The sequence below is a fragment of the Myxocyprinus asiaticus genome, chromosome 34 (genome assembly GCF_019703515.2).
Source record: "Myxocyprinus asiaticus isolate MX2 ecotype Aquarium Trade chromosome 34, UBuf_Myxa_2, whole genome shotgun sequence".
NCBI lineage: Eukaryota > Metazoa > Chordata > Actinopteri > Cypriniformes > Catostomidae > Myxocyprinus > Myxocyprinus asiaticus.
The window spans coordinates 6938629-7082807 of NC_059377.1; the positions used below are offsets into that span (position 1 = coordinate 6938629).

At 37.4% G+C, this 144179-nt stretch overlaps 3 protein-coding genes across 6 annotated transcripts; 1 reads left to right on the top strand and 2 right to left on the bottom strand.

Annotated features, from left to right (window-relative positions):
• The first annotated feature begins 51761 nt into the window (after positions 1-51761).
• tbxta (T-box transcription factor Ta) lies at positions 51762-54252 on the top strand. Its single transcript, XM_051671957.1, has 8 exons — positions 51762-51946; positions 52272-52536; positions 52650-52784; positions 52871-52932; positions 53023-53084; positions 53175-53348; positions 53757-53880; positions 53988-54252. The coding sequence occupies exons 1-8, from the start codon at positions 51762-51764 to the stop codon at positions 54250-54252; spliced, it is 1272 nt and encodes a 423-aa protein (XP_051527917.1).
• Positions 54253-75591: 21339 nt separating this feature from the next.
• On the bottom strand, positions 75592-102672 carry LOC127425714 (nuclear migration protein nudC-like). Its single transcript, XM_051671970.1, has 9 exons — positions 102481-102672; positions 101916-101993; positions 99065-99277; positions 98146-98226; positions 97925-98038; positions 86032-86226; positions 85867-85950; positions 85592-85710; positions 75592-75890 (listed from the first exon to the last, which is right to left on the bottom strand). Exons 1-9 carry the CDS (start codon positions 102553-102555, stop codon positions 75839-75841), a joined length of 1011 nt encoding a protein of 336 aa, XP_051527930.1. The 5' UTR covers positions 102556-102672; the 3' UTR covers positions 75592-75838.
• A 13327-nt stretch (positions 102673-115999) lies between these two features.
• LOC127425715 (keratinocyte differentiation factor 1-like) lies at positions 116000-128490 on the bottom strand. 4 transcript variants are annotated; one of them, XM_051671974.1, is made up of 5 exons: positions 128087-128317; positions 127180-127205; positions 126152-127035; positions 123217-123285; positions 116000-117018 (listed from the first exon to the last, which is right to left on the bottom strand). In XM_051671974.1, exons 3-5 carry the CDS (start codon positions 127011-127013, stop codon positions 116942-116944), a joined length of 1008 nt encoding a protein of 335 aa, XP_051527934.1. In that variant the 5' UTR covers positions 127014-127035; positions 127180-127205; positions 128087-128317; the 3' UTR covers positions 116000-116941. The 4 variants fall into 4 exon arrangements, with proteins under 4 accessions (XP_051527934.1, XP_051527933.1, XP_051527931.1 ...); XM_051671973.1 differs by lacking the exon at positions 128087-128317 and adding an exon at positions 128395-128490 and having other exon boundaries at positions 126152-127205; XM_051671971.1 differs by having other exon boundaries at positions 126152-127205.
• Between the last annotated feature and the right edge of the window lie 15689 nt (positions 128491-144179).

The following is a 144179-nucleotide window of genomic DNA, read 5'->3' on the forward strand; positions in this document are numbered from 1 at the left end:
TGTATCCTGAGTTTATCCTGATCCACCAATCTTGATGGAAATTTAAAGAAGCCCTAGTCTCCAGTAATCTTTCGTAATCGTGGTGTTTCAACTCCACAAACAACTTCTGCGAATCTTCCATATACAGCAATCCTTTTCTGCGCTGCCAGTGCTGGAGCAGAGCGTTTGATGTAAACAGTTACTTCATCTATATGTTGTCCGTGCTTTTTTATTAGCTGCTACTGCTCAGGTTTCTAGGTTGCTGCATCACTTGGTGCTTTGACGGAAATGTGTATGGACGTGGCTGGCATGACAGAGTGTCAAAATAAAGGTGCATCTTAAAAAATATACATCGATGTTTACGCACTGCATCGATGACATTGCATCGTTGGTTATATAATTGATACATTGATTCAGATAGATGGATCGTTACACCCCTACTTAAAAGATGACTCAACATGGAGTCAACCACAAACAAATTGGTCAGGAAAGTGACAGTGGACATACACACTAAGATGCCAAAGTTTGTGCTTGTTTAAAATTTAGGGGCAGAGTTAGATTTTATTAAGAATTTTTTTCATTATTGTAATACATTTTTTGGAATTATTTGACACAAATGGCAACATGTTGTGTATTTTATATGGTAAGAAAAAAATTCAGTCTTAAAGGTAAAAAATGCCCTAGAAAAATCTATTTTAGGGGGGAAAATATTGCCCTTTAATTTAAAAGCCACTAAAAAACATACAATACATGCTAGTTCTGAAGCTCAATATCTCCAGTAAAAGTCAGGTGCCAATCATACAGTAAAACCTGTGGCATTTAGAGTTGGAGAAGGGCTCTTTAGAATATTATTGCACAGAGACGGAATTCTCTGTCCCACTCACTTCACCTCTCACTGCAGGCAATTCAATTACCTCTCATGCAAATTACAGGCGCTTTCATTTGGAAAGCCACGCCTGGGTGCCTCATAAGACTATCTTACTCCCCAATCTCTCTAATTAGCCTGCTAAAGTGCCCGTTTGTTATGCTTCTGAGTGCCTGAGAAGCAGCATGAAGAATGGAGGCACTTCTGGTTGGTGGTGGTGGGGGGGTATCAGGACATGACAGAGGGGGAATGGGGGGCAGGGTAGACGGACAAAAATAGCACAGGCCCCCAGACAGTAATGCAGAAAATGTAATGACTAGGAAAATGGGTTTTAATGCATGTAACAATAGTTTAACTGTTGAGCACCAAACTACTTCTGTATATGAATGTGTAAATGGACAACAAAGGTAGAGATTTAAACTATATTTTCTGAGAGAAATCTGTGGGATGTTTGCCCATGCATAACTCACTGTCATGAAGCTAGGGTGTTGGGGGTGGTTGCCAAGGAGTTGCTATACGTTGCGAGCGTGTTGGTGGTTGCCAGGGCATTGCTACATGGTTGCTAAGGTGTTCTGGGTGGTTGCTTGCGCACTGCTATGTGGTTGCTATGTGGTTCTGGGATATAGGTGTTCTGGGTGGTTGCAAGTGTATTGAAATGTGGTTGCTGGGGTATTCTGGGTAATTGTTATTGTGTCATTATGCAGTTGCTAGGGTGTTCTAGGTGATCGCTAGCACATTGCTTTGCAGTTGCTAAGGTGTACTGGCTGGTTGTTAGCATGTTGCTTTGCAGTTTTGGGGATTTTTGTATGTGTTGCTATGCAGTTGCTAAGGTGTCCTAGGTGATTGTTAGCACATTGCTATGCGATTGCTCAGGTGATCTTTGTGGTTGTTAGCGCATTGTTATATGATTGTTAATGTGTTCTGAGTGATTGTTAACGCATTGCTATGCGGCTGCTTCGGAATTCTGGGTGGTTGCTAAAATGTTGCTATGTGGTTACTAACGTGTACTGGATAGTTGTTAGCACATTGCTATGCGGTTGCTTAGGTGTTCTGGGTGGTTGCTAAAATGTTGCTATGTGGTTACTAACGTGTACTGGATAGTTGTTAGCACATTGCTATGCGGTTGCTTAGGTGTTCTGGGTGGTTATTGATGCTTTGTCATAGGGTTGCAAAGGTTGTTATCGCATTGCTATATGGCTGTTGGGGTATTCTGGGTGGTTATTAGCGTGTTGCTATGCAGTTGCTAGGGTGTTCTGGGTGGTTGCTAGCATGTTGCTATGTGATTGTTAAGGTGTTCTGAGTGGTTGTTACCAGGGATGGGCAGTATTTCAGATGCATGTATTTGAAATACGTATTTGAAATACAAAAAAATTTTTTGTACTTTGTATTTTTAAGTCTTTGAAAAAAATCACATTTAATTTGTCTCTGTATGCATTTAAGTTTGGTAGTTGTGTATTTTCAAAATACATAAAATACTTTGTGCCTGTCAACCTCTTTATTAAGGCTGCTGAATTCCTGTATCAACTAGTTCAGGCATGCCCCCCAACCCCAACTTTCATGCACACGAGATGCAGATGTCAGAGAGAACTTTGAAATGTTTTGGGTGAGCAAATTTCTACCAATAAAATATTAAGATAGCTGTGATACTTCTCGCCAGCCAATACAATGCCTGTCAACAGTGATGAAATCAATACTAGTCAGCAACCAGCTAGCAAGCTAGTCTAACTATCGTTAGCGTGTTCACTAGCTATTGTTAACTAGATCACTAGCTAGCAATCTAAAATTAAACAGAAAATAGCGTTAGCACTAACACTGGACATTGGCGCTAGCTAGTCAGTCTTGCTAGCTAATCGGTTATTGGTATTAGCTACTACTTGTGTATTTAATTGCTAGCTAGACAAGTGTGTAAAGCATTACTCCTTGCTAGATCGTTTTACACATTATTTATTTAACAGGGTTCGTCACAAGTAATAGCAGGCTGCAGTGTAACCTAGACAGAAATAAGTTTAGAAATGGCTGCTATTTGGCATTTTGCATGACGTAAGTTTTTAATCATGTACCTGTTTATATATAATTGTCTTTAATTGATTGCCTTACATTACCTAACTTTTACAAAAAAGAACTGTGGCAGTGCCACGGTACAGTGATGTAAACCATTACCATAGTTTATACCAGGTGCTATGTCCAAAAACATGGTAACACATACCTACACATTAGAGTTGGGGTACTCCAGTTTAGACTCGGACTTGAGTCCGAGTCACAAGTCCAATTTGAATAGACTTGGACTTGTCATGGACTCGGATGCATTTTTACTCGGACTTGACTTGGACTCGAGCCTTTGGGACTCAGGATTTTGTTCCGAGTCCAGCCGAGTCCATGACATTTGTAATGAAAAAAATAAATAAATAACAAAACAGAAATTAATGAACATCTCTGTCTGCATGCAGCTGTATTAGCCCCTGAAGTCGTAGACGTTGCCAGTTGTTTCACTGTGTTTAAGCAAACACATGCACACACACACATACACGCATGTGCACAGGCACACTCATCAGTCAACCAATACGCTTGAATGTTACTACAGAGACTACTGTATAACATCGACTACCGAGGTGGCTGGCACGATGAAAACATAAAGACGGGTATGTATCCAATGTAATATAAACTAAAGGCAGTTTCACAGGACATGGGACCTGACAACTGGTAAAATTGCATGTGCCGTTTGTGCAGCCAAGATGGTGCTTGCATTGCAGTTTCATCGTGGCTAAAAACTTAAAATCAAGAACTTCACTGAGTCAAGTCACCCACATCATGTCTCTCACAGTTTATTAAAAACAACATATCGAAATAAAAATAGTATTAATATTGCATATTAAGTATTTTTAGGCATAATGTATCTACACATGTAGGCTTCTGTAGTCTCTTGTGGTCCACACAGTGTTGTCAGCTTGAACTGGTCCATAATTGCTTGATGAATTAACTGTGTAACTTTTTAAATAGTAGGGGAAAAAAGTGTAATTGCTAAAGCAGACAGCAGCTCTAAACAGATTAACTTAACCTATTTATTATTGACTGACTATTTTCAAAGCATTGACAAGCTGCTTAAAATACATTATTTTACAGCATTTGTCCACCATTCATGACATTCAACCACACAATAAAATATTAGGATATTTTGTGCAGTGAAATGTTTTGTTTATAATTTAATTATAGACTATAAAATAAATGTATTATTCGATGACAGAGTTTGTGTATGAAGCTAAACTTCATGTTACGAGATTAATTTAGTTGGTTATGACGTTTTTATTTTAAAATGTTATTTTATTTTTATTGTAAACACCGGGTAACTTATGCATGTCTTTTTTTAGCCTACATCTCTGACACTTGAAGGACAATTCAAAATGCTAAATTTATGATTCAAAATTATTATTCTCTATTCATTATGTTTTTGCAGTTAAAGAGGAGCTCAAGGAAATTTTCTTTGGTTGGTATTTAAAGATTTCAGATTGATTGCAGACCAACGCAGCTGCCGCTCAAGCAAATATCAATTATTATTATTTTCTGATCTTCTGTGGCAGCTGCTGCGGTACACGATGCAGAACTGCCCTGTATTGTGCGGTTTCCCTTCTTTTTGGACTGGGACTCAAATCGGACTCGATTGTTTAAAGACTCGGGCTTGACTCGGACTCGACTAAGGTGGACTTGAACCAAACACTACTACACATACAAAAAAATAACACATAACACATACAAAAAAAATAATAAAAAGAAAATAATGTATAATGTGTAATTTCTTATTTCCTACTGGGCAGGGAAGGGAAGAGGTAGGTGAAATGAAAACAAAAGTTTCTAAGCAGCATTCAGAATAGGTCCAGATAGATTTCAGCCTAATAGTGATACTTGACTGAATTGCCAATTTTTACATGTATTTTATGTATTTTTAAGATACAAAATACTGTATGTTATTTTTATAAAAACTTTTCACACATTATTTGGTATTTTATTTTGATACATTGAAACTGAGGTATTTTGTATTTTTATTTTAAGTACATTTTCATGTATTTGTGCCCATCAATGGTTGTTACCGCATTGCGGCTGCTGGAGTATTCTGAGTGGATGTTAATGTGCCATTATGCAGTTTCTAGGGCGTTCTTGGTGATCACTAGCGCATTGCTATGCTGTTGGTAAAGCCCAATGTATACTTCGTTCAGTACAGGATGTGTGATGCAAATTTCATCATCAGCAGATTGCTCAAGCACTGAATGCGCACAGCCTGATTTTCCTAATCGCGTGTCTTTGAACATGCAGAATGCACATGCGCCTGAAATTATTTGCACTAATTAGTGGATCCACAAGGTGGCAACACTCACATTTGAGCTGTTGTTATCACTAAGAAGCACTAGAAGAAGATGTAATCGCTGTTAAAAAACATGAGACAAATGTGTAAAACAACAACAGTGAATGTGCACGTCAAGAATGCGTGCGTGAGGAGGTCTGGAAATACCTACATTTGAAACTTGAGTCTGAATACATGAATCTTTATGTGTCTAAACTGCTGAGGAGAAATAGTTTAGGATCTCTCGTAGCGCAGATGCACCAACCGTCTGTGTATGCACGCATGGTCAAATGAAGTATACATTGAAAGGCTAGTGTTCGACTGTACACAGATGCTAAGCATTCACGTCAAAACCGAAGCATACTTGGGGCTTTAGGTGTTCTGGATGGTTGTTAGCATGAAGCTTTGCAGTTTTTTGAATTATTATATTTATTTTTTTGTATTGCTATGTAGTTGCTGGGGTGTTCTGGGTGGTTGCTAGCACATTGTTAAGGTGTTCTGAGTGGTTGTTACTGCATTGACATGCAGCTGCTGGGGAATTCTGGGTGGTTGCTTGCAAGTTGCTATGCAGTTGCTAATGTATTCTGGTTGGTTGCTAGTGCTTTGTTATGCTGTTGCTAAGGTTTACTGGGTGGCTATTACCGGATTTTTTGTAGTTGCTAGGGTGTTCTGGGTTGTTGCTAGAGGGTTGTAAGGTGGTTGCTAGGGTGCTCTGGCACTTCACTTTATTGTCCCCATGCAAAAACCATTGGCCTTATTGCTTAGAAGCACTGCTTTATATTAACACCCGCCCACCCACCAAATACAGGTAGAAATAGGCAATGGCGGGTAACTCACTCTTACTAGCCACTTTGGCAGGTGATATTTCAGGGTTTTTCCTGCATTGAAAATTCTGTGTAAGTTGGGCTGCCAAAGTAAATGAATTTATAAAAGCACTAAATATTATTTTCATCTGAAAAGCAGACAGGTCTTTTGCGCGGTGCGATTGAAGTCTGGTTTTCGAGTGAGTGTGGCACGAGCCATCACAGACCCACTCACGTGAGTGATCCACTCTGTGCGCGTCAACTGGGCTTCCCTCACATGCTGTACTCAACCAGGCTTCCCTCGATATTGCGCCGCAAATCACAAAACTTATGCAACCAGTTTCAATTTTTACACAGATTGTTCTGCATTATATCGTGCTGAAGGAAATAAAACATCTCAAATGGCTAGACAGACTCGACATTAAACAGCACAGACAAGGACAAGGGGAAACAACTGTGGCATGTATCAACATAAATTACAAGACTTTTCAATCTACAAATAATCACCCTTCCTAAAATTATCACATTTTTACTGTAGTAACACTGACTGCTATTATGAAAGAAATGTTACAGATTAATATTAAATTTATTAGGGCAAATCTATTACACTTTTACATTTTTATTACAACTGTGAAAGTTGTAGTTAAAGTTTTGAAATGTGTTTAGGCCATTATGTTTTCATAACAAATACTATAGTTTAATTTTTAGAAAGACTATCTACATTGACCTAACCACATGAGGAGCAACCAATGGTCTAACCTGTGCTTATGGCCTTCTTATTACAAATGCCACTGTTAAACAATGGAAGATAAATGGTAAACTTTCATTAGGGCAAGTCCTGTGCAATACTGAATGAAGGGATTTAAAGGTGCTGTGAATGATTTTAGCCGTTCTGGAACTTCCACCAGACTTGAGACTTACAGTATGTCTCTGCAGAACAAAAATGGGCTTTGCCCAATCAGTGGAATTGAGATTCCCTACTTTCATTGGATAACTTAGAAAAGCCCATCCCAGTTTGAAAACAGCCACAGATTTGAAAACACCCATTATTGTTCTGCATAGACCTATACTTGCAGACTTAGCTGTTTAATTAGCCACACCCCCTTTCCCCAAACCCCTGCACTCCAAAGACAAGCGCATAGACAAACACACCTGAAGACCGTTGTTGAAGCAGATTCGCCGACCGACCCTGAGCGTTTCACGGGAGCAGGACATCATACCGGCACTTATACGAGCATATATAGGCTGTCCTGTAAATGCACACAGTGATTGACAAGCAGAAACAAAGGATCTGACCGTGGCCAATCTTTTTCCTGCTATTTACAGAGCCCAGGGTTGTCAGACAGGTGTGATATTTCATGGCACCTATTCAGTGATATCTGACAGGTGATAGGGGTGTTTTCTGCATGTCATTTAATATAAAAAAATATTTTAAAAAATCACTACAGCACATTTAAAGTCTGGACTTCCAGATTTTAGCTATTGTCAATGATGAGTGGCTAGTGACTTTGGAACACCACTAGCCTAGTGTCCGGTTTGCCAAAAAGTTATGTCAAGCCCTGCTTAGAAGCATAATAGCACTCCTGCCTTTGCAAGCACCACTAATAATTAACACAGAAAACTCCCTCTAGAATCAAGAATACAAGCAGGAACTCAAGCAATTATGTTTGTCTTTGTGCAAACATTTGCACAGTTCTCTCAGTAGGATACTTTCCAGCACATGCTGTGATTGCATGAGTGTTTCCATGAAGAGGTGTAAGGCATATGGAGGGACAGTAATGATCATGAATAAAATATGAAAATTGGATTCATTCATTCATAACCACTTTCTTTCAGCTCAATCTCCCTTTCTATATTTATCACTGTCAGACAGGAGAAGTGGAATGAACTGGATTTTCATATTTAGGCTGTTTTCAAGACAGTTGGTGTCATTTAACCTATTTCATTTATTTGTGTAACCTGTATACAGCCAATAACATTATCCTAATTTTTTGATTTACAGATATATTAATTTATTCAATAAAATTTAAAAAATTCAATTCATACAGACAATTACTTGAATATACTGTACCTCTTCTATTATGACCATGTTTTCAGTTTCTGAATAAAAAATAATTTTGATATTTTTTGTGGGGTATAAATGTCATGGTGGTGTAACTGCCCTGAGATCATAATGATTTTAATGCGATTATATAAAAAAAAATAACGCATACAAAAATGAACGCAAGCAATCATGCCACCCGATCGTATGTAAATTCCATTATATGGAACTTTCCTACCTCATTATTCAAGTAATTTCATTCACTTGTCACATGACAGCTGCATAGGCTTTACAGGAAACAGCAATGATTAGTTCATCTCCTGACTGGGGTTTCGTTCCACTTCACTTTAAACATACGCTCGCTAAGTTCCCTAAACACATCCCCTATCCGCTATATACCGCTATCATTTTGGAAGTCCGTTCCACTTCGTTAAGTGGGTGAGGGAAGTTTCTGCTGACAGACCCTCAACCCCTTGATTTTGACTGAGGGAGTGAGCCTACACATATGTATGCTTCAGGCTACGTCAACATTAATCTGAATAAATTTGAAAACAGCTTTTTAGATATGCTGTCCATCCACACTGCCATATTAAATCATTTTCCAAAAGTTGCTCGTTCACACTGAAACATCTGAAAAAATTTAAATCCCCTTACTGCCTTACTTAAAAAAACTTAAAAGTGTGGCCTTGCATCATTTCCATGTATGGTATAAAATGCAATTGTCCTTGTGTTTTGTCGCCAGACAGCAATTCTGAGTAAACTTCTCCTCGCCTTTGAAGGAATACAATGTGAAGGTTGTACAAAGTAACATTTATCTTTAACAACGCTTTCAAATTGGATAACAGACAAAACAACACTGCTACAACATGGGCCACCAACTTGATTGTTTAAGGTTGAATGGATCACATGACTGCGTCAAATGACAGCAAATGCATCATCGTTTTCTAATATCTTTCCCAGTCCACACTACAACACGACAACATGGCGTTTTCAAATTTATACACTTAGAAGAGCATTTTTTTCGAAAAGCTCGGTTTTCGCTGGACAAAAACGGCGTCTTAGTATGGACAGAAGGCCAAAACGTAGCAAAATTAATGAGTTTTCAATCAAAAATATATTAGTGTGGACATGGTCTCAGGCAGCTCCATTTCCCAAAATGCAGCTCAATTGTGACATAACAGCAGATCGTGCTCCATCTACCCCACCCACCACAACTCTAGTGTATGATAGAGGGGACAGCTCTTTACAGCTGTAAGTAATGTTAGGTCAGTTAAGCAGTTTAGAAGAGTTATATTGAGATTTTACCGCATATTACTTCTAGATACCTTAAGGTGTTTGTTACACAGTTATCTCCTATATGTTCATTGTAATGTTGCCATTTTCGTTTGTGTAAATTTTGTGTCGATTATATTGCAGTAGGATTAGTACATTGCAATAATCAGGCAAAGCCTTTATAATTTGTTGCTACAGTCAAACAGATAGCAGCTTTTTGAGGCAATAGGTCGGATCAACAAATATTCTTTCTAACAATTAGTTCTAATAAAACTTTTTATTTTTCTTAACAGATAAGATTTATATATAAACCTCTGAAATTACAACTAAACTTTACCTGAATCTGGGATTGCATTAATCTGCGAAGATGTCTTCTCAGGTGCAAAACAATAAATAAAATTAATTCCACAAAATGACAGCAGCCCTGTTGCACAAGTGATGGTGGGCTCCATAGCGGGTGAAGTGACCAAGGGATTAGGCCGTTCCATTTAAACAGATTTGCAAGGGTTTCGCTGTCATGATCAAATGAGTCCGCCCGTGAAGTAGAGTTCCCAAGGAGTGACTGATTGTTATCGCGATGGCTGTGTATTATGAAAAGCACTATAGACATGACAATAATTTGACTGGCTTCACATAAATATGACAATATTTATAAAAAATAAAAATAAAAATAAAACATTAATGCATAAAAGACATGTTTTTGGAAAGTTGTTTTTACCTAAATGTACTTAAATGTACACAAACCTGCTCAGGGCACATTTATTTTTAGGGAAAATAAATAAATATATATATTTATTATTTTTTTCACATCTTGTTATGTTGCAGCCTTATGGCTTTATGGCAAAGTGGCCAGATGGAAGGACTCTCAGACTGTGAGAAACAAGATTCTTTGGTCTGATGAAATGAAGATTGAACTGTTTGGCCTCAATTCCAAACATCATATCTGGAGGAAACCAGGCCCTGCTAATCACCTGCACAATACCATCCCAACGGTGAAGCATGGTGGTAGTATCATCATGCTATGGGGGTGTTTTTCAGCAGCAGGGACTGGGGGACTGGTCAGGGTTGAAGGGAAGCTGAATGCAGCAAAATACAGAGATATCCTTAATGAAAACCTTCCCCAGAGCGCTCAGGACCTCAGACTGGGCCAAAGGTTCACCTTCCAACTGGACAATGATCCTAACACACAGCCAAGACAACTCAAGAGTGGCATAGGGATAAATCTGTGAATGTCCTTCAGTGGCCCAGCCAGAGTCCCCATCCAACCTGACAGAGCTTGAGAGGATCTGCAGAGAAGAATAACAGAAAATCCAAATCCAGGTGTGCAAAGCTTGTCACATCATAACCAAAAAGACTTGAGGCTGTAATCGCTGCCAAAGGTGCTTTAACTAAGTACTGAGTTAAGGGTCTGAATATTATGTCAATGTGATATTTCAGTTTTTTCTTTTTAATACATTTTAAAAGTTATCAAAAATCTGGTTTTTGCTTTGTCATTACGTGGTATGGAGTGCAGACTGCTGTGAAAAATAAAATGTTTAAAGCATTTTAGCATAAGGCTGCAACATAAAAAATGTGAAAAAAATGAAGGGGTCTGAATACTTTCTGTATGCACTGTATATACAGGTGCATCTCAATAAATTAGAATGTCGTGGAAAAGTTCATTGATTTCAGTAATTCAACTCAAATTGTGAAACTCGTGTATTAAATAAATTCAATGCACACAGACTGAAGTAGTTTAAGTCTTTGGTTCTTTTAATTGTGATGATTTTGGCTCACATTTAACAAAAACCCACCAATTCACTATCTCAAAAAATTAGAATATGGTGACATGCCAATCAGCTAATCAACTCAAAACACCTGCAAAGGTTTCCTGAGCCTTCAAAATGGTCTCTCAGTTTGGTTCACTAGGCTACACAATCATGGGGAAGACTGCTGATCTGACAGTTGTCCAGAAGACAATCATTGACACCCTTCACAAGGAGGGTAAGCCACAAACATTCATTGCCAAATAAGCTGGCTGTTCACAGAGTGCTGTATCCAAGCATGTTAACAGAAAGTTGAGTGGAAGGAAAAAGTGTTGAAGAAAAAGATGCACAACCAACCGAGAGAACCGCAGCCTTATGATTGTCCAGCAAAATCGATTCAAGAATTTGGGTGAACTTCACAAGGAATGGACTGAGGCTGGGGTCAAGGCATCAAGAGCCACCACACACAGACGTGTCAAGGAATTTGGCTACAGTTGTCGTATTCCACTCCCGAACCACAGACAACGTCAGAGGCGTCTTACCTGGGCTAAGGAGAAGAAGAACTGGACTGTTGCCCAGTGGTCCAAAGTCCTCTTTTCAGATGAGAGCAAGTTTTGTATTTCATTTGGAAACCAAGGTCCTAGAGTCTGGAGGAAGGGTGGAGAAGCTCATAGCCCAAGTTGCTTGAAGTCCAGTGTTAAGTTTCCACAGTCTGTGATGATTTGGGGTGCAATGTCATCTGCTGGTGTTGGTCCATTGTGTTCTTTGAAAACCAAAGTCACTGCACCCGTTTACCAAGAAATTTTGGAGCACTTCATGCTTCCTTCTGCTGACCAGCTTTTTAAAGATGCTGATTTCATTTTCCAGCAGGATTTGGCACCTGCCCACACTGCCAAAAGCACCAAAAGTTGGTTAAATGACCATGGTGTTGGTGTGCTTGACTGGCCAGCAAACTCACCAGACCTGAACCCCATAGAGAATCTATGGGGTATTGTCAAGAGGAAAATGAGAAACAAGAGACCAAAAAATGCAGATGAGCTGAAGGCCACTGTCAAAGAAACCTGGGCTTCCATACCACCACAGCAGTGCCACAAACTGATCACCTCCATGCCACGCCGAATTGAGGCAGTAATTAAAGCAAAAGGAGCCCCTACCAAGTATTGAGTACATATACAGTAAATGAACATACTTTCCAGAAGGCCAACAATTCACTAAAAAAGTTTTTTTTATTGGTCTTATGATGTATTCTAATTTTTTGAGATAGTGAATTGGTGGGTTTTTGTTAAATGTGAGCCAAAATCATCACAATTAAAAGAACCAAAGACTTAAACTACTTCAGTCTGTGTGCATTTAATTTATTTAATACACGAGTTTCACAATTTGAGTTGAATTACTGAAATAAATGAACTTTTCCACGACATTCTAATTTATTGAGATGCACCTGTATATTTTGTAATATTGTGTTTCAGTAATTGTAGCAGATAGCTTGCAAAATGTATGCTAACTTTAAAACACATATGTTTAACATACACTGAGCACTTTATTAGGAACACCTGTACACCTACTTATTCATGTGATTATCTAATCAGCCAATCATGCGGCAGCAGAGCAATGCATAAAATCATGCAGATACAGGTCAGAAGCTTCAGTTAATGTTCACATTATCCATCAGAATGGTGAAAACTATACACTTCCAGAGAGAGGAAAAAGTCTGGAAAGATCACTCTGGACCCCACTCACCCTGCCCACTACCTTTTTGAACTGTTGCCTTCTGGCCGACGCTTCAGAGCTCTGAGCACCAGAACCGTCAGGCACAGGAACAGTTTTTTCCCTCAGGCTATCCATCTCATGAACAGTTAAATTGCCCCATTGAGCAATAACTATGTGCAATACACAGTTTAGTCTTTTTTTTATATTTATCCAACACATCCAACCTCTTCTGCCATTTCATTCCTCTGAAAAAACAAAACAAAAAATATTTGCACTGTACATAACAGATTTGTATTTGCACTGTACATAACAGATTGTATTAGATTTGCACTACCCATGTGTGTGTGTGTGTGTGTGTGTGTGTGTATGTATGTGTATAATTAGTTTTATTTTTTATTTTTTATTATTATCTATGTCTTGCTGCTGTTTTTGTATTATTTTTGTATTGTTTGTGCACTGGAAGCTCCTGTCACCAAGACAAATTCCTTGTATGTGTAAGCATACTTGGCAATAAAGCTCATTCTGATTCTGATTCTGATTCTGATTACGTCAGGGGACTCTGTTTCACGGGCTGACTCATTTCATCATGACACAGCCAGTAGTGGGCACTCACGCAGCGTAAGCAATGATATCCATCCGAGTCCATGTGACAGAGTGAAGTTAGCGAGGAAGGGGCATACAAATTTTAACTGGAACGCAGCCTGGGTCTTCTTTTGTTAATTTGTAACATGACCGCTTCTTGGCTCTGCACAGAAGAAAAACGATTTGCACACAAGTGACAATTACTGGTCTTTCCTAATTTTTTCTCTTAACAGAAAATTTTTTCTCTTAAGCAGCAGTTGTTTATACCGTGATCAATGTCAATGTTCATCATGACATTTTAAAATCATATGAATTGTCATGATGCAGGAAGTGTTCACAAGCTATTTTCTGCCAAGTGTAAAATTGAAGTAAAAAGGTCTTAGATAACTATCAGTAAATTCAAAGTAAATTATTTAAGGCATACTTGATCTGGGTCTACAATTCACACCAAGGACATTAGGACATAAATCACACAACAAGGGGATGCATCACGAAGGAAAGTTAAATTACAATTTATCCAAATTATCCAAGTCAATAAGTGGTTTCCTCACAGCTTTTTTTTATTTATTTTTTTATTTATTTTTTTAGCATTTTCTGAAGAGAAACTAAAAGTTGTAAATCCATTATAAACAGTGTAGGACTGGGCTTTAACTAAAGGCATCTTGCTTTTTGAATTTTCCCATTATACAGATAAAGATTAAAGCATTAACTAACTCTTTATGACCAGATTACATTTTATGGAAAAGAGTGATTATGACAGAAATATTTACAAAGTTATAAATTGCAAGAAATAAAGAAGCAAAAATTTGAGACCAGAAGCGCTTAGTGTAAATGTAAGGGCAAAAATAAAACCTAACTAACCACTTGAATTTAAGGAAAGTTGGAAGTATGAACTAATTTATGTTTCCGAAAAAATGGCCTATGAACGAAAGACTCATAACTGAAGACCCAGACAGGAAGTGAACTAATCTCTTCTGTTTCCTGTACAGCCTATGCGGCTGTCATGTGTCAAATGAATTAAACATAAACTATAAATTTTGTGCATGCGCAGCCACAACAAAATGAATGAATCACTCTATGAGACTACTCATTATTCCCGAGTCATACAGTATAAAAGATGATTTCGCAAGAACATGTCATCCTGTACAGAGGATCATTTTGTGCTCCTGCCCTGGGTAAATGTAGTTTGTTGCCTGTACTGCTGGAGTTGGGCTTACTGCCCCATGCTGACTGCAACTCATGGTACTAAACAGAGCAATTCAATCTTGAAGTACCATAACTCGCAGCCAACACAGGGCAGTACGCGCAACTCCAGCTGTACAAATAAAAACTCAATTTACCGAGGGCAGCAGCAGACAATCCTCAGTACAGCAGGACGTGTTCTTGCATTCAAATACAGCTGGTTATCGCATTTATAGCGCGAGACGCTGGATATCTGTAAACCGTGATGCAACCACAGTGAGATGCTCCAAAAGTGTCCATCTGACACGTGTTCAAAAAGCGCGGACAGAAAGCAAAAACTTATCTGTGATAGGGACCAAGGCATTTGCAAGGAGAATGATGTTTTTATAGCAGACATGCAAAATATGCAAATCAATAGTGTTTAAAATCAAAATAAATCCAAGGTAATTTAGAATAAATATTATAAAAACTAGAACTACAAAACGATTCGTCTATTTTGTCATCCCTCTGGTTTAAATACACAGATTTCCAGTGTTTACTAATTGGAATATACCTTTGTTTTTTTTTCTGATTAACAGTTTTTATTGATTCACACAATTGACAAAGAAAAGCACAACATATATTCACAGAATCAACATTTAACCCCCATTATTCCCTTTCCCCCTCCCAATCCCCAATCCCCAACCCCACCCTGACCCTCAACAAATATCCCTGTGGTCACACTTGAATATACAAAAAAATAAATAAATAAATTATATATATATATATACACACACACAGTACATATATATAAATAAAAATAATCACACACATTTAAAACTACACTTCTCTTTCCACTGCCCCTCCCCGAGAGCCCTCCAAGAAGGCCAAGTAGCTGCCCCATTTTTTATTAAATGAATCTAAATTGCCTAGCCTTCTACATGACATTTCCTAAAATGCCGCCACCCTCCCCATCTCTGTGCACCACTCTTGAAATGAGGGCGCTCCAGCCTACTTCCATCCCCTAAGAACAATCTGTCTGCCAATCATAACACTGGTTAGGACCCAATTTGTTATATATTTATCCCCTATATTAATGACCGCCTCATCGCCTAAAATACAGAGTCTGGGGCAAAATTAAATTTGAGTGCCCAATACATCACACATAAAACTCTGAACCCTCAACCAAAATTCTTGGATCTTAACACACCACCAATAAACATAGGTTGTGTCCCCATCTTCTGATTGGCATCACCAGCAGGTGGGTGTGTCTTTCAGACCAAGTCTATACAATCTAGAGGGGGTCCAATAGAATCGATGTAAAATCTTAAATTGCATAAGTCGCACCCTTGCATCTCTGAAATTTTTTAGAATCCTAGTCCACACTCCCTCCTCCAATACCAAGTTTAGATCTTTCTCCCTTAATCTCTTGCGAGAAGCCGAAGCTCCGTCCCCCAGACTCCAAATTAGCAGGGAGTAATACACTGATGCCTCATGACCTTTTCCAAAAGCAGTAATCACCACTCCCAGAGTATCTGCCGTTTTAGGGGGGTGTATGCTACTCCCAAAAATAGTACAGAGCAGGTGGCGCAGCTGTAAATACCTAAAGAACTGAGACCTGGGAATCCCAAAATGTTGAACCATATTTTCAAAGGATCTCAACACTACACTCTCATATATGTCACCGAGCGTATTAACCTCCCTCTCAATCCACTCTGTCCAGCAGAAAGGGGACTTATTAATACATAATTTTGGGTTCAGACATATGCTCGAGGCTACATTTAAATAAATGTCAGAATTAAACACTCTGGACACTTTTGTCCATACCGAGTTCAAATGCGAGATAACGGGGTGTAACTTAACTTCTCTGGTTAGTTTGATAGGAAGGCTTTGCAATGGTGAAATAGGGGCAAGAACTTCCTGGGCTCTTTCAGGTGGAAGTGACCAATGAGCCAAATGTCTGAGACCGAATGCATAATAATAAAACAAAATCTTGGGTAGGCCTAGCCCACCTTTGTCAATCGGCCTATTCAGTTTACTGAAATGTAATCTAGGATGTTTACCATTCCAAATGAAGGACTTCTCTATGCTATCAAATTGCTTGAAATAAGAGAGGGCATCTATAGGGAGAGATTGTAGCAGGTAATTTAATTTTGGAATACAACTCATTTTAATAACATTAACCTTCCCAATCATAGATAAATGTAATGAAGCCCACCTGCCAACATCATTCAAAAAACTTTTTATTAAAGGGTCAAAATTAACTCTAACTAAATCATACAAATTTGCTGGGAATAAAATACCCAAATACTTAATGCCCTGTTTGGGCCACTGGAAGGCGCCTGGCTGAAAAGCCGTTACTGGGCAGTACGCTGTCAGAGCCAAAGCTTCAGATTTAGACCAATTAACTCTGTATCCTGAGAATTTAGAAAAGGAATTAACCACATAATTCTGTGGAGGCAAGGCATAGACCTAGTGGGGTTGGAGACGAATAATAAAATATCATATGCGTAAAGCAAAAGCTTTTGCGCCATACCTCCCAGCACCACCCTTGGAAAATCATCCTCCTTTCTTATCGTGGCTGCTAATGGTTCCAGGGCAAGACAGAACAATAAGGGGGAAAGAGGGCAACCCTGCCAGGTGCCCCTATCCAGAATAATATAATCTGAAATTAATCCATTTGTTTGTACCGCCGCTACCGGGTGTCTATAAAGTAACTTAATCCATCCAATAAAAGTATTCCCGAACCCATACCTTTCTAAAATCTTAAAAAGATAATCCCATTCTACCATATCAAATGCCTTTTCGGCATCCAGTGAGATGGCAGTGACCGAGTCTGATCATTCGCCACTGACCACATGATATTGATGAAACGCCTAATGTTATCAGAAGAGTGACGGCCCCGAATAAACCCCACCTAATCTATATGTATAAGAGATGTCATAAATTTATTTAATCCATTAGCCAAAATTTTTGACAATATTTTAATGTCTAGCTGGATCAGGGAAATTGGACGGTAACTCTTGCACTCGCTTGGATCTTTGTCTTTTTTAAGAATCAGACTGATCTTGTGTCATGGTTGGTGGAAGCTTTCCATTCTTTAATGATTCCGTATAAACTTCTAGCAAGAGTGGAGCCAGTTCCGTAGCACAAAATTCAATGGCAAAGCCATCTGGCCCTGGAGCCTTGCTTGTAGGCAAGGCCTTAATTACCTAACCAAGCTCATCCAAGGTTATCTCAGAATCAAGAGAATTTTTTTGCTCAGCCGAAAGTTTAGGAAGTTCTAATGGTTCCACAATGTTTCTAATATCCTCTTCAGTAGACGAAGATGTGAAACTATAAAGATCAAGATAGAATTCTTTAAAAACATTATTAATATCAGTGGACGAGGTAAATATTTCACCACTAGCAGATTTCACTGATGGAATGATAGAAAAAGACTCTCTCTGTTTTATATATCTAGCCAGAGTTCCCTATCTGTCGCTCACTCAATGTTGTGTCGATGTAGTGACACTAGGGGTCACTCTTGGGAGCCCGAGACACCTCTGGTCTTTGATAAAAGGCCAATGAAAATTGGTGCCCGGACATACGGGTATAAAAGGAGCTGGTATGCAACCACTCATTCAGATTTTCTCTTCGGAGCCGAACGGTCGATGTTTACTGAGCTGACTGTTCATTCACATTTCAGCGGCTTCTCCCTCCTCTGCACTGGTGCACTGCAGAGAACGCCCCTGCGTGCTTCGGCAGAAAAAAGAGAGTATATTTTTCTAAAAGAGTATATTTCTCTAAAAGAGCGGCACACACGGAATGTCTTTTTAAAGACACATCTTTTTAAAAATGCCTTTCCGATTGTGTGTTATTCCTGGTTGCGGTCGTTACCTCAACTTCTGATGGTCACGATCACTGTCTTTTGTGTCTGGGCGCGACCCACGCGGAGACAGCGTTTGTGGATGGATCATGTTCTCACTGCGAGAACATGACCATGGCAACGTTGTGGTCTTGGCTTGCTTTCATAACAGAATGTACACAAAGAACATGTAGATTCATTCACAGAACTGTCTCAAAGGTGTGATCTTCCACAAAACAAATTCCAGCTGATATAAAACCATTCAGTTTCCTCGGTCAGACAAACAAATGTTCAGTGAGCCAGCTGTTATGAGTTCAGCAGATGACATAATCATTCCAGTGTCTTGTAAAATCATTCCAGTGTCCCGGCTCCCCGCCTCGGTCCTTCTACCTATGGGTATGAGGGCAGCGCAGCTAGCACTGGGGGCAATTTGGGGACCCCAATGGGACCACCTCTGCCGGGTATCCCCCCACGTACCTCCCATTCCCCAGCCCGCTCGCCTGCCACGCTCGTCGCAGGGGCTCTCTGGCACATCCTGCCCTGACGCGGCTCAAGATCCCACACCCTGCCTGCTCATCGCCAAGGGCATCCCCCCGCGGTGACTGCACCGGCTCCGCCGCAGCCCGCCCCTTCGGCCCGGCCCCGGCGTGGAGCCCACAGCAGGAAGCAGATGCCACCCGTCTCACGGCCGGCCGCCAAGAACCCTCGCAAAGCTTCGAAGCGCCCCTGAGACGGGCGACCCAGGGACGACGAAACCCACCTTGGAGCTGGTAAGCAGACCACTCCATCCCCCGGTGGAGGGCTGGGAGGAGAAGCCGTCATCACGACCACCGTCCACCTTTCCATCCTTACATGTTTGGCGCTCCAGTGGTGGTCTCCCCACCCCTGCGTGCTCAGCTGTGGCACAAATCCACCCCCAATGTGACAGTCTCCACGGGTCACGAGGACAGGCCTCTTCCTCCCCTGTCCTAGGCTGTTCCGGGGGTGGTCACAAGGAGCCAGGTAAGTACTTCGATGTCCCTGAACTCAGCACGGCCACAAAATGGCGTGGCACCTCGAGCCCTGCCCCGCCACAAGGCTCCACCTGCCGGTACATCCGACGAGATTGTCCCCTTGGGGAGGTCAGATGACGCCATGCAAGAAGCAGACGTGTGAGCGACGAGCTCTGCGCACTTTGCTAAATTTTTTATTATTTTCATGTTATAATTTGGTGAAGTTTGATACACCCAGTTACACATTTGCTCTTTGAGGCAAAACATGGCAAAGAAGTCAAAATTCTCGGGCTCTGGAGACATTAAAAGACACATGTGTTCAGGGTGAAAGCCCCGACAGGAGACTCGATTTGGATGGCGCGGCGGGAGAGGTGATCCAGCGTCAGTTGTCCAACATGTCGGTGATGCTGACGAAGGTTCTTGCTCACTTGGAGGATCTCATTGTAATACGTCGATCGATTACAGCGATGGAAATAAAATTCTCTGAGATAGTTACAAGAGTGTCAGATGCTGAGAAACTAATCGATTATTTGGAGTCTTCAGAGAGGGAATTAACCGCTAATCTGCCCGTGACCAAAGTTGATTTGGAACATCTCCTTGAAAAGCTTGAAGATCTTGAGAATATAAGCCGCAGGAATAATGTTCGAATTGTTGGAATTCCTGAGCATGAGGAGGGCAGAGATATGGTGAAATTTCTAGATGAGCTTTTCCCGAGTCTGCTCGACATAACAGGTCACAAGCTGGAAATCGAGCGAGCTCACAGAGTCCCAGCTCACAGATTTGCTGAGGGAGATAGGCCCTGATCAATTCTGGCCAGATTTCTGAGATCATCTGATAAAGATCTTGTGTTGTGCCAGGCGAGGAGCAAAGGGAAGCTTTCTTGGAAGAACCATAATATTTTCTTGCTCCCGGACTTTGCGAACTCAACAAGAGAGAAACACGATCGGTTCAAGGAATGCAAGAAACTCTTACATCAGAAAAAGATCTCATTTACTCTGATGTTCCTGGCCAAACTGAGAATAGAAACGAAGGTTGGTCGCAAGGTATTTATATGTCCCAATCATGCAATGTCTTTTATTGAATCAATGGCTGAGTAAACTGCATTGGCTCCGTCGAGCGGCTGGAGCTTGTTTTGTGAGTAACACTTTTCCTTGAAGAGTCTTTTGCATTGATGAAGGATTACATTTACATTGAAACCCGGCCGGTTTGGGGGTGGACACTGCGGATGACCGCAGAATATCTACATGCTCACACAAAGGATGTCTTTTATAAAGTTGACAGATTGTGTAAGTCATGGTATATACTTTTATGCGGCCTCCGAGTTAATTGACTCGACCATCCGGGGAACCGGGATGCCGGTTTTGTTTCTTTTTGTATTGGTTCCGCCTAGCGGCTGGAGCTTGTTCTATTGAATAACACTCCTTTGGAACAGCTGTGGATTAATCTGTTCGTTCTTCATGCTTACTCCTCCTGCTGGCTGTAGTTTGTTTTGCTGAGTATTTTTACGGGACACTGGAATGATTATGTCATCCGCTGAACTCAACAGCTGGCTCACTGAACATTTGTTTGTCTGACCGAGGAAACTGAACGGTTTTATATCAGCTGGAATTTGTTTTGTGGAAGATCACACCTTTGAGACAGTTCTGTGAATGAATCTACACGTTCTTTGTTCTTTGATTCATTCTTCCTATTGACTGGGCTTATTTTACAAAGTATTTTCTGTTATGTAATTTTGCCTCACAAATTTGTGAGGCAAAATTGAGCAATACGATGGCAAAGTTGTCACGGGCTCTCGTGGACCTTTTGAGTTTAGAGGGATTGTCGCCGGTCGGTGCTTTCGTGCATGGGGTTAATGCGCACATTTTTCTTTTTTCTGTTTGTTTTTTTCGGGGGGAGGTTCGGGGTTTGATTGTTTCACTAATGGGGAATGTGGTCTGTATAATTTTGTTTTGACACACAATTTATTTTTTCTATAATATCAAAATGTCAAATGTTAATATGAGTGTACTATCTCTCTCCACATGGAATGTGAATGGGTTGGGGCACCCCATAAAAAGAAGGAAGGTTATTACTTTTCTTAAACGTAAGAAATATGATATAGTGTTTCTTCAAGAAACACATCTCTCCCCGCAGGAAGCTGAAAAAATTGGGAAGATATGGGGTGGACATGTTTTTTATAGTGCTGGCTCAAGTAAGAGCAAGGGAGTCATTATACTGGTCAATAAACATCTACAGTTCAAATTTCTCAAATAGATTAAAGATCAATTAGGAAGAGTCATTATTGTTTTAGCTGAAATTCAAGGGCAAAGGTTGATTTTGGCTAATATTTACGCACCTAATGCTGATGATCAGGGCTTTTTTATAGATCTTGAAGGGGTGTTGCAAGCAGCTGGCACCCCTCATAATATAATATTGGGAGGAGACTTTAATCTTTTGATGGACTCAATCCTTGATCATAGTGAAGCAAAAGTGTGTAACCCCCCTAGAGCAACACTGACGCTTCACAGGATGTGTAAAAATCTTGGTCTTACAGATATTTGGAGACTTTTGAACCCATCTGGTAGAGACTATACATTTTTTTTTATCAGTCCATAAGATTTATTATAGAATAGATTTTTTTTTATATCCAAATCCCTCATTTCATCGGTTGTTGATTGCTCAACTGGAAATATCTTAGTCACAAATCACGCCCTGGTGAGTTTAGAGGTGTTGCCATATACAGAGAAAAAGAAATCATATAGTTGGCGCCTTAATGTGTCCCTTTTGCAAAATCCTGATTTCCAACAAATGTTAAAGACTGAAATGTTTATATGGAGACCAACTGGTCCTCAGTATCCTCTGTGGGCGTGGCTTGGGAGGCACTTAAGGCGGTTCTTAGGGGTCGGATCATACAGTATGCCTCATTCATTAAAAAATCCAAAGCACAAGAACTTGTGGAGTTGGAAGGAAATATTAAAAGTGCCGAGGCAGAGCTGAAGCGCCGTATGTCATCTGATGGCCTCAGAGAATTGACCTGATTGAAATATAGATATAATACTATTTTGTCACAGAAAGTGGAGTTTTGGTTATTCAGGGCAAGACAGTCATACTTTGAGTCGGGTGACAAAGCAGGAAAAATTTTGGCTAGATATATAAAGCAGAGAGAGTCTTTTCCTACCATTCCCTCAGTGAAATATGCTGGTGGTGAAATATTTACCTCGGCCATTGATATTAATAATGTTTTTAAAGAATTCTATTTTGATCTCTATAGTTCCATGTCTTCATCCACTGATGAAGATATGAGGAACTTTGTGGAACCATTAGATCTCCCTAAACTGACGACTGTGCAAAACAATTATCTTGATTCTGAGATAACCTTGGAGGAGCTTGATGAGGTAATTAAGGCCTTGCCTACAGGCAAATCTCCGGGGCCTGACGGCTTTTCCTCTGAGTTTTTCAAATCTTATACTACAGAACTGGCTCCACTTTTGTTAGAAGATTATACGGAATCATTAAAGAATGGAAAGCTTCCTCCAACCATGACACAAGCCCGGATCAGTCTGATTCTAAAAAAGGACAAAGATCCAAGCAAGTGTAAAAGTTACCGCCCAATTTTCTGATCCAGTTAGATGTAAAAATGTTGTCCAAAATTCTGGCTAATCGATTAAGTAAAGTTATGACATCACTTATACATATAGATCAGGTGGGGTTTATTCGAGGCCGTAGCTCTTCTGATAATATTAGGCGTCTCATCAATATCATGTGGTCAGTAGCGAATGATAAATCTCCGGTCGCTGCCATCTCTTTTGATGCCGAAAAGGCATTTGATATGGTAGAATGGGATTATCTTTTTAAGATTTTATAAAGGTATGGGTTCGGGAGTACATTTATTGGTTGGATTAAGTTACTTTATAGACACTCTGTAGCAGCGGTGCAAACAAATGGGTTAATTTCAGATTATTTTACTCTGGATAGGGGCACCCTGCAGGGTTGCCTCTTTCCCCATTATTGTTCTGTCTTGCCCTGGAACCATTAGCAGCCACGATAAGAAAGGAGGATGATTTTCCAGGTGTGACCCATAAGCTTCTGCTTTACGCAGATGATATTTTATTATTTGTCTCCGACCCTACTAGATCTATGCCTTGCCTCCACAGAATTATTAACTCCTTTTCCAAATTCTCAGGATACAAAGTCAATTGGTCTAAATCCGAAGCTTTGGCTTTGACAGCGTACTGTCCAGTAACAGCCTTCCAGCCGGGCGCCTTTCAGTGGCCCAAACAGGGAATTAAGTATTTGGGAATTTTATTCCCAGCAAATTTGTCTGATTTAGTCAGAGTTAATTTTGATCCCTTAATAAAAAGGTTTTCGAATGATGTGGACAGGTGGGCTTCATTACACTTATCGATGATTGGGAAGGTTAATGTTATTAAAATGAATTGTATTCCAGAATTTAACTACCTGCTACAATCTCTCCCTGTAGATGTCCCCCTCTCTTATTTCAAGCAATTTGATGGCATAGCGAAGTCCTTCATTTGGAACGGTAAACGTCCCAGGTTAAATTTCAATAAGTTACATAGGCCAATTGACAAAGGTGGGTTAGGCCTACCCAAGATTTTGTTTTATTATTATGCATTCAGTCTTAGACATTTGGCTCATTGGTCGCTTCCACCTGAGAGAGCTCCTCCCTGGTTTTGTATTGAAAAGGAAGTTCTTGCAAAGCCTTTCGATTAAACTAGCTGGAGAGGTTAAGTCGCACCCCTTTATTTTGCATTTGCACTCGATATGGACAAAAGTGTCCTGAGTGTTTAATTCTGATATTTATTTAAACGTAGCCTCGAGCATATGGCTGAACCCTAAACTATGTATTAATAAGTCCCCTTTCTGGTGGTCAGATTGGATTGTGAGGGGGGTTAATACACTTGGTGACCTATATGAGAGTGGAGTATTGAGATCTTTTGAAAATTTGATTCAACATTTTGGGATTCCCAGATCTCAATTTTATAAGTATCTACAGCTGCGCCACCTGCTCTGCTCTGTTTTTGGGAGTAGCATACACCCCCCTAGAGTGGCAGATACTCTGGAAGTGGTGATTGCTGCTTTTGGGAAGGGTCATGAGGCATCAGTGTATTACTCCCTGTTAATTCAGAGTCTGGGGGACGGAGCTTTAAATTCTCTCAAAAGATTATGAGAGGAAGATTTAAATTTGTTATTGGAGGAGGGAGTGTGGGCAAGGATTCTAAAAGACATAAAGTCTGCATCTAGTGATGCAAGGGTTCGCCTTTTTCAATTTAAGATTTTACATAGATTTTATTGGACCCCCTCTAGATTGTATAGGCTTGGTCTTAAGGACACACCCATCTGCTGGCGATGCCATTCTGAAGATGGAGACACCATCCATGTTTTTTGGGGGTGCCATAAGATCCAAGAATTTTGGCTGAAGGTGCAAAGTTTTGTGTGTGATGTGTTGGGCACTCAGGTATCGTTCTTCCCCAGACTCTGTATTTTGGGAGATAGGGAGGTCATGGATTTGGAGGATAAGTACATGAAGGACTGGGTTTTGACCAGTGTGATGATTGGTAGGCAGGTTATTTTGAGGAGTTGGAAGTTGGATGGAGCACCCTCATTCCCGGAGTGGTGTGCGGAGATGGGGAGGGTGGCTACCTTCGAGGAGGGGTCGAGCATAAGGATGGGGGTTATGGAATCTTACAATAAGAAATTGGGCAATTATTTAGCATTTCTGAGGGAATCTCGAGGAGGGGCGGTGGAGGGAGTAATTTAGAGTTTAGTTTTTTTTTTTTATTATACTTGATTATTGTATGTTATTTGATGTTGTTGTTTTAGTTTTGTGTTTTTTTTTTTCTGTGTGTGTGTCTATATTCTATTGACCACAGGGGTGTTCGTGGGGGGGTCAGGGTGGGTTGAGAGTTTGGTAGGTGGAGGGGATATAGTGGGGGTTTAATGTTTAAAGTGTTTGATTCATTATATATATGTTGTTGTATTTTTTGTGTTAATTTATGAATCAATAAAAATGTTAATAACAAAAGAGATTGTCCCCTTGGTCCCCCTCGCCCGGAGCTTGGATGCATGGCTTGCGCTTTCCAATCCGTCGCGATGGCTGATCCGGACCATTCGACTCGGCTATGCGATTCAGTTCGCCAGGCGTCCGCCCAGGTTCAGCGGCATCCACTTCACCTCGGTGAAGGGCAAGAATGCTGATACCTTGCGCGCAGAGATTGCTACCCTCCTATGGAAGGATGCGATGAACTATCGTCCATCCCTCCAAACTCAAACAGTCCACGCCCGTGACAACCTTGCCATCGGATTGCTCAAGAATTGCACAGCAAAATAGGCAGAATAAACACAAAGAGTGTGTTGATTCATCCATAAAACTGTCCTGAAGGTGTGTTATTCTATAAAATAAACTCCAGCCGCTAGGCGGAACCAGCACAAAAAGAATACGCAGATTCTTTAAACAGTCAAATGAATGTTAAGTGAGCCGGTCCACTCGGCTGCAACATGAGTACATGCAAATTACTTACTCACTCCAATGACTTTGCAAGAAATACTCCACAAAAGAAACTCCAGCTGATAGGCGGAATATGCACAAAGAGCATGTAGATCCATCCACAAAACCGTCCTGAAGGTGTGTTGCTCTACAAAATAAACTCCAGCTGCTAGGCAGAACCAGCACAAAAAGAACGCGCAGAATCTTCAAACAGTCAAGCGAATGTTCAGTGAGCCGGTCCACTCGGCTGCAGCGTGAGTACCACAAAATGACTCACTCACTCCATTGAATTTTCGCTTGCTGTGGGTTTTACGGCCATCCTTAGCATCTATTCTCAATTTGGCCGGGAATATCAGTGCAAAAGCGAACTTCCATTGATGTAAAAAGTTTCTTGCATTCCTTGAATTGATCACATTTCTCTCTTGTCAAGTTCGCAAAGTCTGGGAACAAGAAAATGCTGTGGTTCTTCCAAGAAAGCCTTCCTTTACTCCTCACCTCACGTAACACAAGATCTTTATCGGATGATCTAAAAATTTGGCCAGAATTGATCGGGGCCTGTCCCCCTCAGCAGATCTGCGAGCTGGGACTCTGTGAGCTTGCTCGATTTCCAGTTTGTGGCCTGTTATGTCGAGCAGACTTGGGAAGAGCTCGTCTAGGAATTTCACCATATCTCTGCCTTCTTCATGCTCAGGAATTCCAACAATCCGTATGTTATTCCTTCGGCTCCTATTTTCGAGATCTTCCAGTTTTTCCAAAATGCTTTCCAGGTCTATTTTGGTCGCGGGCGTATTAGCAGATAATTCCCTTTCCGATGACTCCAGATAATCAGTTTCTCAACGTCTGCCACTCTTTTAACCAACTCAGAGAATTTTGTTTAGCGAGATCCTCCAAGTCAGCAACAACCTTCATCAGCATCACAGACATGTTGGACAGTTGACGTTGGATTTCTTCTCCCGCCGCACCGTTCAAATCAAGACCCCGGTCTGCAGGCCCGTCAGTGGTTTCAGCTTGAGCATGTAAGTGTCTTTTAATGTCTCCAGAGCCTGAGGATTTTGACTTCTTTGCCATGTTTACCTCAAAGAGCAAATATGTAACTGGGTGTATCGAATTTCACAAGATTATAACATGAAAATAATAAAAAAAAACTAGCAAAGTGCGCAGAGCTCATTGCTCACACGTCTGCTCCTCGCATGGCGCCACGTGACCGCCCCCCCACCCTCCCATTCTTATACAAAGTCACCTTGAATAAATAAATAAGAACTAGTGTTAAAATGAGAGAGTTAAAACAACATCAATGAATACTACAAATATGAAAGACAAAACATAATATTTGCAAAATAAAGCAGTTAAGATTTCTTAAAATAGCCGAAATGAGCGCTACCCAATACTTCTAGCTCCAAGCAATTAACTGGGGTGAAATAGCAGTCCCCCGCCCCTACCTGCATCCCACACACTTCACACTTGCAGGGCAAACACGACTAGGTCTAAGTGAGTCCCTTAATTCAATAGTGGATTGGATTCCTTAAAGCTGGGGCCAGGTAGCCCCCTACCTGATAGTCCCACACAGAGTGCTGCACCCGGAGCTAGGATTTAATCTAAATCAATTGGCAAGCACCTCAGAGCGACACCGGGGTTTGGTTAATTATTAAATGATAAAATTATCAAATATCACCCAATTCCATGCTTCATTTTTGGGCGAACTGTCCCTTTAAATGAACAAATTCAAGTTGACAATTCTCCATAAAATATCCATTAAGATTAAACATTTGAAATGTTTATGTATTGTATATCACTGTAAAACATCTTGTTAAGACAGGAAAAATTTCCCTCTTAAAAAGATGAACACAGTTCAGTATTTGAATATATAATCATTTAAATAAATAATAAATAATAATAATAAATAAGTAAGCACATCCATAACACAAAATGCTGGTGCTCAACTAAAACAAATGGAAAATATGTTACATTTATTTGTATTTCATATTTATGCTACATAAAGATTAGAATATGATCAAGAAAACAAATTCATTTTCCATTCACTGCACTGTGCTACACACATATACATACACAGCATTATGCACTGTACTGCACTGCACTGCCATTTCATCATTATCACTGCTATGCAAGTGAATGTCTTGATATGCTGTCCCACTACTTTGATTAAAATTTTAATCGATTGACAGTCCTATCATATCTGCTCATGCTGATGTCTGGGTCAGCAAAAAAGAAGAACTGAGTATCTCAGGACCTGTAATACTACTGTTTGTCCAGCCGAGGAGGCCAGAGCATCATTTCTGACAAACTTGCGTTTCAAGTGCAGTGAGCATATTCCTCCAACAGAAAGATGAAGTGTATGATGAGATTATTTACAAAATGTGCTGTACTTCAGTTGCGTTTCTTCATAATGCTATCATCATTGCAAAGATATGTTGCTTTTTACTCTTAATTAAGCACTTTCTTTTCCACAATTCAATGTTATGTTCACCATATTAATTGCTTGGACGCCATTAACTGACGTGAAACAGGAACACAGCAGCTAGTGGAGCACAATAATAATTTGCAAAGGCAACTGCACAGGGATTCACTATAGTCTCAAACAAATACATCAACACAGACACTATGTTCTGCAGTATAAGTTACAATATAGTCACTTATGCCTTAGTTTTAAAACAAATGTATGTAAATAGAACATAGATGCACATATAAATCAATAAAACATAGGGCTGTATCACTCCTTCACTGTAGAGCCTTCAAAGAGAGTGTTTATAAACCTGCTTTGGATGTGCAACAAAGGCTTCAAAGCACTAACACAAGTCCTTTCGATTTTATTTGTCTCCAGGAGTGTGTACACACATTACTCCTCAGATTTAGTCCAGATTCATGAAAGGCCAAACCCATTAAAACCTTTAATCTTGCTCCCATTTGTACAGATGTGCACGGCATGTTTTTTCTGTAATAAACACTGGGGGAGAGTTTGAACAGGGTGAGCAGGAGGGATCTGTAGTGGTGTCACCCAACCATGAACAGATCCACAGCTGTGTGTCTAAAATGTAGAAGCAGAGGGGTGGAGTGTCTCTGCCCGGCCTACCAATTTCCACATACACCTCTAGGACAGTGTCATTTACTTTGCTGTGGCAGAATATGGTTAATACAAGTCTATGAATAAGTAGTGACCATAAAGACAGTGTTAATAGTTTTTTTGCAGTTCTTCATCAAGATAGATTCCATGTTCTATGGCTTATTATGTCTATAATTCCAAGTTCTATAATTGTTGAAACTATAATTCCAAGTTCTATACATTATTGACCCTGTAATTCCAAGTTGTATAACGTGTTACCTCTATAATTCCAAGTTCTGTAACGCATTGACTCTACCGGCCCTATTTTTAGAATACTAAGCAAAGTGCTATGCCATAAGTCATACATGCAAATATCCACCGATTGGCATGTACAGTATGTTTTTGAGTGCAAGCATGCGCTAAGTCTAGGCGCAAGTGGGTTTGGCGAAATTACACACGCAAAGCACTTATGGGCTGGGTCAAGTGCAATTTAATTCTGATGTTCTTCTCCGCCACCATCTGCATCCTGTTATATAGTCCATTCTCTGTCAAGCACCAGCGATATAACAAAGACAGCACATTCTTAAAAAGTTGTTAACACGGTGGTCCGTTTCAGCTTATTGCCGCCTGTTCGGCCCTGTTTCGCGGCTGGCCCACTGGGAAAAGTCCCAGTTCTCCCTATGGCCAGTCCGCCCCAGCAATGAATTAGGAATAGAAATATGGATTTACGTTCTTTCGTGCATTAACTGCATACTTGCTGAATGTCAGGCTTCTTTGACAGTGACTCGCTCCTTTAATACGCATGGGAAATGTGGCTCTCATCAGGATTTGGATTTATGCTCCATTACATTATAGAGAATGTAAGTATAATTAATCATTTTCGTCTGCTGACACACAAATCATGACTAGTATTAACAGTGATTGTATCGGCGTGCACTTAATTTTTACTGGTCGATTTTGATTTTGAAAAATGTAATTCAATGTTTTTTTACTAAAATATTCATAATTTCAAATTACACTTCAAATGAAACAAAAATATAATCAAAATAACAAAGTGGTAAATAAAAATCATACCAAATCCAAACATTTTACTCTCTCCAACTTCTTCCACCGGCCCCTTTTTGCAGTGACTTAAAAATCACTCTACGATGAGGAAAAATACCAATTCAATTTACACTATAAATACAATTGTAAATATAAACATAATAATAATAATAATTGAAAAATAAACCATGACCTAATATATATAATAAATATTTGTTTAATTTAAATGACTACAACAGTGATTGTCATGGACATAATTTGATGTTCCACTATATTTTCAGAATTTGGACATAAACTTTATAACCACCTGCTGGCAGAATCTCCAAACTGCAAATGCAGGAACTGATTTTAGACTTTGCACTGAAAACATATGTGCTTTTAAAATGTAGTGCCTATTTCTCAGGAAATTAGCAAATTGCGCTTTGAGCCACTTCATTTACATACAATACACCCATAGTAGCGCAAACAGTCCCACCCACGCCCACTTGTGCTTTGCTCTGGCATGAAATTTGCATTTAGAATTAATGGTCTCACGACAATTGGATAAGACATAGTGGACGAAAATAGAGCCCTACAATTCCAAGTTCTATAACACGCTGACTCTATAATTCAAAGTTCTATAACATATTACCTCTATAATTCCATGTTCTATAATGCGCTGAATCTATAATTCCAAGTTCTATTACACGTTGACTCTATAATTCAAAGTTCTATAACATATTACCTCTATAATTCCATGTTCTATAATGCGCTGAATCTATAATTCCAAGTTCTATTACACGTTGAGTCTATAACTCCAAGTTCTATAATGCATTGACTCAATAATTCCAAGTTCTATAATCCATTGCATTTATCAGTTCAAGTTCTATAATGCGCTGAATCTATAAATTCAAGTTCTATAATGCGTTGAATCCATAATTCCAAGTTATATAAAGCGTTGACTCTATAATTCCAAGTTCTATAATGCGTTGAATCTATAATTTCAAGATCTTAAACGCATTGACTCTATAATTCCAAGTTCTATAACACGTTAACGCTACGATTCCAAGTTCTATAACATGATGTTGACACTAAAGGGGCAGTGGTGGCTCAGCGGTTAAGGCTCTGGGTTACTGATCAGAAGGTTGGGGGTTCAAGCCCCAGCACTGCCAAGATGCCACTGTTGGGCCCTTGAGCAAGGCCCTTGACCCTATCTGCTCCAGGGGCACCGAATCATGGCTGACCCTGCACTCTGACCCCAGCCTAGCTGGGATATGTGAAAAAGAAGAATTTCACTGTATATGTGCAAATGTGTGATAAATAAAGAAAATTATTAAAATTATATTAATTATTAAAAATTATTAATTATTATTAAAACCAGCACACATACAGGTCTGTCTATTCAATAACACTAATACAAGATCAGCATCAGTCCTGAGACAACATGGTGGCCACATCCTCAGATGAAGTGTTCTATAACAGGATCCCATCAGCAGAGCAAACAGAGCGATGATGATGACGATAATGAGAGGAGAGCAGTCAGCTCCAGTCAGCCGCAGTCCCTCTGGCTCCCCCGCAACAATAGAGCAGACGCAGCCTCTGGCCTGCAGCTATTTTGCCCATTCACATGGGGCCAGGGGTAATAGGTGAGACAGCTAAACTCACTCTGGGGGGCCCTATGCACACATACACAGGACACATCAGTGGGGGCGGGGAGAAAGGGGTAAGAGAGACAAACAGAAATTGAAGAGCTGAAGAAACCGTTAGTGTACATCCTAACATCAGTGTAGAATCCATAAAGCCAAAAGAGAACTACTGCATCTCACTGTTAATCTTTACAGATTTTAATTTTAAAGCAGTGGCATGCTATTAATCCTTTAAATAATTACATACATATTTACAGGGTGAATCTCACAAAGCCTCTCAAGAAAATGTCTGGATCATATTTCACTCTAAAATCAAAAGAAAAAAAAAAATATTTTTTTTTTTTTGCTAAAGAAAAGGACACTTTTCATTAATCTTTTTTCACTTTACAGTAATGAGAATATGAGAATCAGAATCTTTTTTCACTTTACAGTAATGAGAATATGACAATCAGAATCTTTTTTTCACTTTACAGTAATGAGAATATGAGAATCAGAATCTTTTTTTCACTTTACGGTAAAGAAAATATGAGAATCAGAATCTATGTTCACATTACAGTAATGAGAATATGACAATCAGAATCTTTTTTTCAGTTTACAGTAATGAGAATATGAGAATCAGAATCTTTTTTTCAGTTTACATTAATGAGAATATGAGAATCAGAATCTTTTTTCACTTTACAGCAATGAGAATATGAGAATCAGAATCTTTTTTTCACTTTACAGCAATGAGAATATGAGAATCAGAATCTTTTTTTCACTTTACGGTAAAGAAAATATGAGAATCAGAATCTATGTTCACATTACAGTAATGAGAATATGACAATCAGAATCTTTTTTTCAGTTTACAGTAATGAGAATATGAGAATCAGAATCTTTTTTCACTTTACAGTAATGAGAATATGACAATCAGAATCTTTTTTTCACATAACAGTAATGAGGATATGACAATCATAATCTTTTTTTTTTCACTTCAGAGTAATGAGAATATGAGAATCAGAATCTTTTTTTCACTTTACGGTAAATAAAATATGAGAATCAGAATCTATGTTCACATTACAGTAATGAGAATATGACAATCAGAATCTTTTTTTCACATAACAGTAATGAGAATATGACAATCAGAATCTTTTTTCACTTTACAGTAATGAGAATATGACAATCATAATCTTTGTTCACAATACAGTAATGAGAATATGACAATCATAATCTTTTTTTTCACTTCAGAGTAATGAGAATATGTCCATCAGAATCTTTTTTTCACTTTACAGTAATGAGAATATGACAATCAGAATCTTTTTTCACTTTACAGTAATGAGAATATGACAATCAGAATCTTTTTTTCACTTTACAGTAATGAGAATATGACAATTAGAATCTTTTTTCACTTTACAGTAATGAGAATATGACAATCATAATCTTTGTTCACAATACAGTAATGAGAATATGACAATCATAATCTTTTTTTTTTCACTTCAGAGTAATGAGAATATGTCCATCAGAATCTTTTTTTCACTTTACAGTAATGAGAATATGACAATCAGAATCTTTTTTCACTTAACAGTAATGAGAATATGACAATCAGAATCTTTTTTCACTTTACAGTAATGAGAATATGACAATCAGAATCTTTTTTTCACTTTACAGTAATGAGAATATGACAATTAGAATCTTTTTTCACTTTACAGTAATGAGAATATGACAATCAGAATCTTTTTTTCAGTTTACAGTAATGAGAATATGAGAATCAGAATCTTTTTTCACTTTACAGTAATGAGAATATGACAATCAGAATCTTTTTTTCACATAACAGTAATGAGGATATGACAATCATAATCTTTTTTTTTTCACTTCAGAGTAATGAGAATATGAGAATCAGAATCTTTTTTTCACTTTACGGTAAATAAAATATGAGAATCAGAATCTATGTTCACATTACAGTAATGAGAATATGACAATCAGAATCTTTTTTTCACATAACAGTAATGAGAATATGACAATCAGAATCTTTTTTCACTTTACAGTAATGAGAATATGACAATCATAATCTTTGTTCACAATACAGTAATGAGAATATGACAATCATAATCTTTTTTTTTTCACTTCAGAGTAATGAGAATATGTCCATCAGAATCTTTTTTTCACTTTACAGTAATGAGAATATGACAATCAGAATCTTTTTTCACTTTACAGTAATGAGAATATGACAATCAGAATCTTTTTTTCACTTTACAGTAATGAGAATATGACAATTAGAATCTTTTTTCACTTTACAGTAATGAGAATATGACAATCATAATCTTTGTTCACAATACAGTAATGAGAATATGACAATCATAATCTTTTTTTTTTCACTTCAGAGTAATGAGAATATGTCCATCAGAATCTTTTTTTCACTTTACAGTAATGAGAATATGACAATCAGAATCTTTTTTCACTTTACAGTAATGAGAATATGACAATCAGAATCTTTTTTCACTTTACAGTAATGAGAATATGACAATCAGAATCTTTTTTTCACTTTACAGTAATGAGAATATGACAATTAGAATCTTTTTTCACTTTACAGTAATGAGAATATGACAATCAGAATCTTTTTTTCAGTTTACAGTAATGAGAATATGACAATCAGAATCTTTTTTCACTTTACAGTAATGAGAATATGACAATCAGAATCTTTTTTTCACATAACAGTAATGAGGATATGACAATCATAATCTTTTTTTTTTCACTTCAGAGTAATGAGAATATGAGAATCAGAATCTTTTTTTCACTTTACGGTAAATAAAATATGAGAATCAGAATCTATGTTCACATTACAGTAATGAGAATATGACAATCAGAATCTTTTTTTTCACATAACAGTAATGAGAATATGACAATCAGAATCTTTTTTCACTTTACAGTAATGAGAATATGACAATTAGAATCTTTTTTCACTTTACAGTAATGAGAATATGACAATCAGAATCTTTTTTTCACATAACAATAATGAGGATATGACAATCAGAATCTTTTTTTCAGTTTACAGTAATGAGAATATGAGAATCAGAATCTTTTTTTCACTTTACAGTAATGAGAATATGACAATCAGAATCTTTTTTCACTTTACAGTAATGAGAATATGACAATTAGAATCTTTTTTCACTTTACAGTAATGAGGATATGACAATCAGAATCTTTTTTTCAGTTTACAGTAATGAGAATATGAGAATCAGAATCTTTTTTCACTTTACAGTAATGAGAATATGACAATCAGAATCTTTTTTTCACATAACAGTAATGAGGATATGACAATCATAATCTTTTTTTTTTCACTTCAGAGTAATGAGAATATGAGAATCAGAATCTTTTTTTCACTTTACGGTAAATAAAATATGAGAATCAGAATCTATGTTCACATTACAGTAATGAGAATATGACAATCAGAATCTTTTTTTCACATAACAGTAATGAGAATATGACAATCAGAATCTTTTTTCACTTTACAGTAATGAGAATATGACAATCAGAATCTTTTTTTCACTTTACAGTAATGAGAATATGACAATTAGAATCTTTTTTCACTTTACAGTAATGAGAATATGACAATCAGAATCTTTTTTTCACATAACAATAATGAGGATATGACAATCAGAATCTTTTTTTCAGTTTACAGTAATGAGAATATGAGAATCAGAATCTTTTTTTCACTTTACAGTAATGAGAATATGACAATCAGAATCTTTTTTCACTTTACAGTAATGAGAATATGACAATTAGAATCTTTTTTCACTTTACAGTAATGAGGATATGACAATCAGAATCTTTTTTTCAGTTTACAGTAATGAGAATATGAGAATCAGAATCTTTTTTCACTTTACAGTAATGAGAATATGACAATCAGAATCTTTTTTTCACTTTACAGTAATGAGAATATGACAATTAGAATCTTTTTTCACTTTACAGTAATGAGAATATGACAATCATAATCTTTGTTCACAATACAGTAATGAGAATATGACAATCATAATCTTTTTTTTTTCACTTCAGAGTAATGAGAATATGTCCATCAGAATCTTTTTTTCACTTTACAGTAATGAGAATATGACAATCAGAATCTTTTTTCACTTTACAGTAATGAGAATATGACAATCAGAATCTTTTTTCACTTTACAGTAATGAGAATATGAGAATCAGAATCTTTTTTTCACTTTACGATAAAGAAAATATGAGAATCAGAATCTATGTTCACATTACAGTAATGAGAATATGACAATCAGAATCTTTTTTTCACTTTACGATAAAGAAAATATGAGAATCAGAATCTATGTTCACATTACAGTAATGAGAATATGACATACAGAATCTTTTTTTCACTTTACGGTAATGAGAATATGACAATCAGAATCTTACATTATAGTACTGAGAATATGACAATCAGAATCTTACATTATAGTAATGAGAATATGAGAATCAGAATCTTTGTTCACATTACAGTTGTCACAGTCTGTCTCCCTCACGTTCTTCAAGGACTACATCTCCCATGGTTCACTGCCCTCATCACTTCCATCTGTTTCTTAGTATCCTCTCCCATATTCCATTCCTTCATTTGTTCCTTTTGTATAAATATACTCTTGTTTTGCCCATTCATTTGTCAGTCCTTGAAGTGTTAAGTTGTGAAGTGTTCTGTTGTGTTGTTAGATTGAGATGTATAGCTTTATAGTTTGCTCTACTCCAGTGTTTGTTCCATTCCAGAGATTGTTCCATTCCAGCAATTACTATTGTTGAGCTTTTTGTTTGTTCCACTCCAGTGTTTGTTTCCACTCCAGCGTTTGTTATACTCTAACGATTAATATTAAAAGACTCAAAGTATCTACTCCTGAGTCTCCTCTCTTCCACTCCAAGTACCCAGCGTTACAGATTCACTTACCTGCTCCTCCCAACGTCCTCCTCACAAGACTCTCCGCGATTCCTCTAATCCTCCTCTGCTACAAGCCCAGACCGACAAAATTCATGGAGCTGACCGGTCCTTTAATGGAATTATTCAAACAAGACCTTCCTCTCCTGGATTACACCGTCAAATTCTGTCAACTCGTCACTTCCTCCACTGTCTCAGACCCCTACCTCTGTGCCATTTATGGAATGGACTTAAACTTCCATCATCCCACAGCCCTTCCGCAAGTGGAGAATCTTCCCTTTTTAGAATTTGTCCGAGCCACGCTGTCCCTACATATCATCTCACCTCTAGCGACCCACAAGGAAGACCCTTCTTCCAAGCCTTCCACGACTACTCCTTCCAAGCCTGCCACAGTCAATGAGCCAGCGGCCATGCCTGCCATGGTCAACGAGCCAGCGCCCACGCCTGTAGCCTCGACCGTCCCAGAGCCAGTGACTGTAGCCTCGACCGTCCCAATACCAAAACCTGTTGCCTCTATCACCCCTGAGCCAGTTCTCACCAGGTTAATAGACCTGGACTTGCTCCCCGCCCTGGTTCCCACCCTGACTACCCTTTATCCTCCGCTGGTTCCAGCCAGCTTAAAGGATACTCTGGTTCCGTCCAGTACCCTGGCCCTTTCTCCTCCGCTGGCTCCACTCAAGCCACCTCCTCCTCCTCCTCCTGGTCAGCCGGTTCCCCCCAAGTCACCGGCTCGACCATCGACCCCTGAGATTTCACAGGCAAGGGGATCTGTCGACCCTCGGACTCCGCCTTGGTCCTCCGATCCCACATCAACTCCTCGGCTCTACGTACCCTCATCTCCACTGTGGGCCGTCAGCCTATCTGCGTCACCGGGGTCCCTCGTCCCTCCAGCTCCGCCTTGGTCTGCGGTCACCTGGCTCCGCCTTCGGCTCCACAAGGGACCTCCTCCCCTCCAGCTCCGCATTGGTCCTCAGTCCCACCAGCTCTGCCTCAGTCCTCCGATCCCCCAGCTCCGCCTCGGACCTCCAAGCCTTCGGCGCTGCCTCAGTCCTCCGAGCCCCCGGCTCCATCATGGACCTTAGAGCCTTCGGCTACACTCCGGGCACTAAGATCCCCAGTTACGCCCCTCGAGCCTCTCATGGTTCCACCTTCCATGGCTCCGCCCCTCAAGCCTCTCATGGCTCCACCTCCCTTGGCTCCACCTTCCATGGCTCCACCCCTCGAGCCTCTCATGGCGCCGTCTTCCGTGGCTCCGCCTGCCTTCGTCGAGCCTCTCCTAGCTCCACCCTCAGACTCTTCCACGGCTCTGCCCTCAAAGTCTTCCACGGCTCCACCCACTTCCCCAGAGTCTCCTCCTCCTGCGGTTCCGCCTCTTGACCCAGTCCCTGCCCTGTGGCCGCCTCCCAGGCCTCCTGCGTCGCTTCATAAACACAGAGTTTTTAGGTCGCTGTGTCAAGTTAAAAGTAGTTTGAAACTTAGAAAAGTACATCTTGAGAGCCATGTGTTAAGATTCGTGTTCCACAAAGCTGTGTTTTGAATGCAAGAATGTGTTCTCATCTGGTGTTGTCTGCTCTTGGTAAGTGTAGTTTGTTCTCTGTAGAAGCTGCACGTTGCCTATACAGCTGGAGTTTCGCTTACCGCCCCCTAGAGAAAACAGGTGGTACTTCAAGCTTGAATTGCTCAGATGGGAGGAGTTTTCCTTATTATGGTCCAGGGACATGATTAATTGCTTAAATTTTTTTAAAGCGTTATTTTTTATATAATTAATTGCACCGAATTTACATGTTAAATCGACAACCCTACTTTTTCTCACATTACGTTAATGAGAATATGAGAATCAGAATCTTTTTTGCACATTATGTTAATGGAAACTGGGGGCCAAGATTCAACTGTCATGACAATGCAAAATATCTTAATGGTCCTAGAAAGAGGTTTCATTTACTCAATGAAAAATATAATTTATTTTTATTTTATTTTTTGGAATGAAGTAGGTCTCTTGGATTTCAGGCAATAGAATATTGTAAAATACATACGATAAAACCTCCCAGTATGAGATTAATATCATGATGCACCCTATGTGTCATAAAATGAATTAATTTCTAAAAATGGAAAACTGATATTTGACATTCATTCAAGATTCCATTGTACACTGTAAAACTGTAGGTTGGGTAAGCTAAAAAATGTGTTTCATGTTATTATTTATAAGTACATTATGTATATTATTTAACATGACTAAATCAAGTTAAACCAGTGAAAGTCATTTTAAAGAGTCAGATCATGTTGAACTAAATCCTTAAGTTAACAACTGCATGTCTTCAATTTGGTGATGGTTTGAAAACCACACATACACATGATTGCTTTTGTTTAGGAAAATACTAACTGATATTTCGATGACTGATACTGCATACCCTCCCGACAGGAAAGGAACCCAATCAGGGTGTGATGGGGATGTCTTTACCCATCAGGCCGGCTGGCAGGTACCCTACAGAGCACGAGAGCAAACGTGTTTTGCTCGGTGTGTTTGCATGTGTGCATGCGGTGAACCTAATGAGATTAAGAGGTGGCTGATCGTTCTCTCTGCATAGTGTCAAGCCAATATCCCCTCCACTCAGCCCTTCTCACGTTCACAGTTCAAAGAGAAAGAAAGCAGGCGTTGGAGGGGAGGGGAAGTGATCCCACGCTTCCTGTTCTCTTCCTAGCAGTGTTATCTACTGATCTTAACATGCTCCATCTCTTAATAAATGCTTATGACAGGGAGAATTCACTCCTTCATAACTACTCTAAGTTTTAATGGTTAAAGTCAAGTCATTTTTATTTGTATAGCACTTTTCACAACACACATCGTTTCAAAGCAGCTTTACAGAAAATCATGCATTAACAGAAAATGAAAACTGTAATATCTATAGAGTCTTAGAGTCATCATTGTGTAGTTTGATTAAATATGATTGTAAATTGTGTATAAAAATAAATAAGTATATAATAATTGTATTTATAACTCCAGTGAGCAAGCTGAAGGTTTAAGGTTAAAGGGTTAATCTGCAGATTTAGATTCAGTTAATCTTAAGAGATGAACCCAAATTGAATAACACCTTGTCAGGGGGATTTGTAGTAACAGAGAAACGACACCACAGGTTACACTGTACAAATTGGGCAGTTATTACCTTAAGGAGCTATTTCTACCTGATCTAACCCATAAAAATGAATTTCATCGATGGAACCAAATGTAGTCAGTCATATGACTTGAATAAAACCAGTTCATTTAGATGTTACCACAAAAAACAAACAAACAAACAAACAAACAAACAAATAAAAATAAGGAGAGATTTCTAGGTTTACATTTTATAGTGTACAAACTGTTCTTTTAGTCTTTAAAATGACATGTCCAATGTACAGAATGATCAGATGATCAGACTGAGCAGCTTAATTTATTGCATGCATGTCCTCTGGTTATGGAAAAACATCTATATACTGCATTTCGACAAGTTGCTATATAACAAGATTTCTATAATTCCAAGTGCTTAGCAAGAAATTAACCTCACTACTAGTATATACACTCAGTGAGCACTTTATTAGGCTACACCTACATATTCATGCGATTATCTAATCAGCCAATCGTGTGGCAGCATTGCAATGCATAAAATCATGCAGATATGGGTCAGGAGCTTCAGTTAATGTTCACATCAACCATCAGAATGGGTAAAAAATGTGATTTCAGTGATTTGGAACATGGCATGATTGTTGATACCAGACTGGCTGGTATGAGTATTTCTGTAACTGCTGATCTCCTGGGATTTTCACGCACAACAGTCTCTAGAGTTTACTCAGAATGGTGCCAAAAACAAAAACATTCGGTGAGTGGCAGTTCTGCGGATGGAAATGCCTTGTTGATGAGAGAGGTCAACAGAGAATGGCCAGACTGGTTCGAGCTGACAGAAAGTCTACGGTAACTCGGATAACCACTCTGTACAATTGTAGTGAGCAGAATAGCATCTCAGAATGCACAACATGTCGAACCTTGAGGCGGATGGACTACAACAGCAGAAGACAACATCGGGCACTTTATTAGGACCATAGTGTTCCAAATAAAGTGCTTAGTAAGTGTAGGCTAAAACAAACTGTCTGCTTTAGTGTTGCATATGTTAAAGTGGGCTGTTTTTTTTAGACGGGTCACCCAACTCTCTACCAAGAAAGGCAGGCTGATGCCACATTTCACAACAGAGGAAACCTTCAAACAGGGCAGAGGTTAAGTAGACAATCACAGCTTTCTCTTACACTAGGTCACAAGTAATTAACCTGAGCTCAACTTTACAGAACATGCTGCGTTTATATAATTCACTATAGAAAATGTTTATAAGTTAAGATAAAATGATGATGATAATATACAGTTGGGTCCAAAAAGTGCATCTATAGCATTTTATGAATTAAACAAAAAACATTAAATATGTATATTATCAGTTTGAGCTTAGTGTAAATGGAATTGTCATATTAGCATGTATTTAAGAGTTCCCTCTTTTGCCTTGGCAGCATGCACTCAAGCATACTCATCTACTCAAACTAGAACAGGACAAACAGCCAGAAAGTTAGTGAGCAGGAGAAGTAAAAACAGAGGACAGAGTGATAGAGAGAGGCTTCCAAAGATGAAGGGATGTTAGAAGAAAAGGGGTAATTACTGGCCCTTTCTTATGGAAATGCTAATGAAGTAGGAGAGAGGCCAGTAGACAATGGGGGCTGCGAGCGGCTCGAGCGTCCTCATGTAAACAGCTTCCTGTCATGGAGCCATTTAGCCCTCACTTTTACTGACTAACAAGACATCTCCACGCCAACTACAAAGAGGCAGTGTTCATCAAAGACGGCCACAGCACCACTGGAGCACCTCGGCTACGCTACAGCACAGCGTTCCCAGGAAATCACAGCAGAGGATGGAACGATGGCAGAGCGTGATGACAGTCTAAGATGCTCACATTTGTCATCTTTCATCCGTCAGTTTATTATTATTAGGGTCCTGAAAAGGAGATGGAAAGTAAAGGAAGTGCTAAATGTCCGAAAATCAGGGCAGGAAATTCATTTTGGCAAATGACGGACAATCTCGAATCTATTTGCTTTAGATTCTTTAGCAATGGCATAAACACAAGTTGAAAAGGCTGGTAAAGTTGGTCATTTAATAAGCTTGCATTTTGAGTAGTGCAGTTAGATTTTTTCCTTTATAAACACAAGTACTTTCAACAAATATTTTCTGGTTGTAAACTTATAGTGTAAAAGGGTGAATCTCACCAATCCGGTCAAGAAAATGTCCAGGCCTTCCAGAATTTTACCCAAAAATCAAAAGAAGGAAATCACAACAATATTTTGGGTGAAGAAAATGAGACCTATTTGTAAGACATTAAGATTTGTTTGAATTGTGAGAATGTTGTTCAAGTTCAATGTTGTGAAATTCTTATTTCCATAATGAAATAAACAATATTCTCTTTCATTTGATTTTTTTTTTTTTATACAAATATAATAATAGATGAATGTAATACAGTAATAAGAATCTAATGAATATCAATGTTGAAAAAAAAAAAAAACTTTAATGTGACATGTCCAGGCGCATTATGCTAAAATTTGGAGAGGGCATCAGAACGATTCGTTATAATCGCGCTTGTTGTTTGGTGTAACTGAATTATTGACTCGTCATTTTACATTCTCAACAAACACACAATTGCACTTACATGCAATAAAGCTCTTGAGCACATCCAGTCATCTGACTTATGCTGACACTCCATCTATTATCAAATATATCCATCCACTCGCCTACGCTGTTGAAACTTTGTTCACAATCACAACTGCCGGCACAATGAGATTTTGATTGTATTTTCCAGCATGACAAGTTAGAGATTCTTTGTAGAGAAAAATTATATGAGTCAGATTCCACATCACGTTATTCTGTTTGTTTGTGTTATTGACTTTCATTGTGACTGTCAGCGGTTGGTAATGTTTGGTTATCAGGTTGATTCAGTCATATTACTGTTAATAATATTTTGACTTGAATAAAACCAGTATGTTACCACAGTTTTAAGTTACGTGTCAAAACATTGTTACAGTGCATGATGTGAGGAAAAGGAAGAGAACATTAATACACACTAACACTTTTGTGTAATTGACAGTGACCTTTCAAAAATAAAAAATTGTTTTGGTTGTTTGTTTAATTGACAGTGACTTTTCTCAAATGTGCTTTTGTTGTTTTGTTTAATTGGTAGTGACCTTTCAAAAACTTTGTTTTTTGTTTTGTTTTGTTTAATAGACAATGACCATTCAAAATGTTTTTTTTTTGCTTTGTTGTTTTGTTCAGTTGACAGTGACCTTTCAAAAACATGTTTTTGTTTAATTGACAGTGACTTTTCAAAAATGTGTTTTTGTTTTGTTTCGTTTATTGACAGTGACCTATCAAAAAAATTTTTTTTGTTTTGCTTTGTTTTGTTTGGTTTAGCTGACAGTGACCTTTCAAAATGTTTTTGTTTTGTTTCATTGACACAGTGACCTTTCTGAAATTAGTTTTTTATTTTGTTTAATAGACAATGACCTTTCAAAAATGTGTTTTTTTTTTTTTGTTTTGTTTCATTTAATTGACCATGACCTTTCAAAAAATGTGTTTCTGTTTTGTTTTGTGATTTTTCAAAAATTGGGTTTTGTTTTGTTTGGTTTGGTTTGGTTTAATTGACAGTGACCTTTCAAAAAAATTGTTTCAGTTTTGTTTTGTGACTTTTCAAAAATTAGGTTTTGTTTTACTTTGTTTTGTTTGGTTTGAGTGACAGTGACCTTTCAAAAAAAAAACATCTGTTTTGTTTTGTTAAATTGACAGTGACCTTTCAAAAATGTGTTTTTGTTTTGTTTTGTTTTGTTTTGTTTCGTTTAATTGACAGTGACCTTTCAAAAATATGTTTCTGTTTTGTTTGTTTAATTGATAGTAATCTTTCAAAACAAATGTTTTTTTTTTGTTTGTTTAATTGACAGTGACATTTAAAAAAAAACTTTTTGTTTGTTTGATTGTTTTAATTGACAGTGGTGACTAACTCTAAGTTAATACTGTTGTAGTAACTATGGCATTTTGGCAGAAACTATGGTTAACACGGTCTGTAACAACACTGAAAGCAAGTGAAACAGCCCTGTGAATCTATGTTATGTTCTTACTCTATTATTTTTGTAGCTTATGTTTCATGAAAAACCACCAGAGTCAGAATTCCAACACAACTGGCTTATTAACCTCACCAGACATTAAAAAACCAAATTGACCTGTAGGGGGCGATGACTCAGGTGTCCATAGGGAGGCGGAACACTACGGCCCACGGCTTTGGTAAAGGATCTGGGATTAGAGGGCTGTATCTATTGTGCTTTAATGAGTGGCTTTGATCTGGGCACAGCGTTTACTGTTTGTACACCTGGGTCACTTGAGTAGGGCTGTGGGCTGCATGAGAGGACCTGCTGCTGCTGCTGCTGTGTGGGGGCTGTGGATGATGTGGATAGGGGATTATAGGGGGATATCCAGCATCGTGCAGGTAACACTTCCCAGTGAGCCTCTGTTGCTGGCGTGGGAATGCAGTAAAAGGAGCCCTGCTATGGGCCCTGCCCCCTTTGTTTGCCCTGGTTTATGGTCTGCTGGCCCCCAGCTCCTATATGGAACTCCAGACTACACAGCAGACATGTCAAGACTTCCAAAAAACTATAGCAGGGAGAGCTACTGTATAAATCTGCCCTCAAACAATGCTGGCTGCCTTTGAGAGTATATTCATGAGTTGATAGTGAAGTAAGTCAGGGCATTTTATTTAAAAATGGAGAAGTCATGTTTCTCTAATTATGTTGACATTAGTGCCATGCAATGTTTTTCATGTCTCTCTGTTTTTATGTATGATGTTATTTTGTGTCTGCATCTACATTACTTCTGTTGTTTAACTATGTTATACATAAAGTGATAACTGAATAACTGCTAATTAAATAAACTAAGCAGACTGTTGATATTATTTGTTCAATGCCTATATATATATATATATATATATATATATATAGTGATAGTGAACTTAACAATCATTCTGTTCATCAATCAATCATTTCAGGTCACCACACAACTTTTCATATATACTAACTGATAACTCCCATCACAGCTATGATGTAAGATTTGTGTGTAGCTACAAGTTGCTTAATTCAGACAACACTGTCCCCAGAGGCAAAGAGGAAACTAAGCATCAGTTTACATCTCCGCCATCACTCTGCAGGCATATTAATTGTTTCTATATACACTGTATACATAACGACTTTGTATACACTTGCATTAAAGTAGCACATCAGTGTAATAAAACTTATTTTCAATTGTATATAATTGAAAATTTCAACTGCACAAACTTTTATAACTGTCCTTATGTTTGTGTGCGTGCGTGCGTGTGTGTGCGTGTGTGTGTGTGTGACTGTTTGCTATATCTGGTGACTGCAGCGAATGTTTTAATTGTGTTTTTCACAGACTAATGGGTACTGACTACAGCGAGACAAATGTACACTACAAAACAACAATCTGCTGAAGAATACATCTATATACATAAACTTAGAGCAAAACCCTACTACAACATGGTTTAATGTTTTGGATACATTTAGGGAAAGGTTTTAAAACTGTTAGAGGATGGGAGCATTTATATTATGGCTTATTCCCATTATAGAAGTTTGGGATACAGATCACAGTCTAAATTCATTATAATCATAGTTTTAATTAAAGAACTAACAAGCTCAGCCTTGCTGATCATGTACTGACCGAATACAGACTTCTTGTATCAGATCATTAGAGGTAATGAGGGTTATGTATGCAAAATACTTTAGAAAAAACAAACATCAAATTTTAAAAGGGGTAAAAAGGTCTAATGAGTTGTTATCACTGTGTCTTGGTTGCTGGGCAACCTGACCTTGGGAAGCTGTAAATCAGTGTGTTGTCACCCTCTCGGCCAGACCTGTGTGCTTCAACCAATCATAACACTGAAGTGAGATGAGAGAGAGCTGTATTCATGCAAACACACTTTAATATTAGACATAAAGAAAACTCTTCACTAAAATCTAAGAAACTATTCAGTGATTGTTAAAGCTGCTTTATTATGCTAATGACATATTATGAATAACTGAAATGACGTCTTAATAAAAGGAATATGCACATGAATATGAGTATAGATTATTATTAACAACAACAACAACCAGAAACTATGATGTTATTAATAATAACAACAACAATTTTCTGTCTTTTGAGTAATTAAAGAGTACTAAAAGCAACATGATACAGAAATGGCAACAAATATTACAGTGAAGTGTGCTAGGAGTTAAAATTTTGGTACTTAATCCGCAAAGCCATATTAATAGCAAAAAGCAAGAGAGCTTGAATAATATGTGAACATATGATGCGTAGTCATTCTGTATTTCAACAGATTTAGGCAATTTAAATATTGATGTAAGGTTACTTATTTTTTGCTTTTTTTATTATGTTGCATTTTTTGCATTATTTAAAATTACTGATGCATCAGAGATTAAAACAATATTAATATATATATATTTATAGTTGCATTTAAAAAAAAAACATTTTGTTTTTAAACGTGAGCGCCAGATTCCTTGTACTTTTGTAGTTGTTATATTGAATGAAGTTTTTGTATTATATATTGGCAACTGTATGTATATTCCGTGTCTCATATTTTAATATTATATCATCAGTAACTTGAAATGGCATGTTAATTGTGACTTTTGAGCAACTCCTGGCCAACAAACCTGAATTTTTAGTCTAATTCTAAACCTGCATCTAAAGTCTATTCGGCTACTTCCTGAAATAAAGTGCCTTCCATTTCAATTGTCACATGCTGTTATGCATCATCTGCAATCACCTCACCAGGATATTTTTGGCATTTTCAGTGATTTTTTTTTCTTTTCGAATGGTGTATTGAAATACCACATAATTTAATGGACTGACAATGCTCATGTGTTTGAAATAACCAGCTCCATTTCTTTCACAACTTTCTGTACTGACTGTTGACTGTCTGTCTGTCTGTTTCCTCAGCTCTCACCTCACTCTCTGTCCCTACAGGATAAAGTTCATCAGAAGCAAAGCCATCTTCTCTCCATCTCATTAGCATCCAAAAGGTTTGATGTCTATTGTGGGGAGGAGGGCAGGGAGAGAGAGCGAAGGGGGGGACAATTACTGTCCCTCCAGTCTTTTTTATCCTTTTCAAAGGGCAGGGTGATTAGGAGAGGAAAGTTTAGATTTCCTGAACTTGAAGTGGAAACGCAGCAGTGACAGACGCATCTGAAGACTCAATCCACATCTGCTGATAGCGGGGGGAGAGTGTCTGTGTGGACTGCACTGTGAACTCACTCAATCTAGTGTACTTCTACATTATTGACATCCACTGGCCTCCTTCAGTTTCAGTCTGGCCCAAGGCAACACCTTTCTTCTGTTATAAACTACAGTTATAAAGAGACATTCAAATACAATGCCAACAGTGCAATAGAAACCAAATCCAGGCAGTTTCAAACTTGCAAGTAATACACTTATAATACAAGCAAACAGACCAGTTTTAATTAATTAATTAATTTTTTATTAATTCTTGTGCCTTATTCTTTTCGGTTACTGGTTTGTGTTTGTGTCTTAATGCTTTGTAAATATTATCCATCAAGCCAACAAAGTACTTTGAAATCTAAAATTAATAAGGTGGAAATAATCACTGGCATGTTGTGAAAAATCAGCTCAGTGAAAATCAAGTTTGGTAAATATTTCAAGGAAGTATTTAAAAGTAATTGATTTTTAACAATGATAACAGAATTGAAACAATTAACAAACCTAACATTCAGGCTAAAACACTTTACTACATTGTACACAAAAAAAAAAAAAAAAGAAAAGAAAAAAAAGGATTTTTGCTTCTTGTTCAATTTACTTAATTAACCCTTCCTTGGTCTTGCGGGTCGTTTTGACCCGTTTAAAAAAAATTTTTTTTAAATGGATCTGAAAGTTCCTTAAGGCCAAGAAAGGAAACTGAAAATGAACTAAAGCAACACAATTCTAGAACATTTAGTCACAAATAGATTTCATTGCATTCTATCCATTTAAATGAGTAAAACGGATGTTTACTTAATCCATTTTAGTTGGGACTACATGAATACTTTTTGGGGTGTTAATGCAGCATGCTTTGCACGAGACTCGATAGGGAGAGTACATGTGTTTTATGTGTTTTTTTGCAAGATAAATATAAAGGAGGATTCTTGTTAGTGTTTAAGATTTTGTTGTGTTGAGATTTAGAAGAGTTTCTGTTATGTTGGAGTTTTGGGGGTTTCCATTATGATGAAGAGTAGAGCTTGAGCAAACAATGAGGACAGGTAGATGTCACACATGAAACTGACTGCTCGCTTTGTTGAGCAAATTCTGTGCTAACCATGTAGCATAGTTACTAAAATACACTCTGTAGTGCTTCCAACCAGCATAGAGTTAGCATGCTAACATTCACTAGCTAGTACACAAAGAAATAAAAGAGATTTATTTGAGTTACACTGACACGTCTAATTTAGTTGGGTTTACTCAATTCAACAAGGTCCTTTCTACACAAAGTGTTTGTGTTGAGGTTACATAGGAATTTTAAGTTAAGAAAACTCATTTAAAACACATGGAACCACTGTCCACAATTGAATCAAGTTCAGCCTAAGAGCTATTTTTTTTAAGTGTATTATGAATAATTAATGATGATCAATCAACATAAATATTAGTGATAATGTAGAAAGGAATTCTGGAGCTTGTTTGTATCTCCACAATTTAAAAAAACAATTAAATACTGATGCTGGGTCAGACATAAAAGAGTTTAAAAGCTAATTCATTCAAATATTTTGATGAAAAAACATGCCTTTACATTAGTGAGTGTTTGTGTGCGTGTGTGGATGTGTGTCTTTTATTTTCCAAGGTCTGACTCATCCGACTGCTCTGTTTACCGATTTAGGCCGGAGAGGACAAATGTGGAAAATATGCATCCTCTCTTATAACTGTCCTTTTGTGGAGCACCAGCCCTCTGTAATATTTCTCACCCAGGTGAGAGTGTGATTGTGCCAGAGAGAAGGAGCATCTCTTAACCCCTACATCACCAAACAGAACCGCTCTCACAGAAACCTCGATCCATGTACTGGCGGCCAGATAAACACAAAGCATCGCTCACAACAACCTGCAAAACAACAGAAAGGTTGATAACTGCTGTCAGTGATGAAGTGCAAACTGAATGTGTCAGTGATGACATCATAAGTGGTAATATCTAAATAAAGTATTCAAGTTTATTTGAAACAATCTATTAATTCCAATTAAACCAATTTATTTAATATGACTAAATCAACCCGAATACATTGTGAAAGTCATTTTAAATGGTTGGATAAGGTAGAAATAGCTCCCTAATATGTCCCCCCTAACCCCATTCTTACAGTTTATATAATATGTTAGTACATTGGGTAATATTTTAGTGTGGTACGTAATTCCAGCCAAAGCACAGTCTTGTTAGTCATGATTACCAAATATTGATTTGAATGAGCTGGACATTTCCTCATGTGTATCTGCAAAAGTATTGTGTGTGTGTGTGTGTGTGTGTGTGTGTGTGTGTGTGCGTGCGCGCACGAAAGGGAATGAACAGAAGCTCAGGATAGGAGAGAGAGCTTGATGTGAGTTGATGACAGGCTGTTTGTGGCTCTCTGTAAATCAGCTGAATCTAGGCAGTGGAAAGGTGTGAGGGCCCTTCACATTTATGGCCTTTGAGCAGTGCAGACTACACAGAGCCCTGCTCAACTCCAAGTGCATCAGAAAGAGACTCATTCACAGCACTCATTTCCCATCAAATTTTAAAACCATTTTCATTATTTTTAAAGATCACCATTTTGGTTTCACTAGTTTGTTTAAATAGACCTGGGTGTCACAAATGAATTTAGAAAAGTATAAAGATTATATAGTCTCTCAATTAATATGAGGTACTAACTGCATACATAATAATTTTAATTTAACTAGAAAAATGTTTCGGTAACATTTTCTATGAAGCCCATATTTACAATGCATTGTAAAGGCATTATAATGCATTAGTAATGTCTCATAATAGACCTTATAGTATGTTATAACATCTCAAAAATAATTGTAATAAAATAATTTATAGTACATTATAATTCTTACCTATTCATATTTATACTTAGAGTAATGCATTATAACATAAGCAACATCCAATTTTATCTGCAGAAGTTATAATGTATTATATATATTTGTAATATATACTGTATAATAAGTTTGCTTTAAGTAAAGTGACAAAAGCAATGAGATATTTATAAGATATTTTTAAGTGGTTATAAGACATGCTGGAAGTTGCACAAAATACAAAATAACACACATTCAATGTCAATTTTGAGTTATTACACAAAACACTTGTAAAGCTACAAGGTTGAAATATATCATAAACTCATATGCATGTTGATCACACATGTAGCCAAACTTCTTGAGTGTAAACATACCAAAGAATAAAAAATAAAATAAAAATAATAATTCTGTACAAGACTTTACTCAGTAAACTTTAATGTTTGTGAATGTTGAGACTTATTTTATAAATAACTTCCATTATATAAGTTTGACTTGTAATGTATTGTGTGTTACAAGTTTATATTATGGCTGTTTACAAGAAGATATGCTTTTGCAACTTTACTTAAAGCAGGCAAAGACCACTTATAATATGATCATCATAAATCCTTTTGACTGTTTATACTATACAGCACTTATACGATTAACTTTATTAACTTCTGAGTTAAAATTGGATGTTGCTTGTGTTATAATGCATTATACTGTAAAGTATATCTATGAATAGGGGAAGAATTATAATGTATTATAACTGTAGTTATAATTACTTATGAGAAGTTATAACTTATTATAAGGTGTATTATGAGACATTATGAATGTACTGTATAATGCATTAAAAATATGGGCTTCATAGATAGTGTTACCAATGTTTCAAATAGTTTTAGACCTTTTAGGCTTGACTGTCATGTCAACTACCCCAGTATAAAATCTATAGGCCTATTACATTTATTGGCATTGATATTAAATGTTATAAAACTGCCACATAGGAAGTCAGTTGAAAAAAACCAATGGTTCCTTCAATAGTGTGTGTATGTATATATATATATATATATATATATATATATGTATGTATATATATATATATATATATATATATATATATATATATATATATATTTTTTTTTTTTTTTTTTTTTTTTTATTTAAAATAATTGCTTTAACAAAAAGGCCCACATTTTATTATTGGGTTTAGCCTTAAAAAGTAGTTTTTGTTGTTGTTGTTGTTGCTGTTGTTTTTTTTTTTTTTTTTTAATCTCAGATATAGTTTAGGACACTTATCTTGCTGGAGTCATGCTGGATTAAGGAAATTCACATATCACCTCTGGGCCATCCACACTTCAGTCGAGCACTGGCACACAGGACGCGTCAATGGTCGTATTCTAATGGCCTGTCCCAAGCAAACACAAGCTTTCTCACATGTGTATCTGGGACAACAAAAAATTAGCATTATTCGCAAATATACAGCTGAGTTCAAAGGCACCGAGGGAGCAGACAGCGTCTCTCTTCCTTCTTTTGTTTCAAAGACGAGCTTGCAAATAGAAAAAAAATCAGTCTGAATTTAGGTTACTGCCGTTCCACGAATCTGTTCAGGTGTAAGCACAGATGCTTGCATTAAAGCTGTATTTAAAAAAAAATAAATAAATAAAAATAAAAAAAAAATGTTAATGTAAAAAGTATTCGTAAATAATAAAATAAATTATATATTTTTAATTCATTAATTTAAAACTATTTAATAATACATACAAATGATATATATATATATATATAGAATATCATATCGGTAGGCCTAATATATATACATATATATTAGGCCTATCGATATGATATTTAAAGTTGTGTTTGCAGTTCTGTTCTTTTTTTTTTTTTATTAATATTATTTATTTATTTATTTTATTTACTTTATCAAAAGTCTTGTATGTTATTTTTTTCCTGTGACTCTACAAAAGCAGTTAACACTTTTTAATGGGCCACTATGTATGTCAAAATATATATACTCTGTTTTGTGGCGACAAATTATCGGGCGCTATTAGAGCGCGATGGGCCTGGTCTACCGGTCTCAGGTCACGCCCCGTAACAGCGTGTGATCGGTATCGGGCCTTTAAAAACGCTCCGAACGCGTTGAAAGAGCAGTTCGTGACACGCTGTCAAAGCATCGTAACGTTGGACTTAACTCAAGGTTTATTTGATTGGAAATATGACTTCCTCCAGTCCCGACCAGCGCCTTGATCATCTCCTGAGCGCAGTTGAGAGCGAATTTCAGAAGGGCAGCGAGAAAGGCGACGCGTCCGAACGGGATATAAAAGTTTCCCTGGAGGATGCGGAATTGTGGACCAAATTTAAAGAGCTCACCAATGAAATGATTGTCACCAAAACTGGAAGGTACGTTGAGATTTTACAACAAATTTGAGTGTTATCTGTTACCTATTTATTTTTTTAAAGAAGAAAATATTTTTGCGTGGTTAGAAGTGACATATATAACACAATAAAAATAATTATGCATAATCTAAAGTTAGAATCCATGAAGAAAGTCAGTGTAATTGTACTAGATCTTGTCCACATAGCGAAGCTAGTTTCACTCGATTTAATGGAGGCGTTCTTTCGGTCTCGTGGCAACCAGTTTAGAAAGTGTTAATTATTCTAAACAAATCCATTCGAGGGAAATAATATACAATTATTTTTGACAAATCTTTGTCTTTCGTTTTAGACGAATGTTCCCCGTGCTCCGAGCCAGTGTCACGGGTCTGGACCCGAACGCCATGTACTCAGTTCTGCTGGACTTTGTGGCCGCGGATAATAACCGGTGGAAGTACGTGAACGGCGAATGGGTGCCGGGCGGGAAACCCGAACCTCAGAGCCCGAGCTGCGTCTACATTCATCCAGACTCACCCAACTTCGGCGCGCACTGGATGAAAGCGCCCGTCTCCTTCAGCAAAGTCAAACTCTCCAATAAACTCAATGGGGGAGGACAGGTAAATGCAATTTTGAGAACTTTTAATACTGTACAATCATTTGACATCAATGTAAAAATGTATTTAGTGAATATATAACTGCATAGTTTTTTTTTTTTTCTTCTTTTTTTAAGATTATGCTGAACTCTTTGCACAAATATGAGCCCAGGATTCACATCGTAAAAGTCGGAGGGATTCAGAAGATGATCAGCAGTCAATCTTTTCCTGAGACACAGTTTATTGCAGTCACAGCTTATCAGAATGAAGAGGTGAGGGTTTGTCGAATTGCATTACTGCACTCATGGAACATGTTTCTTTTATTAGATTTGCCCTATAATCCATTTTACTGTCTCAGATCACAGCTCTGAAGATCAAGCACAACCCCTTTGCCAAAGCTTTCCTGGATGCCAAAGAGAGGTACGGAAATATACAGTTACTTTACATGATTTCTCATGCTCTGAAAACTCATTAACTAAACCTTACGATATTGTATTGTCAAATTAACAGAAGTGACCACAAGGACATCCCAGACCACAACACTGACAATCAGCAATCCGGATACTCCCAACGTAAGTGAACCAACCATGTGCTAATTCAAGTTAATTGACTCAAACAGTATCCTAAAGCATATTTAACAGTTTTATTTCTACCTTCAACAGTTGGTGGCTGGTTTTTACCCAGTAATGGCCCCATGGGCCCCAGCAGCAGCCCTCCTCAGTTCAGTGGGGCCCCTGTGCACTCCTCTGGCTCCTACTGCGAGCGATACTCCAGCCTTAGGAATCACAGAGCTGCTCCGTATCCCAGCCATTATCCACACCGCAGCACTGCAACCAGTAAGAGCAATTACAATATTAGACTTTGGTTTATAGATGAAAACCCTGATATAGACAGTTTGCTAGTGTGTTATAGCCAGGGGCTGTCCTTTTCTGCATATCGCTGCCATATTGCGGCGCTGTTTTGTGGCCCATTCTGCATAACGCGGCAGCCCATTTCAGCTTATCGCGGCCCATTCGGCCCAGTTTCGCTGCCGGCTCATCAGGAAAAGTCCCAGTTCTCCCAATGGCCAGTCCGCCCCTGGTTATAGCATAAGAAGCAGTATCATTCAAATTTATGGTGGATTATTGGATCCAGAATGCGGTCTTCTTTTTGGGGCTTTCCAGTTTATAATTACCCCTTTCCATTTTACCCTAGGTAAATTGTTGGAATTGCTTTGGATATTCAAAGTATGTCTTTGCTTTCAGATAACTACATGGACAACTCTTCAGGAAGTCTTGCTTCTCATGATAGCTGGTCAGCTTTGCAGATACCCAACTCTAGTGGGATGGGTACCCTGGCCCACACCACCAACACTACCTCTAACACCAGGTTGGTACTTTTTACACACAGAAAGATCAGCTTTTGAATAAATACAAGGTTTTGCTGGGCAACTTTTTGATTAATTGACTAACCCTGCATTTCCTTTGTCTCCACAGCCAGTATCCAAGTTTGTGGTCTGTGGCCGGTACGACCCTCACCCCTTCTGGTTCAGCATCAGGGTCCATCACAGGCGGTCTGACGTCTCAGTTCCTGCGTGGTTCCTCAGTGTCCTACTCTGGGCTGACTTCCACTCTGCCTGTGTCCTCTCCCTCCTCTATGTACGATCCAAGCTTGAGCGAGGTTGGAGTTGGAGATGCCCAGTTTGAGAGCTCCATTGCCAGACTTACAGCTTCCTGGGCGCCTGTTGCACAAAGCTACTGAGATCCAGATGAACAACCTTCCACTATTGTTCAATCCCTCCTGTCTTCAAACTGAGACCTTGCTCTGAAAATAGATTCAAGTGGCTGAAGAGACTTGATCTAAAGTGAAGATTCTGCAATGGCTGGTTAGAGCGTAGTATGGTCATTTTGATGCCTATTTCCAGAGGAAATGGAAGAGATTGACTTTAAGACAATCAAAATACCTATGCAATGGGAAATGGCTAGATTTTCTATGGTATTTATATCTGTTTATGATCTTTTGGCATGTAGACAATCAAAACCTGGTGAGAGACAATCACTTATATAATCACTTAGTGATAGTGTTCCTATATTTGCTAATTCCATCATGCAAATCTTCAAGATTTTGCCATCAGCCACAAAAAAAGCCAATGATGGTGTTTATTTTTAATGTTTTCTAAAAGATTAATAAGACCAAATCATGCTGTTGACTGACTAAAATGTATATGTGTGTAAATAAATAGAATTTAACGTCCATTTTCATTGTCATATTGCAGTATGTAATGGTAACTGTTTCTACAGAAAGACAGGTGGACTCACTCTACTGATACATTGAAACATTTTTCATTTATTATGGTGAAGAGTTTGCTGGTGGCTAGTTATTTATGCAATCCGTCCTCTAGAAAAATCATTTGTACATAGGCTATTTTATCTATTTGTATTTGTTGGACTCATTGTGAGTTTTATTTATGTCATTTTAATTATAAATTAAATTCTTTTTTTTCTGTCAAAACATTGTCATTAGTCTTTACCTTTCATGTGCTTTTCCTATAAAAGTCATTATGGTTACATTTGCAAATTTGTTCAAATGATGTTATGTACAAATCTTAACATGGCAAAAAGCAAACAATAATGCACACAAAGTGGTTTTGTGAATATCAATTCACCCTTTTAAGGATGTGTATACAGTATTAAAGGAAAAGTTCACCAAAAATGAAAATTCTCTCTTCATTTACTCACCCTCATGCCATCCCAGATGTGTATGACATTCTTTTTTCTGCAGAACACAAATGACGATTTTTAAAAGAATATCTCAGTTCTCTAGGTCCATTCAATGCAAGTAAATGGTGATCAAAACTTTGAAGATCCAAAAACCATGTAAAGGCAGCATAAAAGTAATCCATAAGACTCCAGTGGTTTAATCCATGTCTTCTGAAGCGATCCAATCAACTTTGGGTGAGAACAAACTAAAATGTCAAACTAAATTTTCACTATAAATCTTGATATTAGCAGTCTCCTTGGCAATCATGATTTTAAGCTCGATTACACTTCCTAGCGCTCTGCCATGCGTCAAGCACTAGGAAGTGTAATCGAGCTTGAAATTATGATCGTGCCTAGAGAATGAAATGGTAAGATGTATGATGAAAAAGGAGTTATATTTTGGTCTGTTTTTCACCCAAAACCAACTGGATTGCTTCAGAAGACATTGATTTAACCACTGGAGTAATATGGATTACCTTTATGCTGCCTTTATGTGCTTTTGTAAGCCTCAAAGTTTTCATTTGTGTTCTGCAGAAGAAAAGAAGTCATACACATCTGGGATGGCATGAGGGTGAGTAAATGATGAGAGAATTTTCATTTTTGAGTGAATTATCCCTTTAAATTAAGTAAAAGTTAATAGTTCTTATTATAAATAAACTAAATATATAATTTGAAATCTACCTCAGCTTACAAAAACAAAACAAAAAAACGGTCTAATGATATGATTAAATAACTGTTAAATTGTTATTGTTTTCTACCAATTCAATATTGATTAACACATTTATTAAATTTGCTTTTCAACAAATATTATAAAATAATATAGCATTCATTCTTTCTAAAATATGTAATATAAATGAGTATTATATTCCCTGACCTTTACCACAAACAAGTTAAAAATCCCTATTAAATCGTAAAAGCATCCAGACTTTTGAAGAGCGTGCTGATGATTTTACAGCAGCAGGTGTGTGCTAAGTGAAATGTGGGTTTAGTGAATGCTGTAATATGGTTCAGATCATATGATGGCCTTCACGATTTCTCACAGAGCATTGTTAGAATCTGCAGATCTGTGTGACACCAGGTCAACACATATAACCGTATAAGACACTCACAAAAAGGAGAGGAATTAAATCGTAAATCCGAATGTGTAACTGCAGTGGGAAAATTAAAATCATAGAATGACAAAGCAGATGGTTTTCTAAATGGAAAGACACACACACACTTAGTCACACAAAATTCTCACTGCGCTCCTTTTGATTCATGTAAATGTTGCATGCCTTGTTACAGATTAATTAAATTTTTAATACGTTTGTTTCATATTTGATAAATTGCTTTATGTTTGTTATGTAAACTTTTGTAATGTTTAATGCTGCCATTTTAATCTCAATGGACTAACCTGATAAAACAAATTTTAATAAAAATAAATAACTGAACAAGGCAAAAATGTATCCTTTTTTACTTCCCTTCAAAATCTATTCTGTAGTAGTCACATGCTATGTACAGTCTATATATTTAAATACATGAGAGTGTCTGAGAGAGTACATGAGTTGAGACCATCACCGAACAGAAGAGCAGCATTGCGTCTTCTCATAGTAGTCTGCAACAGTAGCAAAATATCGCCTTCAGATGACAGCTGTTATGAGTCTGAATATGACATAAAATCAGTGAACCAATTTTGCTGACTGTAGGTGAAAATGGGGGTGATACAGAGGCCATATTACACACAAATTTTAAAGGGGGCGCTACAGATTGGTGCCAGTCACATGAATCCCTTAGAAGGATTATTCAAAAGTTCAGAGCTTGTGATTTTCAGAAAATCCAGAATGGCCGACTTCCTGTTGGGCAGAGCTAATGACTATGATTGTGAAAGTTGTCCGGCTTGGTGAGTACTATATATGTACCACGTATGGTGAAAATGGGGGTGCTACAGAGGCCGTCTTACATGCCTATGTTAAAGGGGGTGCTACAGAGCCTACAATAAAAAAACAACACAACAGGGAAAAATGGACAGGGAAGCAGTCCTGGATAACAGACATGGAAGAAAGTAATTACATACACACATAAAATAACTTATGAATAACAGAGTGCAAATAAATGGGATTTCAATTCTTTTTTTAAACTGTTGGATTAAGGAAATATCATGGAGATGTTGGGGGAGGGTGTTCTAGTGTTTAGGGGCAGTAACCCTGAAAGACCTTCCACCCACTGATGACAATCTGAATTTCGGTGCTGCTAGTAAGTTAGCACCGGAGGACCTAAGAGAGTGCACGAGTGTAAGGGTGAATCAATTACGATAAATAGAGTGGTGCCAAACCGTGGAGAATTTTGAAAACAGTAACAATGATTTTAAACTGTAGACGATAGGAAACAGGTAGCTAGTGCAGTTGATGTGAAATGGGATTGATATGGGCTGACTTCCTGGTGTGTGTTAAGATTCGAGCTGCAGAGATTTGGACAAGTTGTAGGTTTTGGAGTGTTTTAGAGGGAAGACCAGCAAGAAGGGAATTACAATAGTCTCAGAGGGAGGTAATGAAGGTGTGAATAACCGTTTCAGAATCTTTAAAGCTGAGTGAGGGACGAAGCTGGGCAATATTGCGGAGATGTAAGAGTGCGACCTTATGGAGGGTGTTTATATGTGAATCAAAACATAGAAAGATTTCAAATAACACACCAAGGTTTTGTACAGTATGTGATGGCCTAACCAGAAGATCATCGATGTCAAGACAAAAATCAGAGTGTGACAACACAAGAGCTTTGGGGCCAATAAGCAGGATTTCAGTTTTGTCAGTGTTTAATTTTAGGAAGTTTGAAGCCATTCACACTTCTAGGTCATGGATGCATGAATTAATGTAAGGAGGTGGAAAACCTACCCGGGACTGAGAACTAATGTATATTTGCATATCATCAGCATAACAGTGATAATAAAGACCATGTCATCATATTATGTGGCCAAGGGGGAGCACACCTCGAGAGACGGGGGCAGTCTGTGACGTGATTATTGATACAAACGAACTGGTTCCTGTCACTGAGTTAAGATGTAGTGACTGCAATATCAATGGCAGATAAATGGGAGATCAGTGGGTTATGACAGTCTATAGAAAGCTGCACTTCGGTCAAGAAGGAATAGAATGCTGAGGGCACCTGTATCAGATGGCATGAGAAGGTTGTTAACAACCCTGAGAAGAGCTGTTTCTGTACTGTGGTAAAGGTGAAAGCCACATTAAAAAGGTTCATGGAGATTGTTATTGATTAAGTGTGTTTGTCACTGTGAGGCAACTACCTATTTCAAGAACATTTTACAAGAATGGAAGATTAGAAATAGGCCTGTAATTACTTAAAATCTCAAGACATGGTTTCTTGAGCACAGGAGTGACTGCAGCAATCTTTAAATTTAGAGGTATAATTCCAGAGGCAAGGGACCTGTTTATTAGGTGAGTAATGGATATGATGATAGCAGACTGGGAGTTTTTTAAAAGGTGTGTGGGGGCAGGATCTAGCTTAGAGGAAGAAGAGTTCAATGATCTAAACAATTCTGCTAAGGAAGGTGCAGAAAAAGGGGCAAAGGCAGTAAAAGGATGAACTACGTTTCCCAGAGGGGGGTCTGTGGATTCATTTGGGGAGAAAACCTGGTAGATATAATTTACTTTCTCTTCAAAAAATTTCAGAAAGGATTCACAGAGGTCAGTAGAACCAGAGAGAGAAGAGGGTAAAGGTAGAATGAGTTTACATATACTAGAAAAAAATGTTCTAGGTATATGCTTAGAGCTATTGATGATGGAAGAGAAATATGAAGTACGAGCAGTATTAAGAGCGGATTTGTAGAGTGACGTGATCGGTGAAGGCTATGGTATGGACAGTGAGACCTGTCTTTATGCATAGACTTTCAAGCTGACAACCCTTTGCTTTCATGGCAAGACTTGATCAAAGAACGTGTCCGCGTTTGCTGTTTACACAGTCTAGTGCTGTCACAGAGACCGATGAAATATCTCAGGACTCTTATTCTAGTGATATCTTTCAGGGTGAAGGAACATTTTCTGCATACCATTCCATAAAAAATTGCTTACAGCACGTTTAATATACCACCTTATTTGCACGTTTATATTGATGCTCCTCTACCAGCACTGTACCTTTAACTGAACATGTCATAAAACTTCAGTGCATGAGCTGTGGCGTGACCGACAGTTGATGATGTCACTAGTCTTTGACAGGACTGGATATTGGCGGTTTGGGCTGGTGATTGAGCACTCAACACTAGGGCGCAAATGAAGCCTGGAGGGTCACAGGGCCACGGACAAACAATTATGAAGCAGCAATGTGACAGCCAGCTGGTAGGGCAGCCGAGGTGGACCCTCTGTGTGTGTGTGTGTGTGTGTGTGTGTTCAGATACCCAGAGTAAAGAGTTACCTATGAAAGTCAGCCTTTCTAAATACCCCTCTGTCTTCACTGTGTGGAGGTCTAAACTCTCACAGAATGACGGCCTTTTCAAGAAGATACATTGCTTTACAAAACTGAGTTCACGCGCGTGCAAAATAATTTTTTGTGCGCACAAAATATCATCTTGCACACTAAAAATATCATTGTGCGTGAGCAGAATTGTGGCACAAATACAGCTCCATAGACATGCCCCATCTTTCCAAATCCCCACCCTCCAAAGATACCATTCTACTGTTGAGACTGTCACTGAACAATAGCAGCAGTGCGTCTTCTCATGGTTGTCAAACACAACAGTAGCAAAATAGCAACTATTATAAATCTGAATATGACATTAACCTGAATAATCCACTTTCACTACTACATTTTGAGAATGCGCAAAATGATTGACAGGCAGAAAGCACATAAAAGTCTTCAGATTGGCTGATCAAATAAAATTGTTATTTACAGTTTACACAGTCTAGTGCCATCACAGACACCGGTGAGATATCTCAGGACACGTATTTCAGGGATATCTTTCATGGATTAGTTCCATGAATTCATAGTTTGAATTAAAGATGTTTGCACATAAAATGTATTACGTTTTAGATGCTGTCAATACATAAAAATGGTATGTTTCGGTGTCTATGCACACGTTAGCAAATGTATGTACTAAAACCAACCTTTACATAGTAATAGCCTACAAATACATTGAACTATTGGATAGATGTTATTCTGCTTTGTGTGCAATGCAATGCAAAAAAAAAAAAAAAAATGTTTGTTTTCCATTGACATTTTTTTCATGTCCCCATTTATGACCATTGCATTGTAATGGGTTGTATAAAACAGAACACTACCTAACATCTGCTTTTTTTTTTTTTTAAATAAAAATATTATGCTTTCACCGGGTATGTACTTTTTTCTAAAGTGAATTTGCCTTTTTCTCTGCACTTTCTGTTCAACTCTGTTCAACTGTGACATTTCCCTCTATAAAACGTAATGATTTGATCTTTTCTTTTTTATTTGAGGTATTCTTACAATCTTTATCAGTATTTAATTATGGTTACACTTACACTGGCCTCATCGAGCTCTGTTATAGGATGTTTTCTTACTCATTTTTTTTTTCTTGGCACAAAAAGCAAAAATAATGTGACTGTAAATAATATAGTTTGGAAAATTGTGTTTTTTCAACACTGTAACATTAAATCCTTAAATAATTACAGTTATCCATTTATATTATAAGTACAACAATTTCAAACTCACTGTGCCGGGGTTAGTAACAATAAATAATTATTTGCAATGCTGTAAGCACATATTTGGGATTGGGAGTAATAGTTAAAAAACTGACCATTAAAAACCCATATTTGCTGACCACTGATCTGATTTTTTGGGGGGCGTACATGGCGGTAACATCCCTAAGGTGGGAAAATATGATTTCTTGAAACATCAGCAGTAACTGATTAAAAACGAAATGCCAAAATAAATAAATCAGACACAAATGGCACTGTTTCCTGAGAATGGGGCTAGATTAGAGTTTTGGTCACTGACTGAGCTCTTTGTCTATGCAGAGGGTCTGTACACACAGCCAGAGAGGGTTGGTCCTCATAACATACTAAACACACACACACACACACACACACACACACACGGCTGCCCGCCTGTATTGATCTTGGTTAAGGAATAGCATCAGTGTGCTTTTCCTTGTTTCCAGGCAAGTGTGTCTTCTAAATACGCTCTACAAATTGTGCTTGGCACACAGGTGAGGAAACAAAGGCCTAGAAGACCCCTCGCTGGGAGGACAAGTGAAATAATTGTGTTCTGAAGTGTGCTATTTGTTATTTACCATTGCTGCCCACTATACCCATTTGGAGTTTGTTAACACTGCTAACATTGCATGTTGCTGAGGATATTGAGAATTATGTGTTTATCATACAGTACATTGGGGATAGTTATTATCTGAGACTGTTGATGTACTCAGTATGTATGTGGCTCATTCTATGTATGTTGTTGAGCCTTTTTGACCCCATGACATGCTGCAAAACCAAATTAGCTTGAATTAGATTTCTAACATTACATCAGTAGAATGATATGTTTTTGGTTCAGTAAAGCTAAAGCAGCTGATTATCAGTTCATAAACACTTTTCACTCTGTTCCTCACACAATGCTAAATGAATGATTTAAAACAAAAGAGGATTAATGTAACCTAATCTTAACCTAATCCCTTAATTTCAACAAAGAGATTTGATTTTATGATACAATAGCACTAGTTAAAGGAGCACTCAGTAATTTTTTTAATATGTTGTCTGACACCTAGCGCCGTGCATGCAGCATCATTCAATTGCAATAGTTTTCAGTTTCAGATGCCATTGTAGAAATTCACTATTCCATGATTACTTTAATCAATGAGTGAAAGTGTGAAATAACAGGACGGTTACTGAGATTAAGCGAGTAGTATTCAGCTGGTCATGTGATTCTAACATGGCAGCCCCCATGTGTGGACCCTCTCCATGTAGAATAAAACAGCTTTTATAAGGTTACTGATATGACTGGAGTCTTCATTTTAATGTGAGTGCTCATGATTTCCTACATATATTGCAAAATTACAATTCACGTCTTTAAGAGTTAAACTTTTTAATTAGGAAAAAATGATCGAATGCACCTTTAATGATAGCAATTAGGGACATTGTTCATTGACATTGACATAGACATTGTTTCAAAAGTATAGCTACACCCTGTCTACACCAGACGCGAGCAGTGCGCCGCATCAAAAGCAACAGAACCCCATTATAATCAATGATGCTGTCTACACTGGAAGTGTGTGTTGCGGCAACAGTAAACAGGTGTCCCGTTCCATTTTCTTTTGGCGCTACTACTGCCAACAACACAAATAAACTGTTTGGAAGATCCGTGTCTATGCGTCCAGTGTAGACCATAGATATACATACATAGATGCCTCAAAAAGGTGGATAGCGCCTCATAGGAACAGCCGCTATCCACCTTTTTCCTGAATGCGGAAGTGTTCCACGAAGTGTTGTTTTCAATTTCCGGTCTCCAGTGTTTTCACGCACCGACGTAGGAGATACATTTCTATAACGGTGCTTGATTTGACGTTGTAATTTGGCCACCCCTAATATGCCAATTGAGCCAGTTTACATGCACAGCAATACCCTAATATCCTAAAAATCAGCTTATTTAAAAAAATCCAACAAAGCCTGAAACCCGCATTTACATGAGATTTTAAAAAATCGAGTTATTCTCTCCTTTTGAAGGCAAACCACGAAGAGACATGCGCACAACACTTACGCAAACTGAAAAAGCCGGTAAGATCGGCGGTTAAGATGTTTACATGCAACACGAAATCAGGGTAATGGACAAAAATCTAACCGTGTCGATTGGTTTATTCTTATGCCATTTATGACCTTACACTGATAAAGGAAAGCCGCTTAATGCATTTACATGACCACACGTTGTTGTTCACATAAACATTACACAATAGTTAACATGAACTAAGAATTAACAATACATTCACAGAATTTTTAATTCTTGGCTAATCTTCATTTCTACATATACTAATAAACATTTTATATTAAAATAAAGTGATGTAACATCATTAAGAACTAACATGAACTGACAATGAACTAATAGCATATTTATAAATGAACATTTACCAAGATGAACAAATGGATATGTTACCAATTAAAAAATCAAAATCCCCAATCAACAATTTGAACTGAACCTCCAGAACTAATGGCCAATGCAATACATCCAAATGGAAGAGTGGAGATGCCTTGTTTTCCATCAACGAAACTAATGTATCTTCAATTTCCCGCTATCAGTACACTCAGTACAGAGTGCATGACTGCAGTCATAATGGTGAGTCTGAGTGCATAGGCCTGTGGGTGAGTTATGGGACCCCGCTGCCAAAAACAAGTCATCCAGTCTGGAACAGCCCGTCGTGGTTCTGTGTTTGCCCATCATCTCTCTTGCCTTTCACCCCCACACAAACCCACTTCACCCTCTGATGTCTGTGTGCCTTTGTTAATGAAGAAATTCTCGTACCTGGGTGAGACATAGCTGTCAGCTGAGCAAGCTCGAGCTCTCTGTCCCAACTGTTCACCCCAGGCCAGCTCAACCACAGAGCAGCCAGAGCTACACCCGCTACACCCAACAACAGCTGCTGGGGGGCTACAGAAATAGCTGGATAATTCTGCAGTACAAGATTACGACTGCATCATGCACTCTGTGGATATTTTAAATGATCTGGCTTTAGATCTACATCTTCCCTCATAATAACTGCTGATAAAAAAGGTTCACCTGTCAAGAAAATCACCAATGAGATAAAATATCAAATAAATTGTATTCTAGACAGCAGCAGTTCAACTTCGATTTGCTAAAGAGGAAAACATAAACGTAGAAACGTAGAGAAATGAATGTGTTTTAAATGAACACGTATTAGTGAAGCTGTGGCCTAAAGCCTTTTGTGGGTTTGTTTGCATTTGAATTTTGGCAGTTGGAATTGAAAAAGTCTTGACCCGTTTGAACATTCCGTCAGTGTAAGTCTGTTTTCAGAGTTTTGATCAGCGTTGCTAGGGTTGGAAGAGGTAAGGGGCTTAGCCACCTGAGAACAAGCCCAGAGCCTTGTGTCGATTACTCTTCCAGGTTCAATTGTGTTAACAGATTCCTTTTCAGTTGACAAGACAGCAAGGTTGTGAAGTCTTCCCTGAACCATGGTTCGCCTCAACCATGTGTGCAGGCGTCTCAGGGCATTAAATGATCATTCACATGTACAGCTGCTGACAGGCAGTGTTAGTGCAACCTGGAAAAGTTTTTTGAGAGATGGAAACATAGCCTATATATATATATATATATATATATATATATATATATATATATATATATATATATATATATATATATATATATACACACAAACACTACCGGTCAAAAGTTTTGAAACACTTGACTGAAATGTTTCTCATGATCTTAAACATCTTTTGATCTGAAGGCATATGCTTAAATGTTTGAAATTAGTTTTGTAGACAAAAATATAATTGTGCCACTGTATGAATTTATTTCATTATAAAACTAAAATGTAATTAAAAAAAAAAAAAAAAAGTTTTTAAAATTGATGACTTAGACCAAATAATAAAGAAAAGCAGCCAATAAGTGCCCAACATAGATGGGAACTCCTTCAATACTGTTTAAAAAGCATCCCAGGGTGATACCTCAAGAAGTTGGTTGAGAAAATGTCAAGAGTACATGTCTGCAAATTCTAGGCAAAGTGTGACTACTTTGAAGATGCTAAAATATAACACAGTTTTGATTTATTTTGGATTTTGTTTAGACACAACATGATTCCCATATTTCCATTTATGTTATTCCATAGTTTTGATGACTTTACTATTATTCTAAAATGTGAAGAAAAAAAAAAGTATAATAAAGAATAAGTATTTCAAAACTTTTGACCGTTAGTGTGTATATATATATATATATATATATATATATATATATATATATATATATATATATATATATATATATATATATACACACACACACACAACAGTAATACAACAGTAGTAATCAGTACTATATATCTACTCTATGTCCATACAGCAACCCACCAGGAAGGTCAGACTATATTCTGGCTAACTGAAATGTTATTAAACCAAAATGGTTTTTTTGCTCACCTCAACTTCCATATTCGATTCTGTTCGATTTTTCCATACTTTTTGGCAAGTCGCTTCTTCTTTCCCCACCGTGGCTGCAATTTCTTTCCAGGAATTCTGTGCCATCTGGCTGTCTCTATGGTCCCGCATGGATGGATCATAGAGATGCCTATACAGACGTACCTGTTTGGCCAGAGTCGTCTCGAAGTTGTTCATTTTCGGATGCGGAGTCGAGCGCACAGTTACAAAAAATGGCATGTGCACCGCCACGCGAAATAAAGTCTAGCGCACTCATCAGGGTTTACATCAGGGTTTAAGCCCCCGAAGCCCCCCCCCCCCCGCAACGCCACTGGTTTTGATTGTCTGCAGTGCGAAAACCATAATAATGATCAGTTAGAAATGTCATAGCACTCCAAGTCATAACTGTCTGAAGGTCTGTTCCAAGTTTGGAGGATGTAGCTTAAGATTTTGGTCTTGGTCTAGGGATTTAAAAAAAAAAAATAAGGATGTCCCGATACTGTTACTGGTATCGGAATCAGATCCTAAACTGCGCTCATGTACTTGTACTCATACTCGTAAAAAAGTGTCTATACCAAAAACCGATACCATCTGATGTATGAATGTCATTGTGTAAACATTCAGCGCACTAATTAAAATCACGTTATGTCCTAGTGTGATTATTTAACCGCAAAAGCTGCGATTTAATGAGATAAATATATAGTTTGCATGTGGTGAGCGCTTCAGATGTAAGTGCTTGTGAATGTGTGGAGCTGGTGTTGTGCTGACTGACTAGAGCTCCTTGTCTCATACACGGAAAACACCATCATGAAAACACCATCATGAACATTGTGCGTTCTGTTTGTAGCAGATGACAGCAAGCAGAGTGCCAACTCACTTTGTTGCACGAGGCACATACAGACTACATATTTATTTAATTAAATACCAGCTTTTTCTTTTTAATAATTACTTTGAGTCACGTAGTGACCGGCTTTTCCGGATTGAGAAGCTACCACCATAACACAGAAACACTTCAAAATAAAAGTTCTGAAAAAAGAAACGCTCAATTGAAATGGAAAAAAGTATGACAGAAATATATCACTATTGTAAAGTTATGTAATATTCACTGTTTTACTACTACTAATAATAAATCAATAGTAACTGTATTATATTTAAGCAATATCTCACATCTGTCATGCTCTGTTGTGCATATTTGACAAATATAACTACAATGGATTGTGCTGTGAGCTTCTGTATAAAATATAATACAAAATTATGTTGAAAGTTAAATGGTCTATTTTCATTTGATTCAAGTTTTAATGAATTTATTTATTAAAACACCATTTTGATGATAAAACCGAAATAAACTGTTGATTGACTGTTAAAAAAAAAAAGGTATCAGACTCGGTATCGGCGAGTACCAAAAAGAAAGTATCGGTACTCGTACTCATTCTCAAAAAAAAAAAAAAGTGGTATTGGGACATCCCTTAAAAAAAGAAATCCTAAACCAAATCTGTAGAACAGTATGTTGGCTTTGACAAGAATTCCAATATGCTGATAACTACAAAAATCTGCTTATTCAAAAAATCTGACAACTCAAGTAAACCACGTTTACATTAGATTTAAAATCACTTTTTTTATTCTCTGCTTTTGACATTAAAAGGTAAACAGGAATTGGCACAACACTTGCACACATTGGATAAGCCGAACGCTCGTAAAGGTGTTTTTATGCAACACAAAATCGGGGTAATAAGCAAAACTCTACATGTAAAACCATTTATGATCAAACCCTGATAAAGGAACATTGTTTGAAGTGTTTACATGACCTTACACTAGGTTTGCTGGCTTTTGCCATGTAAATAAAAGGTGCTTGAGCATTTTGAGGGTCCCCCTCTTGTACCGTCTCAAAATTTCACCCTTAATTTCAAATATGCGATGTCCCATCTAAAATGGGACAGTTGACAGTCCTACCTTACACGTTGTCAGCTTATTAAGTATATTCGATATAAGATTGTGCATCTAAACGTGCGCTCAGTGTCTCAAACTGTGCTCAGCTTTCCCAAGATATCAAAGTCTGCACTCAAAAGACATAGATTTTCATATTAACTCAAACATTTCTTATCAAATTCTTCCAAGATCAAATGATCTGAGCTATGCTATCCACATTAATTTCACAGCCCAACAAGGGCGTAGGTTTGGTTTGAAAGTTGGTAGGGACATTTAGTAAGGATAATATAAAAAAGTTTTGGTATTACGAAAATGCGAGAAAGTCAGTCTGGTGATATGGGCAAAATAACATTATTACCTCATATAACAAGTCTAATTTATTCAATTAATTTCATCTTATTTCTCTGACTCACAATATTAAATAGCCTTTTTTTTTTTTTTTTTTTTAAGAATTTCTGAAGGACAAACAAATTAAGAACTGACTACTAGGGCTTCACGGTTAGGAGATAAAATGTAATATGCAATAAACTTGGATTAATAAACTTGGATAAATCTAAGATTAATGGGATTAATCAAATGTTATCTTTTTCAAGAAGATTTACCACGAGAAAATGATATCCAAGGAACATGAAGTGTCATTCTGTAAAATGTATTATCCAGCATTAAACAAATGGAAATCTAAACAAAGGGTAGGCTAAATTAACAACTGAAATGTGCAAAATGACATCTCAAGATAAGCAAATTGTGGGGAGAATGGAACATTGATGCTTTCCCCACTTTCTGCTTTCCAACCCCCCTCACTCCCACATGATCTTTTCTCATATTGATTGATTATTTATAATTATTTAGAATGTTCTTGCATTTTTATCTGAAAAGTAGGCCTCCTTAACAAAGTAGGCTTTAGGCTTACAACTAATGACTTTTCTGATCAAAATACATTTATTGGGAGTAACACTAGCATCTTAAAGTCCTGCCCCGTTCAAATTTCAAATGTCAAATTTGTCTTCCTCAAGAGGGCGTTTATCGGCCAAAAAAGCAGAAATCCTCCATTGGGCTGCATACAAAACTCAGGACATTTTTGACCTAGACATGAAAACATTTGTAGATGGAAAGTATGCTTGTTAAAATCCAGTAATTTCAAGGACAGGTCGTAAAATACCAATGGAAATCCGCTTGTGTAATCTCCAGAAAATGTTTTTTTTTTTTTAAATCGTACAATCGACTGTGATTGGTGCATCCTGAACAGTGCTGAGAAAAGTAACATGCCACGTGACAACACCGTTTATGCAGACATGTCCCTATTATCCCTACCTAAATCTACACCTATGCAGCCCTATAACATTTTCCTTCAGGTACAGTGAAACTAAATAGCAACATCTCACAAGAAAAAGCTTTTACTCTCAGTATTTGCTAAATGTAAAAGGACCCCCTTACGGAAAATGTACTTTTTTTTGGTCAAGATTGAAAAAATAAATGTATATATATATATATTGATGGAGCGACATAATATGTGTGAAAAGAAGGTTGTTTTGATTAAAATTCTTTTAAAAAAGGGGTGGTAAAGGGGACTTTTACCACACACTTGTAGTGATATCGTGTAAATATAGGGACCATAGTTCTATGGCAAAGTTTGTCAACTTATGCAAATACTTTTGAGACTTTTGAGTACCAAATTAGGGTAATACTCAAAATAACCACTTTAGAAAAGGGTGCACCATTTCTTGTTAATTTCATAACATCCCAAGTATTCTCTAAACAAATGAATCTCCATTTAATTGGATTAGTCAATATGAGCCCACTTTGAACATGCTTCATAAAAAACAACAACAACAATGTGTTTTATGGGGGATTTTTACCCCAAACAGTATTCTTTCACCTACTAGACAGTTATTAAAAAAACTTTTGAACAAAACTGAAAATGACAGTATTTTGTCCCCAAATAAATATGACCATTTCAATGATTCTCATTAGCTAAATACATTTGCAACAATTTAAAAGTTATTAAATGTTAGATCAAGTTACCTCAAAATCAGACTTTAGACATTGCAGTGTATAGTGACAGACAGGTGTTTAGGGAACTGCATGGGTAGTTTTGTTGCTTTATAGTGAGAGAAAATACAATCAAAAGTGCCTTTTACCCCCTTTTACAAACTCTATTTGTAAGTGACAAACTTAGTAATTAACTAAATGATTGTTTGCAGTCCCTAATTCTGTACCAACTATCAAAATGTTGTGGTTTTTATAAAAATCGTGCCATTTTGGTGACTGCGTTGTGAAATTGCCTACAAGAAGCAAAGTTACTATTAAGTTTTAGGAAGCATATGTGCCATTTCACATACAACAAACACTTGCTAGTTCGCACGAGCTAATGCCACACAGGCACGAGTACAGATGCTAACTGACAGTCTCACTATCATGATGAGTAAAGCTATAGACACTCACACAATGTCCACGAGAGTTGTTAACAGACTGCACACTCGGCTCTAAACCATTAGCAGTGATACAAAACATACAACCAAGCCTGGGTGAGGAAGAACTACTGTTACAAACCTGTACGACTTTTTTTCTTATGCGGTATATTAAAAATAAATATTAAAATATTACATTAGAATAAACTGTGTGTTCCACTTAAGAAAGAAACTCGTTTGGAACGACTCGACATTTTTGGGTGAACTATCCTTTTAAAAGTCCACTGTCTTTTTGCATCTTATAATTTATCATTGTTGTTTTTAATTTTGAAACCATGTTTAACACTTATCTGAGAGAGTCTGAGAGACCCCAAGCGCCTTTTAATAGCTCAAAAAATATTTAAGTATCAAGCTGAACTTCATTAATTTTCAACTTCTATTTTCTTTTTATTTTCTTACTTTCTAATGTGTACGTTGTCTACACTTTTAGACGTACTGTACACTTCAATGACACCTCTACACTGATTTACTTTGGTTTATTTTGTATTTTAATTAACCAAAAATAATAGGTTAATTCTGAAATTACTGTTATTGTTTTTACATGTACAGATTAGGGGGCCTTACAAATATATACCATTATAACTTTAGTAAACATCATTGTGACTACAGTCATTGTTGTTACAACAATAAAACTGGTAACTTGGTAGTATTTGCCACCACTGTCATCAAATAAAGAAATCTACACATTTGATGGAGATCCCATACTAATTTTTCTTTTATTTTCTTTTATTCGTTTATCCCAATTTGGAATGCCCAATTCCCACAACTTAGTAGGTCCTTGTGGTGGCGTGGTTACTCACCTCAATCTGGGTTGCCTCCGCTTCTGAGACTGTCACTCCACACATTTTATCACGTGGCTTGTTGTGCATGACACCGTGGAGACTCACAGCATGTGCAGGCTCATGCTACTCTCTGCGATCCACGCACAACTTACCACACGCCCCATTGAGAGCGAGAACTACTAATCGTGACCACAAGGAGGTTACCCCATGTGACTCTACCCTCCCTAGCAACCGGGCCAATTTGATTGCTTAGGAGACCTGGCTGGAGTCACTCAGCACACCCTGGATTCGAACTCACGACTCCAGGTGTGGTAGTCAGCGTCAATACTCACTGAGCAACCCAGCACCCCCCCTCCACCCCATACTAATTTATTGTGATTTTATAGTAGCAACAATAACTGTAGTAACTAAGGTATGTTAAAACTATGCAGGCCTACGGTTACCCTGTTAAATTTTCTGAATGGTGACTTGAGAACTTCAGAAGCGTTTAGTACCGCCACCTGATGGCCGACAGAGGAATAACATATTAGCGGCTCTTTCAACAACAGTCCGCTTGAGTAGCACTGTGTGAGGAACATTCGATTGTCAACACTGCCCCCTGGTGTTGCATGAGCATTAGCTCAGGTCAATTAGATCAGGGTTTTTCAAACTTTTTGATGCTAAGGACCCCCAAAAATTATGATCCCCTTGCAAGGGACAGCCTTCCTGAAATATAAAAATAGCTATATATTTTTACGTATAAGGCTCACTCTATAATTTAGGGTACATTTACTATCCATTGAGGATAATTATATATTTTCTAAACATTTTCTTCAGAAATAGCCCATTTGATCCATTAAGGGAAATCAGGTTATAATATAACACAAATATTTTGTGCACCCCATGTTTCATTTTGCTTGAAATTGCCATGATGTTTCTTAATTGACAGGTTTTGCATTTTCTGAGTGGGTCTTAAGTTCAAAATAATTAATACAAAATGTTAGAGTCAACATTATCTATATTTTATTTATATTGAAATTCCAAACACTTTAAGAAAAATTGTATTTTTTAGATTGATTTTGACATGTTAATAAACAACCCCCCCAACTAAAAAATGGATGTATCCCAAATCCCTGTGACCAGCATCATATGATGTAATATTCCTCCTATAGGGGGACAATTTGAACACATAATGGCGAGTGTCCTTTAATTTTTTTCTATATTTTAACTACAATAGCATATTGTCAAGGAGTATATTAATTGACAGTCAACTATGTTGGGTACATTGTTATGGTTTGCAATATGTTTATGATTTCAACTAAAATATATATTCAAATTTGAGGCCAGGCAAGGTACCATTGAAATGGAGTCAAAATGGGGGAATTGTCAACTAAGTTACCATACAACTCTTTGGTAACATAGTTGATGTGACCCTACTGTGTCCACTGATGATAATGAATTATTTTCCATAGATCAGTTTTTTGTCATAATTTAAGCCTGTATCTGTTAGAGGACACTGAGGGTGTGTGTGCCCTCGTGCATGTGTGTGCGTGCATGCGTGTGAATCATGATGATTAGGGATTAAGGGACATTTCATTGATTTTACAAAATTAACTAGATTTTGGTACTTTGCAAGTTAAAACAGACATCTTCTTATGTAAATAGTGTCATTGTATTTTGTGAAAAAAGCAGGATATTGCTTTTTCAACTATGTTACATTCACTATCAACTATGTTACATCAAATTGTTTTACATTTCAAATAACAAGAATGCTGCTTCTGATATCCTTTAAGGTATATTTTACATCAAGTTTTTGCATAACATCTCTTAAAACTACCAAAATTATATTTAAGGCAAATTTATGATAAAATTTTTTTTACTGTCATTGGTGACCGTGCTGAAAATATCACATGAATATCTGCAAAAACATAAAATTCTTAAAATTATTTTAAAAGAATTACTGCACATATTGAAGAATAGACAAAAGAACCATACATTGTGTGTTACTTGTGCTAAGTGTAACATTTAATCAGTGTGTGTAGTGGCATGCAGTTTGTCTGTAACATAGTTGACAAACGCACTAGGGAAAGCATCCTTTCCCTTATAATTTTAAAAATGTGTTTAATGTTTAAGTTTAGCAACTAGTAGATATGTTACACTGAAGAAATATATTAACTTAAACCAATAGTTGTTTTATTGAGGAAGTACTTTGTTTTTGTTCTTTTTTTGTTGACATGAAATGTACCCCCAATTATAGAATGAGCCATAAAGACCCATTTATATTGTGTGAGAAAAATTAAATAATTGGCTTTTAGATTGTCATTGTATTAAAGCCAATATATATATAAATATATTATTTACTTTGTATTAAGTTGACTGTGTATCTGTTTTTTACCCATATTATATTTATTACAACCCACAGTGAACAAGCTAAAGGCAACAGTGACAAAGAAAAAAATAGGAAAATACAAAAAATACAAACTATTCTTGAAAGTAAGTATGCTGACAATGAGAGATGAACACTTAGAAATAAATATCTATGATAATAAATACAAATTTGTTTTCATTCTTACTGTTAAAAACTACGGCTGTAAATAAAATAAAATAATCATGACTAATGTCATGATTTCTAAATGAAAAAATAATAATGTCAAATTCAGTAAATGTAAACCTTTTCTTTCTCTCTCTTTGAAATTTTCAGCGGACCCCTTAGCACAGCATTATGGCCCCCTGGGGGTCCCTGGAGATGATGGGGTAAGATATGCCACCCAACTTTTATATTGCAACCATAGATGGAATTTTATTATTATTTTTATTTATTTCATCAGAACAGTTTTGAGGTTACTTGATGTATGTTGGATATTAAACATTGTATTTGTTAATGAGGGATTTGTGGACAGAAATTCATTTAGATTTGTAGGGTAAAATATTGTGTCTTTATTTTAAGTGAATGGGTCCTTCAAAACTGGAGCAAAAGAACCCCAGTGGCATATTGTTACAGGTGCTGTAATTTTATTATTTATTATACTGTAAAATTATTAAAGCTGCCAATCAATTACAATATTTAATTGAATTAATTGACATACCGATTTATTCATCAAAATTATCATATATTTTCATATTTGCAGAGAAAGCCTCACAAATAACAATAATTCAATATTGAATTATTCATGATATAATATACACTGGCGGCCAAAAGTTTGGAATAATGTACAGATTTTGCTGTTTCAGAAGGTAATTGGTACTTTAATTCAACAAAGTGGCATTCAACTGATCACAAAATATAGTCAGGACATTACTGATGTAAAAAACAGCACCATCACTATTTGAAAAAAATTATTTTTGATCAAATCTAGACTGGCCCCATTTCCAGCAGCCATCACTCCAACACCTTATCCTTGAGTAATCATGCTAAATTGCTAATTTGGTACCAGAAAATCACTTGCCATTATATCAAACACAGCTGAAATGCCATCTATTTTGTGAAGTGCACCATTCCCTCCTGCAGTAAAGCACCCCCACAACATGATGCTGCCACCCCCATGCTTCACGGTTGGGATGGTGTCCTTCGGCTTGCAAGCTTCACCCCTTTTCCTCCAAACATAATAATGGTCATCAGACCAGAGGACATTTCTCCAAAAGTAAGGTCTTTGTCCCCATGTGCACTTGTAAACTGTAGTCTCGCTTTTTATGGTGGTGTTAAAGCAGTGGCTTCTTCCTTGCTGAGCAGCCTTTCAGGTTGTCGATGTAGGACTTGTTTTACTGTGGATATAGATACTCGTCTACCTGTTTCCTCCAGTATCTTCACAAAGTCCTTTGCTGTTGTTCTGGGATTGATTTGCACTTTTCGCACCAAACTACGTTCATCTCTAGGAGACAGAATGTGTCTCCTTCTTGAGCGGTATGATGGCTGCATGATCCCAAGATGTTTATACTTGCGTACTATTGTTTGTACAAATGAACGTGGTACATTCAGGCATTTGGAAATTGCTCCCAAGGATGAACCAGACTTGTGGAAGTCCACAATTTTTTTTCAGAGGTCTTGGCTGATTTCTTTTATTTTCCCATGATGTCAAGAAAAGAGGCACTGAGTTTAATGGTAGGCCTTAAAATACATCCACAGGTACACCTCCAATTGACTCCAATTAGCCTATCAGAAGCAAATTGGCTAATTGCCTAAAGGCTTTACAATTTTTTCTGGAATTTTTCAAGCTGCTAAATGGCCCAGTTAACTTAGTGTATGTAAACTTCTGACCCACTGGAATTGTGATATAGTCAATTAAAACCTAAACAATCTGTCTGTAAACAATTGTTGGAAAAAATACTCGTGTCATGCACAAAGTAGATGTCCTAAACGACTTGCCAAAACTATAATTTGCTAATATGAAATCTGTGGAGTGGTTAAAAAAATGAGTTTTAATGACTTCAACCTAAATGTATGTAAACCTCAACGGTAATTCAAATAAAATGCATTCCATTATTGTGGCAGAGGAGTACAGCACTGATAAGTCGATGTGCCTTTAGAAAGCAATATACAATATTTTTTATTTTCATACTATTAAACATAATCCTGTCATTGGCCAACAGTTCACAGCAATCCATTTTGCAATTGAATTCTTAAATGTACTATTGGGGCTTTTCTAACGAGGCAACAACGTACACCTGTGTCACACGGAGGCTTTTGGAGCATCTCACTTTGGTTTTGTCACATCATAAACAGCGTTTTAGGTCACTGTGTTAAGTTAAACATAGTTTGAACATAGTTTCAAGCCTATTGACTGTGGTTTACTGCCTGTACAGCTGTGCGTTACCTATAAAACTCAAGTTTCGCTTACTGCCCCCTGCTGAAAACAGGAGGTACTTAAAGATTGAATTGCTTCAATAATATTCCTTATAATGACCCGGGGATATGATTGATTGCATTAATTTAACAAGTTTTTTTTTATTTTATTTTTTTAAATAATCACACTGAATGAACGGGTTAAATCAACAGCCCTATTAATTATTATAATTTCACCGTACATTTAAAAAAATGTTCATTATTCACAACCGTTAGGCTAACTGAGCAGAACCATTCAATCTGAATCAACGATTAAAAGCTCAATGCTGATTTTTTTATTAAAAAAAAAAGACAAAAACAACAAAAAAGCAAGACACGGTGTACGAAGCATTGTAACACTTTCAACATCACAACAGTGAAATTGTAGGTGCTAAAGTCATCTGACCAAAAACAAACTGATCAAATGAGCAGGATGGAAGAGACAAGAAATACAGGAGAGTAAGAGGAGTTCTGGATCTCATGTACAGTGATGTTTACAGTATAAGTGATTATACAGCTCTCAGCTGAACTTGGCTTTAGAGAAATCCATCTCAGGATGCTGAGCCATGAACCTGCAATCACATCAAACACATGCAACAATAATCATCATCAGTCAGACATTAACACTATGAACTTTAATAAACTTCTAGGACTGAACAGATTTAATCTAGACTGAGCCAAATGTAATTTCAATGAGGGTGTGTGGTCCCAAAATAATGTCAATTTAAAATTCGAAAATCGAATTTGTCAAATTTAAGATAAAAATGTACATACACGCAGGTGTCTCAAGATGCTTTTTTTAAAGTTTTTTTTTTTGTTTTTTGGACACGGCATATAACAAACAAAAAGAGATAAAATGATCAAAGACGTTTGTCTAGCTAATGTTTACATAGAAAAACAAACGGTTTACTTAATGTTTGCAAAAGCGTTTGGTTTGAACAGCCCCTTAGGTGGAGGTCTTTGGCAGTTGCATCTTGCTCTCTTATCAGCGTTTCTCAGATTAAGCAATGGGCTTTTAAAACACTTTTTCAGGAAAGGTTCTTCGTGTTCTGTTCCATTCTGTTGTGCGCTTTCTTTTTGAACAGCCTCTGCCTGGGGCTGGAATGAGCCACTTTACCACCAAGTTCAGCTGAATACCAGTATTATCTGGGAATATTGCTACCGTACATACAACTGTAATGAATGAAAAACACTGTAGTATCGCTGTTATTATGAAGCTGGAGTAGTATACTGTGGCATCAGTGCAACAACAAGACCTGTCTACTAAAGTTATATTTATTCATTGTGCCCTCTTGTGGACAAGGAAACAATGTCAATTTAAAAATCTGCTGACTTTAAAATTCGAATTTCTAATGACTTCAAAAATAGCACACATGTCCTCAATAAGCCACACAATTTGAGGTATCATATCCATGCACAAAATACACAAAAATATCAATGGCTTTGCCTTTAAACATTTTACACCACTGATGTAATTTTTTGATCATGGATGTGTCAACAGGACATGAGTGTCAGTCCAGGAACTCTCACCGACAGGAAGAGACTGATCAAATTACTTTATGACTGCTTTTAAAAAACCTGACCCTGGCTACATCAGGGTTCCCACTCTTTTCAAGGCACTATTTTCCAGGACATTTTATGTACCCAACATTAGGTACATCAAATGCATTATACAATAAATGAAAACATCCAAGTACATTTGGTGACACACACAAAAAAAAAGAAAAAAGTATATATATATATATATACATACATACACAGGTGCATCTCAATAAATTAGAATGTCGTGGAAAAGTTCATTTATTTCAGTAATTCAACTCAAATTGTGAAACTCGTGTATTAAATAAATTCAATGCACACAGACTGAAGTAGTTTAAGTCTTTGGTTCTTTTAATTGTGATGATTTTGGCTCACATTTAACAAAAACCCACCAATTCACTATCTCAAAAAATTAGAATACATCATAAGACCAATAAGAAAAACATTTTTAGTGAATTGTTGGCCTTCTGGAAAGTATGTTCATTTACTGTATATGTACTCAATACTTGGTAGGGGCTCCTTTTGCTTTAATTACTGCCTCAATTTGGCGTGGCATGGAGGTGATCAGTTTGTGGCACTGCTGAGGTGGTATGGAAGCCCAGGTTTCTTTGACAGTGGCCTTCAGCTCATCTGCATTTTTTGGTCTCTTGTTTCTCATTTTCCTCTTGACAATACCACATAGATTCTCTATGGGGTTCAGGTCTGGTGAGTTTGCTGGCCAGTCAAGTACACCAACACCATGGTCATTTAACCAACTTTTGGTGCTTTTGGCAGTGTGGGCAGGTGCCAAATCCTGCTGGAAAATGAAATCAGCATCTTTAAAAAGCTGGTCAGCAGAGGGAAGCACGAAGTGCTCCAAAATTTCTTGGTAGACGGGTGCAGTGACATTGGTTTTCAAAAAACACAATGGACCAACACCAGTAGATGACATTGCACCCCAAATCATCACAGACTGTGGAAACTTAACACTGGACTTCAAGCAACTTGGGCTATGAGCTTCTCCACCCTTCCTCCAGACTCTAGGACCTTGGTTTCCAAATGAAATACAAAACTTGCTCTCATCTGAAAAGAGGACTTTGGACCACTGGGCAACAGTCCAGTTCTTCTTCTCCTTAGCCCAGGCAAGACGCCTCTGACGTTGTCTGTGGTTCAGGAGTGGCTTAACAAGAGGAATACGACAACTGTAGCCAAATTCCTTGACACCTCTGTGTGTGGTGGCTCTTGATGCCTTGACCCCAGCCTCAGTCCATTCCTTGTGAAGTTCACCCAAATTCTTGGATCGATTTTGCTTGACAATCATAAGGCTGCAGTTCTCTCGGTTGGTTGTGCATCTTTTTCTTCCACACTTTTTCCTTCCACTCAACTTTCTGTTAACATGCTTGGATACAGCACTCTGTGAACAGCCAGCTTCTTTGGCAATGAATGTTTGTGGCTTACCCTCCTTGTGAAGGGTGTCAATGATTGTCTTCTGGACAACTGTCAGATCAGCAGTCTTCCCCATGATTGTGTAGCCTAGTGAACCAAACTGAGAGACCATTTTGAAGGCTCAGGAAACCTTTGCAGGTGTTTTGAGTTGATTAGCTGATTGGCATGTCAACATATTCTAATTTTTTGAGATAGTGAATTGGTGGGTTTTTGTTAAATGTGAGCCAAAATCATCACAATTAAAAGAACCAAAGACTTAAACTACTTCAGTCTGTGTGCATTGAATTTATTTAATACACGAGTTTCACAATTTGAGTTGAATTACTGAAATAAATGAACTTTTCCACGACATTCTAATTTATTGAGATGCACCTGTATATATTAATTATATGTTAGAACAAGTGTGACATTTAATGAATTATCTTATTGCATTAATAAAGGCATTACAGGGGTCCATCTCTTTAAAAATTTTGGCTTCTGAATTTGTAATTACATATGTGATTTTTTTCATTTCATACAGCACCCACACTTTTTAAATCCAAACGTTGTATGATGGAAGCTCAGGTTTTAACAATCTGAATGTGATACACTTAATAGCGGCTGCTAGTAAGATGCAGCAAATACATTTTAGCTCTAAACTTTAAGCCTTCTGGACGCACACTAAGAAGGACTACTTTGGGATCTTTGGGAATCTCATAGTGGAAGATTTCTTTTAGAACGCTGAATACATCCTTCCAATAATTTTGTAAAAAATGTTGGGCATGACCACAGAATATGGGTGTGATTACCAACTTATTGTGCACATTTTCTCCAGCACTTGTCTGAACTGGCCGGACTCCATTTTGCTGTTATTTGTGGAGTCTGGAAATATCTTATCTTCCATTTGAACTCCCTCCAGATATTAGAACTGGTCACTAAATGTGCCTCCCCACATGCCCCCTCCCAAGTTTGGGGAGAAATAATTGTCCATTTCAGCCTCCAATTTCTCCTTTATTTGTAAAGTGTTATTTGGATTCATAGACGGAAATATTCGGTTTACATTGGAAATTATTTTCATAGCCTCATGTCCGGTTTGTAATTCTAATAAAAAATAAAATAAAAAAAAAAGTTATATTGGGGAGGGTTTTCTTTTTACATTTTCTAGTTCCTTATGTGTTGTAAGGAAATGTCTCAGTTGTAATTATCTAAAAAAAAAAAAAAAAAAAAAAAAAAAACAGTCCTTGGGAGTGTAAACTCATTTCTTATTTGTTCAAATTATTCAAGTTCACCATTGTGGAACATTTGATGCAAATAGCCAGTAATGAGACCACTTTTGAAATCTGCATCTGCGGGTACAAAGCCCTTCAGATAGCCTATACTAACTTCTGATGACATTTTCTTAGACAGGCCAAATAATGTTTGTATAGTTTTCCAGATTTTTAACGTGACTTTAGTTCACTCTCCCATTTGAACCTCTTTTAAGGACACATCTGAAAACGGTACTACCTTAAGAGAAAGGCTCTTTTCAATGTCGATCCATCGAGTGTATGTGTGATCGATCATCCATGAGATCAGGGGCCTCAGTTGTGCAGCCTAGAAGTAATACCTGAAATTTGGAAATCCCAGCCCCCCATTTGGTTTAGATAATTGTACTGTCTTAAGGTGTGTTCTTTGTTGTTTTCCTTGCCATATGAATTTTTAAATGATTTTATTCAGCATATTGAATGTAGATTTTAACCTTGGTAGAACATTCATGCACACAGATTCAACACGGCCAATTAGAGAAAGAGGGAGAGCCGAATAACAATCCAGATCCTCGCTAATATTTTTACATCAAATAATTGACCTAAAGAAGAGGGAATAAAGATACCTAGGTATTTAAAACCATCCTTAAGCCATTTAAACCTACTCATGAATTTGGTCTGTTTTGAAATTTGGTCACTGACATCCATGGCCTCAGTTTTATCCATGTTCACTTTATATCCAGAGTAGTATACTGAAAAATTAGCTTTTTTAAATGTGGAATTGTTGTTTCAGGTTCTGTTAGGAAGAGAAGGACATTATCGGCATATAGCGACAACTTATGTTCTTCTCCTCTAATTGTGATGCCCTTAACTGATCTGTCATCCCAAATGAATTGGGCTAGGGGTTCAATACTGATTGCAAAAAATAGGGGCGACAGAGAGCATCCTTGCCTACAACCACGTTCCAAGGCAAAGCTCTCGGATCTATTTCCATTGACTCTTAACAGATGCGAATGGGCTTGAGTAGATTGTTTGTACCTACCTTATGAAATTGGGACCGAATTTACTGTAAACTGTTCAAGAGTTTGGAATAAATACTGCCAGGACACAAGGTCAAATGCCTTATGTTCATCAAGTGATAGGTGAGAAACAATGCCTTCTCCCCTTTGGATTTTGTATAGCTCATTATATTTAATATTCTGCAAAGCTTATCCCCATAATATCTCCCTGAAATAAATCCAGTTTGGTCCAGATGTATAATTTGATTAATAATTTTATTTACCCTTTTAGCTAAAAAAAAAAAAAAAAAAAAAAGCAGTTAATATGCGTATAACACTGTTCAGCAATGAGATGGGTCTATATGATTGGCATTCAGCAGGATCTTTACCCTCTTTGTGAACTAATACTATGGTTGCTTCCCTCCATAAGGGGGCCACCGTGCCTGATTGCAGCGCATAATGATATGCTTTTAGTAGAAGCAGACATATTAGTTCTTTAAAACTTTTGTAGAATTCATTAATATACCAACAAGTCCTGGACTTTTGTTGTTTTTCAACATGGAGACTGTCTCTGTTATCTCGCATTCCTTAATAGGCCCATCCAGATCCTATGCCATTGACTCTGTTAATTCAAATAGTTTTATATTCTTTAGGAATGATGCCAGAGTGCTATCATCAGAACAGGTATCTGTGTTTTTATATAGTGATTTATAAAATCCTGTGAAGGTTTCAGCAATTTCATCTGGTTTGGTAAGGGGGTTGGTAGAGTTACTAGATTTTATTTTCTGTGCAATGTTTGCGGATCTTTGCTTTCTTAATCTAAATGCTAATAATCTACTTGCCCTGTTACCATGTTCATAATATCTTTGGTTAGTAAATCTTAAATTGCCTTCAATATTTTATATTATTCAATACTATTATATTCTCTTCGGGCATCTTTTAGTTTATTTAGTAACATTGAATTTGGGGTTTATGTTGTTGTTCCAGATTTTTAATTGTTTGTTCCAATTCTATTTGTCTAGACTCCTTCCCTCTCTTCTTGGCACTTGCGAATGAAATAATCCGGCCTCTAATGTAGGCTTTTGCACAATCCCATACTATAAATGGCGATAACTCTGTGGAATCATTTGTACTTGTATATAATTTAAGCTCTGTTGTGATAAAAGTAATGAATTCTTTGTCATTAAGGAGAGATGCATTTAGTCTCCACTGTTTGGAAGTTGGACTATATCCTATGTCCCATAACAATTCCATGGGTGAATGGTCCGAGACTGTCATTGGCAATATCTTCATATCGGCAATTCTGTGAAGCTCAGCCTTCAGAGTGACAAAGTACTCTATTCTAGAGTAGGATGCATGTCTATGGGAGTAAAAAGTAAAATCCCTACAATTTAGATATTTGCTTCTCCACACATCCACAAGTCTTAGCACAGAAGATTGGTATTTTAGCATCTTACTCAAGAGAGTGGGGTATTGGAAATAGGTTGTTTATCCATAAACTGACATAATTCAATTGAAATCTCCCCCAATTAATAATATTCCAGAGCTATGCTGTGTTATTGCATTAAAAACTGTTCCAATAAAATCAGGCTTATCTTCATTTGGTGCATATACATTCATGAGTGAGACATCTATACCATCTATAGAGCCATTTAGCTAAATAAATCTTCCCTCTATTCAATATTCAATTTATTGTCAGAAGCTTGTGGAAGGCTACCCAAAACGTTTGACACAAGTTAAACAATTTAAAGGCAATGCTACCAAATACTAACAAAGTGTATGTAAACTTCTGACCCACTGAGAATGTGATGAAAAAAATAAAAGCTGAAATAAATCATTCTCTCTACTATTATTCTGACATTTCACATTCTAAAATAAAGTAGTGATCCTAACTGACCTAAGACAGGGAATGTTTTCTACGATTAAATGTCAGGAATTGTGAAAAACTGAGTTTAAATGTACTTGCCTAAGGTGTGTGTAAACTTCTGACTTCAACTGTAGATGTTTCAATTCTTAAAGCTAACATATTAGCAAGTTTGTGTTCACGAGAAAAAACCTTTTCTCACCACTTTCCTTAACATTGAGAGATCCCAGGTGAACAATGGGACCTGCATAGACAGAACTAAGAGAATAAGAGAATATTCTTATAACTCAAGAACTTAAATGTATCCAGGTATTTTTAGGGAACTGGTCCCGAACTGCACAAGAACAGGCATCTATAAGAACAGTCCTGTATGTCCCAATAAATAGCTACTAAGACTGTTTTTTGTGCCACTGATTGCCTGTGCTTAAGATCAAGATATGGATAAAAGGTTATCGAATATACCTCCACACACATTCCTACAGAACCACCAAAACAAGAAGTGAATATATGGCTACAACAGCATGTGAATAATAGCAGTTCATTCTTAACTGTGCAGAGTCCTTAACTGTGCTCATAGTCACTACATGCAAGGCACTTGGATTTTACCCTGTGGGTATGATAATTAAGGCTCAGAGGAGAGGGGAATGCAAGGCACTGAATAGGTCGAATCTGCTTATTGAAAGCAATTTAAATAAACATACATTTCTATGGAGTTATGCAGTCTTCTCCTGTCATGTGTAAAACTACGACACACAGAATAATTTGCACATGTATGCCTGCCCACACTCTCCTCCACCCTCATTTTATACTCAACACTGTATTGTCTTATCCAGCACCATGCTGAAGTCTATGATTATAATGGTCAGTTGAGCTGGATAAATTAAGGCATAAATTAAATTACTCCGAGAAGAGAGGAGTGAAGAAATCTGAGGGGCTCAAATACTTTGAGCAATGTCCCTTTCCTCAAAGATTAGGCATATGCTTGTCAGGCGTCAGTCTGTATCTCTGGGATAATTTTCCTCTTCACATAGTTCATTGCCTTGGATGCGTTCCGGAACTCCTTTTCTTCTCCGTTATGCAAGATTCAGAGTCTGGCAGGGAAGAGCAGACCGTGCCGAACACCTCGCCGGCCCCGGGGTGTTTTTCTGACATCGATGAGGGCCACTCTCGCCCTGGTGACGTTGGCTGTATAGTCAGGGAAGATGGCAATTTGGTTTCCGTTGTGGCTGAGCGGGACTTGATCTCTAGCTTTTCTTCAAATCTCCATGCAATCTCCATAGTAGTGCAGCTTTGCAAACATGACACAGGGTTTGTCTCCCGGCTTCCTCTGTGCAAGGCTGCGGTGTGAGCGGTCGATTTTCACATCCCTACCCAATTGCAGCATCTCTCTCAGCAGGTTGGATACTGCTGTGGGTGAACTTGTTCCTGGTTGTTCAGGGACCCCCACAATATGAATATTCCCTCTCCTCATCCATCCTTCCATATCCTCACATTTTTCTTTCAAATCTTCCACTTGGTTTTTAAGTTTAGTTACTGTGGTCTGGAGAGTAACCACTTCGTCTGACCATGTTTAGCGCTCCCCTCAAAGTCCTTAATGTTCTCTTTTATTTGCTCAATTTTGGAGCATGTAGCAGTAGCACTGCTCACAATTTCTGCCCTCACTGCCTGTAGCTCACTTTTTAGTGTGTCAAAATTTTCAGCTAGTGCATTCTTTAGCTCTTGCTTTATTACAGATTATATATCTGACCTCAGAGAGGAGAGGATGTCTGCTTTTATCACTTCAAAATCTATGTTTATATCTTCAATTTGCCCATGGAAGTAGCAGGTCAGCTGGGGGTTGCCTGTGGCACACAGTCCCAAGGTTTCAGGCCTTACACCAGAGGGGCCAGAGTACTTGTATTTGTGGAGATTCGCTGCCATCCACAATGGTGATACTAGTCTGGTGTCTATTTTATGTTTATTTGCAGCGAGCGTAGTGAATACCATAAGGTTTTGGACTTAGAATGCTGTTGTAAAGTTAAATTATTACAGGTTCTACAGGAGCTCTGTTAAAACGCATGTGATTAAACCCAAAAAGCTGCGATTCAATTAAATAAATATATAGTATGTATGTGCTGTGTGCTTCAGAGTGTTCTGCTCTCTGTCATCTACCACACACACACGCACACAGACAGAGCGTGCGTGACGATCATGATGCAGTGTTTTTAGTGTATGAGAGGCCAGCTTTACTCATTCATTTTGAAGCATGCAGCACACTCAGATTATATATTTTTCAATTAAATTTTGCGGTTTTATAATGACACTAGGACATATCGTGATTTTAATTTGATTCATAGCGGAATTTTAGAAATTTTAACTTTAAAGGCTGAAATACACCAGGGACTCTTATTTGGAAATGTAGGCTCTAGGGTTGCTCCAATACCAAAATTTTGGCTTTGGTACGATACCAGCCCTGGTACCTCGGTATCAATACTAACTCAATACTTAGGCAACAAAGTAAAAAAACTCAGATTTTTGATGAAATTACACAGAAAATTATTGACAAAAAGAACTGCATAAAGTCTTATAGATACAAATTATGCCTTTTCTGTTTAAATTTTTCTGGATTCCATGTTAAATTTGTTAATTAAATGTTATGATCATATTGTGTTTAATTAAATACATACTGTACAGCTTTAATCAAATGAAAATATAATAAATTTCAACAAATTCAAAACGTTTAATAGCCATATTTTCTAGTAACAAATTAAATAAAATGATAGGCTTCAACAGTTGAGCCACCATATTTTATTAATGATTTGATTTGAGAGTGAATAATGACTTAATTTTGTTCTATTCATCAAACAAAGTGATTGAATGTCTTCAGAAGACTTCAGGAATATAATGCATGAGTTGTATCGATTACTATTACAGTGGTTTACGATGGGGTTTTTATTTTTCCATTTTAGAACTCTAGACTCACTAATTAATGACACATGACGCCAAATAAGCCCTGTGAAGACTTTTTCAAGGTTTTCTTGAAATAAATGGCTCGGCTCTTCTTCAAATAAAATACTTAAATGGGCTCTATAAATAGAATTAACTGATGTAACACAGTCCTGGATTTATATTAATCTATGTTCATCTCAATCAGTAATCAAAACTGACTGTTCTTTCAAGCTATTTACTAAGGCATATAGGCAGACTGTTAAAGTAAGGTGAGTGGGGTTATTTATTATTCTTACTTCTTCAGGATATCCTGTTTCTTCTGCTCTTCAGAGGTGGGTAGACCCATGGACTTCTGCCTCTGATCATACATCATCTTCTCCACCATACTGCGTGTCTCTCCATCCAAATCTGACAGCTTTTAAATCATGACAAAAGTGGAAAGGATGTGATTAATCATTTTGTCTTATATTAATAAGATGCTATTAGATAAAAGAATGATAAGCTTGAAAAGGTTTCTTAAAATCAACTCTAACATAAGTGCCCAATCCTGGCTGTGATATTTGTTGCTCACCTTTGAGTTCTCTGGGCAGATTTTCTTGGTGTTGATTTCAGGGTCTGTGGTCACTAACCTGTTCCACCACTCCATTTTGTTTATCTGGAATAAATGTGCTTATCATTAGTCAGAGTGTAAATCCCAAACTCAAACAAAGACATCTATACGTATTTTCAGCCTTACCTTCTCTAAATGTATCGTGATCAATTTCCCATCCTCTATGAGCCACGAGCTCTCTTCCACCTTCACTTCATTGAACAGCTGTCCGTCGATGACGGGTGGGTGACCCTTCAATCCGACCTTCAGTGAACGCCGCTGTACATCCACCACCACATCCTTCCCCTTCAGACGGAAGTTCACATCGATAGGCACAATGAGCTGTGAGAGGAAATAATGGGACACAATGAGAGATGTTGTGTATGAATCGGGTTCCTCTTCTAGGAACGCAAGTGGAAGAATACAAAATTAGAGGTATTTCGCAGTGCATGGAAGGATAGTGTCTCTAGCTACAGACAGGCTCTAAAAGCTGCCAGGTCTGCATATTTTAGTAAACTCATAGAAAATAGCCACAACAATCCTAGGTGTTTATTCAGTACCATGGCTAAATTGACAAGGAACAAAGCTTTGACTGAACCAGATATTACCTCGCAGCACAGCAGTAATGACTTTATTAATTTCTTTACTAATAAAATTGAGACCATCAGAAAGAAAATTGGAATTATGCAACCATCTACCACAGCTCTATAGAAGACAGTGTTTCATAGTATTTCCTACGAGCAAGTCCTTCACTGTTATAGGTCAGGAAAAACTAACAAAACTTATTAAAGCATCAAAAGCAACAATATGTATGCTAGACCCTATACCCACTGAGCTTCTGAAAGAGGTGTTTCCTGTAATCTCAGATCATCTTAATTTTATTAACTCCTCACTATATTTAGAACATGTACCCAGAACTTTCAGGCTGGCAGTTAATAAACTGCTTACCAAGAACCCACAGCTTGATCCATGGGAGAGCTGGCAAATTATAGAGTGATTTCACAGAGAACACTTCCATTCCATTCCCATTACAGGAAATGGTATATGTAAGGAATTTTAGCCAGGATTTAGGGCCCCATCATAGTACAGAGACTACACTTATTGGAGTTAGAAATTACTTGCTCTTATCATCTGAACGCGGCTGCATCCCTCTTCTAGTGCTTTTAGATCTTAGTGCTGCCTTCGACACCATAGATCACGACATTCTCGTGCAAAGGCATAAGAATTATTTTGGCATTTGTGGACAGGTATTACCATGGTTTAGGTCCTATTTATCTTATCGCTACCACTTTTTTTTCAGATCAAGAAGTATGGAGTGCCGCAGGACTTAGTATTAGGTATTAGGTCCTCTGCTTTTCTCCTCGTACATGCTTCCACTGGCAGACATTATCAGGAACCCTGGAATAAGTTTTCACTGTTATGGCGACAATACTCAGCTTTATATTTTTTGAGACCTGATGAAATTTTCCAATGTTCCAAGTTAGAGTGAATTTGTGAATCTGACATCACTAGTTCTGATTCTACATAGCCGACAGAAATACAGGACACACATCATAATCATTGATATTATCAGAGAGAGAAATATTTGTCAGATAAGTAGAAGCACTCATGGTTTATTTTTAGAAGGGCCAAGACTCTAAAAATATGGTGTCAAGACAGAGTCTGGTCTCGAGTACTACAACATTTTTTCACAGATCATTTGTCTCTCATTGGATGTACCGTTATATTATCTTCTACAGTAAAGAACCTGGCTGTTATGTTTGATAGCAATCTTTCCTTTAAAAATTACATTTCCAATGTTTGTAGATCAGCATTCTTCCACCTCAGAAATATTGCTAAATTATGACACATGCTCTATGTTTCTTGAAGATTACTTTAAGGCACTACTAGGTGGATGTCCTGCAGGTTCAATAAATAAATTTCAATTGGTTCAAAATGCAGCTAGAGTGTGACTAGAACCAATAAATATGATCATATCAGCCCAATTTTAACATCATTACATTGTCTACCAGTTAAGTTTCATACCAGTTTAAAAATTCTGCTAATTACTTAAAGTTTTGAATGGTCTAGCTCCTAGAAATTAAGCGACCTTCTATCGCACTATAATCCATCATGTTCACTACGATCACAAAAGCCCCGCTTGTTGATAGTACTACAAAATCTACAAATGGAGGTAGATACTTTCTTTTTTTGGCTCCTTAACTATGGAATGGCCTTCCTAATATTGTTTGGGACTCAGACACATTCTATCAGTTTAAGTATAGACTAAACACTCATCTCTTCAGCCAGGCATACAACTAATTTATCCACCAACCCATTGTTATGCTGCATTAGTCAGGTCTGCCGGAACTGGAAACACTTCTCACATTCTTTAATTCTACATTAAAGTGAATGGCATCAACGCTAATATTATTCTATTCGTTTCCCGGTCTCATCCAGAGCCTGCCAAATCTAGCTCCGGTCCAGCACGATGTCCCACTCCCATGGCTATGTGTCGCTAAGCGATGACTACTATTATTTATTATGTATCTTGTATTTTCTTTAGCATTTTTATGTAAAGCACTTTGAATTACCGCTGTGTGTGAAATGTGCTATATAAATAAACTAACTGCAGCCTGTGCCAACCAGACAGCTGCTGCCAACTCCAACCGTACAACAAGGGATACTTCACTAGCCACTGCCTGGACCTTGGACTTAAGATGGACTTCACCGTAAATTAACTACCATAAGCTTCCAGCCGGTCTGTGAGGCACACCTCACTGACCTCTAGCTGCATCAACATAGGATGGACTTAACTCTCTTAAAATGTAATAAATAGACAAATTAATGCCAACTAAAGCCTTCCATCAGCCAAATTAAAAGGACACTGCATCTATGTGCACGCCACAATCAATTTGGGAGAGACTCCTAGACACTTAATCATTAATCTTACAGTTCGATCAGTATCCTTTAGTTTTAATCATTAGCCATCAACATCTACTCAGTTTACTCAATTGACTTGTATTACACACAGACAACTAATATTGGCATTATATTCATGCTGTTTAGCCAGAGGGGAACTGGCTCCCCCAGCTGAACCTGGTTTCTCCCAAGGTTTTTTCTACATTAACTAACATTTAAATGGAGTTTTGTGTTCCTTGCCACAGTCAATTGCTCACTTGGGGCCTAAAGGAAAATTATTTTTAAGGCATGGTTTTCAATCGTTTTCATATAAATTGCTCAATGAGGACTTTAAGACATTCCAGCATAATTTTCTGTAACAGCATAATTTTCTGTATAGCTGCTTTAAAACGATGCATGTTGTGAAAAGCAATAAACAAATAAATATGACTTGACCACAATCCAATCAGAGCAGGTTTGCAAAATGAAACTGATGGTTTATGATTCAAATGTGTTCTCATCTTTTTGTCCATCCAGAATAAAGGCCTGTTCATGCCAAATCCAACCCAAATAAACAGTATGAAAATTAGTAAATGATTATTTGCACCAAAACTATTCACAACCACGCTGATGCAAAATTTTATAATTCTTGAAAAACAAGCACACATCTGAATAAAAAAAAAAAGTGCTCTGGTCATCCACGTGCTTTAATGCTAAATATAACCACATATGTCGTTACTATCCTGGAATAGAACGCTCAAATTAAAACTGTAAAAAGTGTTTTTATCAGTAACTGCTTGCCATATCACTTCTTTTTTTTTTTGCTGCTATGGCCTTTATCATACCGTCCCTTGTATTCAAAAGACCAACAAAATAAAAGGGACATGTCTACCTGGAATGCCGATTCTGGATACATGATCCAAAAAATGGTCAGGTCATCACAGTAGGACAAATTATTGTGATGTCACACAACACACACATCTTCAGACAAGCAGATTTTAGTGATGACTATGAGCAGCAGCCCTGTGGTTTTAATTACCTGTTAAGCATTATCATTTATTAATATTTATTAGTGTAAATAAAGGCTATATGTAAGACCTATTGTTTATAGTAAACACATGTAGGTTCTTTTTTGAACAACTGACAAAATCAGTTTAAACTTTTAGTATTTGAATTTGTCTGACATGTAACAAGGTTATTGAATACTTCTTAAGTCTATGAAATTTGGCATATAAAGGAAACAAAATACAGCAGAAATGCAATATATGTCTTTACTGCTTAAACACACATTTAACCACATAATAGTATATGACATTTATTAAAATTAATAACTACTGGTTTCGGTTGAACGTGCTACTACGTTCAAAATAAATGCAGTATGGCATTATTTTTATTCACATATCCTTTCACAAAGATCTAGTATGTGCTATAGTGTTGGCGAGACAGATGGTCATGTATGCCTTAAGAACACAAAAGTGTCACTTCAATGCATTGAACAATATAAGCAATAATTAGTGACGCACCAACATGAAAATTCTTGGCTGAAACTGAAACTTCTGGACACACTGGGTCGAAAACCGAAACTGATTATTTAAATTTAAACTTTGGAATAACTTAACTAATTCTAAATGTTATTATTAGGTTTGCAACAAAGCCACTCTTCTGTAACTACACATTTAATTATAAAATAGAGAGAGAATAATTACATAAAAATGTGTAGCCTATTAAGAACATTTTTATTGTTAACTACTCTAGTGAATGATGCAGCAGCAAAATAAACAGTAATTCCAATGAAAATCTTCAGTGAAGCCAGTTCTATTGGCAAATTTTTTCCCCACATTGAATATGGACCTGGAATGTGGAACAGATCTCTGGAATGGATCTCTTTTATGTTCATTTTTGTTGTAAAAGGATATCACACTACTCAGTCAATTTAAACATCATTGTAATTTAACAATAATAATAATAAATATAGCTGCAAGCAGCAATGATCGGGGCCAAGCCCTAAAGCCATTCCCTAAGCACAATGCAAAGAGCTCTGGCACAAAAGATTTACAACGTTTATACCAGCTGAAGTGGGTATAGAACCGTGGTTCACCCAGTCCTTTGAACTGAAGCCCAGAGCTGATGTAAAAGAGACATTGTTGGTTGAAAGTCTACAACTATTTCTGAGAAAATGGTTACAGCTTAGTTTTTTTTTTTTAAATTAAAGCAGGAATTATGCAATAAAGTACAGTCTACATTGTAGTAAGCACAATATGAGGACTCAGATTTCAACAGAAGTACAAATTTTAAAACTGCTCTTACCTGGACTCGAACTAACAACCTTTTGACCTGTATTCTAATGCGTTAACCACTGGGCCGTTCAGTTGACACAGCTCAAAAGTGCCAAAGGAGACATTCCAAGCTTAGAGCATAAGGTTTTAAATAATAATAAAAAATAATTAACACATTTAGAAATGTATATCTGCCAATTTAAGAAGACTTAGAATAAGGAAGTAATGATACATTAAAAGTTTTGTTTTAATTGACTTTAGCATTTTGACCACTATGTGTCACTGTCTTCAAGCTGCTTAGGTACCCTCAGGACATGACATCCATAGTCATAATATCTCACTACAACTGGATACAGTTGACTGGTTGTTGTGTCACTGCTGCCATCCGTGCTCAATGAAAAATAACACAGCGATAATTCCAAGGCTAAAGACTTTAACGTGTCATCTGAAAGGGTTTCAATTATGGAGGTGGTTTTTGTGCAACCTGATCCGTACTTGTTGCCGATGTTCGAGTCCGGAAATGCAGCTTTGCAAAGTGGACCGATATGATCCGAAACAATGAAGTCTGCAAAAAGTGTCTCTGCCTTTATCACTGCATTATCTTCGCCTGTACTCACTACAAATTCACGCATTGATTAATGATTTACAATAGATTTAGCAAATTGTTTATGTTTTTTTGTACCTACATGAACGATGCAATCGTGACGTCCACCGTGTTTCACTGAGACGTCAGTCCGGCAATATTCACAGTAGGCATGCGAGTCAGAGATTTGACTTGTTTTAATAAAAGGCAACATTTGCGCGGCAGTTCCTCTAGGACCCCTTACAACAGTGGCTAAGCAACCCGGCTCACCGCTACTAGTACATTAGGTAAAATGCCAGTGAAATATATTATTAAGAATAATATGTATATATAAATAGACAGGAAAACACATACACAGTTGCCTGTTGAAACAATGGTTTGTATGTATATTTATAGGCTATACGTATATATTTTTATATATAACGCACGTGTGTGTGTGTGTGTGTATATGTATATTTATATTTTTTTTTAGTATCAAACCCTTCGTCGTAGCACCATATTTTACCCTCCAAAATAGTAGCTGCTATGGCAAAATCGTAGCACTTGGCATCTCTGCAAATAGTTTTAAATATACATTACTTTTTCATAAAATTCAAAATGGCGGAGAGGTTATATGGCTAATGTTGGAAAAACTGATATCCTTGTGACCCAATGAATCCAAAGTCACCAAACTCATAATTTTAGGACAAACGGTTTAAAAGTTACGGGCAAAAATAGCCAATTTTGACATTTCTTGACCCATAGGTGGCGCTGTGACCAAACTTTGCATGTTACCTCAGATCATGGTCCTGATGTAGCACACCAAATTTCGTTTCGATAGGACAAAGCATTGCCGAGATACAGCCTAAAATAAATTTTCACCTCGACCTTGTTAACTTTGCGTTGGGATAATTTCTGAACGGTAGCACAAATTTAAATGATTTCTGGTCAGTTCTGTGCGGCTTGGTATGAAGATTATTTTTAGCCATTGTCTGGACAAAGTTTGAAGGACATGAAAAGTTTAAATTGTAAACATCATAATCCAAGATGGCGGCCACTGTAATGGGCGGAGTTTTAATGTAAAGGGTCCATCATCAGGAAGAGAGTAATCAAACCGAAAAAAATTAATTGTGTCTCTAGGACAAACAGTTCAAAAGATATACGCAAAAGAAAAGTGCATTTTGAACTGGTGGTGGCGCTATAGAGTATGACCTAGAGACCCCAAATTTGGTAAAGGGGCTATTCATGTCCACCCCTATCAGTGTGCCAAATTTCATCATTTTCCTATGTACGGTTCATAGGGCTGCCATTGACTCCCAGCCCAATAATAAAGTTACATTATGCAATAACACAATCAGTCATAATTTCTCAACTTTAAAACCCTCTAGCTTTTATTTTAATGGTTCATTCCAGGAAGAACTTGGAGCTGTGCTAAAAACAGTAGCGCTTTTAACTAGGGCTGGGCGATACATTTACATTTATGCATTTGGCAGACGCTTTTATCCAAAGCGACTTACAGTGCCCTTATTACAGGGACAATCCCCCTGGAGCAACCTGGAGTTAAGTGCCTTGCTCAAGGACACAATGGTGGTGGCTGTGGGGATCGAACCAACAACCTTCTGCTTACCAGTTCAGTGCTTTAGTCCACTACGCCACCACCACACCATAAAACGGTAAATAACAGCGATAAAACGGTATCTGTATTTATCGACGGTACACCTTTATCAAAAACTATATAATTTTTTTCCGATGTAACGCTCGATAGTTTCACTTATATGCATTAAAATGTAAATAGACATGAAGGTTGGTTGCATGAACAACCCTCAAGCGTGCGCCGTCCCTGGATCATAAACAGCCTATCATTTGGCTTGTTAAAGGAGTGTGCTATGAGCCAATAACAAGTTGCGTTGGTGTGGGGTTCGGTTGCACCATCGCCATGTGACTTCACAACACATGAACACATGCGAAAATGAGTGCCATGCCTGCCGGCGATGAGGAGATTGTGAATAAAAAAGGACATGTCAGCTTGCCAGTGTTGCAGTTTTTTGGTTTCTTTATGTCTGACCAACATCAGAACACCGTTGTGTGTAAGCATTACAAATGTCCCATCCAAGGAAACACAAGCAACTTATTTCATCACCTTAAAGGAGACCTATTATTGCCCTTTTTACAAGATGTAATATATAAGTCTCAGGTGTCCCCAGAATGTGTCTGTGAAGTTTCAGCTCAAAATACCCCTTTTTGGGTGGAATCAAAAACACGCCGTTTTCGTGTGTGTCTCTTTAAATGCAAATGAGCTGCTACTCCCCGCCCCCTTTCCGGAAAAATAACGGCATAGCTCTTGGTCTCCGTGAATACATTCAGAGACAATGGTAACTTTAGCCGTGGAATCAGCTAACAAGCACATTCGGAAAGGCGATTTGCAAACATTCACATAATATAAAGTGCGATACTTACATCTTAAGGATATAAAGCTGGAACACGAACAGATTTGGAAAATCCTGCTTTATATTGACCCTCATTCACAAAGCAGTCCGGTGTAAAATGATTTGCACAAACATACACAAATATGTTGGTATGTTTTGGGGCACATTTGCTTCAAAAACAAAACTACAAATCTTCAGTGGCTCTGATGCCAGGAGTACATGAAGACTCTTATTTTCACTTTTACAGCCAACAACAGAACACTTATGACGCTTACGAAGCTGAGACATTATTCTTCTCACCGTAGCTGCTCCAGCCCGGAAAAAAATGCCGGACTGTGTGTAGATCACTCAGGGGAGGATCTATGATAATAGGGTGGAGACCATCAACAGTCGTGGGCGAGGCCTGCTCTAACGTAATGAAAACCAATCACTCTGAGACACTGTTTTAGATTAATAGAATTATAACAAAGAGGAGTGGGTGGACTTTTAACATTGTAGGGTGGTTGTGTACACACACTGCCGACTCACATTTATGTTCAAACACCATGTAAAAGTGAATTTTGCATAATAGGTCCCCTTTAACTGCTTCTACCCTTTGGAATATGCAGCATGTCATCCGCCACGACCTACATCTACCTCACCTCAACAAACAACCCACAAGCAGTCCACGATGGATAGGTACTCGGCAACCAGTGGCCAATTCTCAGTGCCAGCAAAGCCTTCTCTGCTGGCCTAACATGCCAAATAAATACATATTTTTCATCCTTTCATTCTCAATCACCTTAATTCCTATGTATTTTTAATCACTTTCCACTTAATTAATCTACAAACAAATAGAGAAAAACGAAAAGTTTATACAGTCAGAATTTATTCCTTGATGCTTACAAACGAAGTGTGACAACTGTTTCACAAATCGCATACCCGAAGCAGCGTGAGTCTGAGCTCCACCCCGTCAGGCCTTCAGAATTTCTTCAGAATCCCTCAACAGTGCAAATGAATGAGCAACTAAAGTCAGACTGTCAGATTCATCAGCCAATCAGATTGATTTATTTGTTCTTGGTGGGTGTGATCTTTAGGATATGTCCCAGTCAAGGCCTTCTAGCTGGCCTTGAGTGATGCAATCACACTAAGTAATATACGTAATTTGAAAGTGAAGAGCGCGAGATCGTCATCACTGCCGCTATCGCCTTATGGATTTAAAAACAAGAGATGTTCTGCATGACTGTGTGGTTGCTTAATTTATTAAACAGGAAAGGGGGACTGATTTTCACTGCAAGTAAACTGGTAAGTGCTTTTTGCATTATTATAGCAACATCAGGAGTTTTCTAAGTGTAAATTAGGCTGCTTGAGCATTCAGTGTCGGATCAAGTTTTGAAAAGTAGTGCTGCATTCCACTCAACTCGGGGAGATATACAAAGTAAGTGATAAACATTCACTTTATTAAGTAATATCTATAAATGAGTTCGTTTCCACATTAAATGATATTAAAACTTGTTTAACAAATGCCTGCAGAAACAGGTGTATAAAACATTATAATCTCTTTTGATAATCGTACACCTGAAGCACAAATGCTAGCGCTGCAGCAATGTTTATCAGTTGGGTTGCTAGGAGACATCTCTAATGAGAGTCAAACCCCTGCTAAGCTAAAGGGAGCGTTGCAGTTTTGTTTTCTTAAACGTCGTCTTCCGAATATCGGGGAATGGAATGTATTTATGGTCGGAGATATCAAGTAGTAATATCCCACATCCAACTTGAATGGAACACAGCATAACCGTGTACCCTGATGAAATGAAATTTATTGCAAACAACATTTAAATCTCAAATATTATTAAATAGAATTTTCCAGGTATTAAAGACCTCCTTGGTAGATTCATATGAACGTTTTTGACGTTCATTTCACAAACAGTCATGCTGCAGTTAAAATTAGGTTTGCTTGAGCATTAAGTGTAATTTCAAGTTCTGGCTTTCGTGCGTGGACGTTTTTTTAAAATGTCAATCGGTATTACTAGTCAGCTGCGACAATGTATGATGCCCAAAGGCATAGGGTGTCTTATTCATTGTGAAACTGTGTTTCCTTAATGGCATGAATTGCACTGAAGGCCTAGACTTAAAATGCACGGCCCGCGGCTGTTAGCAATGCACGGCCCGCAGCTGTTAGCAACAATGCCTTAAGATATTTGTTTACATTTTATTTTGTTTTTTTACTGTTAAAACGAAAATAAATTTTTTGTTTGCCTTAATAGAGTGGGTAAATAAAAAATACAGTGGTTAAATTCAAACCTTTTTTCTACTGGTCTTTATTTAAAAAAGGTTATTAAAATGTATCAATAATTATCGATACCGAATGATATGAAACATTATACCGTGATGTATTTTTTAGCTGTATCGCCCAGCCCTACTTTTAACCCTGTGCGACCCTGCGGCCTTATGCGAGGACTCACCATTTTGGATTCGCTATACGCAACGCATAATTTAAATTCATTTAAACCCATTGCAAACTGTTCAGGACACTCTAAGGAGTCATTTACGGGTTAAATTCACTAAATAGGGAGCAAGGGTGCATCCTAAAATCTGACCAAAAGTTCAGTTTCAGTTCAGTTGCAGATGATGTTTGGACCACTCAACCTGTTTGGCAGACATGGGACAATGATAATCAGTACATAGATTCAGAATTTTATAATTCAAAATTTTATTTTAACATGATTGGCAGTGATTTGATGATGCTGGTCATTACTTTTAATCAGAATTATGTATATATCTTTCTAGAAAATCAGCTATAATGTCTATAAGAGTGGTTCTCAACCCTGTTCCTGGAGGCCCCCCAACACTACACATTTTGGATTTCTCCCTAATTAAACACACCTGATTCAACTCATCAGCTCGTTAGTGGAGACTCCAATACCTGAATTGGTTGTGTCAGAAAGGGAGATAGACAAAAAGTGTAGTGTTGGGGGGCTCCAGGAACAGGGTTGAGAACCACTCTATAACGTCTCAAAAACATGAATAACCAACACTCCTGGACATAAACTATTTAAAAAAAAAAAAAAAAAACAACTTTTTATACTTTAACTTTCTATAGCTTGGTATTTCTTAAAATTTCACAACTTAGTCTCACTGTCCACATATGAGGACATACATTTTTAGGAAAACTATTTGCTCTAGAAATTTTTTTAGTTTTTAGTTTATTAGGTGCTTCTATTTACAAATCAAAATGAAATGGAAAATGCACACAGAAGTCACACGGGAGTCTCAGGAGGTTAAGAGACTTTAAATATAATGCACGAGTCACATGGACTACTTTAATGGTGCCTTTTTTCTTCTTTTAATGTCATATTGGAGCTTGACAGTTGCGGCTAATGCACATTATTGGAGCACTGGAAAACGCTCTTCACTAATGCGCTAATAACCAAGAGATTGATTACTTCACTTCTGGTGATGTGGACTTGGGGAATGTGCATCATAAACGATGCTTTTTCTCCATGTGAGTGTTTGTTACTGGATTTTAAAGTAACAGTTTCTTTTCAAACTTTCAGCCAACATTTTCTGCCTTTTTTTCTTCTTTTTCGGCCGAAAACAGCCATTTATGCAGTTTTCGTCCTAAAATTTTCTGTGCAATCCCTAACAATAATATGATCTGCTCAAATTTCGTACTCGGTGAGAAGGGGTATATAGGGATGCATTGCTTTGTGCATTTTTTTTTTTTTTTTTTTTTGAAAGTGTGATATTTAATTCATTATGTTATATACACTTTTTAAAAGAGAATAATATTTTAAAAGAGATTTCCTTCACCTTTTGTCCATGTACAATTATTAATAATGGATGCACAATCCTATGTGCAATCTGAATGACTGACTGAAATCATCTCAACTCATTCAGGGAGTGAAAACAACACTCACATCTATTTCAGACAGGGTCTGAGTCCACCTGTAGTTTTCCAGGTCTGCGCCGTTTCCAGTATTGGGCTTAATTTTGTCTTTGTCCTTTTCATCCTCCTCTCCCTCAGAGTCAGACTGGGATGAACACATCAGCGAGAAACAGTCAGTTATCTAGAGCCGCTCAGATACACACAATCATTTCAGTCTAACTAGTACATTTAATACTGAAAAAACTCACTTACCCCCTTTTTATCTGCTTTCTCAGAAGCTTCTACATCTTTTTTCTCAGCTACTTCAGAATCTTTCTTTTCCTCTTGTTTTGTCTGTTAGGGAAAAAGATTTTATGAAAAAACGATAAATATGTTATTTTTTATCCATGTTGTTTTTCTACACATTAGACAATCAAATGTGGTTTAATATGTAGATATTTGATTATAAAGAAGGGGTAGGGAAAAGTGCAATTTATCAATGTAACGGTATACATCACAATAGTTATTATTTATTTATATATATATATATTACACACACACACAGTACTGTGCAAAAGTTTTAGGCACATAAGATGTTTCACAAAAGCATTTGTCTTAAGATGGTTATTTATATCTTCAGCTTTAGTGTGTCAGTAGGAAAAAATTATTTTAGACTCCCAAACATTTATTTTGCAAATAGAAAAGATTAGAATACAAGAACAGGACACTCTCCAACAGATGGCATTGCCCCACAGTGCCCCCCACTGAACACTGAGTCAGTCTAGGATTACAAGAGAGACAGAAACAACTGAGACAGCCTAAATAGATAGAAGAACTGTGGAGAATCCTCTCTGTCAACAACCAAGATGTCCAGGTGTAAGTAGGAGAATTGGTGCTGTTTTAAAGGCAAAGGTGGTCACACTGAATATTGATATATCTTTTTTATGTTTACTGGACTTTGACTGATGTTAAGTGATAAATGAAAACTATTTATGTCATTATTTTTGAAGACATCCTCACTATGCAACATTTTTCACAAGTGCCTAAAACTTTTGCACAGTACTGTGTGTGTGTATATATATTATATATATATATATATAATTCCTTAAAAATGGAAAAGTACTTCAACTCCTTTTGTAATTTACTCTTATTTTGAACGGTCACTTATTGGTCACTTTATTTATGGTCGCACTTGATTTAACTGTGATTGCAGTCTCTCAGCCTCTTCATCTGTGAGTTCTTTGATTCTGGGCTCCTCTGCTTCCTGTTTCCTTTTATTCTCTTCTTTCTTTAGTTTGGCAGCTCTCTCAGCCTTCTCTTTCTTCTCCTTGTCCTGTCTGAACTGTTTCTCCTTGTGGACTTTGAAGGCGAGCTGATTGTGATGAGCAAATGCTTCTTTAACCAGCTGAAGAAAACAGCAAAAGAAAAAGTCATTTTTATGAAGTTTCTGTGCAAAATTTAATTTCTGCCTCCATGGTTCCAAATATTTTCAGTTAATAGCGCCTTTATTGTTACTAAGGTTGCTAAAAACATTTAGCATTTCATAAACAATATTATATGTTAACATCTTTGTGGCCATTGAAAATTTTGTCAGTGCAAGTAAAAAACCAACAGAGTAAGTCAAATAGTTCAGCCTGCAAAGTTATTGTACAACTTCTGAAAATTAGGAATATAGTGTACAGGTCACTAGGATTATTTTAACGATACATTATGGTGATTTCCGCCCTTTTTTGAGTTTCACAGTCTGAAACTCCATTCATTTTCAGTGTATGGAAAAGAGCTGCATGAGCATTCTTGAAAACATCTCCTTTTGTATTCCATGGAATAATTAATGTCAAATGGGTTTGAATCACTCAGCAGACAGGATGTTAGTTTTCTAATCTTTATTCTCATACAAGCAGGCTTAGGGAGTAATGGAATACTTGTAACGGCATTACGTAATCAGGATACAAAAATTATGTAACTGTAATCCGTTAGTCACATAAAAAAACAATGCATTCAGATTACAGTTACATTTGGTAAAAATTGAGATTACTAGCAGGATTAAAAAAAAAGTATTTATATAAAAAAATAAAAAAATAAAAAGATCCTCCGGACATAAAATGAGAAAGACCGCTGCTTGCATTATAGTGGTACAGATATGATCAGATGCGTGCTCGAGATCTGTTCTGGTTCTCTCGTGACTCATGTGAATCTAGCACCACTTACTGTCGCATGCGCAAATAACACCTGTCTCACATCAACACTGTGCTCTCGAGGAAAACAAGGTCAACCATTAAGGGCCGTTTCATCGCAATGGCCACTGGAGAAATATGACTATTTTTGTGGAAATTCCGACATTCTTATCTCTTCAATGGAGAAACGGGAAACAACATTACAGTTCAGTGCAATTTATACCTTCCAGCTGTGCAGATGCAGTGATTTTCCAAGGACCCGACATATAATTTAAAGAAGCATTTAAAGGTAAGACCCACATGAAAATCACGTTATCTAGGATAGCTAAAATTAGTCATAAGTTTTCCCTTATTTTGCCGTCCAACCATCTGTCAATCGTTTTTGTTTGGGAGCAGGAATAGAAGCAGAGAAACGACCACTCCCCCTCAAATACATTATAAATGTATTGTTTAGAGCAGTTCAAAAGTATGGGTGAGGGAGAAATACTAGCAAATGTAAAAAAAAAAAAAAAAAAAAAAAAAAAAATGGGGGGGGGGGGGGGGGGGGATTTTCTCCCCTTTTCTGCCCAATTTGGAGTGCCCAATTAACAATGAGCTCTAGGTCCTCGTGGTGGTGTAGTGACTCACCTCAATCTGGGTGGTGGAGGACAAATCTCAGTTGCCTCCGCGTCTGAGACCGTCATTCCGCGCATCTTATCACGTGGCTTGTTGAGCGAGTTACCGCGGAGACCTAGCGCATGTGGAGGCTTCACGCTATTCTCCGCGGCATCCACCCATAACTCACCATGCGCCCCACCGAGAGCGAGAACCATATTATAGTGACCACAAGGAGGTTAACCCAACATGACTCTAACCACCCTAGCAACCGGGCCAATTGGTTGCTTAGAAAGCCTGACTGGAGTCACTCAGCATGCCCTGGATTCGAACTTGTGACTCCAGTGGTGGTAGTCAGCGTCTTTACTTGCTGAGCTAACCAGACCCCCTGGCAAATGTAACATTTTAAAACTCATAGAAAGTAGGATTAATTAAATCAAGACACTAAAAAGGGTTACATCTATTTCGATCAATTTTTAAAACAAGATTTTATTTATTTATTATTTGTACTTAAAATCCTCCTTAAACATAAACTTAGAATCACCCATAAATGTTAGCTGGTTATGTTGGACTGTGGATCGTGAGCAAGCAGAGGACAGAAACTGGAGGCATTAATAGTAATAATAATAATAATAATAATAATGATGAAGAAGAAGAAGATAGCCTGTGATCTACCCATTTCAGTCGGAAGTTAAGGATCAGTCAGTGCCAATTAGTCTACATGCTAACTGCAATACATGGCAGAATTTAACTTGGTAGTGTTTTAAAATCTGAGGTACTGTATATCCCGTCAGAATTTGTTTAATGTTAACCAAGACATAATTCAGTGCATCTGTTCTAACTCGATCTGCTTAATGAGAAAAACTGTTATCTGTAACAGATAGAGGACTCACCTGATTTGGTTAAAAATGCTGAGTTGTTCTACATTTGAACATATTTTGCTTTTCTAATAAGAAGACGCTGTCCCTACTTTCATGTTTTTTTCCTTTATATATAATAATAGCTACATTACTCACAGTTTGTTTGCATTCAGAAGGCATGATTAACAGTCTTCGAGAACATATTGCTTTTCTCTTGACTTTATTCACATATGCGATCTTGAGGCAATCAAAAAGTAAAGTAATCTGATTACATTATTTTCTTAAGGTAACTGGATTAAGTTACTGATTACATTTTCACTGAGTAATCATTATTTGTAATGGAATACATTTTAAAATAACCCTCCTTCATACAAGTACATCTGGCAGCTTTACACAAAACCTGTTCTCACTGCACCTTTTCTGGAGCTCCTGGCTCTCCTCCTGTGAAGAAATCTGTTTTTCTGCGGAGAAAACTGAAGAATGTGTTCACCAACTGCATGAAGAAATGAGACCAGCATGAAAGGATGCCAAGAGTGACATAATCACAACAGATCACAGAAGTTAAACTATCATTGTGTACAACACATTTCAGGTTAATTGGTCTGGATGGCCAATTTTATAAACCCTTAATGAACAGACTCATAGCACAATAACAAATACACATAGTCTCCATAAATACACATGGGTTGTGATTCAAAACCTACTAAGCTTTCTACCTAGACAGCATTACTGAGCATGACAGGTCTGGTAGATTTTAAGTCACTGTCTCCACATATTGGAACATTCTAGCACCGCATATTTCGCGTGTAACATATTAACAGTAAAACAATAATAATATAGTGATGTGTTATCCTATCAAGCCAAATACTAACAAAGACCAAATCATCCTGTAATAAGAGTAAATACAAAAGCTGTTTTCCACTGAACTGAGCTAACATGCATGAGTTAGCACAGCTACTAGCATGTGCAGTCATGCTTACCTCCTGCACTCCACCTTCATGCTGCTGTGCCATTGCGAGCAACATCCCATCGAATTTCTCCTCATCATCACCCATATTCACTAGTTATTACCAATAAAACTAAGATAGAAAACTTGAAATGAAATGTGACGCTTAAAGTCAAGCTATCACCGGTGAGTTGCCCTGACCATTTCCTAGCTACATGAGCCGCCCACATCATCCTTATGACCAATCAGATCAGATAAATTTGAATGACAAATGTACGAACCAATCAGCTGACTGATTCAAGAGGCGGTTCTTACCGTGTACAGATTGGGGGGGGGGGGGCAGAGGAGCGCAGAACTTTCTAGAGACCACTGACAATGACATTATATTTTATTTTTTTAATTCTTATAAATTATATATGATGTTAGAAAATTATATACAGTGTAAAATGTATGGTTACATGTAATAAAGTGTATAATAATTATATAATATAAAATAACCTACAAAAAGTCCTAATAATTTGATTTGAATTTTAAATATTATGTTTATTATTAACAAAAACCACCACCACAATCATAATAATTATTAATTATATAATTATTCATTTAAGTCATGGTCCACATCTGCCACAGCTCCATGGTCAGGTCCACAACCCACAGACACCATCCAGGTCCATTACAGCTCCACAGTAACAGTCCAGTCTGCTACAAATCCATGGTCACTGTCCATCTGCAGAGAAAGAGCATATTTATAATTTAATCAGACTCATACACCTTTATGTTTGTATATATGCTCATCCAATTTAGGATTTTGACCCAGGTTCAATAATGATTGATAATACATTATAGAAATACATTATAAATCTTATCAGCTTGGGTCATGAATATTACCTGCCACAGCTCCACTTTCAATGTCCAGGTCTGTCACAGCTCTACGCTCGCCGTCCAGTCTTGTACATGTATTTAATTGTATATGTTTCAGGATTTGTGATATCTGCTTTGTTTTGGATTGTTAAGATTATATGTTTTTAAGAATTAAGTATTAGAGTATGTGTATAGAATGAATTTCCTTAGCTTTGTGTGGGGTTGTCTCTTATTCCATAAAAGACAACAGAAGAAAATGTGCCATTTTGGCTAAATCTGGCACATATACTAACTAACTAACTAACTAACTAACTAACTAACTAACTAACTAACTAAATACACTTTGTTTTTATTTGCACCATGTTTTTCAATGCACAATTTTTGGTAAATACATCCTAATAAAATATAGCATTTACAACAAAATGGCCCTGATTATAACAACCCCTGCAGTTACCTGGTCAAGATGAGCTGGGGTCATGGAGAGGCTCTGAGAAAAGGGATCTTCTGAACTCTCTGGTGCTGGTGCAACGGGTTCAGGGGCTGGGCTTGAGGGTCCAGCCTCCATTGCGGCCACTTCTTCAGGCTAGACCAGAGACATGAAGAGGTGATGAGGAGAGGGCTCCTCTGAGCTCTTCTGTGCGATGACTTCAGCTCCTCTGGGATACTCTGAGCTCTCTGGTGTGATGCCTCAGCAGGTGGGCATGAGGCTCCTGCCTCCACTGCTGCCACCTCTTCGTGCAAGACCTGGAACGTGGAGACGCACGGAAGTGAGAGCTCCTTTGAGCTCTCTGGAACTGGTAAAATGGGCTCAGCTGCTGGGCTTGAGGGAATTGCTGCCTATATTGCTGCCTTTTCGAGCTGGACAGGGGTTGTGGAGAGGTTCAGAGGTGCATACTACTCGGAGCTCTCTGGTTTGACTATGATGTGTTGAGTTGAGGAGCTTCAAGATTGTGCTGTCTTCACTGCTTCAACTTTGTCAGACTGGGCAGATTTCATCTGACCTGGTCTGACCAGGTCTACTTTATTGTCTTCGGACAGCAGTTCAGGATGAATCTTCCTCTGCTCTCTCTGCTCCTTCATCTTGGCCTCCTTGTGAATCTTCTTGAAGGTTTTAGGACTCAAATCAGCCCTTCGGGAGACACAAATGTGATGAAAGGAGGAGAGAACAAGATGATGACGTTGATAAAACGTACTCCCTTGAGTTTCACATATCTTCACTCTTGGAAACACTCAAAACAACTAATCACTCCCAAGGCAATGACGTCCAGCAGTATGAAACGAATTTGGGAGGACATCTTTCGCTCCATGACCAATCCCTGCAGAATGTACCCTGCAAGAAAACTGATACCTTATCAAATTAGAGTGATATCTTGACATCTGTAATTAGTATATCAAAAGCTATGGTCAGTTGTGCAGTCCATCAATAGCGTTAGAGCGACAGCAGTTGGAATGTCTACTAGCAACATTAAATACAAGGCCTACTGATATCAAGCAACAATGTCATTGGCAGTGTGAACGGGGCTTTACTTTGTGCCCACGTGGTTGATGTAGTTTCTGAGAGAATGGACATAATCATGTAAAGCTGGGCAGGTTTACTGAATTCTGCTTATAGAAAATGTAAAGACCACAGTTAAATCACTTTAACTGTTGTAACTATGGCTATGGATTTAACAAATTAATTTTATGCAATTATTTATATGAAAAATAATACGTAAAAAATGTACGCAATTAATCATGCCCCAACTTGTATGTAAATTCTGTAATAGAAAATGTTCCTACCATTGGAGCAATTCAAGCTTGATGTACCACCTTGATACAGTAGGGGGCAGTCAGCGCTCCAGCTGTACAGGCAACACGCCTCGTCAAACCAACAAGCAGGCAACTCAGTCTTACACAGATGTTCTGAACACAATGCAAGGATCTCAAGACGGGTTTTTCAAAGTTTCAAACTACGTTTAACTTGACACAGTGCCCTAAAAAGAAATCGCTTATGACTAGAGGTGCTGAAAAGTAGTGAGACACAACCAAAATGAGACTCTCCAAAAGCGTCCATCTGATGCGTTAATACATAGAACAACAATTAAAATAGGGCCAATAATTGGGTTGTGTTCAATAATATGGAAATAAAACAAACAATATTTTTACTTTATAGCCACTTTTTGTATTGTCTCAATGCTTTACTTATCTTTTGCCATAAAATATATGTATTTATATTATAATCAGGTGCACAGGTAGCTGTCAAAACCTGCAAGGCGTTATTGCCAGCTGCACCTCCGCCAGTGCCTTCATTCCAGCTGCGGGGTCATCAGCCAGGAGCCACCCATCATATATGTTTCTATAGATGAACATCTCCTGGTGGTGGGGCAGCAGTCAGGAATGTCTCGCGCGCACATGGATAGTGCAGAGTACAACTTCAGGCTTCAATCACTGTGCACACATACGTGTCTGACATGAGAACCATATTTAGCACTTATAAAACTAGATGAATATCATAAGGTTGCTGCATCCGCTAACAGAAATGCGTATGGACGTGGCTGGCATGAGAATGTCAAAATAAAAGTGCATCTTAAAAAATTAGACATCTATGTTTACACGTTGAAATGATGACATCGCATCGTTGATGATTAGATCTATGTATCTCATTTACTGCTTTATGGAGGCAGCTGACCACAGTTTGGGAGCCAGCTCCCATCCAAGACCTGATCTTCCTGACTGGGTTCTTCTAAACAATCTCTTGATGCTTCAGCCTTAAAACTGCCTTCCAAGTGCTGCCTGTTCGGACTTGGGCTTGACCGGCATTTACCAACTGGTCTGTCGATTTCTGTAGCTCTAAGACCAGCCTCATCTTCTCCTGCTTGTAGCTCAGGGTAATGTACTTTAGTGGCAGCTTTAAGGCATTTCTTTCAAACAATGCTACATCTGAAAGACAATGTCTCAAGCCCAGCCACTTACTGATGTAACCGTTGGCCTTGCTATCCATCTTTGCCACTGCCAATGCAGTGATCTTAAGTGATCATGAAAGGTTCTGTATAATGTTTAGGAATTTAATGTTTATAATGAGTGAATTCTGTGACACTCCACTGTTTTCTCCTGTTTCAGATCACAGCAGATCAATGGACATCCTGCACACAGCCGGCTCTCTAAAGATGATGGCCCAAAGCCTGGTGATACAACTGTTTTTCAGATCTATCAACGGCCAAACAAATCTCATGGAGCTTCTCTGAGAGATTATTTACAACCAGTAGAAGGCAGAATTGTACATCTTCAAATCATTTTACCCAATTTATACCACACTGTAAGAGTAAAGGGAGTCATTGACACTTGTGTTTGAATATTCTTTAGTAAGCATTTGTTTTTTTTCTGTAAAGACTTTTTATAAACCTTAAAAAAAAAGGAGTATATACAATAAAAGTTCAATTTAATTACTAGGTCTTGTTTGGCCTCTTATCATACAAAACTAAAAAGCCTAATACTTGTATTTGTAGACTTCTGTCATACAGTATAAATCTACTATTATCTGTCTCCCCCTATTGGTTGTTCTCTTCCACAACAAGTCGATAAAAAACAAAACGCGCCATGTTCATAACACAGATCTTCGAATTGCCATGAGCTATGCTAACTATGTGTTTAACAAATATATATATATATATATATATATATATATATATATATATATATATATATATATATATATAGTTTAAGCAGCAGTTTTAGTGGCTCAATGGCAAGAGAACTGACCATGATTGTGAAAACATAGGTTAAGTCCAGAAACTTTGGTTCACTCCTATATCTGTGACAGATCTTAACATGGTTCCTGTTGTTTTATAATATAAGGCACTTAATTAAAGACGCCATGAAATCAAAGTTAGAGTTTTGTGACTTTTAGTTCACGTTTGTTGTCTTTGAGGCAATATGCTACTCCTAATAGTTGAAAGTTAGCTAGCAGATATTAGCAGATTAGCAGGTCGTTCTTCAATTGGAGTGGCAAACTGAAAAATTATACTTATTCATTTAATTATATACTTTATTGCTATGTAATTTAAAATAGTATATTATGCTTTATCCAGTTAAATGGAGGCTTAAAGACATTTCAGTTTTTAAATAATTTCAAACACTGTGACACAACCGCTTATGTTTGTGGTGTTACCGGTAGTAGAAGTGAATGTCTGTGTTGTTCTAAAACGAGTTGGTAAATGCAACTTTAAGGATTCATTCAGAGAAATAAACAACTTTAAAATTTCAATTTAATTGCTTTATTGAAATTTAAAAAAAATGTTTAGAAGTTTTCAGCTTTGAATATTTCCGTCAAGGGAGATATGTTATCTCTGTTTATTTTGACATAAATGGAAAAAAAGACATGACAAATGAACTATAGTAACTTTATAGTGTTTGTTCTAAAATGTTAAAATCAATTTAAGATCAAATAATAAGATTAAAGATGCACTCAGTACCTTTTGTCTTTGTGTCATCTTGGACTTGCACTGACACCTAGTGGCTTGGATGCAGCATCATTTAAAATAAATAGTTTTCAGTTTCAGATGCCATTGTAGAAATGTAGTATTCAAAGTCAGCCATGATTACTTTAATCAATGATTAATAGTGTCAGATAACAGGACAGTTACTGAGATTAAGCAAGTAGTGTTCGGCTGGTCATGTGATTCTAACATGGCAGCCCCCATGTGCGGACCCTCTTCATGTAGAATAAAACAGCCATTATAAGGTTACTGATATGACTGGAGTCTTCATTTTAATGAGAGTAATCATGATTTCATACATACAGTATATTACAAAATTACAATTAATGTCTTTAGGAGTTCAACTTTTTAATGAGGAAAAAATTACTGAGTGCACCTTTAATTGGCTCTGAAGGAAAGAGTTGGAATTTAAAGTAACTCCACAGACCACTTACTGTACATAACCCATGTTTCTCTCTGTGGAATTACTATGGAGTATGTGTTACCATGAAAGACAGTAACACCACAGATACATTTGCACAAATTTGGACTTTTCTAAACTGGAGGCTGCCATCATGATAAAGTAGGCATATTACATATTAATACAAAATATGTTAGATTATATTTCAAAAAAATAGACTAAAATCTATCAAATATTCAAGTTATGATTGTAACAACACAGCCTCTGCTATTAGAAATTGTCAGAACTTTAGTCAAATATATTACATTTAATAAGGAAGAATGAACTCAGCATGCACTCCTACACATCACCTACAATGACCTTTACACAGGAAGCAGTCCAAACAGAATTCCATCTTTTCTTAAAGGGGCCATTTCCATTGTTGTAACACCACAGACATGAAGTTGAGGGACACAACTTTTTCTTAAAACATCACAAAATATATATATTTAATTAACAATATAATTTATATATACATGTTAAATAAAATCTGTTTTCGTAATATAACCATTTTATTTGTGTTAAAATTGTTCCATTGTTGCAGTTACATCCCAGGATACCTCATCCAGATTTTAAAATATGTATTTTAAGACCAATTTTTTTTTAAACTTTTAATAAACAGAATACAAATGTGCAAACATTTTACAATTTAACTCTTAAATGCATGGGAATTTCACCAAACACTCTTTCATATTCGAGTCTTCAGAGAACCGGCACGTACAGTATATCTATCACAAATGAAGCTACAAAATGCCCAAATAGTTTCAAATTTTCCAAATATTTTTAAGACATTTAGAAAATAATAGGATGAAATATATTTTGATGTTTAATTTCCATATATCAAATTTAATGCAACAAATTAGGACAAATATAGAACAAGATTCATTACTTTCACACTGAAATTTCATGAGACACAACTGGCTGTCAAACACATAGTAAGGCACACATAACACATAATATATACATACAGTATGTATTTTCTCAGGCACTGAGTGTAAACAGATGCACAACTTACATTATTTCAGTAGTACACCCAAATGACAATAGTCATCATACTGTTCATGTGTTAAGCTTGCTGTAGTTTACTTCCATGTTGTGTCTTCATCAAATAACAATGTCAAATGTAAATCAAGTCAATCACTGACACATCAGCACCACCTTGAGAGAAAATTAGCATGTAAAATATGTATATGTACACGCATATAGAATACAGATAATTCACCATTGTTACACAGAAAATCAATGTGATATAGTTTTTATTTGTATGAATATAGTACTCATTTCTCTTGTAATAAACAAAGAAATAGATATCCTGTGATAGTAAACTTATATAGATATGAAATAATCCTAATATTATTATACAAATATTATATTATTATATACTATTACTGTCACAGTCTGTCTCCCTCATTCTCTTCAAGGACTCTTATTTTGAAGTTTTCCCCCAGACTCCATTTTCCGGGATTCACTGCCCTAATCATTCCTATCAGTTCATCATCATCTGCACCTGCCTTCTATTCCCTCATTTGTTTCTCAGTGTAAAAATACCCTCTAGTTTTGTTATGTCTTTGCCATAAGTGCTATGTTGTGAAATGTCACGTTTTTGTATTGTTAGCCTTATAGTTTGTTTTCCGCTCCAGCAATTGGTCCACTCCAACGTTTATAATTAAAAGGAATCTACTCCTGCGTTTCCTCTTCCTCTCCAAGACACCCACGTTACAATTACATAAATAGGGTCCCTAATGACCCTATATTTGGTACTTACAATTTGGTACTTAAACCATTATAATAAAATATGTTGTGCAATTTTGGCTTTCTTCGTGTTTGTTACACTGTTTATAAGAACGAGATTGAGGAATGCTAAAGAGGTGTGGGCACAACTCCAAAAAATGGATGAGGTACAGGGGGTGGAATGAGGTCCTGGGTTACTAAAGACCCAAAGTATGCATTGAAGGGCTAATGGTATTTAATGTTGATTTTGTATTGTTGGAAAAAGTAGACAAAAAATATTATTGTGCACTCATGGGCATATACCAAATATTTGTCTAATAAAATACTCTCTAGAATGAGATCATTCTTCCCAATGAAATCATTTACTTCTGACTAGCAATAGCAAGTAGAAAATCATTGTTCATGGCTTTAATGTTTTTACTCGACTGATAGTTAGGTTAAGGTTTTGGGGTAGAGTTAATAAAATATGCATTCCTGTTGACAGTATTACATAATTTTCAACTAAAAATACAACTCGCTTTTAGTGCCACTCTGTGGACATTTTACCTGAAAACTGAAGCTCACACATGTCCATGCGTTTAACAACCTTTCCAGCTTCGACCACTGGGGGCAGTGATTCGAATTTCAGTAAGCACAGACCGATTTCAGTTGAAGAACATTCAACCTACTGTTGCTGAATCACAGTGTGATCAGTCTGCATACTCTTGGAAAAATTATGACCTTGTGCTTTATTTTATTATTTATCTAATTATTACGACTTTGCACTATGGAGATTATTTCCAAGACTGGAAAAATACCTGAACTGCTATTTTAAGGGTGCCTCAATGCCTTTATTTTCACAAAACTGAATTATAATATAGAGCAGCACCCCCTACCGTGTGCACATAAAATGTTTAGCGCCAATTTTCCCATCTATGACAAGAACTTGTCAAACCAGTTGTGTTTGTTTGCTATTGTCAGAGATCTGTTTTAATAGAAAACACATTATATCATGACTTCAGGCTGACAGTGCAGCACATAGACACTTTAAACTCATTTACAAATTTCTAAAGTATTTATGCACATACTGTAATTTCCTATCTGATAATATGAGGTCTCACTGATATGTTTAAATACATTCAGTATCTGCACATAAGGGTTGCTTCTTTATTAGTACTTTCATGTCCAAGGGGTTTATTTTTATTAAAACTTCATTTTTCTTTATGAAGGTAGCATTAAAACTGACTTGGAAATATTTACCACTCCTTCATAACTAATTTTGATACTTTTCAAATGTCCTTTATGTATAGTTTTTATAGTTTTAGCCTTGTCACAGACCCAGACTTTCAAAATTAACCCTAAAATGCACATTTGGGTCAAAAACGACAGCCATCGCCTTTTTGACCATATTTTTTACACAAAGTGGTTTTGACACTCCCGGTATTCCTCAGTTAAGCATGTGAACTGACTTTTTAAACATTTAGTTAAAAAAAATTTTGTTGTTGTTTTTGTTTTTTATGAGTTTGCATCACTGCCCCTTGAATGCATACATTGGGTCCTTTATGACCCATATGTGTTTACTATGTATTCATTGCACTTAACACTGGTATTACATCATTATATTACAATGATGAACTATTATATAACATTATTAAATCCACATAAAAATATTAAATATTTTGTGTAAAATTATGATATTCAAAACAAGATAGATAAATATAAACCATTTAAATATTTATTGTATAAAAAATTATCTCTATTTTATTACATTATTATTATTACAGTTAAATGCATAATGTCCACCACAAAAAATGCCCCATAATGTAGGTGAAGAGAATGTCTTTACTGTGTGTAATTTCAAATTAAGCTGTAATTATGCAAAAAAAAAAAAAAAAAAAAAAAATGGAAACGATTTAATTTTGTGTATAGGATACATTTAATGCAAGCTATGAAATTAGCTTTTCCAAAACAAACAATTATTTCACTACAAAATGCTGTTAAACACGATTCATAATTTGAGATGTGGTGGAAAAGCTCAGAAAAACTTTCACATACTTTCAGAAAAAATTACAGAATTTTTCTGTGATGCAGGTATGTCCACCTTTGGCCATTGTTAGTAGACAAAATAAACATACTAGAGCCTATGAAGTGTATTTTTAGTGCATTAAAAGTTCCCATAGTTGAAGGAACACCCAGAAACAGAATGCATCATCTGCTTCAGTATTAACTTTCACTATCAGGTATGACAAGCTTCGGTAGTTTCGATGGTACCAGCACCATGTGGAGAAGATTAATCATATTTCTGAGGATTCACAGAACATCAACAGGGATATCCTGGATGTAGCATTTGACAAACACTCAAATAACGCCCACCCGAGGAACTTCATAAACAAGAGCATCCTGTTAAACTAATAAAGCTGAGACAGAATTCTGTGTGAATAGACTCAAGGTTATGAACCAAATCCAGTCAACCAAATGAGAGTATTTTTATGCTTTATCACATCTGGATGTATTTGATGTTGAGTCTCTGACAGACCAGAATCCAAATGTTTCATAAATGATTGACTTTGTGTTTGTTTCAGACAGAACATGTTTAAATTATAACCACATACTGATGGATCCCTTACCCAATGACTGCAGGGTTACATAAGATTGTGTTGCTGTAGTTTATGGGGCAGTGGAAATAGGTTAAGAGTCATGAATTGTAGTGAAAGTGTTTTAAATATTGCCCTGGTTAGTGGCAGGACATGGGTTACAGATACCTAATTATTAGTGCACAAATCATGACAGATTGCGGGGAAAATATTAAAATTTTGATAATACAGAGTAGTTTATATAGTGTTCAGTATTCTGTATCATAATGCCTTTGCAAATAATAGAGCAGCATATCTCACAGCTGTCTGTGTGTGCACTGTAATAAACTCTTAGATAAGGTTCTTGTTAATAAAGGCTTATGCCTTTAACATAATTTACTGCGCTTATAAACACACTCTACTCAGGTAAAGACTTTGGAACTACATAGATATGTTGACTGTCACATTTGGTTTGTTTGATTTAATGTTTAAATACAATTTGGCTTCTTGCAGTAAAAACTTTGCATTCCATATATTGTTTAAAGTGGAAAAGCCATGCGCTTTTTTTTTCTTCTATATTGTCTAATTTATCATTCACCATTTCTAATTTAATTTGGGGGATGGAAACTATTATTAAAAAGAAATGTAAAAGAGAGAAAATATTAAATTAAGCTCTAGCAGTAGCATATGTGGCATGCTGTCGATTACCAGAAAAAATCATTTTGGCTCATATCTCAGTTTAAAAAATGTGTTGACGGATATGCACTTACAATGGAATTCTAAATGGGGCAATGCTGTAGGATGATCCTCACAAAATCTGTCAAAAAATTTTCCTGGTCATATTTAACCCTGAATCAATATTAATAAAAAAAAAATAATAAATGATATTTTGCATTAAAAAAATGAAGCCGACATTTTTAGGACGCTTTAGCACATTTTACACCCCAATTTCCATTACAATTCAATTCTCTGGACGTTTTACTATTCCCATTGTTTTAAATTACCCTCATTACCATAACGTGTCCAGACGTTTTACTTTTACTATTCCTATTGTTTTCAATTATTATTCTTATTACTGCTTTTATTATTCCCATCATTTTCAATAATGCTTCTCGTTACCGTTACGTGTCCAGACGTTTTACTTTTAGTATTCCCATCATTTTTGTAACGATGATTCTCATTACTGTACCACATCCAGAAGTTTTACTTTTCAGATGTTTTACTTTTACTACTATCATTGTTTTCAATGTTTCTCATTACCGTAACACATCCAGATGTTTTACTTTTGCTATTCCCATTGTTTTCAATGTTTCTCATTACCGTAACATGTCCAGATGTTTTACTTTTGCTATTCCCATTGTTTTCAATGTTTCTCATTACTGTACTGTGTCCAGATGTTTTACTTTAGCAATTACTATTGTTTTAAATTATGATTCTCATTACCGTAACACATCCAGATATTTTACTTTTACTTTCACCATTGTTTTCAATGTTTCTCATTACCGTAATGTGTCCAGATGTTTTACTTTTACTATTCCCATTGTTTTCAATTATGATTCTCATTACCATAACACATCCAGATGTTTTACTTTTACTTTCACCTTTGTTTTCAGTGATGATTCACATTACCGTAATGCGTCCAGATGTTTTATTTTTTCTTTCACCATTGTTTTCAATGTTTCTCATTACCATAATGTGTCCAGATGTTTTACTTTCACCATTGTTTTCAGTGATGATTCTCATTACCGTAACACGTCCAGATGTTTTACTTTTGCTATTCCCATTGTTTTCAATGTTTCTCATTACCGTAACACATCCAGATGTTTTACTTTCACCATTTTTTTCAGTGATGATTCTCATTACCATAACGCACCCAGATGTTTTCCTTTTACTATTCCCATTGTTTTCAATGATGATTCTCATTACCATCACGCATCCAGATGTTTTACTTTGACTATTACCATTGTTTTCAAAGTTTCTCATTACCGTAATGCATTCAGATGTTTTACTTTTACTTTCACCATTGTTTTCAATTATGTTTCTCATTACCATAACGCATCCAGATGTTTTACTTGTACTATTACCATTGTTTTCAATTTTACCCATCTGCCGTAATACAGATGTTTTACTTTTACTATTTCCATTTTTTTTCAGTGATGATTCTCATTACCATAATGCACCCAAATGTTTTCCTTTTACTATTCCCATAGTTTTCAATGATGATTCTCATTACCATAACGCATCCAGATGTTTTACTTTTACTATTACCACTGTTTTCAATGATGTTTCTCATTACAGTTATGCATCCGGATGTTTTTTTTCTTTCACTATTTCCATTGTTTTCATTTGTTTCTCATTACTGTTTTACAGTAAAGAGATGCTGTTTTACAATTATTTTTAAATCAGTGAAAATGAAAGGCAGTACCAAGGTAGTATTACTATGATGTAAAAATACTTTACAATTTAAATAATACCTTTTTTCACATTGCAATAATGAGAATATCGTAAAGCCCATATTTTTTGCTTTGCAGTAATTGTAGGGTAAAAATGTGTGGAACTGTCATGAAAATATCACAATGTAAAAAATCTTAATGGCCCTAAAGTTGGGCTTCATTTTCTATATCCAAAATGTAATTTCTAATTTGTTACTTTTGATTTTGAAATAAAATAGTGACAGGACATTTTCTTGACAGGTTTTGTGAGAATCACGCTGTATGGAACATTCCATTAAACAACCTGAAATATATCTTAAATGGAGTCATACTGTGAGATATTTTAAGAAATAAATATAAACATGGGGATAGAATAGTGATGCATTTGTAAAGAGCACTCATAGCATGCACATATCTCCACGCATTGTCAACTACACTACTTGTACCATCTTTTCATGGCATTCAATACAGTAGAAATTTAGGAGAACAAAATAATGTTTTTTTTTTTTTCTTCATAAGGACCAAGGCGGATTTCCATTGTGTTCAATCTGTCATTTTCCCTCTAGGCAGAAAGTTCCTGACTGGATTGAGTCATTAAGTTGTTAATGTATCTAAACATGATGTCAATTGAGCTAAAAGGATCAGTTTCAAGTATTCAGTGTGTGATGACTAAGGTGAATGACAAGCTTCTGTTCCCTTTCTCACCAAGCAAATACTTAAGCAAATATTTAAGTCAAACCTTTTAAAATCGAATGTGACCTTGTTCTGTATAAATTTAGGATACATTCCTTTTTTTTTTTTTTTTTTTTTTTATGAAAATACAGTGTAAACTCCATTTGTTAAATTCTAAAAGCTTTTTAAAGATTTCACGTTGAACAGAGTGCATTTACTTGATTCAAATGATGTTAATGGTTCTGCTTCACTGAAGATGCAAATGCAAAATATTTTAATGTCTATCTCACACACAGTTAGCTTACAGTATTTACTACCTCTTTGAGCAAAACATCCTATGTAACATGAAATATATTTCTTAAATAAATTATTGTTGAAGCAACCCTCAAGATTTTACATAAAGCTTTTACTAACAAATTAGTCTTGCAAAAGTGAAATTTACATTAAAGTGTACATTGAATTAATAAATTACACAAACAAGCAATTACTCCTTGTGACGAGAAGGAGGGCGTGGCCGGGCCCTGAGGGTGCACGCCTGGCGCTGAGTAGCCCAATCAGCAGAAGAGAGATAAGAGGTGCCGGGGATGCCAGTGAAAGAGAGAGAGAGACACACATGGAGCTGTGTGTGTGTCGTCGACATCTGTTGTTATGTTCCAGTTCAATGTTTATGTTATAATTAAAGTCTTGTTAAATGTTAATCTGGTTCCTGTTTCCTACTTTCCCAATGAACAAGAGGCTTGTCTGCCACACTCCTCTAGACTCTGAATATGGCAAGTGAAGTGCTCATGTAGCTTTTTATGTACATTTAAATAAGCATAGAGACAGGCACTTTCTAAACACCTAACATTCTTTATGCATTTAGCATGCATCAACATTCAATCTGGCTCAAAGCATTTATTTCAGTCCAACATAACTTCCTTCTTCACAGTCAGACTTTGACTGGAGCTTTAACATTTAAAAATTTTTTAGTATTATCATTTATTCATCAAAGAAAAACTGAGACAAGAGAGTTAAATGAAAAGAATCTGGTCTATTATGACTATCATGGTTCTACAGTATGTATCCGACTGTTAGCTTTAAAGACTGTTTCATTCTTCATTCTCAGCAACTCAAGCAAATTGAGTTGCTTAATGGAAAGCAATGTTGAGATAAAAATGGCACGGGATAACTACAATCTCATCATCAGTTGCATTTGAAAAAGCCCAATGACTGACCGTGGGATCTCAACTTCTAAGGGTTACTTAAAAATTATCCACTGACCCCACTGACAGAGGACATCTTCTTCATAGAGGGTTTGGAAATGCCAGCTGTGTTTGGTTTAATGGGAACACACTCACGCTCGTATACTGTTGAGTAAAGGAGTGTCAGATGTGACCGGCACACCTGTTTCCTGGAAACTTGGAGAGTATGCTGCAGGAAGAGAGGAAAAAAATGTGAGTAAAATTGATTGAAACACAGAATAAACATGCAATTTCACGGACTCTAAATGTTGCTTACATTTATGACACTTTCAGACCAAGTAAACCTCTAAGACAAAAGTTTGACTTCCTGTAGTGTAGATTATGACATTAATGCCAGCAAAACTGTAAAGGGTGAATAGTCTGGAATCTTTCAAATTCATGCTCTGGAGCTAAAAAAAATTACATGCTTTGTTGTCATTTGTAGGAAAAAGGCTTATGATGCTTAAACACACATAGACACACACATTTTAATAATTAGACTCGTCTCAGTCGTGAACGAATTGGTGCTTTATCAATGGTTTAATGACTCATTCAAAATACATAAAAGATGACCATTTATCGCCACCTACTGGCTTAAAGGTGTAATTTACAGAAATTCTCACCGAACTAATCTTTTTGGTGAACGAAAGACTCGAGTCACTGGGATCATTCAATCTTTGTGCTGTTCCTGGTTGTGTGTAGCACCTGCCGCTCTGCACATCCTTCTGATGAATTTTGATGTTAAAAACAAAAGACCAAAGTTTAACTTTAATCAAGGTCTCTGTTCATTTCAGTCCTATCTTATCAGTTTGTGAAGAACATATCAGCATGGATTGTTTTGTGAACTTGTAATTGTCACAATGTAATTAAGGCTGGGCGACATATCAAATATTCACAATATTATTGTGAGGATTGTGTTGCTGATATAAAATTAGGCGACATCTTGAATATCTCCTTTATTAGGGGCCAAGCACATACACTTACAAGCCATTGAGGGCACATACAGAATTTCGCGACAGTGCCATCTATGGGTCAAAAGATGCTAAAAATAGCTATTTGTGCCCCTAACTTTTGAACCATATGTCCTAATAATGAGGTAGGTGTCTTTGGTCTCCTTGGGAAAAGAGGATTTCAATGATACTATCTCTCTGCCATATTAAATTTTTTATTAAAAAGTGATATATCTTTTAAAAGCATTGTCAGATTTCAAAGAAAATTGGAATGCATCATCTCCATCATGTCCTGAGCAGTTTTGAGACAGCGTGTGTTCAACAGATAATTCACACTTGTGTGTTGACTCTAAACTTGCAATGTCTCTTTGCCACTCTTTGAACATGTCTGCTGAGTGTTAAGGCACTGGACTGGGTTCAAATTCCCACCTAAGTAAATAATTTGGATTGATTTCCGTTGTAATGTAGCTTTTTGTATTTTGCTTACTGAATGGTTTCAGGCCTGATTTCTGCTTGCAGGTATTATTTTTATTCATATTTTTATTGTTCTTCTGATATATATGTTTTGTTTAAAATGGATATACACTGATCAGCCACAACATTAAAACCACCTGCCTAATATTGTGTAAGTCCCCCTCATGCCACCAAAACAGCGCCAACCTGCACCGCAGAATAGCATTCTGAGATGCTATTCTTCTCACCACAATTGTACAGAGTGGTTATCTGAGTTACTGTAGACTTTGTCAGTTCGAATCAGTCTAGCCATTCACTGTTGAACTCTCTCATCAACAAGGCATTTCCGTCCACAGAACTGCCACTCACTGGATATTTTTTGTTTTTGGCACCACTCTGAGTAAATTCTAGAGACTGTTGTGTGTGAAAATCCCAGGAGATCAGCAGTTACAGAAATACTCAAACCAGCCCATCTGGCACCAACAATCATGCCATGGTCCAAATCACTGAGATCACATGTTTTCCCCATTCTGATAGTTGATGTGAACATTAACTGAAGCTCCTGACCCATATCTGCATGATTTTATGCACTGCACTGCTGCCACACGATTGGCTGATTAGATAATCACATGGCATGATTGCTGGTGCCAGACGGGCTGGTTTGAGTATTTCTGTAACTGCTGATCTCCTGGGATTTTCACACACAACAGTCACTAGAATTTACTCAGAATGGTGCCAAAAACAAAAAACATCCAGTGAGCGGCAGTTCTGTGGACGGAAATACCTTGTTGATGAGAGAGGTCAACAGAAAATGGCCAGACTGGTTCGAACTGACAAAGTCTATGGTAACTCAGATAACCGCTCTGTACAATTGTGTAGAGAAGAATAGCATCTCAAAATGCTATTCTGCGATGTGGGTTGGCACTGTTTTGGCAGCAGAGGGGGACCTACACAATATTAGGCAGGTGGTTTTAATGTTGTGGCTGATCGGTGTATATCATTTGAATGCATTGTAGAATGTAAAGGAAAATTGTTATACATCTTCAACATTATGTCCTGAGGATACCTTAAATGTTTTGAGACAGTGCCACCTATTGTTAAAAAGATAACCCACACCTGTGTGCTGACTCTAAACTCGGCATGTCTCTTTGCCATGGCTAAGTTATGTTAGCTGAGTAGCACAGTGGTTAGAGTGTTGGATTTCTACTCTAAAGTTTGTGAGTTCAAATCCAGCAAAAAATGATCTTAAAATTTTTACTTCGGTTGACCTCTGGGTCTTCATGTTGAGCTTGATACTACATAGGTTGTACTACATTGAGTAATTCCTGCTTGAATTCAAAACCACTTAGCATTAAAATCAATATATTCTCAGCTATCGTTTTTAGTCTCAGTTTGGAACACATCTTTGGCATTATTGAACAATATTAGCTGAGTGGCCCAGTGGTTAAGCGTGTTCAACTATGGCGCAAAAGGTTGCGAGTTCGAGTCCAGCAAAGTGCGATTTTAAAAAAACACTTCTTAGTGTTCCTGTTGTGCTTAATACTACTACAGGCTGGACTACATCACATAATTCCTGCTTGAATTTAAATCCACTTGGTTGTTACAAAATTTTCTACTCTTCACTTGGATAATCTCTTTGGCATTGCTAAGCTATGTCAGCTGAATGGCCTGGTGGTTAAAGCACTGGAGTGATGTTAAAAAAGAGTCCAACAAAAAATGTTTTTAAGATTTTTAATACTGATGACCTCTGAGTCTTCATGTTGTGCTTATGCAATGTAGGCTGTACTTCACTGTATAATTCCTGCTTCAATATTCCATATTTAATTTGATATATCTTTTAAAAGGATTGTCAGATTTAAAAGAAAATTGGAATGCATCATCTACACCACAAATCATACAGTTAAAATTTCTGTCGTTATGGAGATCGTTGCATTGTGCTTACTATTGCTGGGCTTTTCTCCAATCAAAATTTTGATTTTATTGTAAAGTTACATGAATAAGAACTTGATGATGGTAACTATGATGATTAGCTGCAATTGCTCTATGCTTGGCATGTCCCTTTGGCAACTGTCAATGCTGTGGTGCAGTGGACTGTGTATTGCCCTGTTGAACAAAAAGCTGTAGATTCAAATCCATCCTGAGGTGTTGTGTGTGTTTGTGCTTTATGTCATATGTGATCTTTGGGATGTTGTGCAATGCTTGTCATTTCGGTGCTTGGACCTATAATTATTGCTTGCAGCTTTATTTGAATTAGCTTTTTATTTGCCCACTACGTTAGTCAATGGACTATTTTCACAATCCTTCAGGGCTGCACAACTGATTAAAATAATATCAAAATCACGATATTGTCATATGTGATTATTAAACCTCAAAAGGCTGCAATTTAATGCAATTAACACATGGTTGAACAGGCGATGCACTGTTCTGTATCCGGGACTAAAGATACACTGTTTGGTTTGCATACATTGTAAAAAAACAAAGTGCTGCAAACATTCACACAATGTTCGTTAAATTTATTGCTATTGTATAAAACAAACAAAAAATATTATTATTATTACAACAAAAACAACAATTCAGTTTTATATTGTACTATTATAAAATTCAGCTAGGCTCCAAAAAATAAGTGTATAAAGTTGCACACCCAGTTGTTACTGTACTGATGTATTGGTGCATTTAAATTATAATGATAACTGAAATTAACATTTTTCTTCCTTAATTTAGTGAAAAACTGTGGAAAGTCATGCATTCATTATTGTTAACTACATTTTTATTTTATGCATTAAAAACTTTTAATCTACTTGTCTGGTTGAAACGCTGGTTCCTCCAATGAAAATAATAATAATAATAAACTTTTATGCCATTTCAAAGCAAATACATAATTATCGAGATATATACTGAATATCATCAATAGGCTGAAAAATATCAAGAATATCAAAATATCATTTTTGCTGCCATATTGCAAAGCCCTAAATGAAATGCAGGCTTTGCAAAGAGGCTGTTATTGAAGGATGGGGCAGTTAAAAACACTATTTGATTGCAAAACCGTAAGTAAACAGTTTTATTCTTGAATATTTCAAATGTCTTGACTGTTTGATAGTTTACAGGTTGTGCACTTTCAAGCGATTAAGCCTGAAATCGTGATACTCTTTAGTACAGTCAACAGCAGGTACAGGCACAGACGACACAACACAGATATGCACAGTGCGGGAGGTTACAAAAACCGGGCTGCATGTGTGGACTGTGCCGATGTCAATGAACTGTGCGCAAGACGTAGTAGCATGTGGAAAACTAAAGTATACCTAAGAAAAGAAGGTGGAAAATGCTCATGAAAAGCTAAATTATGACTGCTTTGGCGCAAAAAATGACATTATAAGTGAGCACTGGAAAATAAACATATTAAAAACAATTATGATCTAACCCCTTTAAAGAAAGCATATACAGCTTGAGCAATAAATGTGTGCGGTATACTCATAAATGTTTTAATGGCATAGGCTACAGACAAAACATACAACTGTTGCTTGCCAACATTGTAGAGCATGAAAACGGCATCAAGCAAACAGGGAGGGGTAAACCAGCACTGATGAGGAAAAGAGAGACTTTCAAATTCAGAGGAGTGTAACTGATCAGATGTCCTCACACAAGACAGCATTGTTTATGACAATGAGCTGGTTACATCACAAACCCCTTAAACTCACCACACACCCCTCTCATTCTTCTACAGCAGTATATAAAGCTGATATGGGCACTCAACAGTCTTTAATATAAGCAGGGAGCTGCCCACAGCCCTACTACGCTAACTTTACACAATAAGCTTGAGCTGCTAGCTAAGTTAGCGTAAGCTTTAGCTAAGTATTTGCTTAGTTTATGCAAAACCAACTGTGGATAAATCTCACAAAACCTGTCAAAAACATGTCCAGGTCACCTCAAAATCAAAAGAAAGTAAAAATTAAGCCTCTTTTAGGACCATTGCATTGTGACATTACTTTCATGACAATTAAAGACCTTTCTCTCCTAAAGTCTCATTACCGTAGTGCAAAAACAGAAATAACGTTTTATTTAAATTCTAATGTTTTTATAAATCATGGTAGTATTTGTTACAATGGCCTTGTATTTTTAATTGAAGTGATTTTTGTAGTACAGAGAATCTCATGAGAATCACTAAGAATAACAGAAAATGCATTACGGTATGGATGAATTATGATCATGGGAACTTGATGGGAAAATGTGCTTAGTTGTCATAACAATAATGTCACAATGCAAAAAAATCTTTATGGTGCTTAAAATAGGCTTTATTTATTTATTTTATTATATATTTTTTTTCTCCTCAATTTAGAATGCCCAATTCCCAATGCACTCTAAGTCCTCATGGTGGCGTAGTGACTCAATCCGGTTGGCGAAGGACGAATCTCAGTTGCCTCCCGCGTCTGAGACAGTCAATCTGCGCATCTTATCACGTGGCTTGTTGAGCGCGTTACCGTGGAGACCTAGCATGTGTGGAGGCTTCACGCTATTCTCCGCGGCATCCACACACAACTCACCACACGCCCCACCGAAAGTGAGAACCACATTATATCGACCACGAGGAGGTTAACCCAACGTGACTCTACCCACCCTAGCAACCGGGCCAACTGGTTGCTTAGGAAGCCTGACTGGAGTCACTCAGCACACCCTGGATTCAAACTTGCGACTCCAGGTGTGGCAGTCAGCATCTTTTCTTGCTGTGCTACCCAGACCCCCTAAAACAGGCTTTATTTTAAAATACTATAACTTTTTTTTAGTTTATTTTGCTTTTGGGGTGAAATGTGACCTGGACATGTTTTCGTGAGATTTACCCATTTACTTGTAGTGCTAAAGTAAAGCTGTGTTAGACACCCTGTCATGTCATCCATTTCTTGCCGTCACCATTTGCAGCCTGTTTGCCTACGCTTGTGCACCACTGAGAAAAATCTGTGTAAACAGTTCATAAAACCAAATGTGCAACTTACACTGGTTACTGTTGTTGCGTAACTTCCTGGCTTCTATGTCATCTGACCTCTCCATTGAAATCTGCAGCTCTAAAAAGAGAATAAAGTGGTTTAATTGATTTATTAAGCCCTTATTTTATGCCACACATGGTATGTAGTGATTTAGAGGTTTAATTACGATGCTAGCAGACATATGGATTATTACTGATTGATTGTTAACTCTTCAATACAGTATGTGCATGAGACCTGTGGATCAAATCAGAAAGGTCAGAAACTTTCATAAAGATTCATAAAGATTCTTTAAAAAAGGCATATTTGAGGCATATTAAGAGTTTTGAAGGTACTGTATTATATGGGCTTGAATTAAAGCAATATAGCCAAACAATAGGGTGAATCCTTATATAACTCCAGTATATATGCCAAAAAAAACAACAACAATACAATTTAGTAATCATTTACTCACCCACATGGCATACCAAACCTGTATAAACATTTATGCTGCCATACAAAAAAGGCATATTGTGTCTAGATGCTGTCAAGCTCCAAACTGGACAAAAAAAAATAAAATAAAAATAAAAAAAGCACTATCATTACTTGTTACCATTAGCATTGGATTACTGGTTAAATCAATATTTGATATCAGAAATTGACATTTACACTAGCAACAATGTAATTATTGATTTCAAAAATAATAATTCTTACTAGTACATTTCTGATATGTATATTTGGAATTTTAACTAGCAAGAAATTTGAACTAGCAGAAGTGATTGACAGATCATTGTGAAATTCTACTAAATGCAGTTACAGATATCAATAATAAAGTTTTTTACTAGTTGAAATTCCATTTTGGGTATCAAGAATGGTTATCTAAAATGGTCATTTTCCCTAGTAGAAATTCCATTGCTGATTTGAAGAATTAGCATTTTAACTAGTGAAAACTACATTTCAAATATCTAAAATTAATATCCTGCATGTGATTAAATGTCAAAAGGGCTTGCGATAAACAGCATTGGTTCTTACATATCACACAACTGATCACTAAATTGAATGCTTGAAAATGCATTCGTATCACTGACTACATTTACATGGACAAAGGAAAGCAGGTTATTGCGAGAAAGTGGCGTTCCCGTTTACATGTACTGTATAAGCGGTGCACTCTTTACTTCGTATACATGTGGCTCGGTCAGTTAGCTTTCTTCACAGCAACGTAATTTCCTTGCAACGCTTGTGTAAATAAAAAACATGGCATCCAAGGAAGACTTTGCTATTTTATTCTATATGGCTTTGCTTTACTTCCAGATATTCCAGACCTACGGCAGAACTGCCCTGTAACAGTGGGGTTTCCTCTTACGTAAATTGCAGAATTCCCCTAATGTACTAGCGCATATACGCGAATGTGAGGGACCGTCAATATTTTACAGTGGTGTATAAATATTTATATTTTATAGTGAATGTGCTTTTCCCACTGTACTCCCAGAAACACTGAAGTATTTCCCCTTTGTTGACTTGTTGTTGGGCTCCATCATATGACGCTTGTTCTCCGGTCTGTTCACGCACATGCACACCTTTAAAAACCTGTAAGAACGGTGCTTATGTGTTTACATGCCAACATAAAACTCGTTCTTCGGGAGAAACCCAGGCATGTTAAACCGCTTTCTCTTAATGCCTTAAACCGACATTCTAGTTTACATGTTTCAAAACGCCACTTTCTGCAAAAACCCTTGAATAATCTGTTTTCTTAAATGCATGTAAACGTGGTCAATGAGATTTGAGAGTTTTGGCACAGGGGAGGTTTTCAGCAAATGATGACTTAGATTTCCTCACAAGAAGCTACAGCATGGCTTCAAAAGACTTGGCATATAGTATATGGACTATATTTATGACACTTTTATTTTGCTTTTTTGGAACTCGACAGTATCTATCTCTATTCACTTTCATTATATGTAAAATAGCAGCTTGATATCCTTGGCCCCATTTACACCTTGCATTTACATGCATTTCATATCCAGATACTTAGTATCTGAACATTCTTTAGCTGGATTGCATTTACACCTTGCAGTCAAATGCATCTCCACTGTGATCGGATAGAGATCCAATCAAAGTTACCCGTGCAAAATGGAAAATGCTATATATTACATCAGAGGCTGTGGTAACTGAAAGATTTTCCATCTTTTAGCGAACTGTAAAAACATTAATGGATAACTCAAATGCTTTCCATCACTTTGACAGTCAGGGTTTTTCCTTCAGTGAAAATTTTTCGGCAGCCTCCAAAGCTAAATTTTGAGTCGCCGAAGAAAATTTAATGTGCTAAATACGCTTCATCTGTAATGCACGTGTGAAGCCTGGTTTCAGGTGAGTGTCCAACGAATCAGAGTGATAAGATACTTGGAAGAGAGATATTCCAAGTGTATTACAATGGAATAATTAATGAGATATTGTTCATTTTTTGGGTGACAAGATTCCAAGACGGCAGTGTCTGTTATGTTCTTCACATTGCAATGGCTGAATAAACAGAAAAAGGTGAGAAACTGCAACACAGCGCTTGACTTACATAGTTGTATCCAGATAACAAAAACACTTTTGCATTTACACCTTCTTTAAATGTGGTCAGAATTTGTCCCTGACCATTTCCGAATGTGGTTTCAGTGATCCGATCACAATCCGGTCACAATGCATCTTGGGTGCATTTACACCTGTCATTTAATGTGGTCAAGTGCTATCCGATAGCGATCCGATCACCAAAAACGCCATGTTAATGCAAGGTGTAAATGAGGCCCTTTTGTGTTTCACTAAAGAATGTCAAACAGGTTTAAGGACATGAGGATGAGAATTTTAATGTTTGACTGTACGATTCCATTAATATTTGTAAGAGGCCCACAGAGAATCAGAGTGGGCATCTAAAATGTTCACGACTAGGCCGTGATGAAAACAAAGAAAAATGCTTTTTTTCACTCACTCCCATCGCTGATGGAATTGAAGCTGCTCTTCTGGCTGTTCCTCTTGCTGTTCCACGTGTCATTACCGCTATCTCGTTGCAGCTCCTGAGGCTTGAACTGCGGCTTCTTCTTGCTCTTGCGTGTGCTGATGCGAATAATTTCACGCACCAGCCTGCCCTCGGCCTCCTGCTCCTCCATGTTGTGCTCCTGTACGATATCCGAGATCAGCTGACTGATCTCCCGTGAACGCCGGAGGAACATGGAGTCTGAGGTGCATTTGGCCAACTCGTTGATCTCAAACTCCGAGAAGACCTCCATAAGCTTCCGTGTGATGAGTTTATCCACATCTTTAGTCAGGTCGCCATCGATAAAGTGGTCTTCTGGTAAGCTACTGAAGTAGGTAGGACTGTCCATCTCAATTTTAGAGGTGGAAAATGAGAGGTGCTCTTCATCATCTTCAATGACTGACGTATCCACCTTGACACCTCCAATACGGATGTCAGAATAGAATCCGTTCTCATCATTTGGAGAGCTCAAAGGCTTCTCCGCTTGTACGTTGACAGGTGAACTGTCACTCAAAGTCAGACAGGGCAAACGCTGGCATAGGTAGTACAATCCACAAGTCAAGATGCTACAAAAGAGCTTCCTGCAACCTGCCACAGATGTGCAAGGTCCACACAAACACGTCCCCAACACTGGCTCTTCTTTGACAGGAAGAAATTGTACAGTCTCCGGCCCCATAGAGTTGCCATTGGCATCTTTGTGATTGACTTTGTGGGATCCTCCAAGATGCTGGATCTCAATCTCCTCTGGGTCAACACAACGTTCTTGGTAAGGCCCTTCCTCAAGGGGACCACTGGCCCAGGACAGGGAGCTCTCCATAGGGACAACCGATCAATGGGGACTTTAAGACATTTAAAACATTAGTCATTACAGCATGATTCTCTGTAAAGCCGCTTTCAAACGATGTGTATTGTGAAAAGCGACTTAAAAATGACTTGACAACCCTCTGCCCTAACCGACCTCTGGTGGATGATTTTACGTTTACCTGTCACTGGGCCGAAACTTCAGGGTCTGTTAAAGAGAAAGAAACATTATAATGAGGAGGGAGAAACTGGGTTGGGATGGAGATTTCATCAACAAAAAGACTTTGTTGTGCAGATGCATTACACATTACTAACCCCAAAACTTCCCCAAGAGGTGCAAACCAACCAGTTTCAGAGCTTTTTGTGTTTGTTTTCATGGATCTTGTGTTAATAAGATGTGAAAAAAGTCAAAGTAAAACTTAACTTCGACACCATCAGTACTTGGAATGTAGATTTTTGTTTCGCTCAATGAAAAGGGACCGAAAACAACAGCCTTGTGAGAGTGAAATAACTTGACAGACACCTTTTAGTTTGTAAAAGCAGAGGATACTGAGACACCTAGCTATTTTAAGCAGATCTGCTTCTATATTCAGTATTGATATGTATGATGTCATATAAGCAACAGTATAAATACATTAACTCCAGAAAATAACTTGGATTACATATCAGTCAAAAGTTGATTGAACGTTCTTATTGCTAAGCAAAAATTTGCCTTACAAAGCTCTTAGAGATGCAAATATCTAAAATATTTATTAACCATTTCCAACAAAATTATAAGCATAAACTCGTGTTGGACGTGTTAGATAAGCCTGCAAATATATGCAGAGTACGATGTCATGTATGCACTTTAATATCCATTTTAAAAACAATCCAAACATTACTTACACATTCAAAAACGCTAAAAAAAAAAAAAAAAACATTATGCAGTTTCCACTTTCCTTTACAAATCCAGTCAGATATGAGGCTTTTGGGGAAAACTGAACGAGTTTACCACTAGAAAAAAACAAAACACTTTAACAAAACCTAAGCATTTGACTGTATAAGATTAATGAAAATGAATAATAGTTGTTATTGTTGGACTTTACTCACAACATATGGAGGAAATGTCGCAGTCTGACGGTTTTTACGGTTCTCCCGGAAGTCCGGTGCGCTCACCAAGGTTATTTGACCTGGATTTCACTTTTATTTAATAAATACTTGGGTAGCTGTCGATTAGTCGGTTTAATTTTATATTAAAAAGAGCAAAATGTCAAGGAAAAGTAACTCGACGGCCGTTTGCATTTTATTCTCGTCGTGCCTGCCTACTCCAATGAACACACAGGTAAATGTACCCGATTCAACAGGTAGCCTCAGGGCATGGACACCGATGACGTCATTTTCAAAGTCTAATCAGTTACCTCATTGATCTTCAACCAGATCAGAAGACATTTGAAAACAAGGGTACAGTTTTGGGTGAAAATCTGATTGAATAACAAATCAGACTGAAAAATATCTGTGGAAGGTTGAATATTATGTATGGTCAGTGCACGCAGCCTTTGAGTTGTTGTAACCAACAGATGGCGCCAGTGTTCCTCAGTTCTTCAAAGTGGATATGTATTCTCCCCCTCCTCCTTCTCCTCCTCCTCCACTCCCCCTTTTTCCGAGAGCATGGCTATGTTCGCAATAGCATACTACTTTTGTAGTATACAGTATTTGTACTGTACGCAGAACGTGATTTTTATGTATGCATGGAGTAACTGATGACCTACTGCATTTGTCAAAATGTGCAGTATGCAGCGGAGCACACACATTGGGGAAATAATGCCTCTGGTTTTTTCTTGCAGGGTACTCAGCCTTACAGGCTGCATATGGTTAGGATTAGGGCGGGGGCGGGGTTAGGGCATCTGCTGCCTCCTAGGAACAAACTGAGACACACATTGTACAACTGATTGTACAGTGGGCCGGAGCACTCTGCACTGAATACTATATCCCACAATGCAGTGCTCTCAACTTGACCTTGCTTTTCCAGTGTGGTGAATGAATAGGAATATCAACACTGATTTTTAAGTTCTCTTTTGACTTTGACTATTTGATCAGACAACCAAAAGTTAAGACATTTTTACACAAACTTAGATTAAAAATGCAAAACAATACTTTTATTTCCGGGATAACTTGACACCACGCTTAATCAAAGATTGACATGTTGACAATGTAGCATATTATGGTTAGAAACATCTGTTACATGAATGCTGTTTCAGCTCTCTCTCTCTCTCTCTCTCTCTCTATATATATTAGTATTATCATGATACCAACATTTCTAGTCAGTACCGATACCAGTGAAATGTCACGGTTCTCGATACTAATTTGGATACAACAGCAAAAAATATGCTAATATGGTAATGTGCTATTGAACACGCTCCTTAAGCCTATTTAAAGTTAAATTTCAATGTAAATATAAATTAAAAGAAATGCATGTTTCCAAGTGTTTCTCAATTAAGTATGCATTGCTTAAGTATTTTTAAGTAGGGCCCTACGATCAAAGAAATGGAATCACTGCGCTCTACCAGTTCAGTGTGCGTAGATCCACAAAAAATATTTAAAAGTCTCAAAAGCAAGATGATCCGCACTCCTTTTTCTCAATTTCTTATATTTTATTAATATCTCACAGTACAGGAGAACACAGATGTTCCGGCCTCACGGCCTTCTTCAGTATACTGAAAAAGGCCGTGAGGCCGGAACATCTGTGTTCTCCTGTACTGTGAGATATTAATAAAATATAAGAAATTGAGAAAAAGGAGTGCGGATCATCTTGCTTTTGAGACCGTTAAATAGGGCCCTACTGAAATCTATTTTATTTTATGTGTTTTAAAGTTTTATTTAATTTCATCATCAGAATTGTGTCTAATTAAATAAATTCTTACAAACTTTTAACAAGTAAAAATATAGAACAATTAATTTTCAAAATATCATTGCATTTTTAACAAACTTTAATTTAGAAAACAGCACTCTTGTGATATATTGCTTAATTGTAATTATATTTATTAATCAATATTTATTATTATTATTATTAATAATAATATTACTATTGAATTAGTGGTCTGCTGTTGTCACTTCATACAACACAAATGATTCTCAATGCCTGTGGAGTGTCCAGCATATGAGCAGTCTGCTTCACACATTCATTTAAAGCACGCAGCTCATGCAGACTAAGATTGCAGCTTTTCTCGGTTTAATAATCACACTAGGACATTTAATTCGATTGTGCATGTCAGTTTAAAAAGAGTAACAGAGCACACGCTCCATATTACCGGTACTGCAGAAACACTGTTATTTTTGACAACACTATATATATATATATATATATATATATCAAATAGTAAGCAGTATACTGCACAGTATGCATTCATTCTAAAGTGTGTATGTGCTGTGGAATTTCAAAAGTCACATTGGTTATGGTCAGAACAGCTAGTAGTGTACAGTAGGATAGTAGTAGCTATGCAGAATGTGCACATTTCCAAATTACATTTGGTAAAATCTGCAGTACACAGAGCACACCGCATGGAATACTGCATCCCACAGTGCGATGGATAAATTTCTTTGTATCAGACTGCCATAATTGTTCTCACAAAACTGGACAAGATAAATGGTCACTACCTGAAACATGCACTTAATGAGGTCCTGTTTGTTGCAGACAGGGTTGGGAGAGTTACTTTTAAAATGTATTCCACTACAGATTACAGAATACATGCTGTAAAATGTAATTTGTAACATATTCCGTTAGATTACTCAAGGTCAGTAATGTATTCTAAATACTTTGGATTACTTCTTCAGCACTGGTAGATTTTTTCACTTGTTTTGACTATAAAAACTCTGCCAGTACAAAATACACTTAAATTAAAAATAAACTTTCTGAAAAAAGCTTAAATATTTTATGAAAAGTAAATGTATCTTGTTTTAACCATTTTTTTTTTTTTATAGAAAAAAAAAATCAAAAATTCTCATCAAGAATCAGATTTTTGCAGTAGGCTATGTCTTTGTCCTAACATCAAAGGTCTTACTAGACAAAAATAAAAAAAATATATATGTTGGATCAAAACTGGATTTTCTTGATAGAAAAAAAAAAAAAAATGTAAAAGTGGCTGGTAACATGCATGTAAAAGGGCTAGAAATAGCATTTTAGCTTAGCATAAAGGTTCATAATTAGCTAAATTTTCAATGTTAACTATTTCTGCTGCTCCACTTCAAAACCCCCCCACAACCTCATAGTTTTCCTCAATGAAGTCATATCCAGCTTTTCACACATAAGTGTAAAATCTCCCTAGGTCTGCTCATGTGAATGTAACATTATAAACAAGTGTTTCACTGCTGTTCAAACATTCCTCTGATACAATCATTTGTATGGATGTTTTCCAACTGATTAGATGACATTAAATAAAACAAAGGACAATAAATGCAAAGTAATCTCTTCAGTAATCAATTTTTTTTTTTTTTTTTAAATGTAACTATTCTGATTACCAACCATTTAAATTATAACTGTAGCAGAATACAGTTACTTCCATTTTGTATTTTAAATACGTAATCCCGTTATGTGTGTTCCGTTACTCCCCAACCCTGGTTGCAGACTGCATGCAGTCATAGAAGACTGCCATAATTGGCCATTCAAAAAATAACTGACAAGATAACTGGTCACTACCTGAAACATGCACTTAATGAGGTCCTGTGACAGTAGCATACCATGTTTATTGCAGACTACATGCAGTCATATAAGAGTGGCAGGAACATGTTCTTCAGGGAATCTTAAAACAACAGGAGCTGATCATTCAAGAAAAAGTCGATAACAGTAGCCTTTAAGAAAAGTTTTAATTAGTAGTAAATGTACAGTCTTTCAGAGAGGCTATGGTGACCTTGAGACAAAAATCGCCAGGACAGTTTGTGTCCTCAGTTTCAACAGTCACTGAGCAGCAACACACTGGATCAGTCAGAGCCTCCCATAGTCCTTACAGAGACCAGAGCGGAATTAGAACAGCCTCCCCAACGCAAACCTAATCATGTCTGCAAGAATAAAAAAAAATAAATAAAAAAAAAATATATTAAGTGGCATGCCCGAGACATGTAGGTACATGATTGTTAAACGCAGACTTACCTTATTTTCACAGGCTTTCCAAGTTGTAGGCTGTGTCAGAATTTCATACCACCATCCTACTTTTCTGCAGCATGCAGAACATATTCTGACAACATTTGCCAATATGCTACAGAGCACACCATGTGGAATACTTTTTCACAATGCAACACACTTGATTCCATTTCCAGCATGACAAATGAATTAACACCCGTGATTCATTTACAAACATTGCCATGACATTTTTACACAAAACTAGATTAAATAGGCAAAATACCGGAGGTACGTGGGTGCCACTGTAAGGAGATCATGTGAAAGATGTGGCATACAACGGTTTAAAATGGTTTGCTGGTTTATGTATACCATTTCAATATTTTTCTCATGCTATTGTTTAATATTGGCTGTATACACTTTGCAGTAAATAGTATGCTTGTGTTCCATTTTAAACAGCAATTAACATGCTGAATTACACTTGGGAAGCAAGGATTGCCCACTGTTTGGAGGGGAGACTGCTGGGATTCTTTAAATGGTGGAACTACCATCACACTCCACAACCTGGGCTTAACAGTATTACGGAGTAGGGCATTCTTGATAAATGCAATAAAAGAGATTCTCAGTGTAGACCATTAGCTTAAGTAAAGCAGTTGTACTCTCTCTGGGTACTGCTTCAAGATAAAGAGAGGTTCACTACCTGGAATGTGGCTGGGCTCTGTTGACGGAGACCTAAGGGGCCATTTTGGGTCTTATCACATCTAGGGCCAGAAGAATCTACTCTCTGAACTTGAGCCTGGTTTTGTAGGGCTATGGCAGAAACAACAACAGTTATTTTCTCACTGAAAGAGGATGTTTCGAACATGCAATTGGATCTAATGGTGATGCATTTTGGAGCAAACCTTGTCTGTTGCTGCTGGGAAGTGTGGGAGAAATCCTTCGGATTACACCTTGGCCGAACCGATTTGGAATTGTGCTTATTTCGAACCTAATGATATCTTCATTTCCTCTAGTTTGAGCAGATTGGATTTGGGCTCCTTTGGAACCTTGATTTTGAATAATTGAAGAACTAACAGATGTCTGTACATTTTGACCTGGCCTCTGACCCTGGTAACTTCGGGAAGCACCACTGTGAGCACACGAAGCACCAACATTGTCACCAGAAGCCCAATGGTTCTGATTATTACCAAAGCTGCCAGTGGACTGTTTATGAAGCCTTACACGGACTGTATTGATCTCGTTAGAGCCAGCAATGGAGGGTTTAGTGGCCCTGAAACTTGATTCACCTGGTTTGTATGGAGCTCCCTTCACAGAAGAGAATACCCATTCCCCACTCTGGGAAGAGCTGGGATAAGTGCTAATGGATCCCTGTATAGGTCTTGAATTCTGGCTGGTTTGAACAGGCTGGAATTGATGAGTAATCTGATCAGAGGCAAAAGTTACCCTACGCTCTGGCAAGCTAGTGTGGGGTTTTGAGGGAACATGGGCTTTATTAGACCCTGTTCTACTTTGAACATTTGTAGGAGCCTGCATCATTAGGATTGCTCCAGAACTGGCAACTGATGATTTTGCCACATTATATTGAGCCCCACTTCGAGAGGGGTGCAGAGGCTCCAAAATTTGATTGGGCTGGCTGCCACTCACAGAAGAATAGATGGGAAACCTATTTTGGGATGGGACATGAACACTGTATGTTTGCTGGAATTTCCTGGGATGCCGAACGGCTTCATAAGATTCTTTGTGAGGGGGGAACTTGCTATCTAGAGCACCTACAGGGGTGCTCAAAAGAATCTCATCAGAGCTGGCAATTGACAATTTACCATCATTGTCTCTACAGTCACTACCAGAAGGTTTTTTTGGCTCATGGCTGGAACTGTATCGACTTCCCATCATGGAGTAGTGAAGTTTGTGCCTTGACATACTAGGTTGACTGCCAGCAGTCAGGGCATGTCTAGAGGTCTGGCTTTCTTGAGACACATAGGGGTCAACATGATGGGAAAACCCAAGAGGTTTTACAGAATTGAGATGCTTAATGTAGTCCACATGACCTGGAGCACTTACACCACCATGTACTACAAAGACTGGCCCTGAACTGACAATTGAAGGCTTGGCCTCTTGGAATTGGAGTCCACCGTGAGGTTTTCTTGAATTGTTACTTGAATGCACAGGTGTATCCCTCCAAAAAGGGCTATAAGTGCTACTGGCTATCTGGACTTTCCCAGTACCTTGGGAAGAACCATGGTGATGTGAAAAGAGACTTGAGACAAAAGATGGACCTCTAGCAAGTGGGTCTCTTGCAACTTGAGACTTAAACTCCATATGCCCATATACATTTTCAGGAGCCTGCACTACAAAAACCTCAGATCCAGCAGTTGAGGATTTAGGCACCTTGTACCTAGATTCACCTCTAAAGGGCTTTGAGGGTTTAAAGTCAGGTACTTCTGGGTTTCTCATCAAGGTAGACCCACTCCGAAATGAAGTATAAGCCAGCTGGCTAGCCGGCTGTGCATTGTTGAAGATGCCAATGCGAGACTCATAGAGGGGAGAGGGTTGACCAAAACCTGACAAGTTTGGAACAGATGCAGAGGGCTTATAAGTGTCAGCACTTTCAGCAGAAGTCTGACAGTCTTTTGAATCTGATTTTACATTTGATCCCTCAAACAGTCTCTCTTTACCAAAACTATCATAATGTCCTTGGGTGCCTTGACTGTTGGGTACATGAACAAAGCTGTGGTCAGGGTCATTCCAATTCTCCACTTGTTTAGCCACAGGACCAATCTCTTGGAAAGCATGTGCGGAAACTCTTTGCACACTGGTTGGCATGTTCCCTGTTGGAAACAGACCAAAAATTAATCTGTCAAGTTGCATTTACTGTTGTACACAAACTGCAATTATTTAGAATATCTTTGCTTAAAAGATCAACAGTGCTTCACGCTTACCTTCATAATTCCCCATGCAGGCTACATAAGCAGGAGACAAGACAAATAAAATTCTGAAAATAAACAGTTTGGCAAGTAAAATACTTGGTACAACCATATTAGACCTTCATATCATATACAGCCAAAAATTTAAATTCAAATTAAAAGTCACCATAGCACACACCTAAAACAAATTGCAGAACACATTTTAGATAAGGCACCCACAAAAACCCCAGAAACTAATTCGGCAAATGCTGTTAATCCCCTCACTTGATCATTTCCAACTTAAACTGCAACAGGAACCTCTTATAAACTGCACTTGTTACCTTTAGCCAATCAGTGAGCTGGAAACCTGTTAACTGCAGCTGTTAACAATCATTGCTTTGGCCATGTTTGGAATAGCATTCTTCCATATTACTCCTACTATTTCTGCAGCATATAATATGTATACTGTGCATGGTATGCATATTTTATGATTACTCAGATGACCCACTACTACATTTGTCAAAATGTTCAACATACAACAGAGCATACTGCACTGGGCACAGTATCCCACGATGCAATATGCTCGACTTGACCTTCCATTTCCAGTCTGATAAATGAACCAGGACTACTACCATTCTTTATTTTTAACATCTCTTTCTCGACCTATTATTAGATTTGACTGCCGAATGTTGACATTTGTTACACAAAATTGCATTAAACATTTAAAATAACCATGTTTATTTACAAATCACGCACATGTAATGAGGTCATGTGACAGCAATGTGCCATACTACTGTTTGAAACGTTTGTTGTAGCATAATGCTTTCTATTTTACTTACTTTTTTAAATAGTAGGCAGTGTGGTGTATACTGCATGCACAGTATTCAGTAAGTATAAAGATAGTGTTCCATTCCAAACATAAAACTCAAAATGGTCTCTTAGTTCAATGTATCCTTTCTCTTAAGGCTATTAAGACCCACGTATTGCACAACATCTCATTGCACAACCTTATCTCATATTGAATATCAACAAAATGAGATTAATTCCCTATATGCAACATATGCAATTTCCCATCGCAAAGGCTGTTCCAAAAGTTAGCATTATGCTACCTCTTAAAATTCCAAATCACTCACTTATGAGGTTTCATGTCAGTTAGAATGCAGCCATAGAAGGCAGCTGCCTATGTAGGCAGGAAGCAGCTTACTAGGTTTTGAAACAGACTCTATATGTGTGCAGAAAGGGTCAGGCTCCATTTTAAAATATATATATTTTAAGACAGTGCTTTCTAAGAAGAGGCTTCTAACAGCATCAAGTTCAGAGACATATACCTTAAGCAGGTATGAAAGCCATTAATGCAGTCTAATATATACTGTAGCCTTCTCTTATACTCACATGCATACACACACTCCTCAATTTGCCATCCCCACCAGTGTGCACTTGATAGATAGGGATCATTAGTGTCATTCTCCTGCAGTCAGCAGTCAGTCTCCTTATGCCAGCTACTCCAAATGCTGGGAAGATCTGTCACACCACCCTACTTTTCCTTGGCATGTAATTTCATCCTATCCTTCATTTTTTCTTCCAACCAGGGGTGAGGTCAGAATGTTGGAATTGAGTAATTTCATATATACAGTATGAGCAGGATCCCACATATTGTCATTATGGATAGTGATATGTGATCTTTTACATTAGGGTCAGGTTAACATTAAAATGTATGAAGGTAACTCTGTGGCTATTAATTTGTGGTACATACAGTTTTGTTTTATTATTTGAGCAAAAGATGCAAAATGCATTATACCATTTTTGTCAGATTTTTTTTTCTGATTTGAAATATTTAACCTTGACACAGTTGTAGAGATTTCCGTCTTTCCCCATTCAAGCAGAAGATAGGAGCTTGGCTGTACCAAGATGGCCACCAAGTATATTGACTTGCCTTAAAAGGATAGTTCACCCAAAAATTCTCTCATCATTTACTCACCCTGATGCCATCCCAGATGTGTATGACTTTCTTTCTTCTGCTGAGCACAAATGAAATTTTTAGAAGAATATCTCAGCTCTGTAGGTCCACATTCACTATTCAATGCAAGTGAATGGTGATCAAAATTTTTAAGATACAAAAAGCTCATAAAGGCAGAATAAAAGTAATCCATAATACTCCACTGGTTAAATTCATATCTTCAGAAGCGATATGATAGGTGTGGGTAAGAAACAGATAAATATTTAAGTCTTTTTTTACTATAAATTCTCCTCCATGCCCAGTAGGTGACAATATGCACGAAGAATGCGAATCGCCAAAAACAAAAGAAGACGAACGTTGAAGTGAAAGTGGAGATTGATCGTAAAAACAAACTTAAACATTGATCGGTTTCTCACCCACACATATCATATCACCTCTCAAGATATGAACTAAACCACTGGAGCCTTATGGATTACTTTTATGCTGCCTTTATGTGATTTTGGAAAAAATTCTGATCACCATTCACTTGCATTGTATGGACCTACAGAGCTGAAATATTCTTCTCAAAATTGTCATTTGTGTTCAGCAGAAGAAAGAAAGTCATACACATCTGGAATGACATGAGGGTGAGTAAATGATGAGAGATATTTAAGTTTTGGGTGAACTATCCCTTTAATGGGCCTTTGATAATGTCTACTGTTTCAGTATTTTCTAAGTAAGTGGCAGAAATTTGTACAGTGTATACAGTGCAGTATTCAGTAAGCAGTAAGTTAATATTTAATTTCAAACATAGACAAAGAAATGGATAAAAAAATTAAAAAAAAGAGACAGAGAAACAAAAAAAAAAAAATACTGTATTTTGTTTTAGCATCAGCAAAATCATTATAGTGACACAAATATACTGTAGTTAGGAGAAGGCTGTCTCAGTATGGAAACAAAAAAATGAAGGCTCTTTCAATCGCAATGAGCTTCATTAATCAGAGAAACATGCAGCACACTCCATCAGCCCTGTGGAACTCTGCATCCTTTGTTTTAGTCTGCATTTTTGAGGGAATGTTTAAGAATACACATCAGTTATACTCAGCCACACATGGCAAAGTCCACAGTCAGCAGAATCTGCTCAGCAAGAAGGAGCATACAGGAGAAAATGTCCCATTGTGAGGTGTAGTGTGAATCTATTCATCATGGACACTCAAGCAAACTCATTATAGCACATGCATTTTGTATTTTCCCATCGATTAATCTTACCTCCTGCAAGACCACTACTATATTCATTTATACTATATTATCTGCATCTCAAACAAAACACTCTTGAAGTAAAAGATACAAATTCAAAGATACATAATTACATTACCAAACACTGTTCTTTCCAATAAAGCAGCTAAAATTCCAATACTACTAAACACAAGAGCGAGGACCTAATCAGAGACAGTACTTGTGAAGCTTTATTGACCATGTTTACATGCATTTTCCTAAGTCTTAATTTTGGTTACATTTTTTCCAAAGGTTGCTTTGCAACTACTTGCCATTTCATACACTGCATTTTTAAGCATGTTTTGTCTATCAATAGACTTTTAACCACATCTTGTTTCTTGTAGCACCCAGAATTACTTTAGTTTGAACATGCAAAGATATAAATTAAAGGTGCACTCAGTAACTTTAGTCTTTGTGTCATCTTGGACTTACACTGACACCTAGTGGCTTGGATGAAGCATCATTTAAAATAAATCGTTTTCAGATGCCATTGTAGAAATGTAGTATTCACAGTCAGCCATGATTACTTTAATCAATGAGTGAAAGTGTCAAATAACAGGACGGTTACTGAGATTTAGTGAGTAGTATTCGGCTAGTCATGTGATTCTAACATGGCAGCCCCCATGTGCGGACCCTCTCCATGTAGAATAAAACAGCTTTTATAAGGTTACTGATATGACTGGAGTCTTCATCTTAATGTGAGTGGTCATGATTTTATACATATATTGCAAAATTACGATTCATGTCTTTAGGAGTTCAACTTTTTTAATGAGGAAAAAATGACTGAGTGCACCTTTAATATTCTGTTACAGTGAAAATTCCAAATAAAACAGGCATATGGCAGCTGCCAGTCTTAATCTGGTTATTGCAATTGGGTTAAAGTGTTTATGTAATGAATTCATAACTGGAATATGACCATATTCCAATTTTAATAAGAATATTCTAATGCATGCAAACACAGTCATTGGTTTGATTTTGAGATGTTCCAATTGGGTAAGACTGGTACAACTGTTGATTCCTCAAACTAAAAGTCTTTATAGAAAATCTTCTGAATACACAAACAAAACAAAATAAACAAAACTTTCAGGTGTAAATAGAGCGCAACAGTGCCAGCCCACTTTTTCAGCCATCTTTGTTCCGAAAGTATTTTTCCCATTCATTAAGGTTTTCATAAAATCCTTCATAAAAGAGTTTTAAGCCATGAACCAAACCAACTGAGGTAAATCACAACCTTACAAACTTTGATTAAAGCAAAAAAGTATTTTAAAAAATCGAACAAATAGACAAAAGGTACAAGGACAAGACTGTATATTTAACATCTTTAATGACAGAATGAATTACACTCCCATGAAGCATTGTGAATGACATAATCGAATGAAAAACTATGGAAATATTTAAAACTATTTATTTAAAGTTGGTAATTTTAAGTATAGAATTGATATCTAGAATCTATTGCTTCATTTATATGCATCATGGAAGTGGGCGGTCACTGCAGAGCTCTTTTTCAGCAATTTTCTAATCCTTTTAGGATTATGGGTAGTGTAGTTCTTCACCAGGAATTCTGTAATTAAAGGTGAAATGTTTAAAGATTAAGTTGAAATAAAGCAGCCAGTTTGCTTCAACAGAAGCATATACCATCGATTAACAACCTCTGAGCTCATGGTAGCGCTGTCTTTAAAGGTTTCTAAGTTATTGTTAATTATTAGTTGACCTATGGAAAAAATGAATGGGATTTTTACTTCTATTTGCAGTGAAATATGTCTGTCTATACTGAAAGCGAATATGCTACGTGATGCAACACAATCACATCCAATAAGAACATATTTGTGTTAAGTATAATGGGGAGGTGAGTTTTGGGCCAATAAGATTTTAATGTGGATGAAAACAAGTTAGCAACAAAATATCCAGTGCTGGTAAGGACAAAAACATGGAAGAAATTGCTTTTATCGTTTGTTGATTTATCGCGTCACGCCTGTTGGGACACAGTGTAAGTGTTTGAAATGAGAATGAAAATCTTAGTGTTAGGAACTAAACGGCAGATTACGTGCAGTAATTCTAATGAAAAAGATATCCTGTATGGAAATTGTTTTAAATAAAACGTGTGTGTTGGTGCACTGGTGTGATGCGGCTACATATTGATCTTCATCAACCTGTTTTTCATCTCATTGACAGGAAGGAGCTTTTAGATCAAAATGAGAGACTGTGAGTCAGCAGTGAGCCAGATGGCGTCTTCCCTTTGGAGATATCTGCCCTTTGACCTCTAGAACGTTCTCCACATCCCAGCCAATCATGCGCAGACATCCCTGGCTTGACATTTAGAACCCCTCCTGCTCATGCATCTGGTTCTTTTTGAATAATGTACGTAATAACAATAACTTGAGTCATAATGGACTTAACGCTCAGAGGGTAACAAAAGGTCAGATTAGCTGAAGAAAAACACGCCCTCCACTCACCAAGCTCTTCTGTCAAAAAATCTTATAACAGCAGTAAATAGTTCTCTCTCATCCTTGTTTTCACTTTGACTAACACTTGCTGTACAATGGTACTAATAATTCAGCAGGTAATAACTTGGGGTTTTTGGGGCGGTCAATATTGTAAAATGAGTCTTAATGAAACTAGATTTGTTATATTGACACCCTGTGCTTACAGACTGATCTCACTCTGAATTTGGCAACAGTAGTACCGAAATTCGAACCACTGCCCCCAGTGGCTGAAACTGGATGTGTTGATGAAAGTAGGGGCATATGTGAGCTCCATTTTCCGGGGGAATATACACAGGGTGGCGCCAAAAGTAATAATAATAATAATAATAATCCTTACATTTATATAGTGCTTTTCTAGGCACTCAAAGTGCTTTACATAGTATAGGGGGAATCTCATCAACCACCACCAGTGAGCAGCATCCACCTGGATGATGCAATGGCAGCCATAGTGTGCCAGTACGTTCACCACACACCAACTACTGATGGAGAGGAGAGTAGAGTGAGGTAGCCAATTCAGGGATGGAGATTATTAGGAGGCCAAGACAGATAAGGGTCAGTGGGGGAATTTGGTCAGAACACAGGGGTTACACCCCTACTCTTTATGAGAAGTGCCCTGGGATTTTTTAATGACCACAGAGAGACCTCGGTTTAACGTCTCATCTGAAGAATGGTGCCTTTTTACAGTATAGTGTCCCCGTCACTATACTGGGGCATTAGGACCCACAAAGACCACAGAGTGAGCACGCCCTGCTGGCCTCCCTAATACCTCTTCCAAAGTGAGTTTTTAGTATTTTTAGTTGATGGACCAGACAATATGCATGCATATTTTTTATTAACTCTACCCCCTAACCCAAACCCCAACCCTTAACCCAACCGTCAGTAGTGTAAAAATTTAATTTTAGAGTAAAATGAACCATGCTCACCATTGTTTGTGGGAATGCGATTACTTTCTGGTTTCCATGAGACCAGAATCTGTGTCTCTGAGGCTGCTCGCACAACATGCTCAGTAGCGCCACAGGAAAAGGTATACACATTTTATTTGATGCAAAAATGTCTGATGTGAGATGCTGTTTGTCAGTAATTCAGCTGAATGGGGTTGATTTCAGGGTACATGAACTTTAGGAAGCACTGTGACGATTTTCCGTGTGATCATGTTGGTGCTTACATGGGTTGATTCTGCATGAATTAAAGGAAAAGTTCACCATAAAAGTTTATATGACTTGTGCGCTATATTCCAAGACTTTTGAAGCCATAAAATCTGACATCTATCGATGGATAAAATAAAGTCCCGCCCTATATTTATTTAATGCTGAATATCCCAATAGTCAGTTGCGGTAAAGTAAAATGGGTTGCGAATACACAGTTGAAAGGTAAAGCTTAGGGAAACTGTAGAGGTTCTGAGGGTTGGAGGAAAGAAGGAAGCAGGAGCCGGCATCATAGTCCATGTGAGTGTTCTTGTTATTCTCAGGGTTTTTGCTTTTAAGCATTCTGCCGTCCTTTTAAAGCCTGTCTCTGCCTTCACTGAAATGAGACACAGGTGTTTAGAGTCAGTAATCACCAGGTGATGGCTCTTACCTCTTCCTTTCTCCCCACACAGACACACAACCATGTTCACATCTCCACATAACCCCCCACCCCCCCCCATTCCTGGAGAGGAAATCAGCCCAACCATCTATGGCCCCGGCCTGTGGATCACCTTGAACTTTAACAGCTGAAGTGCCAGGTACCAATGATAGATCCACGCGTTGGTATCCTTCATGTGGTGGAGCCACTGAAGCAGGGCATGGTCTGAGCAGAGGATGAAGGCCTGCTCCAGCAGGTAATAGCAGAGGGTTAGGATGGCCCATTTGATGGCCAGACACTCTTTTTCGATCGTGCTGTACTTAGTCTCCCTCAAAGAGAGCTTACAACTAATGTACAGCACGGGCCGCTTCACCCCATCCACCTCCTCACTCTCGTGAAAACCTGTTGGCATGCCTCCATCCACTGGACTGGATCTGGCGCCCCCTTTTTAGTGAGATCAGTCAAGATGCGGTGACATCAGAGAAACTAGGCACAAACCTTTGGTAGTAGCCGGCCAGCCCCATAAACTGTCCCACCTCTTTTTTGATCTTGGGCCGTGGGCAGGTCGCTATTGCTGCGGTCTTATTAACTTAGGGCCGTACCTCCCCATGACCCAAGTGGAAGCCCAGATACCGTACTTTCACCCATCCAATTGCGCAATTTTTTGGGGTTTGCCATGAGCCCCACCCACCTCAGCGACCTCAAGTTGGCTCTTAGATGCTGCATATGTCGCTGCTAGTCGTTACAGTAAATAATAATATTGTGTAAATAGACAGTGCTGTACGCAGCGTTCGGCTGGAGAATCTTATCCATGAGGCGCTGGAACGCCGAACAAACCGGACGGAAGAGTGATGAATTGGTGTAATCCGAATGGTGTGGAAAACACCTTTTTCTTGGGATAATGGAGTTAAGGGGATCTGCCAATACCCCTATTTTAAATCCAGTGTCGAGTAAAATTGAGCCGCACCCAACCGATCAAGCAGTTCATCAATTCGGGGCATCGGGTATGCGTCAAATTTAGACATCTCGTTGACTTTTCGATAATCTACACAGAACCGGACCGAACGTCGCTCTTAGGCACAAGAACAACTGGGCTGGCCCAATCACTGTGTGATTCTTCTATTACTCCCATCTCAAGCATTGCCTCTAATTCGTTCCGATTCACTTTTTTCTTGTGTTCGGGCAAGCGGTATGGCCGAATACGTACGACATGGTGTCTCAATATGGTGTTGTATGAGGTTCATACGACCGGGGAGAGAGGAGAACATGTCTGCAAAATCCTTTTGCAACTTGGCCACCTCTTGTCTCCACAAGGGACTGGGATGAATTGATCAGCTTTGAAATTCACCTCCGGACCGAGCTCCACCCTTTCCGGAACTACCATCACCATGGACACGGGAACCGCCTCTCCCCATAATTTAAGGAGGTTGAAGTGGTATATTTGACATGCTCCGCCTCTATCCATTTGTTTGACCTCATAATCCAGATGCCGACTTGCCGTGTGACCTCAAATGGTCCTTGTCACTTGGCGAGTAATTTAGAGCTCGAAGTGGGCAGTAATACAAGGACTTTGCCTCCCGGTGCAAATTCCCATAGCTGGGCACCCCTATTATAGAGCCGGCTTTGTCTCTCTTGTGTGTAGCTTTGCTCGAAGATCAAGGACATGCTGAATTTTTTTATTCCCTCCCTCTTGCGTAACTCTGACGCTGAGCAGCCGCAGATAGCCCTGGCTCCACCTCGCATCACACGTCACACACCGAGAGTTTTTTTTTACAGGACCCATCCACACATAACGCTTTTAATAACTTTTAAACCCCGGCCAATTGGTCCCCAAAACCCGTGGATGGGTGAGGCGGGAATTAACCATGGCCTCCACTCTATGCTTTTTTCCCCCAGAATTGAATAATGGCTGTCACTACCGGATACTCGTGAA

What these genes read in the sequence shown, in the direction of transcription:
- LOC127425714 (XM_051671970.1), bottom strand. Translation starts at nt 102,555, where the DNA reads ATGGGTGATGATGAGGAGAAATTCGATGGGATGTTGCTCGCAATGGCA. An exon ending in ATGAAGGTGGAGTGCAGGAG is followed by an intron (nt 101,994 to 102,480) that starts GTAAGCATGACT and finishes TTCTTCATGCAG; the next exon opens with TTGGTGAACACATTCTTCAG. An exon ending in AGACCCTGTCTGAAATAGAT is followed by an intron (nt 86,227 to 97,924) that starts GTGAGTGTTGTT and finishes TTCCTCTCACAG; the next exon opens with CTCATTGTGCCTATCGATGT.
- tbxta (XM_051671957.1), top strand. Translation starts at nt 51,762, where the DNA reads ATGACTTCCTCCAGTCCCGACCAGCGCCTTGATCATCTCCTGAGCGCA. An exon ending in ATTGTCACCAAAACTGGAAG is followed by an intron (nt 51,947 to 52,271) that starts GTACGTTGAGAT and finishes CTTTCGTTTTAG; the next exon opens with ACGAATGTTCCCCGTGCTCC. An exon ending in AACTCAATGGGGGAGGACAG is followed by an intron (nt 52,537 to 52,649) that starts GTAAATGCAATT and finishes TCTTTTTTTAAG; the next exon opens with ATTATGCTGAACTCTTTGCA.
- LOC127425715 (XM_051671973.1), bottom strand. Translation starts at nt 127,013, where the DNA reads ATGGAGAGCTCCCTGTCCTGGGCCAGTGGTCCCCTTGAGGAAGGGCCT. An exon ending in CAATTCCATCAGCGATGGGA is followed by an intron (nt 123,286 to 126,151) that starts GTGAGTGAAAAA and finishes TTCTCTTTTTAG; the next exon opens with AGCTGCAGATTTCAATGGAG. An exon ending in ACGCAACAACAGTAACCAGT is followed by an intron (nt 117,019 to 123,216) that starts GTAAGTTGCACA and finishes CTCTTCCTGCAG; the next exon opens with CATACTCTCCAAGTTTCCAG.